Source organism: Mya arenaria, chromosome 8 (assembly GCF_026914265.1).
Source record: "Mya arenaria isolate MELC-2E11 chromosome 8, ASM2691426v1".
Lineage (NCBI taxonomy): Eukaryota > Metazoa > Mollusca > Bivalvia > Myida > Myidae > Mya > Mya arenaria.
In genome coordinates this window covers 53,872,039-54,016,217 of record NC_069129.1, presented here as the reverse complement: position 1 = coordinate 54,016,217, position 144,179 = coordinate 53,872,039, and the positions used below count along the sequence as shown (strand labels likewise).

The window sequence follows — 144,179 nt, the reverse complement described above, 5'->3', positions numbered from 1 at the left end:
TTAGGTTGTCGTGTCAGGGCTGTTACTTTCCCTTGTATGGACAGATTTTAAAATCACTTGCCACATGTGTTCCACATACGAAGACGACGTGTCGTGTGCAAGACCCGTGTTCTAAGGGAATTCTGAATATAAGGACATAACAGTGTAGGTTGTCAAGTATGGGTGGTATTTTTTTATGTTCAGAGGCAATTTTAAAATAACTTGCCATATGTATTTGACACGTAAAGGCAAGATCAACTTTTCATGTACTGACCTTGTTCGTAGCTCAATGTCACATTCAGGGGCATTCGTCATATACTGTGACAGCTCTTGTTTTATAATATGTTTTGTTAGAGTCATGTGAATTCTGCCGCGTACTCGCGTATAGGCAGCTAGGTGAATGCGAGTACTTTTACTTCCTTTTATGAACAAACTGCAACTGGCAGATACACGATTGAACATGGTTGTAAATCCAAACCAAAATTAATTTTCTGTCATATTTTTCAAAAAATAAATAACGATGAAGCTCAAATTTCAAACTAACATGTCCAACGTTTGATGAACCTTTATCATTATAACAAGTATTTTATTCACAGCACGAACATATTTGTGTCCATGTCTAACTCTAATAAACGAGAAAAAGTCCCTTTAATGTCTATTGAATATTTTATGAACGCTTTTGACCGATCCGAAGACAATAGCCGCCCGATACTGGACCGATATCTTTCAAATATAGGATAGATATCGAAAGCGATATCGGTCTCATATTGTCTTGCCCGTTGGATACACTATATTCGAAGTATCGGATAGAAATTGAAGAGGCCATGATGACGGCCGATATTGCTTTTAACATCGGATACAAGCCGGACCGATTCTCCTCTAAATATTAGATGCCCTCAAAACAATATCGGACCTACATGTAGTCATCTTATCCTTGGTATATATTACAAGTAGGTCCGATATCATGTTGGTTACCCTCCGGACCGTCATCGAATATATATCAGCTTATTCATATCTAGCACATATCAGTCGGACCGACATCGAATATATATCAGCTAATTTATATCTAGCAAATATCAGTCAGATGTGTACCCGACATGTCCAAGTTTATATTAATATCGGGAGGAAATATATTAAATAAAACATATCAAAATACACCAAAGACTTAAAAACAGACACAGTTGTCTTCGGGGAGGACCCCACGCCCCACCCACACTAAAACTATATTAATAATTTAATATCTGTTTATGGGTTGTGCCCCGTCTAACGGCAAATCCCGGAGCCGCCAATGGCGTGTTTGTTCCTGACACCGTGTATAAATATCTGTTTTCTTTAAGCATCTCTCGAGTGTTGCCTTGACTATCGGCTATGATCAAAGGACTTGCGACAAATTGGAAAATACCGCACAATATTATCATAGTAAGTTGTAGTAGTGTTTGAAATTGAGATGTTGTGTGTTTTCGTTTCTAAAGGGGCTTAGACCCCGTTTCCAAAGTCATGTATACATTTTTAAAGTATTTACTACGGTTTTGATGCAAATGTCCAAGCACAGAAAAATGAATAATAGCATGAAGCTTAAGAGCTCTCAATCTTGAACTTTATAACCCCTGCAAATACTTAAAAATTTGATCTAAATATGGCCGTCGGGAAAACAACTATTTTTTTTCTTGTGTTGTGTGTTGTTTTTTCTAGCGGCGCATGCTCATTTTTTCTAGCGTCTCATGGCACTCAGTTTTCACCTCTAGTGTTGCATATTGTTTGAAAAATAAAATTGCCAAAAATATGGAAAAAATACCCGATTCTCGTAATAAAAATGGAAAAATTAAAGGTCATTTGTCACACTCTTTCCGTTTTGTTTTGAAACAGGAGCGTGTGAAGGCAAAACCATTTTTTCTCCATTTATTATCAAGAATGATAATACTGAATATTTAAAACTGTGTGATTCTTTTCGTGGATTCATAGGTCAAAAGAGCCAACCACTTATTTCACCATTTGGACAAAAACGGGGAGAAAAAATAATAATAAATATGTGCTTGTTTTGCCTAGTCTTACATGACCATTTATGTTCATGTGTTGTGAACGTGTAAAGTTGAAGGATATTGTACAAAGAATAGTTTTGCGCTTCGAGAAAAATACAAATCCCATTGCTTATACATGTGAAAGGGTAAACGGTTATATATGTAGTTGGCACTGTTAGAAGTCATTGCCGCAAAAGGTGCTAAATGCGGATGACACCTTTTGCTTAAACACTATTAATGGTTGCGGTAAATCCATGGAACAATAACCTTTCTTTTGAAAAACTTTATTGATAGTTATTTCAATGTCATAAAGGTGTTATTTATGTATCTTCTTCTATTATATCTATCAATATTCTTTACAGTCGACCGTATTTTTACTGACATTTCGAAAAATTATATCGACACGGTGGTCATGCTTAATGGATTATATAACACAGGCGCGGTGGTCATGCTTAATGGATTATATAACACAGGCGCGGTGGTCATGCTTAATGGATTATATAACACAGGCGCGGTGGTCATATTTCACGTATTCTATTACATTGGCGCGGTGGTCACGCGTTACGGATTCTAAATGGTTAGACCTTTACCGGATTGCAGATATATCGGTTCGATCTCTCTGCGTTCATGCTAAAACATGAGACTTATCCTCAAATATGGATGACAACGCCCTAAACTCATTGCAAATGTTTTGTTGTTGTTTTTTGTTCACCGAAAAAAAATTGCACGTATGATCGAAGAAGTAGCAAAAAAAGTTATTTTCTTAACCGGTGGGTGGCGGCCACATTCTAGGAGTTGAGACCAACATGTACGTCTTTAACGACAGTGCGATATGCCGAAATTTCTGAAGACGGAGATGAACCTGACAGAGATGCTAACATGTGAATGTTTAACCTCCCCTACTCCCCCACCCCAGGCCCCACCTCCCACCCCCTATAACAGTCGGTGGTCGCAACTTTTTTAACCATCTACATTTTTTTCTGTATGATAAGAACTCCTTATGCACGGGAGGTATGTTCTACACCTAAGTATATATCACTCTCTGGTCGTAATTGTACACCAGCCGCCTTTAAGTGAGGTTAAATTAAGTGCCTTTTTTGTTCTCATGAGCTTTAATTTTCGTGATGTAAGAAAAAAGCCTGGAACGGTCATGAGTATTGACTATTGAATGCGAACAATTTACCGTGTTATGAATTGTACGGCCTACCATTTGGGTCTGAACTCTTTTAAAGTCGACAGGAGGACAAAAATAGAGGTGCAACTATAAATTATTTTAGGTGAATATTTTGTTCTGATCTTTATTTAGGCCATACCAATGTTTTATGTTTAGCGTCAACCTTAGTATGAACACCTATCTAGCTATCCTGAAAACAGGAACCCCGAAAAAACAACAAGTGAGTGCGTGCTATATGCAGATTTTAGACACCAGAACCTCCTTGTTTGAAATATTTCCACTGCAAAATGAGTTGAAACAAGGGGAACATTCTGACCAAGTTTGAACATTTTCTGATCAATGCTTACCAAGATATGGTTCCGGAAGGACGGACAACGCCAAAACAATATCCCCCTACCGAAACCTTCGATTCGGCGGGGGATAATAAACCTTTATTAAAGTGTGTTTAGAAAGACTCGAAAAAAGGTAAGCTGCTATTTGGTTTTAACAACCTTTCAGAAGAGGACAACGTCTCTTTAGTAAAGTTAAATGTTTTATTAAGACTTCCCAACGTTTTAGCTAATATAACAATCGGTATCAGGAGCTCATCTTCTCTCGATCTCACTCTTTGTTGTTTGTCTTTCTCTACAACTTCTACTGTAGTATCATGTTGTTGTTGTTTTTTCATTCAAACAATGCAATATACATTAGATATTACTCTTATTGTTTTGAATGTAATGTTTCGGGAGAGGGCCGTAAATGATGTTGGCAAAACTCGTGGCCCAATCCCTTTGCATGCTGGATTTTATAATATCGGTTTAAATACTCTGTTAAAATTTGCATCGATATTATCATTGTCGAATTTGTTCTCATGCAATAAAATATTATTAAATTAAAAAATAAAAAATAAAGTGTGTTGATCATATGGGAATCACAAAGAATGCATCCTTTTCTGATATCAAATACCAAGAATACTTCATGTAATATAAAGTATGAAGTATTTTTTCCGATGAGGAAACCCAAATCCTATCCGTCTGCGGACGCTAATCATAATATCGCGTAATATGCACCAATCAATTGTTACCACGGCCCCCAGGTCCGGGTAAAAGCGGGGACTTAGACCTTCGGTCCAGCCAAGACCGGGCAAAATCCCCGCCCTGCGGTGACGAACTGCTGGTGAAACCCCCGCCAAATACCCCTGCACCCCAGGGCCTCTAGGTAAGGCCCATTTCCCGCTATATTCGGCACGACGACAAAACCGCCGCATTCACCCGGCACTGCGGGGCCACCTGGATGTTAAAAACACGGCCCATTGACGAGAACATGGTGTGTTTCATATTAAAAATTCGATTGCTTTCCACGTGCTTTCGAAACAAAATCAAGGGAGTTAAATCGCGCAAACGATTTCATAGAATGTACCTTGCAAACTTATGCACACGCTACGGTGGCTGATTTCTGCCATTTCATTTGTTTTCGCATTATGGTGGTGGGGTGACAAGGCAAAAATGCGCCGCATAATTATTTCGCTTGTTCAGTTGTTCACCCTTTTGTTTTAAAAGTGCAAACACACGAAATGCAGGCGCGTAGGAAGGAAATTGACATTGGGGCCGCCGGAAGGGGTGGGCTCGGGAGGAGTGTCCCCTCCCGTCGAGATTTTTTTTCAATTTCAAGCATTGAAAGACTCGATTTCTGTTGAGTTCAGGTTTTATTTTTATATTTTTATCTAAACCTTTTTCGGTTAAAATAGTTGATAGATATAAATCTATTATCGTTTAGTAACATTTATTCACTATTACATTTATTTCATATTTATTTCATATTTTATATTTCTGTACCTTATACAGTTATAAATTGTCACAGTAATTCAAATACTGATGATACATAAATAATATTTATTAAATATGTACACTTTGTTGAATAATCAAAGCACGATCATTCAAAACTTGCCGAAAATGGAAACTCGGTGTTCCATACTACTGACAAACTCATTTGCCACAGTCTCTAAGTTCATAATGTCAGTAGTCTCCTTGTGGACATGAAGGATCATCAAATGAGTCAGTCTTTCCTGGGTCATTGTTGAGCGCAGGTAGGTTTTTAGACGCCGAAGTGCCGAGAAAGACCGTTCGCTGGTAGCATTCGTTGCTGGCATCACAAGTACAAGCTTAAGGACAGTCACAACTTCCGAAAACAACAGCCGTGATGTAGGCTTCATGTCCCGAATCACTTTAAATGTCACACAATGTCACTGAATTGAGGTCGTCGTATCTGCGCTAAAGGAGAGTGCGGAGCGAATCTACCTGGGTTCCAAACGCTACCTCGTTGATGTCGCCCTTGTATACTTCCATGACATGCTGGATGTCGTCAGCTGCGGTAGGGTCCTCTACAACGCTCTTTAGAAGTGAGTCCTGTAGACGTGTATATAGCCGGAATCCTGGTTGGTCGAACCGATCTTGGATACAGTTAATCGCCATGTCCAACGCCTCAAAGTACTGCTGGCGATATAGGTCCTTTGGTGAATTCGGATACTCGTAGTCGGCGTCGCCCGTTTCGTAACGTTTTGGCAATTTACATCCCTGGGGTAGTGTTGGTTCGTTCACATCAACGTTGTCGAGTTTGGTGTCAATTGATCCCCAGAACTGATGATATGCGTCATCGGTGCGTAGTTTACTTAATGTAGACACTGTCACATGGGCAAGATCGTGACCTTCAGAAGCTGACATGTCTTTGTATTGAAGAGCCTTGCTTAGGTTGTCGCTATGCTTTAACAGTTCATACCCAAGTGTCACACCATAGAGAAAGTCAAATGCGACCATCTGACTTTTCGCACCAACAATGCGTGCTCTGGTCTCAGTGTCTCTTGTGGTCTCATAGGTGGTATCCCACAATTTCTGAAGAACAGAATAATTATCTAAGACACTTTTCAAACACTCCGCCCTAACAGTCCATCGTGTCGGGCACAACACTCTAAATCTAGGCGTGTCGGGGCTCATCTCCATTCTCAGTTCTTCAAACTGTCCGTCACGTTTGGGTGAGAACTTCACAAGCTTAGAAATCTCATGTAATGCGTCCAGTGAGTCCCGCATAACCTTACTGCCGCGTATTGTATCACCAACAGCCAAGTTGAGAGCATATCCATAGCAGTGTGTATAGATGGCCCTTGGTTCTTCTGCGGTGATGTTTGTGGCGACCCCACGCTTTGTGCCTGACATATTACTGGCTCCGTCGTAGCACTGCCCACGGCACTTGGATAGTTGCAGTATCATGCGTAGTAGAGTGTCTTTAATTACATTGGTTATGGTCTGAGCATCGATGGATGGCACAACATATAGTCCGATGAAATTTTCCTGCACATTTAGCTCACTGTCCACATGTCTCAGTACTAGCACAACCTGCTCTCGGTTGGATACGTCTGTGGTTTCATCCACCATGATCGTGAAGAACGCATCTTCAAGCACGCTATGGGCGACCTTCCTTGTAAGTATCCCTAGTGCCATGATCTGAATAATCTCATTCTGGATGGGCGGAGAAGTATACTTGTCCGATTTCTTCTCGATCCATGACAGGATGGTAGGGTCCGCTTGGCCGTGCAGTTTCAGTAGCTGCATGAAGTTGCAGAAATCAGCCACCATACAAAGCCTTTTTTATCTCCTGATTTGCATAAAAATGATTTTCCGTGCATTAAATGTCTCAAATACCCTGTTAAAGTATGAAACGTAATAAAATTCCATGCCCCACGATAACGGTTTGAACAATTATCCATGCTGTGCGTGAAGTTTACGACACGAAAGGCCGCGATTAGATCATTATTTTTCAAAATTGAGCTGTCACTCGAATGTGACAAATACCCCCGTTTTGGATAGCCAGATATTTCAAAATAAAGATTTAAAAAAATCCAATATATAGTAAGTGAAGTAACAACGTACTCGTATAATATACTCATCAGTTACTGTGACCTTACAGTGTGTGTATACCACGTGATAAATTACGTCATATATGCTACGTCGGAATGCAATATTTTTCTTAAAATAAAGACTTGAATTAAAGATAATTTTTCGCTTACTTCACCATTTTAAATGAAACAAAGGCCAGTCAATGCAGCTTAAATAGCCCCACCTTTGTTTTATAACCGGAGTTTGATTAGGTGATTAGTTTCATCAAACACTTCGACAAACCTGTTTCCCAAACAATGTTTTGACAGTGCTCCGTCAGACGGCCGTATCGTGAAAAGGTTTGTCGAAGTGTTATAAGAAACTAAACTCTCAATCAAAATTTGGTAAAAAACCGAAGGCGGGGCTTCGTAAGCTGCATAGACTGCGCTATGTTTCATTTAAAATGTTAAAGAAAATGAAAAGTTATCATTGTTTTAAGTCTTCAATCGAAGCAAAATATTGCCTTCCGACGTAGCATTTATGACGCAATTTATCACGTGGTATACACACACTGTTACATTTCCAGCTGATAGAATGCCGGTGTTACATGTATGTGTAATTCACTTTCACAAGGACAGGCTTGAAATCATGTGCATAGGTATACGTTATGGGTAGGGCATGGCGAATAAAATGGATTGAAATCCCATGAATAGAAACAAAGCTTTGGGCGAGAAATCACATGTAGCTATCAAATCCACATTTAGCCACTAGAATATTAACCTACAAGGGTATATAACAAACAATCTTACCATGCTCTTCAAGTCTGTGAATTCCCATTCTCACTAAAAAAATATATTGCCATTACATAACATTTGCAGTATAATCAATTTATTTACCAGTGGCCTTTAAGAATTAACCTTGACCTTTAATATGATAATCAGAATTGTATGTGTGCGACCCATGGTGCTCAACAATGCTGTGAAGTTTGATTAAAAAATTACTATTGGTTAGCTTCGACACGAAGTATTGCTATGAAATTAATAGTTCCGAACAGTGTCACCATAGTGCGTCACCTTGATATACGTGGTAATAGTACGCTCGTATGCGCAATACACTTTTCTGTGGTGCTACGTTGCTCTACAATTCTGTGAAGCTTGAATGAATTCGCACTAATAGCAAAATGTTAAAATTGATACACGAGTTTTTGCTTTAAAATACATGCTGTGAAACAGTGTCATTGTGACCGTGACGTTTGAGATGAGAGCACATGTGTTATATGCGACAGATGTCCCCATGGTGCTCTAAAATGCTGTGAAATTTGATTAAATTCCCATTAATATTTAGAAAGTTATGGCGTAGCCACGAAATTTATTTTGTGAAACATTGACCTCCAAGTGACCTTGGCTTCTATAATGAGATGACACATTCGGAGCTCCTCGGCCATTTTTTTTTCAAAAACAGCCTCGGATGTATGCCGGTACATCAGTTGAAGTAGTCCGTAAATTTTTGAATTATATCATTAATTAAATGTATTGTTTTAGAGTTGTATTTATTGATCTTAGTATAAATTGATTGCCAGTGAAGTGAATTATTGTAAACAAAATTAAGATTCCCAAGAGTAAAGTCATAAAGTTTAACTGCTTAATAAAATTACTACGCGATCTACTTGCAGCGGACTTAAACGTGCCACTTTTTGAGTATGTAAACCGTCCAAATACATCCGAGGTTGTTTTCGATAAAATGGCCGAGAAGTTCCGAATGGAGATGACAATGATGGTGCGCGGTACATATTCCCATGGTGCTCTATAATTCTGATAAAGTTACAGCTGAGATGCGATGTAAACAGGCGGAATATTATATAATATCCACCTCAAGAAAAAATAGAGATTATTTCATATCATGTGGTGATAAACATTAAGCAGGAATAAACAATACATTCATTATCATTACAATGATAATTTCAGTGTGGGTTTTCAACCTTCTCTAAAGCTCATTTGTTACATTTCCCTGTAGCGCGTGGAAGATTTTAATTCAAATTGATTAAAAATTTAAAAATGCAGGGAGTTTTACAAATTGAATTACAGAAGCAAATCTAAAAGACATACGAGTAATATGTGATAAGAAAATGTGAAATGAGGCTCACACTAATTAGGTTGCAAATTTGATAATGGGATGACATATTCGGAAATCATTAGGCTAACAAGATACATTTAATGCAATTTAGTCAAAAACAAATGTGAAAGCTATATGTAATTTGGATATAGTAAAATTAATTTGAAAAAAATGAAGCACTAAATGTACACCTCCACTCCTTTTGTCGTTAAGCTTATGTTTCATAACATTGATAAGTGTAAGCAATTACAGGAACACACGAATTACACGTATATAAATGCATTTAGTTGTATGTTATTTCAACGTTACATACATGTGCATGATATATATATTAAAAATTGCTCGTTGATTCGAATCGTGTTTAAAAGCACCAAAATGTTCATTTTGTTTTCTAATTGTCCTAGAAAAAAATAGTTTTTCATAGCCCTTATCGTCGTCGGTGACGTCTTCCAACAACACAAATCCACAAAAGTGACCAGTGACAGACCGTGTGTAACAATGTCAAAGTCACTGCAACATTAACACTTATCAAAGAATGCATTGGCCTGCCGAAAATAACGGACGATCGTTAGCGTCATGTGGCGGTTATCTTGTTCGATCACCTGTGATTGTCCGCTGTCGTCCGTCATTGAACATTGAGTCGTCAACATAAAATGTCGGCGTATGATGGCGAGCTCTCACCGATTCTACCCGATCGCTCGGCACCCATATATGTGTTCATGTGAAGTTTATGTCGTATACGAATTTGGGTCATGCAAAATTTAGGTCAACTTGGCCCCTTGAAACACATCTCTTCTTTTGTTTCAGTGATAGAAGATATGACTCGTTACCCGTGTCGTTTTCTGTGCCTCTGTCTGATTGTGTGGCTGGGTGTGGGCGTGACTGATGCGTTTATCGTCTGGTACGGATACCCAGGCGCAAAAGAAACTCCTAAACATACAGGTACCAGCCAGAAACCGTAATCACATAAATTTAGCAAGTGCGAGGTACAAAGCCTTAAAGCCTGTTCGTTGTATTTCTTTCCTTTATTTCTGCATGTAAGCTCGACATCACTGGTAAATGTCGATATCACTGGTGATGCTCGATATCACTGGACAAAGTCGGATATCATTGGTAAAGTTCGATATCGCTGGTAAAGTTCAATATAGCTGGTAAAGCTCGATACCAATGATAAAGATCGATATGACTGATAAAGGTCGGCCACCCACTGGTAAAGCTCGATACACTGGTAAAGCTCGATACCATTGGTAGAGGTCGGAATTCCACTGCTGAACAATTCCATTACACTTCATTACAGTTTGGTTTACCGACGTTGGTTTTATCATTTATTTGTTCATGTTGTTTTTAAGGTAATATAAACGCGTACAGCATTAAGTGTCTAGTTGTGTTGGCTATTTCGGTAGTAGTTTACCGCGAAAGAACGTACAACTTGCGGTGTGTAACGGTCCGCTGTATGCGGCGGATGTGCGTTCATAGTCTCCACTTCTATGCACATGCTAGAAAGCTCAGGTGTCCTGTGAGGCATAGTAAGTTGGAACTTCAACAATCTTTAAAGCTCTGCTTTCCTGATGGTTGAAGTGTAACGGTCCCCTGTAGGCGACAGAGGTCTACAGCTGCGGAGGTGCGTTCATAATAATATTCCGTATAAAACGGAAGTACGTTCATACCAGATGTAAACTTGGTTGGTAATTTGCAAATTAGCAAATGCCGGGCTATGTGAGAATAGAGAAGTTAATGTATATAAAGACCAGTGGACCCCTTCAGGGTCAAGTATGCTTTTCCCCGAAGGGATCTGTTGGTGTTTGTTTCATTACGCCAGAAAGCTCGGCTATCTGGTATTTGTTTGTTTCACGTCGCACGTTACAAATGGTGGCGGCGGTGGGATAATGGCAACTGCCGGAACGGAGTTGCCTTACCCATACGATTCCAGTCTAAGATTCGGGACGAGTCTTCTCGGAGGGGAAAGTAATGTAACGGTCCGCTGTATGCAGCGGATGTGAGTTCATAGTCTCCACTTTTATGCACTTGCTGAAAAGCTCAGCTGTCCTGTGAGGCATAGTAAGTTGGAACTTCAACAATCTTTAAAGCTCTGCTTTCCTGATGGTTGAAGTGTAACGGTCCCCTGAAGGCGGCAGAGGTGCGTTCATAATAATATTCCTTATAAAACGGAAGTACGTTCATACCGGATGTAATATATGCAAATTAGCAAATGCCGGGCTATGTGAGAATAGAGAAGTTAGTGTATATGAAGACCAGTGGACCCCTTCAGGGTCGAGCTTGCTTTTCCCTGAAGGGATATGTTGGTGTTTGTTTCATTACGCCAGAAAGCTCGGTTCTCTGGTGTTTGTTTGTTTCACGTCGCACGTTACATGTGCTTGTGGTTTATACAAAATTGTATTTTTAGAATTGTAGCAAACTCAGATATATATGTAGAGAAGCTGTGTTAAAGGTAAATGTATTCTTAGAGGACCTTCACTCGTCACTTTTCTTTCCAGCCCCTGTTGCCCAACATATGCAGCACTGGGATCGACCACAGACCGCCGTAAATGATGACGGCTACTTCTTCGGTTGGGGAGGGAAACGTCACAAGGTGTCTGTAGACATGGACGATTTCAATAATTACTAATCACTAACATTCTCCGTATTCTTTGTGCGGCGTGAATTTATGAGAACTTCTAAAATAATGTTCTGTCCAGTTCAGTTCGGTTCTGTTCTATAAACCATGTTTTTCTTATGTTATTCCTTTCTTCAATTACAATGCCCCGATTATTCCATCACGCTATCACAATAAAGTGTTTTAATTTTCAGGAACTCATGAAAAATATTGAATATGTTTGTTTCTTGATAAAATAAAACATACCAAAACCAGTCGTTTTAATGTCTTAAATACGAATTTGTATTGGCTAGGCTTTAATTGTTACATTGTTTGTATTAAAACCATTGTATGGAAATTTATTTACCGTGAGAAATATCACATGAATCTGTATTGGCTAGTGTTTTTATGGTAGTATTTTTTTGTATTATAATTATTGCATAGAACTTAATTTACGGAGAAATATCAACCTGTTAGTAATTATTACCGCATGTAATTACAACGACTTATTTTGAAGGGTCAAGTTCGAGTTTTAAAAGGTCATATTTTGAACAAAATAATTTCGTTAAGAGATGAACAAAATTCTTGTTTCGACGTGAAACATCATCAAAATTTCAACTTATAGCTCTAGATATTACTTAACGATAATGGAAGTTGAATAAGTTTAAGTTTGGAGTTGCAAAATTATGTTCAAATACGTATCTGTAAGTTGCTGTGTGTTGTATGTTCATAAAAGTAAGAAAAATAACTCAATTTAAACTAAGATAAAGAAAATCGTTATCGTCATAATTTACACGTGGGTCCCTTTAAGATGGGTGAAGTAATTATTTGAGTGTTCGGATTTTCCATCCATGTCTGTGTAAATGTGCAACCACATGACTTCCTCACAGTGATAAGATAGGTGGGCGTGTCAGGGCCTTACTCGTACTCTTAGAAAAACATAAAATCAAATTTATATAACCTGGTACATCATAAAAAAATGTAATGAATTTATTCTTCTGGTTGGTGTGTCAGGGTATATAACATTTGATTTAATGGTTTTCCAAGAGTACCATTAAGACCCTAAATCGCTCACCTATCCTCAAACCATTTTGGCATAACCGAAGAAATACACGCAGCTTCGAATGGCATTACTTTTATAAGGTTTATATCACCAGAATTTGACAATGTGTTCGGGCTGAAATGATATATTCAAATCCTTTTATAACCAAATACTGAAAAAAAATAAAACATTTGGACAAAAACCTGGTCATTAATAGCATATAGTATCAGTGACCATATGTTTGTCTGAAGTTGTTATTTTTGTAAGTATTTGGTTACAATATATAATGAAATATATTAATAAATAAATGATTTCAGACCAAACACTTATTCAAGTTCCTGTGGTTTATATTACCTCTTTATTCAATATTGCTATGGCTTATTTTGAAAAAAAGTGGTGTTTTTTTGTGTTAAACGTCTGCAAGGAAATTGAGCTGTAATAGTTGAATTACTATAATTCTGTCATCGTATATATTATTTTTCATCAACATTAATAAATTTATCTATCGTAGACAGTCTTGTTCATATTACACCACAGGCATCTATTTACGTACGAAAAAGCTGTTTTGTCTGGCTCAAAATGGTATAAGAACGAACTTGAAAATATATCTGATATTTAAACTTTTACTTTTACTGTCCTTTACCCTTAAAGATTTCTCAATTGATGGAACTGAGAGCTGTATTGGTAAGTTTAGCGACAGGGTATTTCATTTTTTTTCAAGTTCATTTTTCAATTTTATTTGTGACACTCATAACATATGTTATTCAAACTCTTGTTCTTAAGATGTTTAGATACTTTGTCGAATGCGCGTTAACAAGTTGACCCCTTTAAAACTGCACCCTCACAGATTGAACGTTTTAACAACTTTTTTCTGTTGTCTTAGAACGAGCCAATTTTTGCAATAATCCGTTGAAACCAGTTATGTAAGACTGCTGACCAAAAAATAGATCGTACATTTTTATATTTAAGTTCAAAACATGATGTTTTATGGGGTTTTTTCTTTAACCGTTAGTAACGGCTTAAGCCAAAAAAACATAAATTTCCGACCCGAAATATGAAAATCTACGGTCTGATATCGCTAGATCGACTAAGATCTTTATTGAAGCGGCACCACATATACGTTAGATCGACTAAGATCTTTATTCAAGCGGTCCCACGTATACGCTAGATCGACTAAGACCTTTGTTGAAGCGGCCCCACATATACGCTAGATCGACTAAGACCTTTATTGAAGCGGCCCCACGTATACGCTAGATCGACTAAGACCTTTATTGAAGCGGCCCCACTTATACGCTAGATCGACTAAGACCTTTATTGAAGCGGCCCCACGTATACGTTAGTTCGACTAAGACCTTTATTGAAGCGGCCCCCGTATACGCTAGATCGACCAAGATCTTTATTGAAGCGGCCCCAAATATACGCAAGATCGACTAAGATCTTTATTGAAGCGGCCCCACTTATACGCAAGATCGACTAAGATCTTTATTGAAGCGGCCCCACATATACGCTAGATCGACTAAGATCTTTATTGAAGAGAAACGGTCCCACATATACGCTAGATCGACTAAGATCTTTATTGAAGCGGTCCCACATATACGTTAGATCGACTAAGATCTTTATTGAAGCGGCCCCACATATACGCTAGGTCGACTAAAACCTTTATTGAAGCGGCCCCACGTATACGCTAGATCGACTAAGATCTTTACTGAAGCGGCTCCACGTATACGCTAGATCGACTAAGATTTTAATTGAAGCGGCCCCACATATACGCTAGATCGACTAAGATCTTTATTGAAGCGGCCCCACATATACGCTAGATCGACTAAGATCTTAATTGAAGCGGTCCCACATATACGTTAGATCGACTAAGATCTTTATTGACGGCTCCACATATACGCTAGATCGACTAAGATCTTTATTGAAGCGGCCCCACATTTACTTTAGATCGACTAAGATCTTTATTGAAGCGGCCCCACATATACGTTAGATCGACTTAAGATCTTTATTGAAGCGGCTCTACTTATACGCTAGATCAACTAAGATCTTTATTGACGGCTCCACATATACGCTAGATCGACTAAGATCTTTATTGAAGCGGTCCCACATATACGTTAGATCGACTAAGATCTTAATTGAAGCGGCCCCACATATACTTTAGATCGACTAAGATCTTTATTGAAGCGGCCCCACATATACGTTAGATCGACTAAGATCTTTATTGAAGCGGCTCCACATATACGCTAGATCGACTAAGATCTTTATTGAAGCGGTCCCACATATACGCTAGATCGACTAAGATCTTTATTGAAGCGGTCCCACATATATACGTTAGATCGACTAAGATCTTTATTGAAGCGGTCCCACATATACGTTAGATCGACTAAGATCTTTATTGAAGCCGCTCCACATATACGCTAGATCGACTAAGATCTTAATTGAAGCGGCCCCACATATACGCTAGATCGACTAAGATCTTTATTGAAGCGGCCCCACGTATACGCTAGATCGACTAAGATCTTTATTGAAGCGGTCCCACATATACGCTAGATCGACTAAGATCTTTATTGAAGCGGCCCCACATATATGCTAGATCGACTAAGATCTTTATTGAAGCGGCCCCACATATACGCTAGATCGACTAAGATCTTAATTGAAGCGGCCCCACATATACGTTAGATCGACTAAGATCTTTATTGAAGCGGCTCCACATATACGCTAGATCGACTAAGACCTTTATTGAAGCGGTCCCACATATACGCAAGATTGACTAAGATCTTTATTGAAGCGGCCCCACATATACGCAAGATCGACTAAGATCTTTATTGAAGCGGCTCCACATATACGTAAGATCGACTAAGACCTTTATTGAAGCGGCCCCACATATACGCTAGATCGACTAAGACCTTTATTGAAGCGGCCCAACATATACGCTAGATCGACTAAGATCTTTATTGAAGCGGTCCCACATATACGCTAGATCGACTAAGATCTTTATTGAAGCGGTCCCACATATAGGTTAGATCGACTAAGATCTTTATTGAAGCGGCCCCACATATACGCTAGATCGACTAAGACCTTTATTGAAGCGGTCCCACATATACGTAAGATCGACTAAGATCTTAATTGAAGCGGCCCCACACATACGCTAGATCGACTAAGATCTTAAATGAAGCCGCCCCACATATACGTTAGATCGACTAAGATCTTTATTGAAGCGGCCCCACGTATACGCTAGATCGACTAAGATCTTTATTGAAGCGGCCCCACGTATACGCTAGATCGACTAAGATCTTTATTGAAGCGGCCCCACGTATACGCTAGATCGACTAAGATCTTAATTGAAGCCGCCCCACATATACGTTAGATCGACTAAGATCTTTATTGAAGCGGCCCCACGTATACGCTAGATCGACTAAGATCTTTATTGAAGCGGCCCCACGTATACGCTAGATCGACTAAGATCTTTATTGAAGCGGCCCCACGTATACGCTAGATCGACTAAGATCTTAACTGAAGCGGCCCCACATATACGTTAGATCGACTAAGACCTTTATTGAAGCGGTCCCACATATACGCAAGATCGACTAAGATCTTAATTGAAGCGGCCCCACATATACGCTAGATCGACTAAGATCTTTATTGAAGCGGCCCCACATATACGCAAGATCGACTAAGACCTTTATTGAAGCGGCCCCACATATACGCTAGATCGACTAAGACCTTTATTGAAGCGGTCCCACATATACGTTAGATCGACTAAGATCTTTATTGAAGCGGTCCCACATATACGTTAGATCGACTAAGATCTTTATTGAAGCGGCCCCACATATACGCTAGATCGACTAAGACCTTTATTGAAGCGGTCCCACATATACGCTAGATCGACTAAGACCTTTATTGAAGCGGTCCCACATACACGTTAGATCGACTAAGATCTTAATTGAAGCGGTCCCACATATACGTTAGATCGACTTAGATCTTTATTGAAGCGGCCCCACGTATACGCTAGATCGACTAAGATCTTTATTGAAGCGGCCCCACGTATACGCTAGATCGACTAAGATCTTAATTGAAGCGGCCCCACATATACGTTAGATCGACTAAGATCTTTATTGAAGCGGCCCCACGTATACGGTAGATCGACTAAGATCTTAATTGAAGCGGCCCCACATATACGCTAGATCGACTAAGATCTTTATTGAAGCGGCCCCACATATACGCTAGATCGACTAAGATCTTAATTGAAGCGGCCCCACATATACGCTAGATCGACTAAGATCTTTATTGAAGCAGTCCCACATATACGCTAGATCGACTAAGATCTTAATTGAAGCGGCCCCACATATACGCTAGATCGACTAAGATCTTTATTGAAGCGGTCCCACATATACGTTAGATCGACTAAGATCTTTATTGAAGCGGCTCCACATATACGCTAGATCGACTAAGATCTTTATTGAAGCGGTCCCACATATACGCTAGATCGACTAAGATCTTTATTGAAGCGGTCCCACATATACGTTAGATCGACTAAGATCTTTATTGAAGCGGTCCCACATATACGTTAGATCGACTAAGATCTTTATTGAAGCCGCTCCACATATACGCTAGATCGACTAAGATCTTAATTGAAGCGGCCCCACATATACGTTAGATCGACTAAGACCTTTATTGAAGCGGCTCCACGTATACGCTAGATCGACTAAGATCTTTATTGAAGCGGTCCCACATATACGCTAGATCGACTAAGATCTTTATTGAAGCGGCCCCACATATATGCTAGATCGACTAAGATCTTTATTGAAGCGGCCCCACATATACGCTAGATCGACTAAGATCTTAATTGAAGCGGCCCCACATATACGTTAGATCGACTAAGATCTTAATTGAAGCGGCTCCACATATACGCTAGATCGACTAAGACCTTTATTGAAGCGGTCCCACATATACGCAAGATCGACTAAGATCTTTATTGAAGCGGCCCCACATATACGCAAGATCGACTAAGACCTTTATTGAAGCGGTCCCACATATACGCAAGATCGACTAAGATCTTAATTGAAGCGGCCCCACATATACGCTAGATCGACTAAGATCTTTATTGAAGCGGCCCCACATATACGCTAGATCGACTAAGACCTTTATTGAAGCGGCCCCACATATACGCTAGATCGACTAAGACCTTTATTGAAGCGGTCCCACATATACGTTAGATCGACTTAGATCTTTATTGAAGCGGTCCCACATATACGTTAGATCGACTAAGATCTTTATTGAAGCGGCCCCACATATACGCTAGATCGACTAAGACCTTTATTGAAGCGGTCCCACATAAACGCTAGCTCGACTAAGACCTTTATTGAAGCGGTCCCACATACACGTTAGATCGACTAAGATCTTAATTGAAGCGGTCCCACATACACGTTAGATCGACTAGGATCTTTATTGAAGCGGCCCCACGTATACGCTAGATCGACTAAGATCTTTATTGAAGCGGCCCTACGTATACGCTAGATCGACTAAGATCTTAATTGAAGCGGCCCCACATATACGTTAGATCGACTAAGATCTTTATTGAAGCGGCCCCACGTATACGGTAGATCGACTAAGATCTTAATTGAAGCGGCCCCACATATACGCTAGATCGACTAAGATCTTTATTGAAGCGGCCCCACATATACGCTAGATCGACTAAGATCTTAATTGAAGCGGCCCCACATATACGCTAGATCGACTAAGATCTTTATTTAAGCAGTCCCACATATACGCTAGATCGACTAAGATCTTAATTGAAGCGGCCCCACATATACGCTAGATCGACTAAGATCTTTATTGAAGCGGTCCCACATATACGTTAGATCGACTAAGATCTTTATTGAAGCGGCTCCACATATACGCTAGATCGACTAAGATCTTTATTGAAGCGGTCCCACATATACGCTAGATCGACTAAGATCTTTATTGAAGCGGTCCCACATATACGTTAGATCGACTAAGATCTTTATTGAAGCGGTCCCACATATACGTTAGATCGACTAAGATCTTTATTGAAGCCGCTCCACATATACGCTAGATCGACTAAGATCTTAATTGAAGCGGCCCCACATATACGTTAGATCGACTAAGACCTTTATTGAAGCGGCTCCACGTATACGCTAGATCGACTAAGATCTTTATTGAAGCGGTCCCACATATACGCTAGATCGACTAAGATCTTTATTGAAGCGGCCCCACATATATGCTAGATCGACTAAGATCTTTATTGAAGCGGCCCCACATATACGCTAGATCGACTAAGATCTTAATTGAAGCGGCCCCACATATACGTTAGATCGACTAAGATCTTAATTGAAGCGGCTCCACATATACGCTAGATCGACTAAGACCTTTATTGAAGCGGTCCCACATATACGCAAGATCGACTAAGATCTTTATTGAAGCGGCCCCACATATACGCAAGATCGACTAAGATATTTATTGAAGCGGCTCCACATATACGCTAGATCGACTACGACCTTTATTGAAGCGGCCCCACATATACGCTAGATCGACTAAGATCTTTATTGAAGCGGTCCCACATATACGTTAGATCGACTAAGATCTTTATTGAAGCGGTCCCACATATACGTTAGATCGACTAAGATCTTTATTGAAGCGGCCCCACATATACGCTAGATCGACTAAGACCTTTATTGAAGCGGTCCCACATGTACGCAAGATCGACTAAGATCTTAATTGAAGCGGCCCCACATATACGCAAGATCGACTAAGATCTTTATTGAAGCGGTCCCACATATACGTTAGATCGACTAAGATCTTGATTGAAGCGGTCCCACATATACGCTAGATCGACTAAGACCTTTATTGAAGCGGTCCCACATATACGCTAGATCGACTAAGACCTTTATTGAAGCGGCCCCACATATACGCTAAGTATGGCTCACCAAGTGACCTTAAAGTGTACTATCCACATCTCATATGATAGTATAGCTCAAGTATTACTTCAGCTGTTCATTTACAGTTGCAGCTATAAATAAATTACAACAACGGTTATAAATTAAAGGGACATCTACAGCTGTATTAAAGAGCTGTAGCGATATTTTGAAATACAACAACAGCTATAGCTAAACTTATATATCTGTAGCTATACATTATAGACCACAGTTTTCGTATTGTAACTTTTAGGCCACTTGGTACGCCATAGTTAAAAATTCGTACGCTCAGTCGGTAGAGACAATGCCTTTTATGGCCAATTACTCAGCAGCTTCTTAATTATTTATTCTAGATTTATACGACAATAGCTATTAAATGGTTAATTCACAATGTGAATAACATAAACCCTTTTAATAATCACATATGGTCGTATAGGAAAGTTAAGCAACAGGCCATAAGTACACATGTACTCGATGATAGTGAGCGGAGAATACGATGGGAATACAGTGGCGGCCCTGGAAGGGACGGGGCACACGTGCCCGTTCCCCCATCCCAGTTGAGCGGCACATTAACCCTAAAAATACCTGTGTTTAACCTTAAATTGATACATCATCAAGTAAATGATACATACACATATATCATTATAATATACATATATATTTTGTATATATGCATATTGTTTTTAAGAAGAATGTCCATTTTATATGATGTATACAAGTATTACTGAATAAAGGGTTAAAATGCATTTTATATATACATGTCATTTCAATACCTCAATGAAATTTACGTTTAAGGGGGTATGACGAATGTGCCCACCCATTTATTAATTCCTGGAACCCGCCACTGGGCATATGCAACCAAGCCAAACGGACGAGCGTTATATCAGCCTGCGAAGCTCTTGGTTCTATGAAGCTATTGTTTCAACTGGAAATTGTTATTAATGAAATTAGGGCACATTCAATCACTGGCCTATTTGTTACATGTAAGCCAATTACTTTGGCAATAATATTATCACGTTCCAACAAGATTTCAAACGGAATGTTATTAATGAAACTGATCAATGGGCATTGTGTTCCATGGAAGTGTGTCTGGTAATTGGCCTTTAATTGCAAACAGAAAAGGACAAAGTTCGTGCACGTGGCGCAGCAATATTCCGATGGCTTTTTTCTTCTTCTAATTATCTCTGGTAACGAATATACATGTTTTTACAGGCTCCCGTAGGGACAATGATTGTACTGGTTTGCAATTGTTAACCAGAGTCCAGGTTCTCAAGATTAAACGCCAATTGAAGCGCTCGGCAACGGTTCACATTCAGTTGATATTTTTTTAAGCTCGACTATGGAGACAGGTCAGAGCTAAGTTACCGTTTCCTGAGTAGAAAAACAGTACTGGTATTCATTTTGAGAGGCTACGAGAAGATACCTCTGGTAGGCATTGAACCCGCAACATCTTGATTTCGATTTCGGAATACGAAGTACGGAAAATTCCAACCTGGATTAAGTGGCCACCTGTCTTAAGCAGCCACTTTGACCGTTTCCCAAAGGTGGTCACTTAATACAGGTTTGACTGTACTGACGTAAAGAAACAGGGTTAAGGTTAGTGTTGAATCCCCCCCCCCATCATTTCAATAATGCGAAAACATTTCCCATTTAACCTCCCTCATAGTGATTACGCTTATTTAAATATGGACAAGAAAAATCCTTCTTAAACATTTTCGGTGTAACTTAATTCATTTACATTACGCCAAATGACATCACTGAAAATAATATTGTTCTTGTAAAGGTTAATTTATTTATTTTAAATGGCTATAATCTCTACAAATGTTATTTCAGCAGGTGGTCTGAACTCGTAATGTGTTGGTCTACTTTTTTATACAGTAACAAACAGAATGTAATATTTATTGCAAGTTTCTTAAAGCTACGACAGAAACAATTGCTCTAATGATATATAACTGGGAGTTTAATAGAGCAATGCAAATGCGCCGGAAAAATAAAAAAAAATGAGGAAGTTACGTAAACAACGCCAGCTGATTCTTAGGAAAAAAACAACATGTACCTGGTCTTGCGTTACTATTTTCCTGTCGTAATTTGTTTAGTTGAAACCTAATTGGTTACAATAACTCGGTAATATTCAAATCAGCCAGGATAGTAAGTCTCAAGTTGTATACCAGCAAAACTTAACTAAGAATGTTCTGAAGCTAGTTGATATTGAATAATCGATCAGAATACGTGATTAATTAATCAAATTACTACTTCTCACATTAGTCCAGTCCCTAGAGGTATTTGTGTGCATTTTTTGTCCAGAGCGTTTCTTGGTAAATTTGTGTCGGGGGATGTCTGAAGTCCATTTTAAGCGAGGGTGGACAGCTGGCATCCCCCAGGTTACCATGGTAACCAAGACAACAGCCAAGATGGCCGCCATTTTCTTACAGTCCTACAGTATTTATCTTAACTATTTAACATAAACATTTATTGAATTAAATGTTTGAAGTAAGTTATATACATATGCTAAGCATTCTAACACATTGACCATCAAGGTCAGCAAGGGTCAAGGTCATTTCAAGGTCTAACTCTGAAAAAGTGCTAAAATATCAGTTATTTACCTCAAATTGTTTTTAATCATTTGCAAACTAATGCAACATTGCATTTAAAGAGCATATTTAAATAATATGTTATCATTTCCCATCATAATAATCCAAAAGAGAACCGCATAAGATATTCTGGTAAGATACACCAGACTATTACGTACCACCTACCTATTTCGACTTTTCTGAACAATTTCTAATTGTAACTTTAATCAACAAGCAATATTCATTTAAGTTTTTTTGGCAATTGAATTATTTCATTTATATGTAAACATCAGTACTTTATATTCTTATAAATAATGTGATCTGTGGCCATGTATCTTGTATGAAGCATTTAACTTGAGAATGAATTACTGTTACGGTCCTTTAAAGGTTATACACCACCTGTATTGGCATTAATAGTTTAGTGACAATCAGTGGATTTTGGGGAAGACTGGAAACGAAAGTAAAACAAACAATGGTATATACCCAAATGTTTGGCAAAGTTTCAAGTTTATGGAGCTGGTGTGATTAATTGCGAACACGTGTTGAGGATCGAGAAATCCAAGATGGCGCCCAAGATGGCCGCCATAACTTGCAATTTCAGTTAAAACATTATATTGGAATGCGGCAATAGTCAATAAAATATAGGGTTGAATATTCACATGAATATATTACTTCTCCTATAATGAATACAAATTGACACGTACCATTGACCACATCAAGGTCAAGATCAATGTCTTTCAATGTCAATGTATGAAAAATACCTTAAAATTTGATTTGTTTTTGTGGCAGGAATGTAAATTGTATGTTCCCTCATTTAAAAAAAATAAAATTTTAGGGTAAACTTTTCAGATGATTTCTTAAAGCTGCACTTTCACAGATTGCCGGATTCGACACTTTTCAAAAGAAAAATGTCCCAGAATCGGCTCATTTTGGCATCAATGCCTTCGTTTACTGCCGAAATTTTCATTTTTCTTAAAACGTCAGTAACGCTTTAAGCCATTAAACATCATTTTTTGAACGTAGATATGATAAACTGAGATTTGATCTTTTGTCAGCAGTCTGATTTCACTGGTTTCCAGACATTTACGCAGACATTGGCTCATTCAAAGAAAAAAATAAAAAAGCTGTCAAAACGATATATCTGTGAGAGTGCTTTCAATGCCATTAAAACGTGCCAAAGGTTGTCAAAAGGTTGCTATAGCAATAGTTGTATGGCAAATTTTGCTAGCCTAAGTGGGTGACACTCAAAAGTGCAACCTCACGGGATGTATCTTTTATACAATGTGCTTTTTTTTAGCATACATTACTGACTTCAAAAAATGTTATTAATTAATTTGAATTTGATTTCACAAGATGATGTAGAAACGTTTTGAGCTCTTTAGTTTAACAGTGAATCATTTTAAGTTGTTGTGAAAGCAGCTAGGTGTGGATTGATCCTAATACATGTTAAAAAAACTGGCTGCTCCAAAGAGGTGTTTATATGACATTGTTACTGTTTAAGTAATGCACCTTAGGGAATAGAGGATAACTGTTTTGTAATGAACTTCATAATATTGGTATACAAAACTAAACAATTCAAAATCAAGGTCTTAATGATCATTTGAATTTTAAAATATGAATATAAACAATATCAACTGTGTTATTTATAGCATTTAGAATCATATATCATCTCTTTTTCCATATCAAAACTTTTACCTCACTTTACTGATCTAGTGCTTAACAAACTACATGTATACTATTTGTGTAAATTTCACATAAGTCCATTCAGCAGGAAGTTAACCACTGTTCAAGTTCAACCAGTGCTTTACAGACCTAGTCTGTGAACAGTTTGGAACCAACAACCCCAAAGTATTTTGGCTCATGTTTAATGTATTAGTGTTTAGCAAACCATTAAATGTTTCTACCTAGCCTATCGAGTGCCTTCTTAGTGCCAAGCAAATTCCAAATTGTCTTTTTCAGATACAATGGGTACCCAACAACTTTTTTTAAGAGCTCAATTCTCCCTTCTAATTTGTTCAGTCAAGCCTACTCATTATTAAAACCCCAGAAAGGTTCTACCAAGGCCAACCCAGAGCTTAATCAATTACATTTTGTCTACTAACTATCCTAATCGGCCAATAAGTCATCAACGACTGGCTCTGTTCAAGTCTGCCTTGTATTCAATAAACATTTTATTACTTAGTTTTGTGTTAAATATGTCACTAATGGGAGTCTTTTGAGCCGATAAAGTATTAAATGAACCACATTTTCGCTATATTGGAGACTTTTTAGGGCAGAACAATTCCACAATAAGTAATATCGAAGTAAATTTAGTGTCTAGTAAATCTCATTGTAGCTCCAATAAAACTCATATAATGTCAAGCTCTAGTAAATCTTACACAGTGCCAACAAGAACACATGTTAACAACCATAAAGCCCATAAAGCGCCAAACAAACACATATGCAACTCTAATTCAGACTACTCAGTGTCTTACATACCACCTGTTGGCACCATAAAGCCCATTTAGAGCCAAACAAACACATATGCAACTCTAGTTCAGACTACTCAGTGTCTTACATACCACCTGTTGGCACCATAAAGCCCATTTAGAGCCAAACAAACACATATGCAACTCTAGTTCAGACTACTCAGTGTCTTACATACCACATGTTGGCACCATAAAGCCCATTTAGAGCCAAACAAACACATATGCAACTCTAGTTCAGACTACTCAGTGTCTTACATACCACATGTTGGCACCATAAAGCCCATTTAGAGCCAAACAAACACATATGCAACTCTAGTTCAGACTACTCAGTGTCTTACATACCACATGTTGGCACCACGAAAGCCATTTAGAGCCAAACAAACACATATACAACTCTAGTTCAGACTACTCAGTGTCTGACATTCCACATGTTGGCACCATAAAAGTCATTTGGAGCCAAACAAACACAAATACAACTCTAGTTCAGACTACTCAGTGTCTGACACACCACGTGTTGGCACCATGAAAGCCATTTTGAGCCAAACCAGCCTATAAACAACTCTTGTACAGACTACTCAGTGTCTGACATATCACATGTTGGCACCATAAAAGCTACTCAGTGTCAAACTTACCATACATGGCAACCATAAAGCCCATTTAGAGCCAAACAAACACATAATATGCAACTCTAATATATACAACTCAGTGCCCAATAAACCACTTGCATACAGTCAGAAAGTCCATTTAGAACCAACCAAACCAATGTGCAACTCTTATTGAGACTACTCAATGTCAAACACTGACCACATATCGGCAGCCATAAAGCCCATTTAGAGTCAAAAATACACATGTGCAAATCTTATTTGGACTTTAGACTTATTCAGTGCCTAATAGACCACATGTTGGCAGCAATAAAGCCCACTTGAAGTCAAACAAACCCATTTGCAGCTCTAATTAAGCCTACGCAGTGCCATATCAATCACATTTTGGCATATAGGTTATTTGTTATCAAACTGTAAGCCTAATTAATCGGGTAGTGGTCGCAGTGATACTGCTAGTACATTGATAGAAAAGGTTTTTGGATCAGTATTGGTCTTAACCTTAATTTGGCCCGTTTTGTGTTTATTCTTAAAATTAAAACATCATTCAATTGGATCCAACAGTTACATTAAAACATAAAACAATCATGGAAATGCACATTGTGGCATCAACATTTGGCAACATGTTAGTGTATGGCACCAGTTGCTTAAATTAAATCTTGACACTTTTCTCTGACTCCTGAAATGATATAATGCACATATATGACAGCCAGCTCTGTTATCAATATTGTAAATGCACATGCCGTGATAAACTTTCAAAAAAGCTTCTAAAAAGAAGATATAGACACGAAAACGCAACTCTTCGCGAATCTTACAGCATTAATAATCGTGAGATCACCATTAGCACTTTGTAATGATACAAATCAATGGTGATTTAATAAATATAGATAAAAAATACCCTTTAATATTATTTGGAGTGAAAGAATATACAATTTACAATTTTTCCACAACTGTTCATCGAAACTTAACATAAACAGCTTTGAAAGAAGAAAAGTATACAAAAAAGGTCAAATTTTAAGGTATTTTTGTATTTCCACCTTGAAATGACCTTGACCTTAACATTGAAGAGGTCAATGTCATATTTCACTTTGAAGTACATTATGGGAGAAGTAATATCCATGTGAATATTCACTTGTATCCTTTGAAGGATAATTGGCATATTCAACTATAACATTTTATATGAATTTGCAATTTATGGTGGCAATCTTGAGCGCCATCTTGTATTATTTGGTCCGCACCTCGTTTTTGAAGTTTATACCGCCAGTTTTATATAACACATAATTTTCTGAACAATTTGGAATTTAACACTGCTTAATCTACTTTTGTTGCCTCAAAATCCACTAATTGTCACTCAGGTTTTAATGCCTATTAGAGGTTTAACATTCAGTTGGTATGTAACCTTTAGATGACCTACATGTTAATACTGGACCATTTAAAATTTCAATGATTCATACATGACCATAATCATAATAATTAAATAAGGATTTAAAGCATCAATGTATATTGACTAAAACATCAAAATACTAAATATAGCCTTTAAAGCCTATTTAAAAAATGTTGCTTGTTTAATAATATTACAATTAGAACATTTTTCAGCAAAAATCAGAATAAGGTGGTGGTACGTAATTGGCTGGTGTCTCTTACCATTACACCGTATGCAGTCCTCTTTTGGATTATTATGAAAGGAATTAATTATATGTTGGGAAACTGTTTACTTCAGTCATAAATGATAGAATCAGTGGCTTTTTAGAAGAGTCAAATTTGCTAATTGAGGAGCAAGCAAGTGTTCGTGCAAAGTATGGTACTATTGATCATATTTATACTCTCTTTTTTTTTAAATTTATACTCTTAAAATGTTGGTAGACTTTTACTTATCAAAAAATAAACGAATTTACTGTTCATGTATTGACTACCGTAAGGCGTTTGACTGTGTTGATAGAACTGCTTTTTGGATGAAGTTACTGAATAACAAACAATATTGACGGGAAAATTTTGAAACATATATCAGAAGGCCAAATCGTGTGTAAAGGTTAATGGGGAGCTGTCCAATACGTTCAGTAGTACTCTAGGGGTGCGCCAGGGTGAAAATCTTTCGCCAATACTTTTTTCACTATTTTTTGTAGATCTTGTTCAATTTATTTCTGTAAAATGTGAAGGTTGTTCTCTTTTAAAGCTGCACTCTCACAGATTGAACCTTTTGACAACTTTTATTTATTTATTTTTTGTCTTGGAGTGAGCCAGTTTTTCGAAAATCCATAGAAACCAGTTATATAAGACTGCTGAAAAAATAATAATTTTCGAATGGAAATGCAGATATTTACGCAATAATTTGCAGCTCTTTCCAAGAAAGTTGTTAAGATGGTCAATCTGTGAGACTGCAGCTTTAACATCAGAAATTCATACATATGTTGATACAAGTGAGTTGGATGTTTATCTAAGTTTATATGTGTTGCTTTATGCGGACGATACAGTTATTTTTTGCTGTGAAAATGAATGGCAAATAGCTCTTAATACAATGTTTGAGTATTGTCAGAAATGGCACATTATTGTAAATTCTGAAATTCTGCTAAAACGAAAGTTGTAGTGTTTTCAAGAGGTATAATAAGAAATAAACCTACTGTTTATTATGATAATGTTACACTTGATGTTGTGGATGATTTAGTCAAATTTAATTATAATGGTAAACCCAAAAACATCTTTGTAATCAAGCAAGAAAAGCAAAGTTTTCAGTAATGATAAAAAAACTTTTGCTTCCTATAGATATTCAAATACAGCTATTTGATATATTGGTAACTCCTATTTTGTTATATGGTAGTGAGGTAAGGGGCATTGAAAAAAAAAAATATTATAACTCAACTTCAACTTCAACTCAAATTCTATAAAATGATACTTAAATTAAATCAATAAACTCCAATTGTTATGGTTTTTGGTGTTTACCCTATTCATCTTAAGATTGAGGGAAGAATGCTCAACTTTTGGAGTTCGTAAGTCTTTGGAAAAGCAGATAAATATTGTACTGTCCTATATAAACTTATGTATAGTTTGCGTATCAATAATGTCTACAGTTGCCCATGAATTGTTTAGTGGAAAGTGTATTAAATCATCTAGGTTTGTCTGAGTATTGGCTCTCTTAATCGGGTTAAATGTAAAAATGTTTAAATGTAAAGTAAATATTGACCTTGCACGATCAGAATAAGCAAACTTGGTCAAGTGAAATTAACACTTTTTCTAAATGTATGACCTACAAATTATTTAAAACAGAATTTAAGTTGGAAAACTATCTTGCACAAATGTTTCAAGGAAGCTTGCTTATTATGTAAATTTACAATTTTATTCCTGTTGTGAGTAGACGTTATATGAATGTTGATAGGGCTTTACGAAAGTGTACATTATGTGATATAAATATCCTTGGTGATGAGTTTCATTATATTTTGAGATGTTTTTATGCAGATAGAACACTTTTTATTGATGAATATATATTAATACCAGTATCCAATTACACTAAAGTCGCAGAAATTAATGTGAAGCACTGACACCTCTACTATAATTAGATTAGCTTTAAATTCATAAAAAATATTTTGTTTAAATTTAAAGGATAATGCTTATTTAGTTCCGACTCCACCGTACTTCTTTCTTTTCTTTTCTTCTCGTGCAAACTATTTTGTCATTGTTCATTGTACGTATATCTTGTTGTGGTGTTGTGGAGATTAATTTTCATGTCATTCAATGTATGTTATGTGTATCCATTGTTCGCCATTCCATTTTATTATTGCACTTTGTTTGTTAACTCTGTATGCCTGTAATAGGCCATGAGTATTTATGGCCCCCCCCCCCCACGCCCCACTTCGAAAGAGAGGGGTATATTGCTTTGCACATGTCGGTCGGTCGGTCGGTAGACCAAAGCTTGTCCGAGTGATAACTCAACAATTCCTGGACTTATGGTCATCAAACTTGACATGAAGGTTGGGCCTGACCAGTAGATGACCCCTCTTGATTTTAGGGCTCATCGGGTCAAAGGTCGAGGTCACAGTGACCTTTAATGGTAAAATAATTTTCAAGCTTGTCCGAGTGATTACTCAACAATGCCTACACCTATGGTCAACAAACTAGAAATGGAAGTTGGGCCTGACCAGTAGATGATCCCTATTGTTTTTGGGGGTCATCGGACCAAAGGTCAAGGTCACAGTGACCTTTAATGGTAAAAGGTTGTCCGTGTGATAACTCGACAATGCCTTCACCCATGGCCCTCATACTTGACTTGGAGGTTTGGCTTGACCATTAGATGACCCCTATTGTTTTTGGGGGTCATCGGGCCAAAGGTCAATGTCACAGTGACCTTGAATGGTAAAAGGTTGTCCGTGTGATAACTCGACAATGCCTGCACCCATGGCCCTCAAACTTGACTTGGAGGTTGGATCTGACCAGTAGATGACCTCTATTGATTTTAGGGATCATTGGGCCAAAGGTCAAGGTCACAGTGACCTTGAATGATAAAAGGTTGTCCGAGTGATAACTCAACAATGCCTGCACCCATGGCCCTCAAACTTGAGTTGGAGGTTGGGCCTGACAAGTAGATGACCCCTACTGATTAAAAGGGTCAAAGGTCAAGGTCACAATGACCTTGAAAGCAAACTAAAAAAATCCTGGACCTATGGTCATAAAACTTTACATGAAGGTTGGGCCTGACCAGTAGATGACCCCTCATGACTTTGGGGGTCATCGGGCCAAGGTCAAGGTCACAGTAACCTTTTACGCAAAAATGTTAACAAATCTTTTCCCAGTGATATCTCAACAATGCCTGAACCTATGATCATCAAACTTGACATGGAAGTTGGGCCTGACCAGTAGATGACCCTTATTGATTTTAGGAGTCATCGGGTCAAAGGTACAGTGATCCTGAATGCGAAAATGTTTCGAGTGATAACTCGACAATGCCTGCACCTATGGCTCTCAAAGTTGACTTGCGTCTGACCTGTAGATGACCCCTTATGATTTTAGGGGTCATCAGGTCAAGGTCACAGTGACCTTGAACGAAAAAAAGCTTGCTTGTGTGATAACTTGTCAATGCCTGCACCCATGGCCCCCAAACTTGACATTTAGATTTTTGGTGACCAGCTGATGACTCCTATGGATTTTGAGGTCATAGAGTCAAAGGTCATGGTCATAACACACTCTATCCTCACACTTATAATGGTCATTATCTTAAAACTGCCTCAAGGGCATCCAATGTCAGTGAAAAATCAGCTGTCATTTCGGTCCATGCATATTTCATTCAACTGTCCATATAATCCTGACAACATGGCGCTCAGGGGGGGCATAATGTTTGACAAAACATCTCTTGTTTAATAAAAGTTCGAAATTCGGATCCGCCACATCAAGTTCTACGCTTAATCCTTCAGATTGTCATCGATTAGCAGGCTATTAATTCAAACCACGCCTATTCAAAATGTGTATTTGGAAATGCACTTTTCCATGTTGATTAAATCATATTCATTGTCATTCATCAGGGGTTTAATCATGATAGCATCCATAGGCGGATCCAGGGGGGGGGGGGCGGACCCGGCGCCCCCCCCCCTAAAATTTTCCAAGTATATGTATAAATTATTAATATCGTTCCATCATTGTAGATAGCTTTTAAGGTTATGATTTGCTCCACACAAAAAAAAATAGATCTCGATTTACCGTGGTTGTATCGAACATCTATTTGGCCACATTGGACTCATACGAAACATAATTGGTCCGAGACGTTGTGGAACGCTCTTATCGATTAAATTATCTATTATGACGTATTCAGTAGAATTTGTTAGCGTTTGGCTATCCTCCGTTTTTACGGCTATACGCAGGAAGTAAAACGCCGTTCAATCGGACACATGCGTAGTTTTGTAGTGAATATCGGACGGCTGAAATACATGCGGGGAATATCGGACACAACAGTTATTTTAATAAAATATGTTCTGGTTTTATTCGACATTGTGTTGAATGTATTAACCCTGAGAAGTCAGTGAAACAGACGTTTGCTCGTCTGTTTCACTTTTCGGATCGTTCGTCATAGGAGTTAATATTTCACCTTCTCTGAATATATTCGCAGAAGTCAGTATAAAGCGACTTAAAACAATAAACTAGAAATGAATGGCAGTAAATTTAGAATAAGATCAGACGCTGCTTTGGATGTACGGCATATGATCTGACTCTGCACTGTTAACAACTCAAAATAACCACATGCCGTCTACATTGATAAGTTAAGACCCTGCTCAGATCAGACGACACGTATCGTAGAATACTTAATCGGACAAAAACATTGTCCTACTGTAGTACTATGGTACGGCATGTGGTTATTTTGAGTTGTTAACAGTGCAGAGTCAGATCTTCAGATAAGTCTTTTCTTTATTAATAAGATTTTACTTAATATCTTCTTACAATTACATAAGGTCTTGTTTTCATTCAGCTAGACAGTTGTGTTTTTCGATACTGGTCTAGCCCTTGTAATTACAAGGGCGCCGTAACTAGTTGCCAACGCTGGTGGTTTAGGTTCACATTGATTCAATCCGGCAGTACATATGCATTTTGTCACCGTGGTTTTCAATGTGAATATCTTCTGGGACCAATAATCCTAATCCCAGATATCTTCCAAACATGTATGAATCTTGGCCAAGGTTAGTTTGTGCACAGCTTTCATTCTGATGATAAAGGGACATAACATTGATAAGAGTCAGAGTTGTGGGCCTCGCTACAAGGACATAACATTGATAAGAGACAGAGTTGTGGGCCTTGCTACAAGGACATAACATTGATAAGAGTCAGAGTTGTGGGCCTTGCTACAAGGACAACATTGATAAGAGGCAGAGTTGTGGGCCTCGCTACAAGGACATAACATTGATAAGAGACAGAGTTGTGGGCCTTGCTACAAGGACATAACATTGATAAGAGTCAGAGTTGTGGGTCTGGCTACAAGGACATAACATTGATAAGAGGCAGAGTTGTGGGCCTTGTTACAAGGACAAAGCAGTGATATGAGTCAGAGTTGTGGGCCTTGCTACACATGTTCGCGCTGGCAAACGTATCATAAAAACAAACCAGTTAAAATGTGTGCATCACCAACGCCTGCATCAATGGGAACAGGAACAACAACTACATACTCTTGTTACCATAGTTTTACTTCATTTTAGCACAATATAAACAACAAACAGTATTTTGTTCACTTCGTTTTTAACATGTGTACTGAGACTTTAATAAGGATGCACATTTAGGAACATGACTACATGTATTAAATATAGTTTAATGTAGAATATGTGATCATCAAATTTCTCAAATAGAAATGAATGGCAAGAACACTTATAGACAAATGTCAATTACAGGATGACTTTTTTTAAACATGAGTGCCGCACACCAATCGCTAGACATGCAGTCGCACAAGGGGCGTAAATTAACAATTATCTAAGCCAGAGTTATTGGCCTTGATAAACAAGTGCGTTTAGGTTACACACCACCATTGTTATTCCCTATATAATTCAATGTAAAATATAATATTTAGACAACATTGAAAGGCATTTCCAGCGAATGCAGGCTATGATAACCACATATATTCTTAAAGTTCAAGCTTTAAATTACATTTTAAGCCAATAAAAAAGGGGGGTCAAGTTATTCCTAAGAAAAATCACTCCACTTGAAAAACAAACTCTAAAAATTGCACCGTCCGCCATGACAGTTCTTCCAAAATGACCTTTCAACTATAGGGCAGCGGTTTATGCTTTAATCTCTACTCTAAATAATAAATCAAGCAAGAAGAGATACTTAAGGTATAAAAGTTTCAGGAATAATGATATTTTTGATTTACAGTGTATTGAGCAGGTGAAAACATGTCTATCAATCATACGAACATTTTTTTTTATTGAGAATTTTCCACACAACGGAAGTACATATGACGTAATGGTGAAGTCATTCCTACAGCCTCTGAAAACATGTGGAACAAGTTTCATTATAAGATATCTTGCACAGTTTCTGAGTTGTTAAGACAAAGGTTTTGCACCATACTGACAATGACACTGATGATGTTGTTTGACATCTACGTATCCAAGGCTATAAAAATAGAGTAACTAAAAAAAACCTTTACTCTTCTCATCAAAAAGAAGACGAGCTAGAAAGAGGCATAACTAAGGAATGTTGAAACATTTTATGATTATTTTTTTTTCTTATTATGTTTTTAAAGAGCTTGATTGTGGTGTATTCTTCTATACAAAGGCTTTTCAGGTCACTCTCTCATGAAATCAAGTGCTGCCTTTTGGTAACACTAGCAAAACAATAAATAGAAAATGTCATGTGATTTGGCCATAAAAATCATACCATTTTATTTCAATATTGATTTCAACTAAGGTATAAAAATAATGCTCTTAAAAATGTTCAAAAGATAATAATAAATACTCCTGTACATTTTTTTACTTATATTGCCAGTTATAAAATAACTATTATTACATAGAATACTTTTCAGATCAAAATAATAAGCTAATAAAACTGCTGACAATTATAAGGGTTATGATTTATTAGTAGAAAATGACTATATGAGAATATCATTGTTCAAAATAGCATTTCGCATACATAAATAATGCTGTTAGCTATATAGATATTATGCCGTTAGCTAAGATCTTAACTTCTAATGAGATTTAAAAAATGCTTAAACACAGAGTTTAACATCACCATAAATGTGCCTGAATACTAAAATATGACAATTAATTACTAACAACTTCTTTGTTGAAACATTTTACAGAAATACAAAACATAAACAAGATCATTTGGCACAGAAACCCTTTTTTTATGAACCCAAGGTTACATTTCATTGTATTTCAGATCTTCAAACAGTAGAAAATCTGAATGCCTGTATTAACAATAAAGTAAGAACAGTAATCACACTAATATTGCACGTAACACTTTACTGCATAATCCTGTTAAAAATTTAAAATTGTGTCTAACTTTTTTGCTTGAAGAAGAATGAACAATGGATACACATCTGGAGATCTTCCTATAACACCAAAATAATTGTAGCGTTTCCCTTTATACCAACATATTTCTAGAAATATTCAATTTACACCAATACATTTCTAGACAAATTCCCTTTACACCAATATCTTTTTAGAGATCTTACATTTACACCAATATATTTCTAGAAATGTTCGCTTAACACCATTATAGGCCTTACACTTACATCAATCTTTCTAAAGCTATTCCCTTTACGCAAATATAATTCTAGAAATCTTCCCTCCACACTTATATCTTTCTAGAGACCTTCAATTTACACCAACTCTTAAGAGAGACTTCTCCTTTACATGTTAGTCACCAATATCTTTCTAGAGAGCTTCCCTTTATATCAATATTTAGAGGGTGCTCCCCTTTACACCAAAATCTTTTTAGAGAGCTTCCCTTAAGACCAATCTTTAGAGAGACAATTCCTTTACTCAAGCATATTTTTTTACAGATCTTCTCTTTACATCAATATTTCAAGAGAGAGCCCTTTACACCAAAATCTTTCTAGAGAGCTTCCCTTAAGACCAATCTTTAGAGAGACAATTCCTTTACTCAAGCAAATATTACAGATCTTCTCTTTACACCAAAATCTTTCTAGAGAGCTTCCCTTAAGACCAATCTTTAGAGAGACAATTCCTTTACTCAAGCATATATTACAGATCTTCTCTTTACACCAATCTTTCTAGAGAGAGCTTCCCTTTACATCAATTTAAGAGAGAGCTTCCCTTTACACCAATCTTTAGAGAGACAATTCTATTACTCAAGCAAATTTTTACATATCATCTCTTTACACAAATATCTTTCTAGAGATTTTCCCTCTCAATCACCAATAAAGCAGCAAGAACAGTATATGTGTTCCAAAATTAGGGGTTGTAACAGAAAATAACTGTCAATGCTGAAAAACAGTAGGGCGTCTGTTTCGAGTATGAGGGATTCATGCCCAAAGCCTGGTAAATTGCTTCCAAAGTCATTTATTTTAATTTCAAGGTGCATCCTTCTCATAGTCATTTATATTAATTTCAAGGTGTTTCTGTTTTTGATGCAAATGGCTGAGCAGAAAAACACAATCGTAACAACTGTACTATAGTCTGAAATTAATAGCTCTCAATCCTGTTTTCAAGAACTTTATATCCTGAACTTTAGAACCCCTGTAAAACTGATTTTATTCTTCAGATTCCAATTTCAAAACCTAATTATCTGGCAGAAACAAGAACAAGGTGGCAAAGAAAAAACAATTTCCCATTCTCTTTGCAACACAAGCCATCGACATCAGATTTCAAAAATCATAAAATAAGCCTCCTATACAATTGCAGTTCCAAGCATGAAGAAAATGGAACATTTGCTCGTATTTTTAGTCAATTTTAGTCGTAAATTGAAATTAAGTTAGTGCCATAGTTTCCTAATTTTGCTACACTTCTGAGAATTGAATTTTTTGCCAACATTAAAAATGAACACATAAATTTATTCAGATTTAAAAGATATTTGAAGTTCAACTTAATTCTGAATTTTTGCCAACATTAAGAATGAACACCAAGTTGAAAAATTGATGTATTGCCATTTGAATTTTTATACAGATTTAAGGATAAATGAGGTTACGACTAGAAATTTTTATTCAGATTTCGCTTAGTGTTTTGTTTCTTTCACTCTAAAGGCTTTCAACACAGCCGCTGGGCGGCATTGTATAACATGGCAAAAATACCCCAAAACAACACCCTGACAATAACAATATTACATAATAACAAAACAACATCCCAATGTACAATATAGCCGTGTCCCTTTTTTTAACAACAAAGGAAAATGTACAGAAATAATGACCTAACAAAATAACTTAGTTTAACATTAAGACTTGCACAGAAAAACTTTCTCTTTTTTCATTATCCTTATTTTACAAACAGAATGTATGAAAAAATAGAAATAAAATAAAGATTTGTTTCATATCTATACTAAACAAATCTTCATTTATTTCTATTTTTTCCTGGAATATTTATACAATTTTCAGAAAATCATACCAATCGCGACATTGTTATCTGATAGTTTCATATCAACAAAGTACCTAAACGGCAGAAACAAAATGGTAGAATGTAACCCGTATCATATCATACTATGACGTCAGCGGGTAACAGATCTTGCTAGCGAGTAACAGTGAGGGGTAACAGTGAAAATTGTTGCCCGCTGAAGTTTATTATATATTGTATAGGGAATTAAGGTAGTGAGGTAATATAAGTAAACAAGTTTCTAAACATCATACAGTGTTGGAAAAAGATCAAATATTCCTTTTTTGCTATACAAAGGTTGACATATGTGTAAAGTTTATATTGAAACATCTGCATGTGTAAATGAACACATGTATAAAACAACACTGCTTAATGCCATGGTCTTACACGATCAAGTAACCATTTAATGTGTCTATTGAGGTTCCTCCTTGATATTCATGACGGGAATGTTGGCTGGAATGTCATTAACTGAAGCATTGGCAAGACTAGACTCACGCTCGGAGGCAGCTGTATCACCAGTGCCATTTAACATATTACACTTCTCAATATATGAGGTAGACTCTCTGTCCAACTCCCACTTTACATAGGGTGAACTGTCCTCACAATTATCATTTCCTACATCCAGGTTTCTTGGATTGCACTCTTCCCCTTGGAGATTATTACCAGTAACTCCGTCAGCACCACTGTCCACTGTCTTTACTTGTTCATCAACAACTTTCTTAATCGCATCATCTACTTGGTTCATTATCTCTGTATAAGCAGTCACTCTAGGAGCCTCTTGTTCAATAAAAGCATCTGTCAATTCCCCAGAATGCTCAGGATGAGTCTGGTGAACATGGATCTCCATAGTTCGAAGGTAATTAAACTCTTTCTGACAGTAAATACAAATCAACGCCTTTCTTGCATGACCTGACTCAATGTTCGGTAACTGAACCATCTGTTTTCGAGCAGCGATGCGTTTTCGCAGCCCCATACACAGTGCTTGTGTGTGTTGATCGTAGGATCGCTGATGGACGAACTTTGTTCCACACTTCCTGCATTCGAATCGCTTCGACAGATGGGACTCCATGTGGAACACGAGGCTGTGACGAGTGAGGAATTTCTTTCCACATTTTGAGCAGGAAAATGGCATGTTACCTATAAATCAAAGAGAAAGAACTATGTAAATACATGATCATAATTTAGGTACCAAGCTACTGTAGCTTATTGTAACAGCAACACAAAGCTTATTACTTTGTGCATACTAGTAGCGAAAATAAGCTCATTTCCTGATACTTTATTCATTAAAAGAAGATATCATCCCATTTTATCAACTATTAAATAAACTCATACCATGTATATTTCAATATAGCTGTGGTAGAAATTCGAACAATCCTGTAAGCCCAGCACTGGAAAATGCTTTCAGGCCTTTCTCAAATTCTTGAAATTATCCATTTGATAGTAGGGCTTGTTAAAAATTGTTGAAATCAAGCACAAGTCATAAGTGTTAGAATTTGGGCTTGTCCATCCTGAAGTCTTACATGTATTACTGATATAGGACACATTGTTTACAAACTTTTTACAACATATAACGTTTGATGATTTGCTGTTTTAAATCATAATTTCATGTGTGCGGGCTGTTTGTGGTGTTTGTATTTATGTATGTTGGTGTTTATAGACTAATGTCTCTAATTCATTGTCTATGGGGCCTTGCCTAAAGGGACTAGCTCATGTTTTTGGACCATAAATTAGTTTTTTTGGTATAAATGCATCAGAAAACACTTTTATCATTATTTTAGATGTGCAAACCCACACAGGTAAAGTCGAGAAAAAAATTAGAAAACTAATTCCTTTTCCATTAGGCCATAAGGACTTTTACAACAGTAGATGGATATTTTGACCTTTTAAGAATACATTTATAACATCACTAGATAATGTCAATCAACCAAAAGACCTCTAAACAGGGTTTATTTTTTAATTTTATTGCTGCAAGGCATGAAACAATTATAAGTACTCATCTTAAAAAAGCCATAGAGAAAAGTTATTCAGTCAAAATAAATTCAGAATTCATTATAATATCAACTGATGCATAAGTTTTTTCCTCTGCATAATGTTTTCATATATTTCTTGATCTTCTTTCTTTTATTTTATCGTTCAGGATAAAAAGATAAATATAGTTTTGTTTTCAGCGCAATTGAACATCAAAAGAAGAAATCATCTTAAAAGCTGAAGGTTAATTGCATTTTTAGATGGAGATATGACAACCTTATAAGAAATTCCTGAAACCTATCACTTAATTTAGCCCTCATATTATCACGTAGACTGCTTTCCAAGTCATTTTCCTTAGAGAACTATACAAAATATCATCTCATTTATGACATCTATAAAATCAGCATAATATTCCCTTGTCAAATAAACCCTGTGCACGCTTGTAAATTTGATGTCGTCCAGTCATGAATGTCAAATATGTATCAAAATATCTTTAAATGGTTAACGACTAGACTGAAATGAAAATGACCTTTTTGCAGAATACAGTCCACTCTTGTAAACACTTTAACCAAATTACTAAGTCATACAATAAATTGTTATAATTTGCATTATATGCAAAATAGAGTTATCTAACTTGATTAATTATTATTAAGTAGGTTGGATGGTTGAGTACCATTATATAAAGTCTCACTGCGATACATCACGTAGTTGCTGCGATATTAACTAATGAATACTTACATGCAAAACCTTAACATGAATTTTAAAGAACAATAAAAAGGGCAATAATTTATATCAATTCAAGATAGAGTTATGTCACTTGATTAATTAAGTAGGTTGGATGGTTGCAAACAGCTGTACATGTGTACCAATTTTCACTTTTGTTTCTTTTAAATTAATGGTTAAGTTGTGGCAAATGATTACAACACAAACACCAAGCACAACGCAACAACAACAAGGCTATAGCGAACCCTGATCATAATACTAAAACAAGAGGGTCAAGATGGCCAAGATGGAACAACTTTTATTGAAAGAATCTTGAAGAGGACCACCCAAGGAACATTCCAGTGGAATTGTTTAGGAGGAGAAGATGTTTGAAGGAAAACGTTGACAACGGCGGTGACGGACAATCAGCCTATCAAAATAGCCCAGCACTTTGTGCTTTGTTGAGCTAAAAAACAGAAATTCATAAAATGCCAGCTCAATTTAAGTGTATATAATACCTGTATGTCTTCGTTCATGCCTACGATAGGCCCCTCGATTTGAAAACGTTTTTCCACAAAGTGGGCAGCGGAACTTGTTGTTGCTCGCTAACTGTGGGTGGACCCGCTTCCTGTGTATCCCCAGCAACACTCGAGTCGGGAAACTAAAAACAAATACACCACGTAACATTATAACAGGTAACCAAATAATGGTGTACCATGTAGAAAAGATTGAATTTCATAATGTTATTCTTTTGGGATTAAGAAAGGTTCAATCTACATTTCTCTATTTAACTTGCAAAGGTGGTAACACAATGAGGGGCAATTAAATAAATTGATGATGTACAGTGTTGAAAAAATGGAATTCAATATTTCTATTCTTTTGAGACCCAGGAAATGTAAAGTGATATAAAGCGGTTATTTACAAGTATATAAATATAGAAAAAGGAATAATGTGTCTTTCAAGATTCCAGTATAATAAACCTTGATAATACCTTTGAGAATATGAATTGTAATGAGAAATCATGGCTATCAAGTAACTAAAACAGCAGAAGAGAAAACCTTCCTTAATTAAAATGTTTCAGGTAACAAGCATAATATGATTATGAACCCAATCTATCAGTAGACTACCGTAATCCAATCCCAGTACAGTACTTATTCATAATCTGTTTGTTCAGAAATGTAGGGGAAAGTCTACTTCCTTCTGGTGTATGTTGTGGCTTTTTTAATCAAGTATCAGAACACTTAAACATTCACTTGCTGTTCTATAATTACACATTTTAAATTACACTATTTACAAGCATTTTACCAGTGTAAAAAACTAACCAAAAAAAATTACACATATCCGGTAAGGCTAAAAAAATCGGATGAAAAGAAGTATCTATATTGGCAATGCAATTTTTTGGGTTGGTAAGGTCGTACAAACAAACAATTTTTACAAATCCACTTACATGGCGGAGCACTCTGTACAGGAATATCCCTGTCGGAGACTGTGTGCAGTCTCCTGGTGGCGGATGATCTCCCGCTTACGCAGCTTGAAGGTACAACACTCATCACATCGGTACACGGCAAATCCTCTCGCCTTCTTGTCCCCATCATTCATCTGGAACCATGCATTGTTTCTTGTGTCCGGGGAGAATGTGGCTGCAGCAGTGACCTCGTTTGTGTTTGTGTTTTCGCCTTCGGTGTTTGAAGGATTATCCTCGTCAACTTTTATGAAGTAGAAACTGGACTGTTGCTTCTGCTCTATGAATCTTATCACATAATCTGGAAACCCGGCTTGGATTTTACGGAAGTCACTATTGACGTCATTAGGCATCATTTCATTACTATTTGTGCTTAATTTTTCATTTTCATGATCAATCTGTTTTTCTTGTTCAGCATTTATTTCAACCGAATCATCAGTTCCTGAAGGTTCTTTCTTTACTGTAAGGTTTCTTAACCTAGAGTCCTTTCCTGACACAAGTTGGTTAACCTTATCAAGTATATGCTGTTTCTTATGGAATGCTGAGTAAGCCCGGCTTTTAAAATCCTTATGACAAATGTCACAGTACAAGTCTTTGTTTCTTGTATGAACCTTGGCATGACTGCTCAAGCCCTGCTCGGTGACAAACAGCTTATTACAAACCCTACAACTAAACATTTTAAAGTCACCACTATGGACTTTCAGGTGATTTTTCAGTCCTTTCGATGAGAAAAACTGTTTGTTACATTCATGACACCTATATTCTCGCATGTTGACTGACACGGTCATCTGTGAATGGGCATTAAACGTATGAACCTTCAACGCCCTTGAATCCATAAAGTCCTTAGAACAGAACTGACAGGTGTACACTCGTTGTTTATGAGTAATCAAATGAGCTTTGTGTTCTTCGCGAGTCTTTGATATGATTCCACACACCGTGCACTTCTTGTTATACTGGTTGAAGTGCATCTTCCGGAGGTGGCGTTTCACGGAGGATTTCTCAGTGAAAAACCGCCCACAGAGTTTACAGTCAAACGGTTTCTCACCATTGTGGATTCGCATGTGGCTGGCGAGGTGACCAGTCTGGGTAAATCGTTTACCACACTCCTCACACCTGGAATCATTAAGTAGCAATATAATTATTTTGTACATACATATGCATAGTGGATTCTTGAGGATGCTAAATTCCACATATATTTGGCAGCATATTAGAAAACAAGAAATATGCGTGGTTTTCTTTTACCCTCCCCTGTGCGTCTAGTGCCTTTTTCAATGCCATTTGACAGCTTCTTGTGTAATTGTGAAATGAGCAGATGACATGTGTTTGCTTAATCAATAATCTCCTAATTTGATTACTAAGTCAAATGTTATACATTGCCAATCATTATTTAATTTTGGACATATGAAATTTGTGGAGCATGCAATGTTTTGAAAGCTTTTGGCCTTAACCTCATAATTTGGCCCCCAATCTTTCAACTACTATCCACCTGACCAGTATGACTGTAGGTTCTCACCTGTATGGTTTTTCCCCAGTGTGCAGTCGCAGGTGTTTGGCCCTTGAGCTCGCATCCTTGAACTCCTTCCCACAAACAGGGCAGTCATGGTTTTTGGGCGCCGCCTTCCCATCTGTGTGCTGTGCCATGTGACCCTGCAGGCAAGTACAAAATATTTATTTTTTTCAAACACACTATTATTACGGTGGGCATATTTTCAGAGATATGTCGTTATTTTAATGCATGAGAGCTTTGTGTAAAATTTAAGCTCCAACATTTATGTCAGTTACAGGACCTGACTGGGGGAGCTTTATTAGGTATACTGTAAATATTCTATTAGTAGAGCATGCCCTTAAAGATACATTGAGGGTCTTTTTGTGGGTCCATTGTTGGATTCTGCAACATGAATAATGCTGACCTTAAAATGGTTCTAACTCAACCACAGGGTTCTTAAAAAGTGAAGTGCCTGGTGGATCTTTACATGAGTTATAAGGCATTTATTTTTACTGGCAAAGGGCTATTAATCGATTTCCTTTTCTCAAAATATTTAAAAATATGCTTTTGATTTCCAAAACTGGCCTTGGGTGAATGTAATTTTAAGCTAATAAACTAAGACTCATCGTCTCAAAAGCATTTCATTTAGGTCTTAATCCTTTTTGTGTGCGTTCAATCTGTGTGAAGGCACACAAACAGATTCCATGAAGCGCACTAGCAATCCTCAGAAAACTTGCCGTACTTCCTTCCTACAGCATGAACACATGAAATGTGCTGATCCATTATTGTGACAATTTAATTAATTATTTATCACGATTACAAATGAGTAAAATCTTTTGCAGCTGAGATTTATTGTTAAAAAGAGTAATTTACAAACTAACTTTGTATCATAGAATAACTAATCACTTTTTACAATAAAAAAAGTGGCGGAATTGTTTAAATATTAAACATCTATCTAATCCAATCAGAGCACAATATTGAAATAGACAATGATATCAATTTGAACATATTTTTTCTACATTATAGACTCTAGGGAAATGAAAATATAGAGTGTAAGCCAGCTTTTAAAAATGACCCGGTGCTTGATAAGATGGGCAGAGTGGTAAGGGTGAAAAATGCACATTGTATAGCACTGTGAATAATTAGAACACTATAAATTTTACAGGAAATGTTACGAATAAGGTTTCAACTACCAAATATGGAAAAATGCATGTGGTTATAATCATATTACAAGTTCTAATCAAAACAAAATAAATAGTTGATACAAGTGTGCCCATGCTCGTCTCCATCAGCGCAGAAGGGTGCTACCAAAAGACAGGATGCAGCACCCTTCCATATCTCTTTAGCTAAAACCTAGTCCATATAAATGCACGAAGCAGTTCACTACAACCAAAGACAACTAGAACTGGAATCTGATACAAGTAGAACATACAGTACTTGATTTAATATTGCCATTCATTTCAAAGTATTCTAATCATATAGCAATTAATGTTATTTGTGAAGGCTGCAGGTGTTTAATGAATATAAATAAGAAAGTGGGTATAATGTCAATGAAAATATCACTAACAATTTAACAAAAAAGAGAGTAAATTACTTTCTTTTTTTTTAATAAGTTGATTTCCTTTTCCTGTTTATTGTACAAAAAAAATCAATCATGAGTTCTTCGCATTGATAAAAAATTCATTATACAAGAGCCAGAAGTGTTTCTTCGATTTATTAACAATTGTAATGTATATTCCAAGAAAAACAAGAGCTGTCACAGAGACAGCGCGCTCGACTATTCCGCTGCTTTTCAATGTAAGGATTGAAAAGTTTTGGCGAAACATGCATGGATCACTTTTAGATTAGATTTCAATGCAATACATGGTGTTCTGAGATATAAACATAAAAGTGGTTCCATGCAAAATATTAACAAGAATTTCTAAGTCTAATAATAAAGGGCCATTATTTGCAAAATACAGTTATCTAACTTGGTTATTCAATTAAGTTGGGTGGTTGAATACCATTGTATAAAGTCTCAATGCAATAAATCAAATAGTTGCTGAGATATTATCCTATGTGTGCTTACATGCAAGACCTTAACCAGAATTTCTATTTATATATTATAAAAGATAGAGTTATCTTACTTGATTAAATAAGAAGGTTAAATAGATGGGAGCCTGTGTGTAAATTTTCAATGCAATACATGATGTATTCGCTGAGGTATTGACTTAAAAGTGGTTACATGCAAAACCTTAACCAGAATTTCTATGTCGAATAAAAAAGGGGCCATTATTTTAATTTAATGCAAACTGGAGTTATCTTACTTGGTTATTTAAGTAGATGGTTGAGTACCATTGTATAAAGTATCAATGCAATCCATTAAGTAATAGCTGAGATATTAACCTATGTGTGCTTACATGCAAAACCTTAACCAGAATTTCTAAGTCAAATAATAAAGGCCCATAATTTGCATTATATTCAAAAAAGTGTTATCTGGGAATACAAATCTAATGTTTCAATGCGATACTTAATATATTTGCTGAGATATTGACTTAAATGTGGTAACATGCAAAACCTTAACCAGAATTTCTAAGTCGAATAATAAAGGGCAATTATTTTGCATTAAATGCAAACTAGAACTTGGTTAATTAAGTAGGTTGGATGGTTGACTACCATTGTATAAAGTCTCAATGCAATACCTCAAGTAGTTGCTGAGATATTTACCTATGTGTGCTTACACGCAAAACCTTAACCCGAATTTCTAAGTCGAATAAAAAAGGGCAATTATTTTCATTAAATGCAAACTAGAGTTATCTTACTTGGTTAATTTAGTAGGTTGGATGGTTGAGTACCATTGTATCAAGTATCAATACAATACCTCAAGTAGTTGCTGAGATATTAACATATGTGTGCTTACACGCAAAACCTTGACCAGAATTTCTAAGTCGAATAATAAAGGGCAATTATTTGCATTAAATGCAAACTAGAGTTATCTAACTTGGTTAATTTAGTAGGTTGGATGGTTGAGTACCAGTATATCAAGTATCAATGCAATACCTCAAGTAGTTGCTGAGATATTAACCTATGTGTGCTTACACGCAAAACCTTAACCAGAATTTCTAAGTCGAATGATAAAGGGCAATTATTTGCATTAAATGCAAACTAGAGTTATCTTACTTGGTTAATTTAGTAGGTTGGATGGTTGAGTACCATTGTATCAAGTATCAATGCAATACCTCAAGTAGTTGCTAAGATATTAACCTATGTGTGCTTACACGCAAAACCTTAACCAGAATTTCTAAGTCGAATAATAAAGGCCTATTATTTGCATTATATTCAAATAATTGTTATCTAACTTCATTAATTTAGTATGTAAGATAGTTGGGAATACATATCCAAAGTTTAAATGCAATAACTGATGTATTTACTGAGATAATGACTTAAAGGTGCTTACATGCAAAACCTTAACCAAGGTGTGATGCCAATGCCGACGCCACCGCCGACGCCAGGGTGAGTAGTATAGCTCTCCTTATTCTTCGAATAGTCGAGCTAAAAACTATTTGTATTATATTTATTATCCAAAAGAACAACGGTACTACATATGTAAAATGCTAAACACTTTCAAGCATTTTCCAACTTTTAATTCACAGTGATTTAAGGTCAAATGGAAACAAAACTCTTACTCTAGCGTCAAACATATTTGCAAGAGCCATGAAGAGTGAACGCCAAGAATCTGTGTTTTATTGGTCGAAAAAGGGGCTTAGCATAACAATAATTAACAAAAGAATTATGGGCCTTTCTTAACATGTGCTTATTGACTCTAGCAACATGTGTACCAAGTTTCATATTAATATCTCAAACAGTTTAAAAGTTAAGGCCAGAATTAAGCCTGTTGCACAACAATTCTGCCTGAACTGGGGAAATGGCACCAGGGGGCATTACCACAACAATACCTTACTTTTTTCTCTTCAAGGAATAAAGGAGATTATAAATACAATTTGTTGTGTTGGGTTGTGTGTCTCACCTGGTAAAGGAGTGGATCAACGAACACCTTGTGGCACTTATTACAGCTCAGAGGGTGCTTCTTTCTCTGGTGCTCACGGAACGACTTGTAGTTGCTGAAGAAGAAGTTGTATTTACCGGTTTAGCTGTCAGATTTTTAATAAAAAAAAATTGCATTTTTTCGTATTTTTTTTTAACAAAACAAATACGTTTTTCTGTCAAAAAGACCCCAACGCTACCCTATCAACATTGTCTCGAGGTGTTGGTGACTGCATTTATATTAAGAAAAATATATATTTGCATTTTTGTAACCAGGAAATGAATTTAGTCAACTATGTTTCACAATTTTATTGCCTATCTTTTTTATTTCAAAATAAATCATCAAGAAACCACAAGACATTGTTTATCAGTCTGGGGCATTTTGAATTAACTCAAATTGTTGACAGTCTTATAATTCCGAAAAAATGCAAATGCATTTTTATCCATAATCAGTTTTTGATAAAATCTTTTTTTCGTAAATTTGGTCAATTCCTAATTTTTGGCCTTCCCGACAAACTTTTGCACTGTGGAAGGCCCTTAAGTTGTTACATAACTGTTGTGTTCATTACAAACCAATTTAAATGTTCTATAGATCAGATGTTAAGGTTAAAGAATAAACGAATTGTATCATATTACCCAAAACACATAAATCACACGTCAGCCTTTAATATAACGACTATTGTGATGAACACAAGTCTTGAAACATCTGACACCAGTTGTATTCTGGTATATGATACGAGAAAATTACACCAGTAAAAAGCTTGGATAATAATAAGCAATTGATATAAATGGAATATGTAAGTCTGTGGATATGTAGGGTATCACTTCGAGTTGCTTGTGAAGAGTCCATTTCACACATGGCTGAAGGTCGCATGCACCGAATCTTTTACGAAAACAACAAGAAATGATAAAAACCCAAAGGTCAACCAAGTAACATATTTTTTTATGAGTTTGTTTTTTTTATGTTTTTTTGGTGTCTGAACAATAAGAGTTACCGTAGGCTTTATGAGCTTTACAACATTTGTTACTGATTTGATTCATTTTCTTCCTTACTTATAAAATCACGGACCTATAAATATGTCCTCATGTATATATGCTTATACATTGTGATTAGCATGTCATATATAACATGACCAATGATAGTAAATAAAATGCATCTATCTTACTTTAAAACAATCTTACTTTAAAACAATCTTACTTTATAACAAAGACATGATAGAAGTGGTCATACCTGTAACTCTTTCCACATTCCCAGCACAGCAGATGAGGCACCGTCTTTTTGGGCGACCTTGGGCTCTTCTGTGACAGCCCCTTCAGTGTAGCATCCAGGGCATCAAGCTTTCCTCCATCACCCTCAAAATGTGGCAGGATTGCATTTAAGATCTCCTTATCCAGCATTTCAATATCTGTTTTATCAACTCCTATACTGCTACCTTCTAGTGCTTTGCCTTTTGAAGCACCAGTTTCCATTTCGTTTGACTCAAAGTCTAGATCTTCTGTTCTATCTGAATCTGATGCCTCTCCATTCTCTCTTTCCCTTAAATTCTCAATGAGCTTATTTTCAACATCGCCTTCATAATTTTGTTCCATTTTAGTCTTCTTTCTGAATGTCAATTTCAATGGGGAGGTCTTTTCTGCACTATAAATTGACTGTGGCGAGTCTATTACACTTGGACTTTCTGAGTCCTCATCATTTAAAGATTGGTCATCTTTATCAGAACTAGTTATACTTCTTGTCAATAACTTCTTATGCAAATTAGTAATAACTGAATCAATTTTGGTCTTGGTATTCAACAACTTCAATTTCTCATCCTTTTCTTCAGTTCTTTCATTCAAAGGATCCTCTGTTGCAATTTCCTCATTTTCCTCTTTGATACTCAGTGATTCATCATTGGGATCCATCTCTATTTTAGGAACTGCAATTTTATCCTTTTCCCACTTCTCAACATCATGTTTCCAACCCATTAGAACTTCAGGGACAACTGTCACTATGTTGTTCTCCTGTGCAAGATCAACTACAGTATAGTTTGTCAGTAGTTCATCAACATTGTCAGTATCAAGTCCACACTGCAAAATGTAAGGTTCCAAGGCATCAGTGTTGCCTTCCATGCTATGCATTCTTTGCAAATGTCTCTTTGCCCCATTTCGCTCAGCGCAGTAGATGAAACAAATACCGCACTTCACGCCGAATCCCCCATGTGTCTTCAAATGACTCTCTATCATCCTAAGTTGAAGGTAGATTTTATTGCAAAGTCCACATTGAAATCCAGCTGTTCCTTCATGTCTTCTTATATGCTTTGATCTGGCACTGGCATCACTAAGAACTTTCTTACATATTGGACAGTCATATTTGAATATTTTCTTTGAACCATAAATAGATGGCAAGCTCCCAGTTTTATTCTGTGAGATAGATGTTGATGCTTCGGTTTCATTGTCATCATATGAGATTCCACTAGAGGCAGTGGTCATATCGGAGTGTTCCATTGAATCAATCAATTTTTCATTGCCAGCTAGTTTGAAATCTAGCCCGGAGTCACCACTTATAATGCCAAGCCCTTCAGGATCTAAATCATCGCTTTGCCCATCAGAGCCCCAAGGATTAATTGCTTCAAAGTTCAGATCTACCAGAAGCGCTTCTTTGTTACTCTTGAGATCAAAAAGAATATCTTGATCATCTTGTTTAAACATCGCAGAAGGTTCATTTATATCAAATTCACCTTTATCTAACATTTCCTTTTCTGTCAATAGGCCACTGCTCTTCTGCAAACTTTCCACTTGATTAAGTGTGTTTAGGCTGAAATCATTTTCTTCATCCACTGACATACTTCTTGATATATCATCATCAATGCCTTCACTGGCTTCAGTATAGTCACACATGGTGTGTTTTCCCATTAGCCTCGCTGCAACTGTCTCCGAAACCCTGTGAAGCTTCATAAGATGTTCTTTTACTGTTTGCGCAGAATCGAATTCAGTAAAACACAGTGGACAAGACTGCTTTGGTTCTTTTATTTCATTTTCAATCACCATATCAGCATCTTTACTATCAAGCTGATGTAAGCTAATCAAGTGGCGTTTCAGTCCAAACCGCTGTGTATATATCTGTCCACAGAATTTGCAAGACAACTGCTCTTTGAACCTGGCAGAAGACTTTTTGTTAGGAGTTCTAGATGCCTTCTGACCTTCACCCAAACCTATGAGCTCTTCACCAGCAACTGCTCTCTTAATATCTGCTGAGGTTCTTCTTGTTCTAACTTCAGTCGACTCTTCAGCCATAATGTCACACTCTCTCGCTTCATCCAAGGAAAAACTATGAAACTTTCTCATATGTCTTCTGACACTCGAGCGTAACATGAACCTTTTGGAACAGACACTGCACAAATAGGTTCTCTGTTTTTGCTTGTCCTCATGGTCTTCTAAATGTTCTTTTTCCGTTAATTCACTGAAATATTTATCTGAGGAATCTTCATTCATTTGTGCTAGGGAATGAAATTCATCGATTGAATTCTCTCCTTTTGTAGGAGTTTCTTTAGTGTAATCGTTCCTGATCATGTACTCCTTCGCTTCTTCAATTGTATAATTATGAGATCTTTTTAAATGCCTTCGGACACTAGATTTTTCAACAAATCTGGTCCCACACATGTTACATTTGTATGGCTTCATAGCTTCAGCCTCTGGATCTTGAACTAGCCTCCTTCTGCTACTGGGAACATCATAGTTTTGAAGGTAAGCAGGTAGTTTTGAACCCCTTTCTGGCATAACTTTAATAACCTTCTGCACCCCTTCATTATCTTTTTCAACAACCACACTTAATGTTGTATCAAACAGATTGTCATTATTGATAGTAACTGCGCTCCGTTGATTGGCAATTGTTTGACCTAGTAAACTTCTAGGGTCTTTCTTCTTTATTTCAGTAAGTTTTGGTGAACTGAGTTCATTGACAGCTTTATCTGGGTCAACACTATGAACATTTTCATAATGTGATATAAGATGATTCTTCTCCATAAAGATCTGTTCACAAATACTACATGTGTAATGATCCACACTTTCATCAAGTTCACTTTCAAACTCTTCATCATGATCAAACTTAGGGTCTTCTCGGTCATCAAAAGTTGAGTTGGAATCATAATTTGTATCCACATCAGACTTAGAAGAAACATTAGTAGTGCTTTGTTTGTCTTTCATATCCATGTTCATGACTTCCCTTGCATGCTCTATGGAAAATCCATGAGCCTGCCTGATATGTCTCAGTGTGCTTCCCTTTCTGGCACAAGTTGTTCCACATATGGGACAGGCAAAGCAGCCAGCCCCCCTGTGACACAACATATGACTGGTCAAGTCTCTTTTTGACACACATTTCTTTCTGCAAATCTGGCACTGGAACGCATCACCAATGTTGTGTTTCTTCATATGTTTGTTCAAAGAGCTTGAGTGATAGTATGTTTTGTTACAAAGCTTACACTGGAAAGATCTAGTCAGTGATGGCAGCTTACCCATAGCATCTTTCACTAGACCTTGGATTGAGTCAGGGCTCAATATTTCTTCTTCATCATCACTTTCTGATTCTGAGATGGGATCCGGTTGTTCTTGTTTAATAGGTGTTTTTTCCTGGCTCATTTTATGCATGTTAATTGCACTGGAAAGCAATGTGCTTGCTATGGGATTAAATGTAGCCAAAGGTTGTTCCAGCAAAGATTTCAAAGATGGTGTTGAATGGGATTTAACTTGAATGTTTGGTTTGATGTCTACTGGGGGTTCTACCTCAGTTTTTGCAACAGGTTTACGTCCAGAAAAGGAGCCTAGCTGAGTAGCAAGCTCCACTGGGCTCTCAGGAACAAGATTATTCTCAATGTAAGAGTTCAGGTCAATGGATTTGTCATGTTGCCTCTTCAAGTGTCTGACAACTGTGGATTTCTCGGTAAATGTAACCATACAGAGCTTACATCTGAATGGTTTCTGTAGGTCATGGCTCTTCATGTGAAAGTCCAAACTAGATTGAATACCAAAGGTTTTAGAACATATTTTACATGAAAACGAACCAACATTGGAATGGATCCTCAAATGCCTCAGTAGGACTTTTTTTGTTGTCATCTTTTTGTGACAGATATGGCATTCAAATGCTCCTTCCCCTGAAGCACCTTTTCTCTCACAGACCAATTGCAAGTGAGACTCGAGGCTAGATGGCATACTGAATCTACGTCCGCAGTGGGGACACACAGATGGGTGGTGTGCGAGTCGGTGGTTACTGAATGAGCTTGGTTTATTGTATGTAAGACCACAATCTTGGCAACGGTACACCTTCTGTCCTGAGGGGTTCAAAACAACAGATGCATCCTGGCCAACTTGGTATATACCAGCTTCTTCACCTTGTGCAGAATTTAGGCCAATGTTATGAACTGTACTAGGCAAACTATCATCATTAATATTATCCTTACTACTGTTGTTGCTGTTGTCACTGTCTGAGCTATCTTCATTGTAAGTTTTCAGGTCAGACTCCATCAATGACTGGCCAAACTGTACAGCTAAGGAATCCAAGTCCTTGACAACTGCTCCTCCATTTTCAACTTCCATTGCCATAGTTATGCAGCTAGCAGAGTGCAGCCATATTGAGATTTAATTTTTTTAAGGAAATGTGTATGAGACATGTGAAGAAGCTTAGGACATTAGGTGATGGGTGAAGTCATTTTATATTTGTATATTCATCCTCTTGGAGAGAAGTCCCATTTGCTCTGAAAAAAAACACAATGAGTTTGTATAAATGATAATCATTCACAATTTATTATAATTTTTTATTTAAACTATCATACTTATTTCAAAACTAATTTTTTATAAATGCTCACTTATTGAAAGACAAGTAGCTAGTTTAAAAATAAATATGAATACTATTTATAGCTATTGTTCATTATGAGAGGGCACAAGTTTTCATGGCTTGACTCATACCAAGAAAAGGGTACACTATTATGGGCTTGTTGACACTCCCAATGTAGGACTTACTTCATCAGTATTATTAATTTAAAACTATTGGTTTAAAAGTAAAACTGATACCGGTAAATACCGGTACGGTAATACATCACAGTGTAGACCAAGAGGTACATTTTTAATGTGACAAACACATTAAGTTTTAAAATCATTATCAGGGCCATATTAACTAGCGTCTTGACTCTGTAGAGTTTCAGACTCAGAAAAGCTATTTCATACTTTTGTTTTAAACATGCTTCAACAGGTCAGAAAAGATGGTAAAAGTTGCTTTATTTGTCACAAATAATTTCTACCATCAGGCACACATCTATTTTTAAAAAAAACGATATTCTGAAACATTTAATATATAAAAGTATACAATGTAAATGTAATTAGGAGCTATTTACAATTCCTGTGTGATAACCAGTAATTATCAATGACAAACTCTTAAGTGCTGGCACTGCAGAGTTCAATATGGAAACCTCTCAGCAATTCGCACCCTGTATTATTATCATCATTTTTAGAGCTGTTGCAAAAAACTACTTGAAATTGCACTTGTAGCTATGTGAACTGCTGTGGGCTTAAAGCCATTTTCAAATTATCTTTTCACATGTTCTAAGTAGCCGTAAGCACACATAATGGTCAGAAAAAAAATGTTTCCCCTGTGATTTTGGAGATATCCACAATGTTCCATGTCTTTTGGACAAGTCTACTCATACCTGTATAATGTCATAGATGTAGCTAACACATTTTACATGTGCCCTAGACATAGACTACACACTTTAAACACAACCCTGGTTGATGAGGCATGAAAAAAATAGTTCATAATTTATTTTTATGTACATATGCAAGTAGCATATTGCTACCTCTGTTTTAACATTATTATTAGAAGTAGTTGTATTGATTTATTAGGCATAATAATTTTTCATTTTTGTTTCCAATTTCTCCACCTTACGGTATGTGTATTGCCAGCAAATTTTTGCGATTATAATTATTTCATTATAATTTATTTTTTCTTCTTTCAGAATACATTTTCATAAGTTTCTTGTACTGAAAAGATGAATTATTGTACCCAGACCATTTTGTAATGGTTTTCCTTTTATTAAAAAATGACACAACTTTATTTTTTCTATTTTCTTTGACAGTGAAATCGGAAAGAGAGTAAATTTTTAAACCCTTTAATATTTTAAGTTTAATATCATTTTTTCTCTCTTATCACTACCAAGCGTACCGGTAATCGATGAAGATAAAAGACACCATCATGATCATCAATAATGTTATCATCAATCAATGAACTTATTTAGGATTCAATGGTTCTTATTTGTTTGAGATACCATACATGAAAAATGTCCAAGTAGTGACTCAGCTCAGAGTTCACGAAACACGACTGACCGAACAGCCAAATCTGGCAAAACTTGAGAGAGGGTCTGGTATAATTTTGCCACAATTTGAATATGTGAAGAACAAAAAGGATTAAAAAAGAGTATCAACTCTTTAAACGCTTAAATAAGTGTTTCGTTATGTCTGAGATACAGTGTATCTAGTGCATTCAGTGGTAGCAACTGGAGATGACATAATGGGACATAACCACTAATAGCAATACCAAAACAAATGCAATGAAGTTACTTCCCTTTGCTAATACTCCCAATTGATAACAACAGCAGGCATCATTTTCTAGCAGGCGTCTTTCATTTGTAACTTTTGGATATTGCAATGCTTTTAAATTCCATGAATTTTTCAAAATTCTGTTTTTAATATAATGTCACAGGGTGTAAAATGTGCAGCCAGACTGGAGCTCGAACTGGAGACCTCCCATTTATAATAACAGGGCTAGTGTTCTACTGACTGAGATACATGTATCAGGCCACTTACATACCTTCTCAACATCCGTATATGTAACAATACATTTATCAAACATAGGGAAAAGACGGGGGGGAAAAATCAAAATCAAATAAGGAATATAAATACTGGATGAAATATAAAGCATTGGCTTTCCAAAATTAAACTTTATAACTATATAATAAAAAAAAAATAGTTCAGACATTCAAATTACATAATTTTACAGTACTGTTACCAGATATTGTTTTGCAGTTTAATTCATAACTATACCAGCTGTTATCTGACCATATTAAATAATAATATTTTGATGAAACTATTAACTAAATATGATAAAGGAAATATTTTTTTTGAAAAAAAATGAGTTCACAACTATATTAATTACTTAGGAAAGCATAATGAGATTTTTATATCAGTCATTTTAAATTTAATTTTTAGTAAAATTTTATATTAAGTATATATTGATTTTTGCACTTAAAAAAGATAAATTAAATTACTTCACTAATTCAGTAGTTTTCATGAATTTTGATTTTATTAAACTAAGATACTATATATCTTTTTATCATTTAAAGTTTATGTGGGCTTAAAGATAATGTAAAATTTCTTTGGATGAAATAAAATGGGAAATAAAAAGTATATTTAATTTTCTTATATAAAAAATGTCTTGTACATCACAATGTACAATGAAGAATGCTAACTGTAGCACAATTACATTCATATACAAAACATTGCTACACTCATGTAGCAGTATTTACATTACTTCCTATTCATCCAGAAAGTAAATGTATATACTAAGCCCCAACCAACACAAAGACACCAACAGACATGAATCTCATTATCCCCACACCCTCAAGCCGAGTCTAAATCTACAAAGCAGGTTTTCCCAATACAACATAACAATAAAACTTACAAGATCACAAATCCACCACTCAGATTGAACCTGCCAATACACTGCCTCTGAAGCTCAAACCTACGTCCTTTAAAACTCTAAATTTTCTGTGAAAACCCAGCGAACAATGGCTGCCTGGCTTACACAGGGAAACTAGGTCACCCTGGCTGGCTTGTGTAGTGCACTATTGAATTTCCTGCACAGCGAAGTAAGCCCAGCACGCCACTCGGTTGCGACCGGTCACTAGCCGGCATTGATGCGTGAAGCCGACTAGCCTTCACACACTTGGAGACGTCTGCATCCAGCAGAAGCCAATAATTGAAATTGTTGGCACTTTTAAATAGAAAGGGCATGGAAAGAGCAAAATGTATACAAGGCTTGAACATCTTTTGGGCCGGGCTCGAGTTTTAGTATGTTCACATAGTGGTTTTGATTGTTTATTTACATTTTGATGCTCGAGTTTATATTTCCCAATCAAGTACCTCCGATTTGAAGAGCAACATTGTTTTTTAGGTTGCCTCCCCTTGCCCGGAAAAAGTCAAAATATGTAATTATCTGAAAATTGTTATTTCAGTACTAATTATGAGGATGTACTTACTCTGTATAAGCGATAAAGGTAAGATTGTGTAATCAAATAAGTTTCAGTGTTTATTTGGTCCAAGAGAAACAAATCAGCTTGATTTAATGCGTTGTCATATTATTTCGCGACGTATTTTCTTTTTTGACAATTTTGCTGTATTGTGACTTTTGTCCGCTTATATCTGCACCATACATTAGTTCATCTAATATGAGGAAAAACATGCCATGCATGGGTTTAACCCATGACCTCTGAATCACTAAGAACTGTCCCAAGGTAGCCACAATAATGCGTGTATAGGATACTTTTTTAACATTTGGCTATTGTAGTGTGTGTGGCCTGGAACCAGCCGCCCGGTTATCTCAATTGGTAAGAGCACCGTGCTTGTGATCTGGGGTTTTGTTGGGTTTGAGCCCCACATCGGACGCACTTTTCCTTCAAGGTTTACTTATATTCATTTCAAAATGCAACAAGTCGGCTGATTCATACAGGGGTGTAGAAATTATTTCAAGTAGCAGGGAATATCCTAAAAGTAGGCGGGGGGTCTGGGTGTCCTCCCCCTGTTAGGGTCAAGGGGGCAACGCCCCTTGTGGGATGAATTTAAGCCTTTTTAACCAAACATTCTAGTCTTCTGGTGCATGTTTATTTTGTAATATGATACTGAAACTGAGTACTATCCCCCCCACCCACCCACCAGTGAGGGCTAACTAATGAACCAAACTACTGTCAAATTCAGATTCAGGATAATATTATAACATTCCAGACCACATGCCTTGATATTTGCTAGCTATTCCCTCCTAATAATATATGTGTTTTCTTCTCTACCATTTATATACTTTCAGCCACTGAATCACTATTAACCTCTGAAAATTAAACATCTAACATTTTCTGTGGTTCTATATATTTCACCTGCAGCTAACTTCCATTTTAATAACCAAAAGAAATATCTGGACACTTTGTGACATTTAACCCAACGTACATGTAAAATTCATCAAAATAATGGATTATTTTTAGCAGTGACATCACCGCAAGCTTGTTCATTTTGTTTACACCTGGTTAACACGCGTATATAAAATTTACTGTTACGTAAATGGTAACAGGACTAACAGAAGGCCAGACACGCTCATGTTGCATACTTACTACGCTTTTTTGTGTCTGGAAAAAATATTTATTTCACCCTCAATTGCTTCGCAAATCATTAATGTTTTGTTTTCCTTGTTGTAGTGTGCGCGTTCAATGTTCACTAATGTGATTTAATACATAAGAAACACAAGTGTGCTCTAACTATTTATTATGAACTACGCTAAGCAATGTACACCAACAGACTGACCAGGAATACTCAGAATCTGCAACAATTAATTTCAAAACATCTGCAGTGGGAGATGAGACTAATAAGGTCATGTATCGAGCTAATGTTATTGTATTCGGAACACTGGGAAACCCAAACCTAATACTTGAAAAACATCCCAGAGGGGGATGCAACTAAAGCAAAATAAACAATACCAACAATCAAGGTTTTAAACGGATGTAAACAGAACAGACATGACAAAAAATAACAGATTTTATTTTTGTTGATGTGTAGAAATTAGCCGGGTGGAGATGCTAAAGTAACCGAGTTATTTTACCGGCTCCCGGGCCATTTCTACACCCCTGTTCATACCAATGTAAAATATATTCTTCCATTATAACTCCACAGTGTTTAACACTGCATTGTTAAATAAAAACACAAAAGTTGAACATAAATTATTTTTAGCCAATACCTTTCTTTTATTACACTTAAGTGTTTTATGAAACACAAATTCAGATCCATCTGTCAACAAAGCATGGCCATTTTGAACTATCTAGCAGGTGCTTGTTATCTTTCCGCTCAATATACTTAGCGCTGGGATCTGTCTTTCTTGGCTAGAAAAACAACAAGTGGGATATAGACGATCAGAGTGGCCAAAACAAAAATCGTCAAAAGACCCTGAAGCGGCTGTTTTATATGGACTTAGTCCTAACTGAAGGTAGCCACAATAATAATTATACTAATAATCAGGGAACTTGTTTAACATTTGAACATTCATTTTGTTCCCCTTACATAAAGTCACCACAACAAGAAATCGTCGAAGACTCTGAAGTTGCTGTTTAAATGGACTAAGTCCCTAGTTCCCTAACCCTTCAGTACAGCATAAGCTTGTATAACAGTCAGGGTCACTGAAGGTGTCAGGGTATTATTCTAACACAATGCACTTTTCCCCAGTAACATTTAAGATTGATCTATGCCTTTTAGTTTTAACATCACTTTAGCTAGACCTGGACAAAAAAGTGTAAGGTGTAAGGTATAGAACCAACTAGCAGAAGCATGATTAAGCTTTATAGAACCTTACCTATGCTCATTGCAAATCTGTCAACGGAGATCATACTACAGTACCTCTTTAGTCAAAATTACATATTTGTTGTGGTTCTTGTTTTAATACCTGTCTGTCTTAGAGTTAAGAACGTTTGGTTGAATTCTACAAACTTGTCAAAAGGGTACACCTCTTATCTTTTAGCCTCTTATGTGCAATATTCTCTTGGCCTTGGAAAAAAGACATGACAACTGATAAATTGCCTTCTACCCAAGAGACAGACTCCAGGTTGCTTCATAATAGCAATAGCTTACACTTCAAGTTACAGCTGTTTTCATAATTACTGGTTTGATTTCTTTCAGGAAATGATCATGTTCAGCATGTACTTGAGAGCTATGTTGGAGCAACCAATGATAAAGTCCAGTCAGCTTGTGTCTACTTTGATGACAAGGTATTTTTTTTTTAAATATTATATGTAGATGAATACTCATATTGTAAAACTGTGTGTGTTACTAATTTACTTACATTTGTGTAGCATATAACATCTTAATCTCTCTGCAGAGTGGACCATAATTTTGTGTAAAAATAAAATATTAGTTTCTAAATTATTTGATACTGGTATCAGGTTTATTATAAGATATAGCGAGCCTTTTCATATCTGTCATGTCCACACCTCTTTGTACTCTTAAACAGATGCTTTTGGTTGGATCTTAACATAGTTTTGAATATTTGTCCAAATAAACAAATAAAGATAAAAAAAGACTGAATGGGTAATGAACTGCATTATGAACTATTACTTGATCCTACATATATGAGTCATATGATAAACAGTTATATTCAATGAGTTCAGGAAATGTGCAAGTAAGCGATCATATGGCGAGCTTTCTAATTTATTTGTGGCTGTGGCAACCATTCAGCATTAGATAATCGAGCAATGTTTATACCTCTTAAGTTCCCTTTTCACTGTTCACCTTTTATCATATTACTAAAATTTGAGGTTTTTTACCCCACTTTTCACTGTTGTTGATTTCCTTCTTCAGTATTTTACTTTTCACTTTCCTTATCAATCTAGCGCGCACCATCATGTCTATAACACTCTGAAGAGGAGTTGACATTATTCAGAGATAAATAGATATTTCCTGGACAAGTTGAATGAAATTGTGTATTATATGATCACCAGTGTCAGATTCTTTTGACCACATGTGAAACAGAACACTAAAGACCAACCTGTTTCACCTTCTAAGGAATACCTCAAACTGACAAGCAATGCCATTTCCAGAGCTACATGCATAGCAGAACTGTAGTGCCCAGAATTTTTATAACAAACATATATAAGATTATAATTATTCCATTTCCAATTATTATTTTTACAAATATGCGGAGTGATATTGTTATATTACAAATGTGTTATACAGAAAAATATGTGATGGTGATTTTAACTGGACACAATATGTAGCATGTCATAAATTCTATTCTGACTTCTTTTATTCATTTACACATGTGACTTATTAGTATTTTGTTCACCGACAGAATGATGAATGTACAGACTGGAGTGTCCTAGATGCTGTACAGCAGATACAAGACAACGAGAGGTAGGGAGATTTTGAACAGCTTACTTCATCAATCCTAAAGGAAGAATGAAGAATGCATTAACAAGTGTTTCCCAAGATTGTAGGAAGATTTTGAATAGTTTCAATGATCCCATTGAAGATTGTTTCTTAAAATTATAGCAAATTCCATTGAAGACAGTTTTTCTAAAATTAAAGGAAGACATTGCACTGTTTTAAATGAGGTTTGTAAAGATTGTTTTCCTAAAGTAGTAAGAAGATTTTGAACAGTTTCGTTGAGGCCATTGGAGATTGTCTTTCTAGAATTTTAGGATATTTCATCTGCCTTAAACTATTTCAAATTCTTATAACATCCCCTCCAGTTTATCAGATGAGTTTGACCTCCAGAGGACAGCAGCAGCTCTGCACAGACTCACAGACACCATCCCAGCAACAGGTGAGGAATTTTCAAAGCAATGGTGCTTTGGCTTCATTGTCATGCAAAAACTTTAAACCTCAGTCAAAACAAAAACATACGCTCAAGACAGCAATATTAAATTTTGTACACATGTTTTTTTGGAAATAGGCACTTGTGTAGCGTTAGTCTGGCCAAACTATGTGGTGATTGATGTGCCTTGATTGGCGGAAAGTAATGGACAAGTGTTGACCTACTTACAGTGCGCTTTTGCGATAAATCCATCACCTTTCAAACTTCAGTTTCACAATTTGGAAGTTAAGACTTGTTTTGTTAACAAAGTGAAACCTGGTTATTAGAATGGCGAATGTCGTTGTTCAGGTGGGCGGGCGGCTGGGCGGCTTCAAACTCACCTATGCAACTGAATTATTTCAGTAAGGGTTGACATATATATCTTGACCAAACTTGGTCTAAAGGAAGAATTTATGGATACCTTTCATGAGATTGCGTTTGGAGTCCCTAGGGTCAAGGTCAAGGTCACTGTTACTAAGAAAAGAAAAACAGTTGAAACTGAATAACTTTAGTTAGGGTTGACATACATTATCTTGACAAAACTTGGTGTATAGGAAAAGTTTATGGATACTTTTCATGGGATTGCGTTTGGGGTCCCTAGAGTCAAGGTCAAGGTCACTGTTACTAAAAATAGAAAAATGGTTGAAACTGAATAACTTTAGTTAGGGTTGATATATCTTGACCAAACTTAGTCTATAGGAAGAGTTTATGGATACCTTTAATGGGATAGTGTTTTTGGTCCGTAGGGTCAAGGTCAAGGTCACTTACTAAAAATAGAAAAACGGTTGTTACTGAATAACTTTAGTTCAGGTTGACATATCTTGACCAAACTTGGTCTATAGGAAGAGTTTATGGATACCTTTAATGGGATTGCATTTGGGATCCCTAGGGTCAAGGTCAAGGTCACTGTTACTAGAAATAGAAAAACAGTTGAAAATGAATAACTTTTGTTAGGGTCCACATGTCTTGACCAAAATTGGTATAAAAGAAGTGTTTACGGAGAACTTTCATGGGATTGCGTTTGGGGTCCCTAGGGTCAAGGTCACTGTTATTAAAAATAGAAAAAACAATTGAAACTGAATAACTTTAGTTAGGGTTGACATATCTTGACCCAACTGGATATAAAGGAAGAGTTTATGGATACCTTTCATGTGATTGGGTTTGGGGTCCTTATGGTCAAGGTCACTGTTACTAAAAATAGAAAAACAGACACAGGCTGAAGTTCTTCTGTCAATCATTGAAAACCTGGTTTCGTCGCATTGCGGTGTTTCTTGGTGTGAATTTAATATACGCTGAACTGTTTTTGATCAGCTTTTGCTATAATTATTGATTATTGCTTGATGGGATAATGGAACAAAAATGTGAAAAAGTCATTATAAGGATTTGATGTAATTGATAAATAAATATTGCATTTTTTGTGATGCCTTGCTGATATTTTGTGGTATTTATATTTTTCTTATGCCTATGTTTAAGGAAAAGTTAATCTCATCCAACTGAAATTTTGGTAAATTTTTAGTTTCATACATCTTTAATTCAATTCATTTCTTACACAAAGTAAAACTGTTGGTTATAATTTCAGATGTGTTAGTTGATGTTTGCTTGTGGCCAACTAAAAGGACAACAGAAAGGTTAGTGTTGATCTTACATCAAGAAATGAAACCAGTCTGAGTGAACTCATTTTTAAAGCCAATGGGCCTGTGAAATAAATCAGATTGAAAAGCTGTGATAAATATCTGAAAGGTTGTGAGTTATGTAATGTACAATGAGATAAAATACAAGGATATAAGGCATGTACCTGGAATTTCTTTAAGCTAAGAAGAGGTTTTGCCAGCCTGAATTCTTCAGGCTTGTGTATTAAGAGCTGACTGAGGAACGTGGCTTTAATTATGCCAACTTGTATTTTGATACAGTGACAGCATTTCAACATACTTAGAATAAAAACAAATATTTAATCAGGCTTGATGCTTGAATCCGAAACATGTGAGTTCCAAAGGTAAAATTTAGAAAAAGTATGATTCCACCCTTTTTTGTTTAAAAACTTATTTTCAAAAATTATAAGATCCAATATGGTTGTTAGTACTGCGATTAAATTCGGGATTTGCAGATTCTGAATTAAAATCTGCAAAAATCCCCGAGAGACGAATACGACATTCAGGATCAAAAGACAGTACTAATAACCCTTTTATTATATACATTGCTGGTTAGATCATTTAAAAGTCACATGTTTTCATAATAAATATCATTTTAACGACGCGATATTTTGTTTTATGATGTCATTTTAACATCGCGCAACGATAGTTGTTATGACCTGACGTCACAAGAGTGGAATACGACAGTATTGCACTGGAGTGGAATACGGACTACCGAATTTTGCGATATGTATTAAGTGTGGATTAATAATGGGTATATAATAAAAAGTAATATTGTATTCAATGTAAGCTCAATACACTAAGCAAATATGCAAAGTGCTCCTATTATTCTGTTTCAGTGGCTATATTTTATTTCTGGGAGCTCTGCGGAGGTTAAAAGACTGGCACAATGCCAAGTTCACGATATTTGACCCAGACCCTTCGGAAGACACAGAATTCCTGCAGAAGTTTACGTCTGCTAGTGTACACGTGCAAACAGACAGCTTCAGCATTGACTACCATGATCTTATGTGGAGGGGAAAGGTGTCCATATGCGACAAAATTGTATGTTTGAAAGTTCTTAATGTTATAGTTTTCAAACTGGTTTGCGGTTATCACTATGTAATCGAGAAAATTTGCAATGCTTGACTTTAAATTTATTGAAAAGTGATATTTAATATCAATGTTACAAATTAGTGATATATATAAATAAAATGAATTTGATTAGTTATGGCCTTCGTTTCTGCATAACTGTATGTAGATTTATGCAAGAAAATAAAACTTTTCCGATAATTTTTGAAAATAATTTTTCAGAAATAATTGATTTTTCCAAGTGAGACCGATTTCAACGATGTATGTACTGGACTTTTTCAGCCCAAATTGAGAAATGGCTCGGCCTATCTATCCTTTGTAAAAAAATTAAACGCCATATTTTGGGAAATTAAAGTGATGGATAGTTGATAGGCATTTAAATATACTAAATAAAAAAAACAAATACTACTCATTTTGACAAATATTGACACAATGATATTATTTTTTTTTATTCCCATTAATCAATGCCTCCAAAGTTATTGTAAAGTAATACAAATTTACAAAATATGAGTTGATTTCAAGCTTGATTGATGAGAAACGTAAGTCTGGAAATCGCAAAAAAATATCCCTTTGTGCAATCGGGAAGTAGCCAAATTTGGTCTCTGCTTAAGGAGATGGAAAGGTTTACATAAAGTTGATATACATTGCATGAAATAGATTAATGTCCTGTTCATACCATGTTTTCAGGAGAACAAAGGTCTGACAGTTCCGGGTGTGAGCCTGCACAAACTCTCCCAGTCCTCTCCCGACCTCATGTTTCCTCTCCCCACCCCCCATCATTTACAACAGGTATTTGTACTTCAAGATTCTAATCAAACAGTATGGGACAGCAACATGGGAAGGGGTGTAGCACATAGCATTCTTGCTCTCATTGCAAAGTCTTTAAGTTGTTGCTTTGTTATGTCTGGGTTCTTTGGCATTTATTTACTCATAAGCAATACATGAAAAATAATATGATATTTTGATATGTGACGTCGTCAGCCAAAATGAGTCCTGTTGAGGTCATCACGGGACCGAGATAAAGCGAGATTAAAAAATCAACACGTTTTCTGAGTAATTATCGTTTTGTCAATTAACTAATTAGGCATTATTTTGCAAAGTATTTACAAAATCGAAGTGTATAAACTATATAAAGGCACATCACTCTGCTATCAGTTGATTATTGTCGATAATATTCATGCTGCCTGACCTTAAATCATGATTAATCGCCCTTGATATGAAGGTGTCGCTCTCCGCCATTTTGATTATTGTAAACTAAGGGCTTGCTATTTTTCTATGGTTAAAAAAGGTTATTTCAATTTAAGTACATGCACCTGTATGTAAAAGAAATAAATGTACTGTAGAATGTTATCGGTCATCAAATCAAACGACTAGCAAAATTTCACATAATTTGATTATTTGAATGTTAGTATTTTAAACCAAATACATTTAATGTTAATAGTTTATCTAGTTGCAGAAAATGGCATGTCAAACAAGTGTTTATCATTACTGTATATCCAACATTAGATAAAAAATCTAATATTTTGTATAGGTCATGTATTGAATGCTGCAGTACGTAAGTAACCCTGTGTAATAGTGCTCTGTGTTTGAGTTACAGCTGGAGCGAGGTCGACTGGGTCGGATGTTTGAGGTCATGGATGAAGTCCTGGTGTCCTCCATTCCAGCCATGTTCATCACACCTCACACATATAAACTGTATCCTTGTCTGTTTTATTTTACATACACACATGGACTGAATACTTAATATTAAAATATATTCAATTACCTATTAAATGCTATGTAAAGTTCAAACCTTTTATACATTGCATTAGTCCAATTAAATAGCAGTTTCTTTATATGGATTTCTATGGGCCTATTAACATGTGAGATACAAAGCAGTGCTTTTTTTCTGACCAAAATGGAGACAAAATTTGGCACAATTTTCAGTGCTAAAACATTTTTTTTCTCAATTGTGAAAATAAAATTCCCATTCCCAATTTCATATATATTTTTTTTTATATATTTTTGGATAAAAGATATGGAGCCCCAAACTGTTTTCATATTGAAAAGTAATATTCTGTAAGAAACGAACTTTACCACAATTTTCTGCATACTTGGTTATTACTTTGCAAAATAATGTAATTTAATCGGAATTCCCTATTTAAGTCAAAATGACGCATTTTTCCAAATTGAAAGGGCTACATTCCCAAGTGGTGAACAAAAACACTGCATAGACACATTATACTAGTTACAGGGAGCCATAAACTAATGGGATATCCAAAGCATGATTTCTTTAACTTGAGATTACAGATGTTTGTACCAGAAACACCCTTTTTCTCAAATACTCATGAACTATATCCAGCAAAATGATCAGGTATGTTTTGCATGTTTAACGACTCAAAATGTTAATGAATGGAAGTCAATTGAATTTGGAAATGAGTGACTGTATGTAAGTTTTGTATTCCTTATTTAATATATAGTAATATTTTATAATATCTTATTTTATTGTCTGTTGGTTTTTAGTACAGCAACATGAATTCTAGTTCTTTGAAAAAGAAATTTGGCATGAAATGAATGTTCAAGTCAACATATATAGATTGGTTTTGATATCAATAAAATAATGTTGACGTGGAATTTGTCAAACTTTGAAATTATGATGAAATCGCCATTGTCATAAACCCTTAGTTTGGTTACATGTAAGAAACTGGCATATCACAGAAGACAATCCAATTCTGGTTGAAAACATATAACACGCACATTGGTGACAAGCAGCCAATTTGTATAAAACTGGTTAATTCCTTGCCTTGGTTATAGTAAGTTGAAGTGTTTATTGATTGGTCAATATTTATCGAATAGTAACTGTTGACCAATTGAATTGCTTGTATGTGCAAACTAAACAAATCATAACTTGTAGATAATTTATCCAGTTTTATATCATTGGCCCCAGAGTGCCATTTCATGAAGAATTCTCAGAATTGTCTTTTGATGGAAAATGCATGTTTCGGGAGCATCCATCGCTTCCAGCAATACCCTTGTTAAAATTGCTTGTAGGATCCTGGATGAAGTAACACTTGAGTGTTTGTTTTTACCATATTCAGGCTGGTTTTCTGGCGAGACTGGCGGTATATCCAGACAGCAAAAAACCTCCAGTGTGTAGCGAGGTGGGTCTGTCTGCCGAGGCCTGGAAGGAAAACATCAGCACCGACATACAGTTTGTACAGGGTAGGAGAATTATTTACTGAAAACATGGCTTAATTCACCTTATTCTATTGCAACAACTGTTATAGTGAGCAAACATCCATACAACTAGTAGATCTGTTCACCTTTACCTTTAAAGCAATTTCAATACTGCAAACTACTGGAATTGTGATTTTTGGTTGAGGTTGTAATTTTTGTAGAAGCTGTAAAAAAAAGTTAAATGCGTGATTTTGAATTGATATTTTTTTATGCAGTTCAAATGGTTTAATGGTTTATACTTGAGTTGAATGATTTATAAACCAACTTATCAAGCCTCTAAGAAGTCTGAAGAACTTTTCATACACTTGTATTTCAGGGACTGAGTGAATAGATCAATAACTTAAATATTTTTATCAAATGTGCTTGATTATCTTGCCTCATGTGTATTTCAGAGCCAGAGGAAGATCTGCAGGATAACTATGAATTTCTTTTCTTCATAATTACCTCCCCTGACCAATCCTTGTCACCTGAAAGCTTTGTGGCCCATGCCAACCTGCTGGAGCACCCATACAGCCTCAGTGGCGCCATAGCAACCAGTATATTCCACCAATCACTGTGTGCAGTTAAAGGTGAACAATCTGTGAACATTGACTTGAGTGACCTGCCCCTTTTCAACTCACACACATTGAGACATGTAGAACAAGATATTTTATACTTGCAAAGAATTATGCTGGAAAGATTAAAAGGTATGTTATCCTGTAATAAACCGTTGTTGATTATTTAATTCATTCAATAGATGCCGTCTGTCTAAGTGGTTGGGAGAAAGATTCCTTGAGTGACAGGTGCTAGTCATGTGACTAGTGAAAACAATTGTTTTAAGTTGGCGTGTCATAATTAAAAAAGCAGATTTGTGAAGGTATATCTGTAATAGCATAATATCCTTTTCATAAGTTTGTATTTTTAACATATTCCATTTCTTTTTTTTTGTACTATGCTTCAAATTATTCTTTCTTCGAAATATATCATATATAATTACCGGGTACAACTAGAATGCAATTAAGATGTTCAGAAATATCATAGTTGACATTCTTAAATCTTTGTTCACTTGACAGACTCCAGGGAGAAAGCTGGCCAGTCTCTAGTGCTAGACCATGAAGAGTTGTCCTCTTTCTTAGGGGAGATACGGGTTAAATATCTCACCGAGCTGAGACAGAAACTACCTCCAAATGACCTGCCTGAGCCCACAGTGAGGGTGAATTTGCAGAAGGAAGTGTATGGTAGGTTGAGATTACCTTTGTATTCAGAGTATTATACAGACTGCAATGACATCCTTCCTGAGAAACAGGTGAAATATCTGATCGTAACTGAGACACATACTGCCCTAGGTGTTCTACATGAGGGTGATCATGCAATGGGAAGTGGACAATTGGTTTACTGGAGTTAATAACATTTTAAATGTTTCAAAGATGATACATTAATAAGTATTGTTAGCCCCACAAAGTTTATATCCAAGTCAATTGATCCTATGGTCCTCAAACTTAGTTTGATCAATGATCATCACCAGTAGATGAACCCAGTTTATTTTTAGCTCGGCTATTTTAAGAATAAGGAGAGCTATACTACTCACCCTAGCGTCGGCGGCAGCGTTGGTTTCACACCTTGGTTAAGGTTTTGCATGTAAGCACCTTTAAGTCATTATCTCAGTAAATACATTATTTATTGCATTGAAACTTTGGTTATGTATTCCCAACTATCTAACCTACTAAATTATTGAAGTTAGACAACAATTATTTGAATCTAATGCAAACAAGGGGCCTGGTTAAGGTTTTGCATGTAAGCACCTTTAAGTCATTATCTCAGTAAATACATTATTTATTGCATTGAAACTTTGGTTGTGTATTCCCAACTATCTAACCTACTAAATTATTGAAGTTAGACAACAATTATTTGAATATAATGCAAACAAGGGGCCTTTATTATTTGACTTAGAAATTCTGGTTAATGTTTTGCATGTAAGCACACATAGGTTAATATCTCAGCAACTACTTGATGTATTGCATTGACACTTTATACAATGGTACTCAACTATCCAACCTACTTGAATAACCAAGTGAGATAACTGTATTTTGCAAATAATGTCCCTTTATTATTTGACTCAGAATATTATTGTATACAACCTATAATCCTTTAATGTATTGCATGCTATTTCCATCAAGTCTGTATTTCATTAAAGGCTGAATGTCTTTGAATTTTACACAAATCTTTGCAGGCGTCATTCTAATCTAATTTTACAGTGATCCATGCATGTTTTGCCAAAACTTTTCAATCCTTACACTGAAAAGCGGCGGAATAGTTGAGTGCGCTGTCTCTGTGACCACTCTTCTTTATTCATGCGGTCAAAAGTTAAGGTCAAAATGATCTTTTAATGTCCACTTAATACATTTCAAGAATGTTTGATTCTTCAAACTTAGTAGGAATGTTTTTGAACCCCAGAGGCTGGTGAGAACTCATACAGGAATGTTTTTGAACCCCAGAGGCTGGTGAGAACTCATACGAGTGGCGTGAGAGGCTGGTCCAGCAGTACCAGGAGAGTCAGAGACGCACGCTGTCCCGTATACAGTCCTCCGAGAGTATGCAGATGTCGTCGCCCATTCAGCATGGGGAAAGTATGTTTGCCTGTATAAATTTAAATATCCACCAATTATTTTGCTGTTGAGTAGGACGAAGCTATTTGCACATTTATTTGGTGAAGTTAAGTTTATGCATACAACGTTTTATGTCCCATTCATGGAAGATGTGGCATATAGGTATGAGAGTTGGTTGATATGTCTGGCTGGTTGGTAAAGTACTAGACCATGTCTTTTCTGCACAGTAGCTTAAAACTATCTGATTTAGGACTATGAAACAGCCTAGTAGGTTGTCCTTGACCAGTAAATGATTCCTATTTTTGTTTGGGGTCAGTTACTCAAAGGTCAAGGCCATTTTATCGATACTGTCAGTTGGCAAGGTCAAAGTGGATAAAAAGTCGAAGAAATAACTTGAACCTTTTTTGTGTGTGCTGGGGGGGGGGTACAATGTACAATATATGTGAATTACTTTTTCCCCCTTTGTCAATGCATTTCTTCTGGGAGTTAGCATCTCACCTTACTTGCAAATGATTCTGAGAAAGTATTTTTTTTTTTTAATTATTATGTTTACATAAAGTGAGACAATTTAAAATTTATTTTCAAAACCTTGACTTCCCTAATAAAGAAAATGTGCCATTGTTATATTTTTTCCAATTCCAGCATCAACAAGTGTGGACATCCAGTGTTTCTTGAAGTTCTTTCATCCGGATGGCACTGCAGCGGCTGACAATCTCTCCCCAGTTAGAAGAAGGGTAAGTATTTGTGTCAGCAAAACATAGGAAGCTCAGTAATCACTTTGTATGGCAGCATCAGCATTTTTTTCCTATCAATTACTTTTACACACAGGACATTGTCAGCTGAAAACCTCTTTTGATTTTGGGGTCAGGAGGGCTAAAGTCAAGCTTTTGGTGAACTTTACTAGCAAAATGGTTTTTGATCAAACAAGGTAAGACTGTATGTTCAGTGTTCTACAATATTTACATGTAAGTAAACCCATATAAATGTTGATACAAGATGGAAAACAAAATTCTAACATTTGCTTCCATTACAATATATTTAAACTCGCTGTACTTTTCCCTATAGAGAGGCGGCAGCCGAGTCCAGACGAAGCTTTGCACTCCTGATGTAGGTGACAATGTTGTCACTACCTGGCCGGAGAGCAAAGACACTTCGTCACATGACATCTAGTAAGATTTGTGTTAATACTTGAATATTGATTTCTAGAAGTGTTAAGTTATTAAAAGATTTTGTGTTCTGATCAAAAGTATCTTAAAAAAGATTGGCAAAACATTGAAACAGAAACACATGTGAAGAGCTTGATATGGAAATTGAACTACAGTAAAACTGCGATCACTGGAGGACGCCAGGGCCCGAACTAAAACATCACGTCATCTTATGTTCAGAACGACCCAAGTTTCCATTTTAGTCTGTTATGAAATGTCTTAGAATGCATTTTCAAAGTTTGAAGTCATACCGATTGTTTACTTCGGCACCAATTATGTATTGTGTTTTATATGAAAATAGACAGACTAATGGTCCGGACTAAACCTTGACTTCAACTGATCACCAGTTCTTGAACAACAGCCTGTTTGAATGATTACAGTTTTACTGTAATACATGTGTTTATTCATCTTTGAAACAAATTATGTAACGAGTACCACCATTTGCTGTCTTTTTCCAGTTACAACATAGACAAAAAGTCGGAGAAAGTTAACAATCATTTAAACAAGCTGCAGGAGAGATATGTGAAGGACGAGACATACAGTTCCTGCCGCTCCCCCATTGTTCTCTTCCCAAAGGTGATGAAGAAGAAAGCAATCAAGGACCCTGCCCAGGCCCTCCGTCGGTCTCCGAGAAAGAAGGCCCCACCACGGTCAGACCAGCTGAATACGTCTGTTGAAGATCACAGGAAACAAAGGTAATAAGTTATTGACTAATTGATCATTTCGGGTTGAAGACAAACCAGGCAATAATCCCGCCAAGGCCGTCTGACAATCCCCGAGAAGGCTCCACCTTGGTAGGAGGTCACCAGCTAAACTAGTTGGTTGAAGTGAAGGAATCATAGATAATTAATGATAGACTACTTTTACATTGTGGGGTGGAGATAAGACCAAACAAGTCGTACTCAGCTTTTCAGACTAAGGTCAAGGTTACTAAAAATAGACAATCCCAGTCTTGGCTGTACTTACTAGATATTCTTTGCAGGTTTTTGTTTTACATACCTTGATTTTTCTTTATATCATCACTATCATGACCGTGTGACATGCGTGACTCTTACGTATTTTGTTTGAAGTATAATATCAAGGAGTATTTTATAGTAAGGCTTCTTCAATATCATTATGTTACGCAATTTTACTCATGGCGGGGACATCCATGTCTGAGACACATGTATTAATCAAATCATTGCATTTCTTGAAATACAATTATTATAGCATAATTACAACCATTTAAAACATTCTTCCCACAGATTATCAGCTGGCAGGTTGTCCGAGTGGAGAACGCCTCAGGGAGGTGTTAGAGACAGGGAGAACAAACGTCGCTACTCCACAACCGCCCTGTCACAACCTGTTAGAAGCCTCAGTCTCACTGATCAGGTACTCGCTGCACTGTCACAACCTGTTAGAAGCCTCAGTCTCACTGATCAGGTACTCGCTGCACTGTCACAACCTGTTAGAAGCCTCAGTCTCACTGATCAGGTACTCGCTGCCCTGTCACAACCTGTGAGAAGCCTCAGTCTCACTGATCAGGTACTCGCTGCCCTGTCACAACCTGTGAGAAGCCTCAGTCTCACTGATCAGGTACTCGCTGCCCTGTCACAACCTGTGAGAAGCCTCAGTCTCACTGATCAGGTACTCGCTGCCCTGTCACAACCTGTTAGAAGCCTCAGTCTCACTGATCAGGTACTCGCTGCCCTGTCACAACCTGTTAGAGGCCTCAGTCTCACTGATCAGGTACTCGCTGCCCTGTCACAACCTGTTAGAGGCCTCAGTCTCACTGATCAGGTACTCGCTGCACTGTCACAACCTGTTAGAGGCCTCAGCCTCACTGATCAGGTACTCGCTGCACTGTCACAACCGGTTAGAGGCCTCAGCCTCACTGATCAGGTACTCGCTGCACTGTCACAACCGGTTAGAAGCCTCAGCCTCACTGATCAGGTACTCGCTGCACTGTCACAACCGGTTAGAAGCCTCAGCCTCACTGATCAGGTACTCGCTGCACTGTCACAACCTGTTAGAAGCCTCAGCCTCACTGATCAGGTACTCGCTGCACTGTCACAACCTGTTAGAAGCCTCAGCCTCACTGATCAGGTACTCGCTGCACTGTCACAACCTGTTAGAAGCCTCAGTCTCACTGATCAGGTACTCGCTGCCCTGTCACAACCTGTTAGAAGCCTCAGTCTCACTGATCAGGGACTCGCTGCCCTGTCACAACCTGTTAGAAGCCTCAGTCTCACTGATCAGGGACTCGCTGCACTGTCACAACCTGTTAGAAGCCTCAGTCTCACTGATCAGGGACTCGCTGCACTGTAACATGCATTTGCCATGTTGTATTGGATTGGATTTATGTGATAACAGTAGCAAGGATGATACCATTCAGTATTAATCCTGAGACAGGATTGAAAGCTTTAAATTCCAGACTATCATTTTTATTTGGCATCTGAAGCCATTTTGTCCGTCTTTCCATCCATCCAATGCACCCTTGTCAGAAAATAACTTAAAAACTACTGATGGGATTTAAATGAAACTTTAAATATAGATACATGGCGATGAGAAGAAGTGAAGTGCACAAGATAATTATTGTCTTGCCCAACATATTTTTTACTTATCTTCCCTTAACCTGATATTTTTCGGAAATGAGATTTTGTCCTAGTCATATCTTGTTTACATGTACGGTAGTTAGTTTTTGATGGACAGTTGCATTATAAACATAATGTAATACCTTGAAATATGTGTAAATAGGGTTGAAAATAATTTCAAGAGGGGTTTATCCCTTAACCCTCCCTGCATTGTGCCTGATTTTTAAGGAATGTGATTTCCGGTCTGTTGTTATTCCTGTGTAAGGCATAAACTAATGTTTTGGTATACCTTGTCAAGGATAGACACATACAGAATTTTTTAAACAGAACAATAACTATTCCAGGGTAGCCGTCGTTTGTCTGACATAGGGGAAAAAAAGTCTACTCCAGTTCCCAGACAAGTGGACAAACTACGACGTGACTCGGATGCAGACTCTGCCTTCGTCACACCCCAGGGCCAGGCCATGACGAAGGAGTCAAGATCAGACAGGCATAAGAGGGTGGGTACTCCACTTAAAACATTAGTGACAAAGTTTTTGCCCCAACATTTACAAAACCAGGGTTTAAGCTCGATTTAAAAAGAACAGGGTGCTGTAGAAAAGGAACAATGTGTTAAGGGTAAAAAGGGCACATAGTTTTGGGCTGTGAAGAACTAAAAAATGAAAAAAATGTTGGAGTTAAAATTAAGTTGGTCAGTATTTTTAATTACATAATTTTAAGATTTTAAGCAAGAGATAAATACTATGTGATTAACTAAAACATTCAATTCTAATACCTCAAAAGGATGCACATACTGGTCTCTATGAGGGCAAAGGGATGCTGCCAAACAAGGGCAGGGTGCAGCACCCTTGTTTTACTCTTTAGCCAAATCCCTACCAATGACGATAATTTGTGTATTTTCTATTTCTTGTAGTAGTGAGTGTCTTGTTCAGTGTTTGTTAGACCTTGATTATCATCTAACAGGATCTTCTTTAGAATTAAGGCTAGACTAGTGGGCTGGTCCCTGTAGTTCCCATTGTTTTATTATTTTCCATCTGCCTTGGTTTCAGAGACTATTAGACATTGTTAACAATGTTTTGGAAGAAAATGGCGTCCCTCCTGAAGATCCTATCTACAAATCATGCTCATCACGGCTTTACAAAGTCACCAAACTCTTTGTTATGGTAAGTTCTGATTCACATCATTGTTAATTAAGCTGTTTTAATATACTTTATATAGGAAATATAAAAATAGAAAAAGAAATTTGATATCAGTTGTCTGTCACTTCATTGTAGTGTAAGTAAAATAGAAGGTACTAACTATTTCTGATTACTTTCCATATATATTTTTAATTATTGCATGAATATGCATATTCCTTAAGTCATTTCCTTCTTCAATTGACAATATAAAGTGGTATATTCTATACCCGAATCAGTATAATTTGACTGCTTTATCCGAGGTATGTAGAACAGTACAGTTGAAATCAATTGAGATTACAATAATCAGAAGAAAACTTAAGGCTATGCTCTAGGAATAGGTTACTGAGAAGAAAACTAGACTAGAAATAGGGTACTAGGAACACTTGAAGGCTAAACTCTAGGAATAGGGTACTCAAAAGAAAACTTTAAGGCTAGACTTTAGGAATAGGGTACCCAGAAGGAAGCTTTAAGGCTAGATTCTAGAAAGGTTACTCAGAATAAAACTTTAAGGCTAGACACCAGGAATAGGGTTATCAGAAAAAAGCACTTCACGGCTAGACTCTAGGAATTTTTGAGAGAGTTATTGGTCTTATTTCTTTGTTTTGTAGGACTTGCCAAATTCCAGAAACCTGAAAGAGGAGATGATAAATATTGCAAAAAGTCAAGTAAAACAGGTAAACTGTCATTAAATCTTTTGATTGGTTTGTTATTGCCATTATTTAATTTGTTCTTTGATATATATGTAAATGCATGAAACATTTGACCATTCACGCATTGTCAATCAAGTGATCAATCCTGGTCTGGGGGCATGTGAGTTTGGTTTGTGGTCACCAAGCTGGACAAGTGGGTTTCCTCCAGGTACACCTGTTTCCCCTAAAACACAAGACAACACTCTGGCATAGCATTGTGCCAACTAAAGTGATTAATATAATGCTGTAATAACTTCTGTAATAACTTGTTTCACACTTGTCGTAAAATAAAGAAGTTTAAACTTTTATAAATAATTTAACAAATTTTGCTAATAAACAGCATGAAATAATGAAAATATACATAATAAAGGTATGTAATTTATCTACCTGAGTTTTGCTCTTGCAGGTGATAGAGGTTGACAGAAACAGACAGAAAGACGTATGATTGGTTGCTGCATGGTTTAAAGCCCAACCTTGAGTCATACTGTCAATAAGGATTGGTCATATGTGCCATGTTATTAGCTCATTATACCCCCCAAAACAAAGTTTGGGGGGGTATACTGGAATCGGGTTGTCCGTCCGTCTGTCCGTCCGGTTTTTTTTTGTCCGGGATTCATCTTTGTCATTATTGAACAAATCTTTTTCAAACTTTCAGATATTAATGGCCATGATGTAAACTTGCGCCTCTGTGAAATTGGTACGGGTCACATGACCCTGATCAGAGTTATCTCCCCTTGATGTGTTAAAGTAGGCAAAATAAGCCCTGTCCGGGATTCATCTTTGTTATTATTCAACAAATCTTTTTCAAACTTTCAGAAATTAATGGCCATGATGTAAACTTGCGCCTCTGTGAAATTGGTACAGGTCACATGACCCTGACTGGAGTTATCTCCCCTTGATGTGTTAAAGTAGGCAAAATAAGCCCTGTCCGGGATTCATCTTTGTTATTATTCAACAAATCTTTATCAAACTTTCAGAAATTAATGGCCATGTTGTAAACTTTCGCCTCTGTGAATTTGGTACAGGTCACATGACCCTGACTGGAGTTATCTCCCCTTGATGTGTTAAAGTAGGCAAAATAAGCCCTGTCCGGGATTCATCTTTGTTATTATTCAACAAATCTTTATCAAACTTTCAGAAATTAATGGCCATGTTGTAAACTTTCGCCTCTGTGAATTTGGTACAGGTCACATGACCCTGACTGGAGTTATCTCCCCTTGTAGGCAAAATTAGCTTTGTCCGGCCTAACTCCAGGGCAAACAACCTAGACATGGAGGGGTGGGGGGTATTCGTTAGCCTATGGCTTACAGTTCTAGTTTTCATTGAAGTCATGGTCAAGGTGTTGTAGACTTGGCTTAGTAGTCATTTGTGTGCAAAAATTTAAACCTTGGCCTTAATAAAAAAAACTTTCAAGATATTCAAGTGAATCTTGGAGCCCAGGTAGCCAGAGAGCATGGTTATAAAAGAACAAATATGTTCACCAATACTGCCATCTATAAAAGCAATTTTATTGACTGACCTGTATGTGTCGAAGATGTCTTGAAAGTTATTACATTCTAAAAAAATTTTTGTAAATACTCATGTTATCATTGTGCTTTGCTTTGTATAGTATGCTACACTGTATGTCTATATCTACATATGATATTTATTGACATCATCTTAAATAATAGTTGTACTGTATGTATACCTTTAAACTTGTGCTGTTTTGCATGTCAAATGCTTAAATTAATAAAACTATGAAATATGGACCTTCGCTTGTTACCTCAAACTGTAAGTTCCCTGCCAAAAAGTATTAAGTTGTATATCAATTAAATTCCGTTTCACTTTCACAAACATTAATCAATTATTTTCAAATACACATAAACATATATTAACTATCAGTATTACACTTTGTTTGCAAAGTTAATGACCTTTTTAAACATGTGTTCCTTGTTGACATCATGAAGGTAAACATTGCCTAGAGGTCCTTGACAAAGATTGTTCAAATTAAGCCCCTGAGGTCAAAATTGACCATGTCCTGGGGGTTACATGTTGTACTTTTATTTATGGAGAAATCTTTGAAAATCTAAGCTTGTTCAAATTAATCCCCTTTTCAAAACTAGCCCCGCCTCGGGGTCACAAGTGTCATATCCTAGGTCCTGTGACCTTTTGACCTACTTTCTTATTTTTGAAGCAACATCAATGAAATTTGGACCATGTGTACAGTTTTGAATACAAATATCAACGTAATGCTAGGATGACCTTGCCTGAGACATGTAGTGGTTAGTAACTATCCACATCAAAGGCAACAATTCCTATGCAACCAATGACTTTGATATCAACCACTTACTTACTAAGCAGCGAATCATTTCATTAGCAACCAATGACTTCCTCAGCAAGCATTTTCTTCCTTAGTAACAAATGACCTCCTTGGTAGCAATGACTTCCCTAGCAACCACTTACTTCCTTAGCACCCATTGACCTCCTCGTCAAACATTGACACACTTAAAGACAACTTACTTCATTAGCAACCAATGACCTCCTTCACCACCAATGAATTCATTAGCAACCACTATATTCCTTATCATCTACATTCATCCATAGCAACCAAGCTTGAAACACTTCCCTAGATCCTTAAGTAGCAACCATAAACTACCATAGCAACCAATTACTTTCCTAATCAACAACCTACATCCATAGCAACCAATGACTTCCTTAGAATATATGACTTTCTTAGCAACCATTAACTACCATAGCAACCAATTACTTTCTAATCAATCACTTACTACCTTAGCCACAAATTACTTCCTTGGCAACCAATGACCTCCCTAGCAACCACTTTCTTCCTTAGAATTACCTACATACATAGCAACATACATAGCAACCAAACAATTTCATCGCAAACAGCAATATCCTTAAGAACCACTGACTTGTTGATCATTTAATTTAATCTAGTGAGCGATAAAGGGCCACCATGGCCCTCTTTTTCATTTTAACTTGAAGGCAGACATTCATGCAGGAAAACCTACGACGAATCGGATGTTTACCAAAGTGATAAGGCAGCTTTAAATCAGCTCTTTTGTTGTCAATTCAACTTCGCCAATTCACTTTACGTGCACCCACTTGATATAAGCCTGTGCGCTAAACTTAAAATAATATTGATAGAATTTAACCCTACGCATTTTGCGAAGGAAGTTCGTATATCAACACCGATTGAGTCACCGGATATAACAGGTACCCGATTTCCAAAGCTTAGCAACGATTCCAGACTCGACTTGTCAACAGTAAAACACCAAGAAAGACAGCAATCATGGTAAATTCTTTGATTATTTTATGAAGTTTACTTTTACATCTTTGCGTTTGACTAAATTTTCATGTTTCCTTTGTTTATATTGACACCTTTTTAGTCATATCCATTTGAACAGTTGAGTTTGAAGATTTTTTCTTCCATAAAAAGTTTCATGACTGAAATTCTGAATATGAAGATTTTGGAAGGTACAATTCCAAATATTTTTAATGATATGTCATAACACATTCGATGTACTATATTTTTTTTAGAAAAATCAATGAGGGGTGTCAGAGGATATGATTAAAATTGATCAGCAAAGTAAATGCACAGCAAACACCTCAGTATCGTTGTAAAATTAGTTTTTAATTAATTTTCATACACCATCTTGTCGATGGACAGGTACAAAAATATGATGTCATATTTTATATTAACCAAAAATTTCCATATTAAAGCACATATCTGAAAACGATCATGAATGGGGGGGGGGGGGGGTAATTATCTTTTCCTAAGAAAAAATAAAACATAATCATTAATGTCCTTGCATCTTACGGGATTTCATTTAGCTTAATCAAAAATGTTACAATAGATGCTTATCATGTCACCACATACACATGTTTCCAATGTCACAAAGAATCAAAATACAGTTCACCATTTTATTTAATAATTAACTTGTCAAGCAATTTGAAACATTTCTGAATTGCATTAAGTCTTCAGTTATATTTATCATAGAATGACAAAGCCTATATGTTTTAATAGCTTAAACAGAATAAAGAACATAGGTAGGTACCTTGGATGAATGTTTATATGAAATACTTGACGAATAATGGTACAATTTCGAATTGCATCAATACTAACCTCTCGTTTAATGTTTTAAGGAAGCAAAGGTAAGTTGAAGAACACAGTGTAAAACATATATACAGTCTTGCTTGAAACCTTGTTGGTATATAATGTGTTCTGTCACTTGCATGCACAAAACAAAGGTTTTGAAACTGGAAGATCATTTGATTTGCCATGATCATTATGGCATATCATGCTGGCTAATGGATTATATGTAGTGCATATGGCCCAGGAGTTCAGTTAAGACTAACAGTTGCTCACATTACCGGTAGCTTACTTTTTTGTATCCCTGTTGCATCACAGTGCAGACACTGCAAGCGGGGAAGCAAATTGCAAACGTAAGTCGCAAACATTTAAGGTTAGCATTAACTGAACTCAGGGTTATTATCTGCCAACTGGTTGTGTATGATAAATGGATACACAATCTTAAAGAAAACAATATTTTGGTTGAATCAGATGCTGTACAATAATCAGAACTCGTTGTAAACTTGTTGTTTTCACTTGCCAATGCAGTCTGCGATATATTTATTTTTCAATTTAGTACTCATGAATGTGAACTACAAATTTCAAATAGTCTAAATTATTAGTAAGGAAAATTGAGTTACCAAACATAGTTTGTGAGACCCTTCTGATATTAAACTTTCCCAATATTATTAATGATTGTGCACTAAAGAAGATTAAATTTGATAATAAAGAAATTAATAAATAATCTTCACAAGTTTATCTGCCTCATAATTATTTGGCATACGATTCTAAGAGTCTGTGAAATTTTTACCGAATACTTTAAGTCAACTCGTTATTTTGCAGACTTTTGAGGAAACAGATAATTTGAATAATGATACATTTATAACACCATGATTGTGCTAACTTAAATACATTATTTTGTCAGAAAAATGTAGTATGTAAAACATGAATGTTTTGTATTTTCTGGAAACTCACAAAAATACTCGCAATTTTTTGTTTTTGATTAAGTAATTAAAGGGCTAAGAAGTAAAAAATAACACTACCTACATGTACCTTCTCAAACCTAAGAATTAAGGAAGAAGATCCAAACAAAACATTTATTAACTGTGACCAAAGAGGGTGTTTGTTCTCACTGCCTGTCCTATCCTTCTACTAGAAAACGGAAATATAGTTATGTACTTCAAACAGTAGCTTAGTCTACCATCATTCACTATTATTTAACACATTATCATTAAAGTTTGATAGTTGTAATCTCAATGAATGCTATGAAATATAATTAATGTTGCTGCATTTCAGTCCGAGGTTGAGGAAACTATCAAGAGGATCTCCGCTCACAAGGGGGTTGGTGGTATCATCATTGTGAATACTGAAGGTTAGAACTCTAAATTATTTAAGCTTTGCAATGGAAAGTCCTTATACAGTTTATTTTTATTTTAAATGCAAGCCATTGTTTGCCAATGCTTGATTTCTTGGCAAATCAAGTTGCAAATAATTAAGAAGGTTTTTTTTGCACAAAACAAAAATATATTAAATGACGAAACAGGTCAAAATGCCTTGTGATGAAAATTAGTTAATTATATATAAATTATATATATATAGTTAATGGTTTCAGGTGTTTGGATTTCTTCATTCTCGGTCTTATGCAGTAATCTTTGTTTATATATTTATGTATATAAAACTGTACTTTTAGTTTTTGCAATATAAAATTTCAGATAAAAATACAGGACAGGCAAGTAAAGGATAGATAAATAGATAAATAAAAGGTTACGATTTAAACGTTTATTGAATAATTATATTTTGATAACACTTTATTAACAGGCATTCCAATAAGAACGACAATGGACAACTCCACAACAGTTCAGTATGCTGGCTTGATTCACCAGCTTGCTGCCAAGGCCAGGAGCACAGTCCGTGACCTTGACCCACAGAACGACCTTACCTTCCTCAGAATTAGGTCAAAGAAGCACGAAATTATGGTAGCCCCAGGTAATAGAATGTTTTAGATCATTCATTGGTAACATCTCAATGAAACATGTATATCATCTTTGGAACATTATCATTACGTGACTGAAATAACAGACTGACCCATTCCTGTATTTACACTCGGTTCTTTTATGAATGGAGTGTTACTGAATTGGTCACACGTGGGTATCTGACCATTCATGTAGATATGCGAGTTTGTCATGTTTTTACATTTTGCACATTTTTTCCTATTCTAAAATTACCATTCAATATTGGCATTTGTTTGATTGTATCATTTAATATCGCATTTTTGAAATATTTTGTACTGCTTTATGCCTTAAAATTGCAAATGTACTGTCTTATTTTAGTTTCTTTTGCTTAAGTCAGTTTTACATAAATGTTGATGCGCCAGTGATAATGCATGAAGAGTAAGCTAAATGTATCGTTAAACAAGAAACTCTAGAACACTATATTAGAATTTAATGACATCATTGTAGATCATAGAGATAAACTGACACTATTGTCAAAAGTCAGTCGTTTACAACTACGGTTGCCTATAATTGATAATCTCAGAATCGATTATCACTATGTGGCTTTTGTCTCTATAATAAGAAAAATATGATAGTAGAAGTATAGTATGAATCATTTTGTATTCAGCTAAAACATTAAATCTTATCATTATCATTAAGAAAATACTTCAATATAACAAAAATACTTTACATTCACTTATATTAAACAATTTAATGAAAAATGATGACATAATCAAATGGATTGACTAATTATTTCTGATGATGGATTATGGTTTTAGTTTTAGACCGATTTTCAATTCTTAGTGCATCATATGCATGTCAGAATGTTTAAATGCTATTTTACTCATATATATTAGCATCAAGAATGCATTTATATTCGTAATTATGCAAAACATTCATTATCATTAGAACAATTCTAGAAATATTATGCTTTATTGATAAATAAAATCAGTCACTAGCATATCTGCCTCTTTTCTTAAACTTCAAGCATGAATGATGCATGGAATGGATTATCGTATGAACTCAATAAAGCACTTCTTAACATTTATATACACCCTGAATTATTAATGCATTTTGTTTTTTCTTCTCTTTTTTCCCTCCTAGATAACGACTATTTGCTAATTGTGATCCAGAATCCCAACGCCGTGTAATGAAGTGACGTTTCCAACAGCATTTTCACATGTCATAATGTAGGGTACACATGTACATCGTGTACTGTTCTTAATCTCTAACACCTTTGCCTTGTAGATAGCCAAATTGTATCGTAATCACTTGATAGGGCTTTAGCCAGGTTTAAAAGGACAGGGTGCTGCAGAAAAGAGTCAGGGTGCTAAGGGAATAATTGTTGTGAATAATTTCAACATTATAAATTTCACAGAAAATGTTAGGATTTGTTTTAAATGAAGTAGTATTAGATTCCAAATGCTAAAAAATAAAGTTGTCAAAACAGTTAATATATGAGTTTGCAGCTTTAATAAAGCCAAAAGGAAAGATTATTGAAGCATTTAATTCTATAAAGACAAGAGGGTGCACATACTGGGTTCCATGAGGGCAGAAGGGGGCTACCAATAAAGGACAGTCACAGTGTGGCACCCTGTAACTCTTTGGCTTGAATCCTACATGCTTAAAACAAATTGTTCTCCTGGAATTAAGATAGAATGTTTAGTTATTTTTATCAATATTTGTTTTCTTTCTTGAGGGTAAGCCAGTCAAAATTAATCTTTATAATTAGTGTTGCTTAAATGAAGTAACCCTTAAGTTTAAATAAACGCGGCAAATCATTAACTATCTATTGTCACACTAAATGTATATGTGTCGTTAACTAAAACACAGCTATTAATTCTCTATCAAGTAATTATGGTACAAAGGTTGAATGAATATTTTATGTATGTTACAAACTGGCATTTGCAGTTTGCACTTGTGTTTGTTAACCCAGCCCAGATTTTTGCTAAACAGACTTAAGTAGCTCATTGCAATTAACCAACCAAAATACATTCTTTAATTTGGATTTCGGTGAAAGAAAAATGGTTTATTGTGATTATCATATTTAATGTCTAAATACTCTTAAACAAGTAAATGCTATGTGAAGTATATAGCAAATGAAAATAGTGAGCTTAGCTTTATCCTGTTTTAAGAACTTTAGAAGTTTCACGAAATTTGGAGCCAGACCGGGCAATGTTTTTTTATATGCAATAAGACACGTTTTTTTGTGGCTGCTTGGTTTTGAATGAATGCATGGTTTAGTTTGTAACCTTTTTTTGTTCGGATTTGGCATGCCTCATTGTTTGAACTTCGGTTTATAACAACATTAATAACAATGTGAAGTATGTGATTTTTAGCTGGTCTGTTCTTCAAAGAATATTTTTGTAGGGATTGTTATAGGCTTGGTGTCAGCAGCATCCGCTAAACTTGGTACACATGTTGCCAAAGAGAAAACATACATGTACACCAAAGGCGCTTTGGCTAAAATAATTGTAATGGTTTATGACTCAAACTGTGTATGAGTGCTGGTGTTTGCTTAGAGGCACCCTAGTTATCTTTTACTACAACAAAATGTCATTCAAGTGCAAAGTTTTAAAGTATATGAATGTTCTCTGCAGTCAAATACTTATTGCCACGTTAAAATTGTGTTACTTGTATTTTGTTTATCCCAAGATAAGCTTAAATGCTAGAGCTGTTATCCTTAACTTGCCTGTCCTGTATGTTTGAAAAGAAACTGCTTACAATATACACCAAACACTTGCAGTCGTATTTGCCTGCTGGTTTTTGCCCTTCTTTCCTCCCAGTGCTGTTTGCCAGATGCTTAATATCCAAAAGATATGTTATTACCATATAATACTTGAAATAAGGTGGAACAAATTAAGCTTTGTCAATCTTAAAGGGGTTGTCATCAAGTTGAATAATATGCTTCAAGACTAAATTGCTGTTTTTTCTAAGAACGAGAGTATGCTCAAACCAAGGAGAAGTGTTATTTTCATTCAGTAGTAGAATATTGTACAACGTTCTTCATGAAATGATATGAATAAAACCACCGTATGCTTGCTATTAATTAGGAAGAAACCTCAGTTTATTATTTCATTCTTAGCTTTACTTTGGAGTAAAAAGTTGCAGATGATTGTTAAAGGTTGCCGATAATGGTTCAAGGTTGTCAATAATGGTTCAAGGTTGCCAATAATGCTGCAGATAATGGTTTATGGTTGCTGATAATGGTTTATGATAATGGTTTATGGTTGCTGATAATGGTTTATGGTTGCCAATGATAGTTAATGGTTGAATGTAATAGTAAATGTAGCCAATGGCATTTTAAAGTTGCCGATGATGGTTTAAAGTTACTATTGATAGACATAAGTTGGCCTTTGTGTGATTAATTACCAACTGGCATCTTAGTTTTAAGGATTATTTTATCAAAATTTCTCATACTATTTCACAAAAATTATCACAAATGTTTGGATGTTTGGAGTGCATCTATATATCATTATTAAGAACATTCTATCACAAACACTGATTTCTGATCACAATTTAGTGGTGTATTCATAAATTGTCTAAGTTTCTTAGTATGTTCTAGATAAATTGATTATCTCCTAGTTACAATTATGTCTAAGAAGTATTAGTACATGAATACTGTTCGTTTACTGTTGACAATTTTGTTTTTAAATAAGTTTTATAACACTTCTATGAAAAGGTTTCTGTTTTGTCTTTGTGTTGGATAAGGTTATACGTGTTTGAAACTGAAGTAAAAACATGTTAACAGTTTGATAGTGAAATATTTTATATTAATTAGCTGAAAATTGAGCAGGGAGGGAACCTGTTATTAAGTTTGGTCATTATTCATGTACTAAAAAGAGGAAGAATCATATCTGTAATGCCAGTATAAAATGATGTAGTAAAAAAATCATATATATGATATATTAAATGATAGGAAAAAAAAATCACGCTTTGTATAAACCTATTTTATTGCCTGTATATAACACACAATTATATCTTCTTTCAGACAAGGAATACCTGCTGATTGTCATCCAGAGCCCCAATGAAGTATAGAGCCCTTGGATAAACCTTGGAAACAACATCTTCTCTGTAGTGATGAACACCCTTATTAAACAAAATGTTCTGTTGGACTTTGCTTGAAGTGTTTTTAGAGAAAAACTTACGTATTAGGAAATTAATTGATAAAATACCATAAGCTGTTCTCAAGGTTGCAAAAAAAGGTGTTCCTCTCATTTTTATATGGTATATTAAATTAAATTATATGGTATATTAAATTAAATTATCTTTTATGCAAAATCAGTATTGTTAAGTTCTTGTAAGAAACCTATTCATTGTTATAGTGTGACATGTTCTGTCTATCATTTCATTGTCTTTTTAGTTATATGATATTTGTACATTAATTTAAAATCTCATTCAATAAACTATTAATTGATTCAGTTTTGCTTTTATGTCCCTGACTGTATCCATATCCTAGATAGTAAAGAAGTGACATAAATGTATTACAAAAAGAGTACCGGTAGTTTATATTGCTCATATTGCTGCTGGCATACTACATTGTATTAAGATCTGTCGCTGTCTGTAATTAACAAAATACTTATTAACACTATACATGTAGCAGCCACATTTTGTACTCAGTGTTGATGAACATTGGTCAGAGTATTAGTCTCTTAGCATATATAGGTCACGGTCAATATACATATACATTGTATCAGGTCAAATGATAGGTCAGTATGTCAAATAAAAGAAAAAAATGTTCATTCATAAGGCCAAATCATTTTGAAAAATGTTTAGAATGTTTATCTTTGAGACCATGTCAAGTTTGATTATGGGTCATGTCTGGTTAAAAAGCAGGAAATTTGGTCAAATATAAGACCACCCAATTTTAATAAACTGTAGTAAGAATTACTGTACCCATTCATTCTTAGTCAAAGTCCATTATTAGTCATGTCTTGTCAAAAGGTAGGATGCTATGAATGTCCAGAAAGAAGAAAACTAGCAGCCCCATCTTCTATTTTCATATAAGTCGGTCAACAGGATCATATTTGTCAAGTCAAATAATAAACTGACCTTGTCTTCTGAACATGACTGCCAACATTTTCTTACCAATCTTGGTCATTTTGTATGCACATATCTTAGTAACTCCTTTTGAAACTAAGCTGAAACATCATGACTTGTGTCCTGGATTAGTAGTGAGTAAATCAAGTTCCATGTACATACCACTTAGTTATGGTGGCATGAGGTCACATACATGTTTTGTTTTTAAAAGCGATTAGTATCTTGTTTGAACAATATGCATATCTTGCTAAAATGACATAATTGGCCAATCAAAATTTGTTATGAAATCACCTTTTACCTCAGCCATTTGAGGCATATTATAAGAAAACACAGTTCTGATTGGCAAATCATGTTTTAGGAAATCTTTAAGTCATTTAAATGTGATACATTTTGATGAGTTACTAAGTCGTTTTTAGCTCGACTATTCGAAGAATGAGGAGGGCTATACTACTCACCCCAGCGTCTGCGTACGGTTAAAGTTTTAGGGCAAGTTGGGATTTTCACTTATAAGTCCAATACAATGGAAGAAAATACAATATAAGGTATCCAATACAATATAAGTCCAATTCAATTGACTTAATACTTCACACAGTTGTTCAGGGCCATCACATGATGAGGTTAGATAACTCCATATTATCCTTTACACAGATTATGGCCCCTGATTGACTATGGAACTTAGGTTAAATTTTTAAGGCAGGTTGGGATATTTATTAATAACTTCTATACCCTTCATTCAATTAACTTCATACTTCACACAGTTGTTCAGGACCATCACACAATGAGGTTACACAACTCCATATTATCCTTAATACAAGTTATGGCCCCTGATTGAGTTAGGTTAAAGTTTTAGGGCGAGTTAAAGTTAAGGGCAAGTTGGGATTTAAATAAAAAAACTTCTATACCGTTCATTCAATGCACTTAATAAAATTCAAAATTATTTATGACCATCTTACAACAAGAAACATAACTCCATTTTAACCCTAAATACAAATTATGGCCTTTGATTTTTTTTGTTTTTTTTTTATTTTAATTTCTTTTGAAAGGCATATTTGTATATTCTTAACCACATTTTCATAATGGGAAATCAATTATTTGAATGACTTGCGTCATTGTTCGAGCGGACTGGTGGAAGGGTAGCATCAAAGTCACCATATGTATTGAATAATTTTAGTTAGGTTTGACATAAAGAGACCAAACTTGGTAATATTACATCGTTATTGTATTCACTTCTAAGTCAAAGCGGGGTAGTCGAGCGCGCTGTCTTATGACCGCTCTTGTTTCAATTTACGTAAGTCGTTTAAACAAGATAAGCAGTCATTTATACAAGTTACTTTGTTGTTTTAACGAACTACCTAACTTGTTAAGGTGTACTGTATCCTACCAGTATGTTGTTTCCAACCTGTTTGTTGTAAGCTTCTAGTTTGCTGTTTGATACCAGTATATGGTATGCTACCAGCATGGTGTAAGCTACCAGTTAGTTGTAAGCTACCAGTATATTATATGCTACTGAATGTGGTAAGCTACCAGCATGTTGTAAGCTACCAGTATGTTGTAAGCTATCAGTATGATGTAAGGTACCAGTATTTTGTAAGCTTCAAGTATGTGGTAAGCTACCAGTGTGTGGTAAGCTACCAGTATGTAAGCTACCAGTATGTTGTAAGCTTTTACTAAAGTTGTATGCTACCAGTATGTGGTAAGCAACCAGTATTTTGTATGCTACCAGTATGTTGTATGCTATCAGTATATTGTATACTACTAGCATGCTGTTAGCTACCAGTATTATGTAAGCTACAAGTATGTGGTAAGCTACCAGTATGTTGTATGCTATCAGTATATTGTATGTTACCAGTATGTTGTATGCTACTAGCATGTTGCAAGCTACCAGTATGATGTTAGCTACCAATTTCCTGTAAGTTACCAGTATGTTGTAGGCTGCCAGTATGTTGTATGCTTTCAGTATGTTGTATGCTTATAGCATGTTGCAAGCTACCAGTATGATGTTAGCTACCAGTATGATGTAAGCAACCAGTATGATGTAAGCTACCAGTATGTTGCAAGTTACCAGTATGATGTAAGCTACCAGTATGATGCAAATTCTCAGTATGTTATAAGCTACCAGTATGTTGTAAGCTACCCAGTATGATGTATGCTACCAGTATGATGTATGCTACCAGTATGTTGTAAGCTACCAGTATGATGTATGCTACCAGTATGATGTAAGCTACCAGTATGTTGTAAGCTACCAGTGTGATGTAAGCTACCAGTATGATGTTAGATACTAGTATGATGTTAGCTACCAGTACGATGTTTTCTACCAGTATGTTGTAAGCTACCAGTATGATGTTAGCTACCAGTATGATGTAAGCTACCAGTATGATGTAAGCTTCCAGTATGATGTAAGCTTCCAGTATGTTGTAAGCTACCAGTATGATGTATGCTACCAGTATGTTGTATGCTACCAGTATGATGTAAGCTACCAGTATGGTGTAAGCTACCAGTATGATATAAGCTACCAGTTTGAAAAAGGTACAAGTATGAGGTAAGGTACCAGTATGATGTAGGGTACCAGTACGTTGCTAACTACCAGTTACAGTATGTTGTATGGTACTGGTATGATGTCAGCTACCAGTATGTTGTTAGCTACCAGTATGTTGTATGTTACCAGTATGTTGTATTCTACCAGTGTTATGTAAGCTTTCCACTATGCTGTAAATTACCAGTTCAATCGGTATGATACCAGTATGCTGTATGCAATTATATTGGTAGCAAGCAATGAATTTGATTCAAAAACACATTGGAAACTAGAAATGCAAGCCCATCTGCCAAATGTCAACTTGGTTCAATGCATATGGACCAACAATCATTTTTGATGTATTAATTATATCTAAAGGCAGACAAAATGTTCAAATTGTTTAAGGTGACCTAAACCTTTGAATCTACTGATATTAAAATTGACTATATGATTTGCCCAATATAGTTTCAACTGGTGGCAAGGGGCAGTGATTACGAACAGTCTCAAGTCTGAGTTCAGACTCAAGACTCAGTATGGCAAAACTTCATTTCATTGTAATTTTCCTTCTATCAAAGCATTGATGGTGAAATTTACTGAAATATATTACTATTTGAATGTTTTACTTTTATTTATGTATTTTTTAGAAATTGAATAAATATGGTACTTTGTAATTCAATAAAAGTGTTTTTCTGAGTCTAGACTTGGACTTAAGACTGTTCATAATCATGGCACCAGGCAACAAATAAAGTTTCCAAAATCGAAGTCAAGCCTTTTGCTTTATACTGACAAAAAGCAAAATTATGACCTTATCCTTCTATCACCGAACTCCAAATAAATATGGTGATCTATTTGTGAATGACAAGCTATCTGCAAGTGATATGGAGCTCTGTTGTCTCCTTGAAATATTATATGCTCTAGTCACTGTCTCATCAATGTTTTCAAAATGTCACCATTATTTTGATCTTTGACCTACTGACCCAAAAGCAACAGGTCAATGCAAACTGCATAACTCTGCAACAATTTATTACTGCTTTGTTTAGTAGGCAGAAAAAAGGTTTGAGCAATTTTATTGAGTTTCAAGACAAAATTAAATATTAAATATAGGGGTCATCTTCTGGTCAAGGGTATTCATTCACTGACCTCATTATCCTAGACCATTGTACTATGGTGTTGAATTGAAATGAGAAGTCCAAAACCTACATTCCGACCAACTTTAGGGTTAAAGCGAGGTTTTTTAAAGGGGAGAAAAGGGCACATCGTGTTTGGCAGTGAAGAATTTGAACATTATGAATTTAAAAAAAATGTAGGAATTGTGCTTAATTGAAGTAACAATAGGTTTCAACTGACAAATATGTCAAGTTTGTAGGTATTTATAATAACATTTTAAGTTTTAATCAAAACAACAGATTTTTTTATTATCCTAAGCATTTAATTCTATGAAGGCAAGAGGGTGCAGATGCTGGCCTTCATGAGGGCAGAAGAGTGCTACCAAAAACGGGACAGGGTGCAGCAACCTTCCATAACTCTTTAACAAACACCCTAAACTTACAAAAGCAATAAGCAATATTCCCTCCATATACAAATGTGTGCATACTAAAGCTGTATTAATGAATACTGAAACCATTGTGATGTATAAGTACATGAAGTAGAAATTAAAGGACAGACTTGCAATTAGAAGTGAATATCCGCTGTTGTTGAACACTGCATGTACATGTGGACACCTCTACGAGTGCTTAGTCATAAAGGGTCTAACCGATCTATGGGCCCAATTAGTTCAGAATTAGCAACATTGTTAACGTCATTAATTGTTGTTAACTTTCAAATATCTACTGCTCTGAATGTCTGAATTCTGAATGACTTGTAATTTGCAGTATTTCAAACAAGAACTATTTCAGCTGTTATTTAAATATATAAGCACATCATCAGATGGTTCACCTTTAAACGTAAACAACTTTGACGTTGTTAACTATAACAAAGTTCTGAACAATCGACCCTATATAAGATGATCACAAAAATGGGGTTTCATGTTTATTTCTAACATAGGCAAAAACACCACAGACTAATTATGGTTTTACAAACAAAATCGGTACAGTAATGCTTTTGTTAACAAAAAGATAAAACAATAAATAGTAAAATTAATAAAGTCTGAAATAACACAATATATCTATGTAAAATAATTAATCATATGTGTTTTGGAATGCACATAAACGATCAGATTGTCCTACTGGAAGTGATAAGATGCCACACAGTGCATATAGAGCTGTTACAAAGACATACAACTGAACTTGCCGGAGCAGTCCTCATGGATTTCAGAGGTACAGTAAATGGATGCCACACTGTAAATACAGTAACAATTGTCTGACCATAAACCACTGTGTGGGTATGTATTGTAAAGAGCTCTGTTAGAAAACTGCTAAGAACTGCATTGTCAAATAAAGAGTGAGTGGAATTTGTAAATATCTTGTTCAGCACATATCAAAACAATATCAGATACTTATCAGATACTTTGACATATAAGATATTCAATTATCAAGCATTGTTTACATAGGACAAAGGACAATGTTTGACTCCCTAACATGAGCACCACGTCGCTTATCAGTTTGATTTCAGAGTCAATTAAGGGGCTAAACCCAACAATTATTTAAACCACAGTTATGGGCCTTGCTATACATGTTACCTTTGCCTCCTGCAATCCTGCAACATTTGTACAGAGTTTCATGTACATGTAAATACAACATCAATGATGACACCAAGAATAAAACTGTACCCAGTGTTCTAAAAAATATCAGCTGCCTGCCACAAAAAGACGGTTCAAATGGCAATTTGACATGTTCAAAGTATGAAAATTAAGTGATTTCTAAGTAGAAAAAGTAGTAGCTGGTCGATTACTTTACTAATTGAGATGGTTCCACCACAACTTTATCGTTAACCCTTATTACCTAATAAAATCCTCAAAAAACAAGCATGCTTATGTAAAGAAATTCAATGAAACTGAGACAACAGTCCTTTTTATATTTCAATGCATAGACTGACCCATAGAACAAATAAACAAAATGGGAATAAAATTAACTTAAGTAAATTAACAATTAAGATTAAAAAACAGTTACAGAAGAACTACAAAATGTTCTTAAAAATGCAAAGTTGTTATGTAGTTTAAAAAAAAATATGTTTATCTATAAAAACAATAACGACAACAACGACATTGATGTCAACACATTGCACAAACATAAATAATACAACGTACAGTACATACAAAGGAACAGGACAAAATGGTCCATAGTCAGTATATAATGTTCTATACTAAACAAAATCAATTGATATCATGTGATTAATCACAGACATGTCCTGTTTTCAGTCTTAAAATAACATTGTGATACTTGTACCATACTTGATTGTACTTGCTATGTAAATCAACTAGAAGTGCAGCAAAATGTAAGTGCTTAAACAGTAACAGAATTTTTGTATACAAATTAAATACAAAATATTTGCCATTTTAAGTCTGATTTCATGATTATATTTTATTAATAATATCTATTACAGTCATGCAATAAAACTGCATTTAAAATATATTAAAAAAAAATACAATAACAACAACACAATAGACTTAAATACTATTTTGGCACACAAATAATGATTAGGATTCACAATTAAACCATCATCATCTTTTTCAATTGTATAAATCATATACCCTTAAACTGATATATATTTTGACTGTCAATGAAACATAAGTCAGAAATATGGAAAAAGATGTGGAATATTCATTATTTAATCAATTGGCTGTATTCTTATGAAATATCATGAAATTCCTTAAACTGTATTTAAAGAAAAATGGATGAGTGAATAAATAATACATTGTCAATAAGATATGTTCGAAACTACAGGGACAAGCAATTACATTTAAAACATAGCCTTCAAACTTACATCAACAATATCTTTATACATCATTTGTTTTTAGAACAATAACTGCATTAACACATTTAATGTTCATGAAAATCATACTTTAAAATCTATTAAACCAGTTGGAATTGTTCATGTTAACAATATGGGCAAATTTGCAAATTCTAAGTTGAAATGTGACATAACTCCACGAAAAATAGTAGTTTGTAATCACAGTCACACTTGACTGTATTCTTTCGTGTTAAACAAGATAACATGAAATGCTGGGAAATTAATATGCTCAAAATTACAATGCTATATAGGATTAGATATCATAACATGAGAAGTACTTTTGTAATGTTGTCACCCTATTGTTCCCTTAATTTGCTGGACCAGAGAATTCTGATTTGTGTAGTCAAACACAAAAATTATTGTAAATGAAGTGTGGCAGAAATGTTACACATTATTCATCCTAAAATGGCAAATGAACCCATTATCTATCTAAATATCCAAAGATGAGCGTATGTAACCAGTCACACGGAGTCTAGCACTTCTTCAGTGAGCCCATTTGATTCACAGATCTTGTCCAAGTACTTGTGGTAGGCGGGCAGATCCTGCATGAAGCACGGCACCTTGGTCTCATCGAGGTTGGCGAGCAGATCCACCTTGCGAATGTCTTCCCAATCGATCTTACCCATCTGAACCAGCAGGTGAAAATCGATCATCTTACGGTTCTTTAGGATCTGTAGAGCACCTTCTAAGTAGACTTGATCCTTGCAGAAACCTCCTGGAGAAGTAAGTTTGTAACAATGAGGTTTGTTATGAAATAATGTTATAAGTATGTTGATGTTCAGGAGGCTTAAGTGGGAAACTAGTATTCGCTATTCATTGCATTTAACGCAAAATAATAGGTAGAGTTGTAACTAAAATGAGAAATACTCCCGAAAACCGCCTTGACACAGGAATAGAAACTATTTCTTCGAAAATGGGCCATAACCCCTTCAAATATTCATGGATTGTAACCAAAGTTGATCTTGACCAGTATGGGGTATGGTGTTATTAAACATGCGTACCAACAATTATTTAAATCTATCATCACTGTGTAATTAGATATCGTCTGAACAGCTTTTTCGGCAAATTCTAGTTGAAAAAGTGACATAACTCCGTCAACAAATAGTGATTTGTAACCAGAGTTGAACTTAACTGTATTTTATCATGTTAAACATGTGAACAAAGCTGAAAGGGGGCAATCACTCCTCAAAAAATACTAAATTCCTAGTTATTCTCGTACATGTACATTGTGCAAAAAAAGCATTCTCTCTCTCTTATTTCAGCGTGCAAATACAAAATGCTTGTCTATAAGGCTACCCATATTAGTGATAATAACAAGTGAAACAGCAGACAATACCGGCTTGTGAAGTATCAGTCTGTCCTCGCTTTGCCCGCATGCAATAATCCCATCTTGCTATCGGGTCTGACACATACTGCCCAAGGTCATGAAACAGTTCCTTCAAGGACAAGAAAGCGGACTTGTAGGCCACATAGTAGAGCAGGCAAATTCTCCAGAGACAAGGGTCCTTTCTGAGGAGCACACTATGTAGGGAGGCCAGGCCCTCCTCCGTGGGATTGGCAGGTTTCATGCCCAGGTCCTTGCGGATCTTCCAGTTGTACCACTCCTGGTACTTGTTGTTGTAGCTCCGCAGGTAATGAGTGCCTGGAAAAGCAATTTAATTTGATTTGGGCTTTAGCAGCCCTGGGGCAGGGCCCATCCTGACTCCATGGGCATGTCTTAGTTATAAATGAAAACAGTACAAATTGATTATTTAGCTTGCAAGCAAACAAGTTATAAATAAAAAAGGTACAGATGGATTATTATGCATGCACGCAAATGACATATAAATGAAAAAGTACAAATATTATAAATAAAAACATTATAAATCGACTAATTAGCATGCAAGCCAATGAGTTACAAATGATTCAAGAAGAGTATTTGACAATCATTTACCAATCTCATGTCTGAGTAGCCCCTCGACCCAGTACTCCCGTAGGTTGATCACCCTCACATTCAGCATGGGTTTGCCCTTCGACCGCGTCATTGAGCCCCGAGACAACAAGTCCTCGGAAAGATTCACCTGAAGAATTTCATATGTGAAATGTATGAGAGTATATTAACTTTTAAGCAACTAGTTTTCACTGTACTTAAATTGATAATGACTGGTTAAGTTTGCAAATAAATGATTGCACATTAGCTGTTTTTTAAAACATTTTTTTTATTCATGAATTCTTGATACAATATAATGTAACTCAAACACTTAACAATGTACATGATGGATTTTTCCATAACTTTTTTCTGCCTTAAATGCAGAATTTGACCAAAACAATGTTAGATTGTATTGATTACATCCGCTTTGTTTATTTGTTTGTCCAAGAAATGTCCTCGTGATTTTATCATCATTAAGCAAAAGAAGTAAAATTATGTATTTCATATTATAATAAAGAACTGTTTTATACTATGATCTCTCTCTCCAGTTCTTCACGCTTAAGGTAGCGCTGAATTAAGGCCATGATGCTGCTCCGCTCAAGTATTTTACCCCCCGTCTGCTCTTCAAACAGTTCATAGGAGCCGTATTTGTTCATGGCATTCTCCATTATCATGATTGCCTGAAACAAGCGGAAGGAAGGATAACTCATGCTCAAAATTGGTTCAAATACTTAGCAATGAAAGTTTCAGCCAATTCACTAATATTTCAGTGTATTTTTTCAGCCCTTTTGTGGCCAAAATTCGGCCCAAGTCCGCTTCTAAAAACGGAGTTTTGTTGTTGTTTGAGAGGAGCATTGACCTCCTTACACTTAGTAATTGTACCAATATAGTGCCATTCATGAACATTACCATAGGTTTGTTGAATAAAAGGTTTGCAAAAAAGTTGAACATTATTTGAATCATGTTAGTATTATTCCCATTTTGCCAAAACAAAGCTATTTTTCCCATATCAAAGGGCCCCGCCAATATTCCCTTAAATGTGGAAAAAAACACTGTATCTATACTAGCAACTTATTTTTATGATGGAAAACATTTGTACTTTTCGTATAAAGTACATTTAAAATGCATTGGGATCGTGACCTTTGGAATGATTCATACAGTAAACAATATCAACAACAATGTACTTTTAGTCGCCTGGTCATTTAATGTTGTATGGTAATTTCTCTGTCTATCCCACCTACTCAGATGTCTACTGGCTATTGATTCCATTTATATGTGCAGCAGAGTGGAATGGCTTTAATGCATGATTCCAAGAAACAAATGTCTGTCTGGCAAGTAATGGAGATAATTAAATGTCCCCAGACTATCTTGCATCTAACATTGATTCCCACAAAGAGAGGATTGATACCTAGTTGACTTTCAGAGCAAAGGCTTAAAAACGATGTTCTTCGATTTTTGGAGGAGGAAATTGTCTGATTGGGAAACAGGAGGATTTCCTATCAGATTCCTCATCAGGAAACATTTTTCAATGTCTTAACTTTCAGAGAAAAGGCTGGGAAACAATGTTCTACAATTTGCAGTGGAGGAAATTGCCTGATCAGGAAATATTTGTCAATGTGTAAACCTTCAGAGAAAAAGCTCGGAAAAGATGTTCTACAATTTTCAGTAGAGGAAATTGCCCGATCACAAGAGCATTCACCATCAGTTTTTCCTGATCTGGAATTATTTGTCAAGCCCAATCAGAAAAAAATGCCCATTTTTCATATACCTACCGTAAGTGAACTTATCCTGTGCATTCAATTATTCAGTCTACAGTCAATCCAAAACCATGGTTGCATACTAGAAAGATAGATCTAAAACCTTGCTATCCAAATTGATTTGTTTAATGAACCCATATTTCAGATATTGGGGCCTAGCATATGCTTAGTATTTTGTGAAAAACATTTTCATACATCAAAGTAGCAATATAAACTTGATGTGTAAATTCTAGTTGAGCCTGAGTACCGGTAGTTGTTTCACTGCATGGTAGTTTTTGCTTCCCAATTGGGAAACAAACCCTTTCAAATCATTAAACATATTGAAAAGAACAGATATCTCAAAAATAGGGAAATTTAAGAAAATACTGAATGGTAGGATTTTAGATCTATCTTGCTAGTACACAACCATGGGTTAGTTTGTCAGTAGACTTAGCATCCTTATGCACATGTTAATTTTAATAAGGTATTGTAACGGTCTGCTGTAGGCGGCGGATGTGCGTTCATAGTATACATTCCGTTATAGACGGAAGTATGTTCATAGTACGTATGTTTACTTGGTTGGACATATGCAAATTAGCAAAGCCAGGGCTCTGTTTGGATTGAGAATTTACTGTATATAAAGACCAGGGGACCCCTTCAGGGTTGAGCATGCTTTTCCCTGAAGGGATCTGCTGTCCTTGTTTGACGTCGAACGTTACAGTATATTAAAAATGGGCATTTTGTTTCTTGATTGGGTAAGAATTTGACAATTTTTTTCTTTTCTGATCAGGCAAGAAATTGACAATTGTTACCCGATCGGAAAACGCTGAAGAGGAATCCCCTTGTCCCCTGATTGAGCAATTTCCTCCACTGATTAAGCAGTGTTGGTTAATGCAAACATTTGATAATTGCTCTGCATTTGATGGTCCCAAACTTTCACCCTTTCTACGTCTTAGATTAATTTCAAAGGGTAGGTGTATTTTTTTTGCTTTTCTCCTAATGCGATTACAATGTGTACAGTCTCCCAATGCCAATACAGTGTGTACAGTTTCCTAAAGCCAATACAGGGTGTACAGTCTCCTAATGACAATACAGTGTGTACAGTCTCCTAATGCCAATACAGTGTGTACAGCCTCCTAATGCCAATACAGGGTGTACAGTCTCCTAATGCCAATACAGGGTGTACAGTCTCCTAATGACAATACAGGGTGTACAGTCTTCTAATGCCAATACAGAGTGTACAGTCTCCTAATGCCAATACAGTGTGTACAGTCAGTCCTAATGCCAATACAGAGTGTACTGTCTCCTAATGCCAATACAGTGTGTACAGTCTCCTAATGCCAATACAGAGTGTACAGTCTCCTAATGCCAATTCAGTGTGTACAGTCTCCTAATGCCAATACAGGGTGTACAGTCTCCTAATGCCAATATAGTGTGTGTTTGTTTAAATATCATTTTTCATTTGCAAACTTGCAGATTATATGTATAATATAATAATGTGAATTGTTAATGTTGAAAAGCTCATTAGAATTGATGTTTCCATGTAGGTTCAGATTTCACCTTATCGTTGAGCTTTCGTCAAATGCATTTAGTTATAAAATCCTTTAAATAAATTATTCAATATCAGTCAATTAATCCTACAAAATAGATACAGTGACCAAGCGTTTTATGATGTATAATAAAACTAATTATTCAATTTTCATTAGTCCCAAAATAAGTATTTTATTCACCCACACAAAGGTATAATCGCGGGAAAATAATAAAAAGATCTTTTAATTATTAAGTGATAGATTTCAGAACAAAATTCCTCTAAAAATAATGCCTTACTTTTCAATGCACAAGTTACATAAGTGTTCAATGTTTTAAAGCTATATCTAATATTTACAAAGGTCACACTGCTATAAAATAAGAACAAAACATTTTAAGATCCTTGTTCCTGGAGCATTGATCACTCAATTGTTTTGTCATGAGTATCATTGAAACAAGTTTACTACCATGCACCCATGATCTGATGTCACACATCAGGAAATACTGATTGTTAACATTAATACATTTTGCTTTTATGATTGAGAAGATAAGTTGTTAAATTACTTCAAAACAAAGTTCATTTTCTATTATTAGTTTTGTTATCAGTAAATAATTATTCTGTTTTGTTAATTGTTAAAATTCATGTTTGTTTCTATTTTTTCAAGATATATTGTGGCCATCCCTCACATCTTGTGCAGTTTGCAACTTTTTGATAGATTTATTTGGTTAAATAATAAGGCACAATTTCTGCACCCACGCATGTATCTGGAATACAAATATTACGATATGCTTCATCATCAAGTAACTCCCAGTCAAACGATTCTTACTATTTAATCAAATATCAGACAATGATATTAAAAGAATAATATCAAGTGAATACAATAAAGCATAGTCAAAAAGGTTTAGAAATTTCATAACAAATAGAAATATGAGAACCATGAATTATCTCATCTGAGTGGAATTTAAATTTCCTTTGAAACAATACATTGGGGATTACTATTGTACAATCAATAGAGCTTGAAGATTAAATATTGAACTTTGCTTCTGTGTTCATTATTCCTATTATTAATGAAAAACAGTTTTTGAATAAGTTAAGTGCAGATTGCTATTGATATAATTAAACACATGTTTAATGGCTCAGTAAGAATCTCTTTACCAATATATTATTATAGGATTTAGTTCATGTAATAACAATAATACAAATGTATTCCTAGGGTGTGAGAGCTAATAACCAATTTACCAATAACCAAATCAGAGTGCACAAAACAATGGGCTCTGAGTGGCTTATTGAAGCAATGAAATAAAAGATAATATATAATTATGTAGCAATTTTTGAAATAAATTATTATATTTTGATATTAAAAAAAAAGTTAGCACCATAGAAACTTCAAGGTATTTTAGGCTGGTATGGTTAACCTTCTTTGCAGCCGATACCTGACTACTTCCCCGAGAGCCAGACCCTGTTTTTCCCCCTAAAATGTCCACTGAAATTCCTCACTATAAAAAAAATTTAAAAAAATAAAAATTAATTTTATATAGCGTGAATCTCACATTTCATTAAATGATGTTTCTGGGTGATATATTTGCTGTGTTATTGTAATTTTACTCCATTTGTAAAACTAAATTGTCCAAATCATTTTTCCCCACAAAAAGGGCTAGGGTATCTTCCCCATTACTGGTAAAAATGCTCTGAGGTTACCTAAAAAATATAACTGCACTTTACAGTACCAAAGAATTATTTAAAGATTGGATAGCATACATGTATACCTGGCCATACTTACAATATTCATATATTTATCTGATGGTTTCCCAAACCTCTCCAATGCCTCCGCATCAGCAGGGAATTTGTAAATAAAAAACGGGTTGTAATTAAAGTTTGCTCTTATGAACCTGTCTCTTTCAGATTTCTCATTCTCAGGTTTAATTGCAGCAAGAATTGGCAGTTTTCTTCTTCGTTCATGGGCGCCTGGTTGCAAGTTTGCAGGAAGAGTAACAGGCAGTCGGCACCCCACTGATGATCGAGGTGTGCCGTCTATCGTTCTGGAAGACTGAGATGTTAACGATGGTGTTGGTGTGGAGCATTTGGAAGGAAGCTTTGGAAGTCTGGTTGTTGATGCTGAAGATTCGCTGTCTGTGGACCGCATAGGTTGATACAGGTGTCTTATGAAAGAATTGCTCTGAGATGTCTCCGCACAAAAGTTCCTATGGAGACTTTCTCTTGAATTTGTATTAGAGTATCTATTATTGTTGTTGTTTTCATTATCTAACTGAACAATGGAAGACATGGACACACATGTTCTTCTTAATTTAATTCTCTTGTTTTTCTTTTTACGCTTTGGAGTTCCTATTTTTGAAGGAGGTGTTTTCAATGATTGAATACATATAGGAGGCTTATTTTGCAAGTTTTTTCTATCTACTAAAACAGACATGTTTTTTTTTACATAAAGTTATGGTTTGTGATATCGCTTTCTCTAAACTTCCACAAAAGTTCTATTACTTTTCAATCATCACTATTTTTACACTGATTCAAATTTAAAGCAGTAGCAATGCCTTCAATTTTTTATGTCTTAGTCCAATAATTAACACAAAAAATAATAATACGACGCTTTCACTAAAAGTGTTAAGAGTCACAGTTTTGATAAAATCCAGACACAGTACGTGACACTTACTGGATGTCTGGTCCGTTTAAAGATGTTTCAAAAGCAAAATGACATGACATTAGTGGAAACTATTGCTGCTTAATCAGGTTTAATGACCAGTCATCGAAGGCACAGTTGTCACTTTACAAAAATCGATATTTTATTCATTTTCCTGATAAAATCTTACAACATTTCATCGTAAGCGGTCCTAGCAACTGTCACACTGTGACCCGGAAGTGAAACAACTTCGGTGGTCTCGCTGGAAATTCATCGACAATGTTATCCGCTGATGAGGTTACGCACCACTATAAAAACAATATAATGGCGTGATGCGTCTGTCTATCTTTTCATTCCATTAATGTCAAACCCCTACTAGGCACCTAGACATCTGCGTGCCAAGTCTCATGTTCGGTGGGAGGTTGTTCCAATGGAAGACAGACTTTGTGAAGAAGGAGAAATTGTAATAGTCGGTGGTGGCAGATACTAATCTGTAAAAGGGAGTTTTGATAATGTCGCCGATGATCTTGGCAGTGGGATAAGGTCATGTTTTGCCCATCGGGCAGCCGGTCCTACGTTGGACGCATTCAAGTGGGTATATGTGGGTATCAGTGAAAGGATACCAAACTGTGGAGCAATATTTAAGCTGAGGACGGACAAAACCTTCCCGAGGAAGAATATTCCAGTGGTTCAAAGTGTACCTTAATGTTTCTCCTCAGAAAGCCCAATGTGTTGTTTTATAATACTGTCTAAGAGATGCCGAATTATATGTCTATCCCAAGATTGTTTTGAGGACAGGTCGACACCCAAATTATTTTGCTGATGGTACAGCTTCTGGTAAGCAATGGCCGGTGTACGGTGCACTGTGTTTGACCCTTGTTTAATATGTGAACGACTTGACATTTGGATGGGTTCACTTCCACGTCCCATTCATGGCTCCAATTTAAGTATATCAAGATCTGTGTGGAAAATTCTTGATTGGGTATATGTTGAGAGAGTTGAATAAATTGCAGTGTCGTTTGAATAAAACCCTGACTTTGGATTGAACATTCTTAAAAAGGTCATATGTATGTAGACTAGAAAGAGTAGTGGCCTCAGTAAATATCCCTGGGTGACTCCAGATGAGTCAGACATGGGTTGAATACACATAGGCAACAACAGTCTGCCGTGACGTTGGTTATCAAGAAGCCCATTGTAATGAATTTTATATTGGTCCAAATGGAATCTGAATTAATAAAATAACCATTGGCATTACTTATTGTAAGGTGTTAGTCTTAAAAAGGGAAGCTGGACTTGTCTATGTGTATGCACTCTGGCTAACAGCACCCCCACCCCCACCCCACCCGACTAGGCTTCACACCAATTTATTACATACTAGTATTTTTGTCAATCAACGTACTTTTGTTTTTGTTAAACAATTATTTCATAGCAAAAATAATTTTGTTTATCTGACAATGACAAGCTTCTCAAGATTGCAGGGATCCATATTTATAGTATAGCCATTTTTTGCCATGACATGGCCTCCTTCTGTCACATAATTTCCCCAAACATATATACATGTATTTCGCACTCTTAAAATAAAGACTGAAAATATACATTTGCATATTTAGTGTGTCACGCGGTGGTATACAAATGCATCCGCTTTATTTTTCTGCACAGACACTTGAAGTACTAAAATGGTCATGCTTTTACATGTAGGGTCATGAATTAACTTCCTTGCAGTTGCGATGAATGCTAAATACCAATCGGAACATCTCGGTCATTATCAAACATAATTGTCTATCCCGAAGCTTGCCGGAGATGTCCGAGTTGCTACGATTGGCTAATTACAAGCTGGTACAACTCATTTCTGCCCTCTCAAACGTCAGAGGCCATGGTATTGTTCTCCGTTCCGTCAACTCCTGAACCTGCCGTTGAAATCCGCCTTCGTTCATATATACTGATTGCCCCCTGGTTTTGATGAAAACACTTGAATCAACATTGTTTGATTTGGCCTGATTGTTTACAAATATTTGTCCGGGTTATCAAAAAGACCTTTACATCTGGGACAAACTACTCCAAGTTTACATGTATATCTTGTTATTTGTTATTTTGAATACTAGTTTGATAAAAAAAGTGTTGTATTTGTGTACAGTTCAGTTTTCTTAATCAATTGAAATATACATCTATCATTCTAGGATTTTGTATGATAAAGTTGAGTCGCTAAGGATATCTAACTCTGGGGGTATAGATGTACGTGTATTCACTTTCGTAAAGTATTGTTATTTTAATGTTATCAACAATTATTACAGTAGATAATTAGCTGATTGTGTTGTTGTCTTCACCCAGTTGGAGTCAGTGAAGTAAGTAAGTTCAAATTATCTTTCTAATGCCTTTTTGTCTCAGACTTTTAATTGTTTTATTTCTTTTGTAACATAAATCTTAAGATTATAGTAGGTTCATCTCGATTAAAATTTTGTCTAATTTCCCTTAAACGTTTTACTTTAATTTTAAACCTAAAACTTCGTAGCCGTAATCAAGGAACGAATAGTCCGGCAGCCCAAATGGGGTATTTTAGCCAAGTCTTGTACGGCGGTGTATAGAAAATGTTATGCATATTTTAGTAACCAGGACCTTCTCTTTTATTTAAGATGGCGCCCAAGATGGTCGCCAAATTTTACCAAATCGACAATTTACTTTTGATGCCGGGTTAATGGTTTGAGCTTTGTGCAAAACTATACTTCTATGATTCCAATTAGATTTTAATGAAGTTCATGCCAAATTTCAGCCATCGTGAAGCGCAAAGTGACCGTCAAAACAAACAAAACGGACACTGTTGCAAATACAGAAAAAAAAATCGATAATCATTCTTTTTTGGAAATTTACATCGCATAAATTGGTATGCTTTCTGTTGCATATAACATAATCCCCACAATAAATCGGAACACCACGGCCATTTTCCATCGGAAACGACAGTGGGTGTCTTGGACGGTTTCGGGACAATGATAGAATTCTTTACATTAAACTACGCTGCAAGAAGATCGCGTGGTAATTTCATATGCAGTTGTACATGAGGACTTTAATCTTATTTTTTTATTATCAGTTTTTACGAACTACTTCTATACTAATGCACTGGCATGCATCCGAGGTTGTTTTTTATGGAAAAATAGCAGAGGTGCTCCGATTGTTTCGACAGTATATGGACCAACATATCGTCCAAAATGGCCTTGAAAAAATACATAAAGATAACCTTAAAGTAAATAAATCGTGCACGAGCAGTTTTGCATCAAAAACCATACCATTCTATAGCACAATATAGTATGTGGTATGCATGGACAGCTTTTTGCTGTATGTATGTTAATGTCCTCGTTGAACATGTTATTTTGTTAATATTTACTAATTGGTTCAATTTATATTTTCGCATGCTAGCCTCTGGAGTTTCATTTATTTCGCAAGGAAGACTTAAGACAGGTTGGATTGAACATTTCTAGCCGATATATATCCAATGTCAGATGATTTATTAAAAAGTATGTATTATAACGTAAAGTGAAACAAGACAATGTGACATTAAGTTGGACGGCATCTTTTCACAAAAATACCCCATCGATTCTTACTAAAATTAATAAGTTAAGGAAGGTCGCAATATATAAGAACATTTTGAAAATGAACAATTAAAATTTTGCTTCATTTTTCAAGATGTTCGACGCTTGCGATCTTCTCTGACGTACGTTAATTATAGTGACTAGTCCAACAATAGATGACGTTACCTGCGTGGTTAATAACGGCACTGTTATAGCAGTCACGTACCGTACTATCATGCAACGCCTCGATAGATTTTCTGCATCACGTGACAGTTTCATGATTCGGACATAATCGAAGAAGCAATCAGTACACGCGTAGCGAGTTTTGGACAGTGGGTAGGCAGCGTTATCGATCGTAACTGAAATAGCCGCAGTTCTGGATTATTTCATTATTATTGAGTCTCCTAAATATAATTGTCGTAGCACATGTAATTCAAACTAGAGTCGCTTCTAAACCACGAGTTTGGACAGTGGGTAGGCAGCGTTTTCGATCGTAACTCAAATAGCCGTAGTCCTGGATTATTTAATTATTTTTGAGTCTCCTAAATATAATTGTCAAAGCGCGTGTAATTCAAACTAGAGTCGCTTCTAAACCGTAGTCATTAGAAGCATTGGGGATCGTTTGAAATAAGTACCAAAACGTATATCTTTTCGAAATGACTATAAATGCTTAAAAGTATATCCAAAAGGAGTCTAGAAATTGTTTTTATATCTTATAAAACATGCACGTTTGAAGGGAACTCCATTTTGTTTTATTTTAGCAGCCATCTTGGACATCATATTGAACTTGATATGATCCATAATGCTTTGTCACATTGCAGCGTACTTGTCCATGTTAACAAACATACTACGATTATATCTGACCAATGCACAACTTCTTCCTATATTTTGGTATAATTGGCGGCCATCTTAGACGCCATTTTGATGTTGATATTGTCAAAAAAATGTTTGAATGCCTTAAATAATATTTTTCATTCATAGCATTTCCATGAAGATAATTTTGACAAACCAAAAATGCAAATGGAAAAGTTCATAAAAGTTTAACATTTTAGTACTGTAATTAATAGTCGGCAGCAATCGTTAATTATTGTTGTTTTTGTCCAACACAGAAACACATTTCCTTTTATTTTGAAAATGAAAATGTTATGACTTAAGACTAAATGTCAAGGTACATATTCACATTTTTGTACAAATATATATTGTACATTTGAACCCAGCGGCAGGCATCTTGTGCGCCATCTTGAATAAACACTTCACCAATGGTGGCGCGAGGCCCTGAAAAAAAATATTGTATTAGAGGGTTAGGCTTCCAACGTATGCTTTAACAATTCTATTCACCGTCACCTTCGGTGGCCGGGCTATAATAATACGATTACGTAATTGGGTGCATTTCAAAATTACATTTTAATATCTGATGATAAACACATGTATAGTCTAACCATTTCAATGTACTTGATTGTGACCCATGACACTTCGTATTGTAGTATACGGTATACTATATTAAGTACTAGTGTATTGATTTTCAACAATATGCTATATATAAATGTATACAAATAAATGCTTGACTTAATAGCAAACATTGCACTTATCAAGTTACATGTCTAAGTACACATTGATAAACATTCTAGGCGAACTTTGATAAAGTTTAATTATCATGACGGCACGCATTAGTTGTATACTAATAATTATTGTAACACTTAACATGTGATATATTTACGGAATTACGTAAACTTGCAAAATTTCCTTTCAGATTAACAAGGGCCACAACGCTGTGTGGAGTCGTAGTTCATGCGCCTATTGGTTCCGGACTTTACAGGCTTTTAAATTCTACGGCCACCTAGCGACTACAACACGGTATGGGGGAGGCGACGGACGAGGCGACCAAGATGGAGGAGTTGAAGGGGCGGCTGGAGGGAGTCGCGGCGGAACCTGACGACCCAGACTTCTTGTCTGATCACACGTACGTACGTTCATATACTCTGTCTCAACATATACTCATGGTCACTCTGACATTGTCATTAACATAACATTCCTTTTCCACTTCTAGTATACTACTACGCCGTTATACAGTACAATTTACATGTGATACTTGGCATGGCTGACAATCATCATAGCCTTCATAGGCCGTCGTCTGTTCATGATTTTCAAAAAAAGGTCCATAAATGCATTTAAAACTGAAGGGATCGGTTGTATATGCTTCCGGTAAGAATGTTTATAGTCTTTCCTTTGGATATTCTTATTTTTGTGTGTGGTATTTTTTTTTCTTTCAATATATAGTGAAAAAAGCACTATTAAAGCCACCCTGCCTTAAAAAACGCAAGGGAGCATGCGATCGACCCCACTCCTAGGAAACCGGGCATACACATCAATTCTGGTCTAGCTATGCGCCCTATGATATAAATTAATGAAATTACAAATGATATCATTATAAAGTTTCGATGATCACGGAGATGAGAGATAATATGTTGAGGATAATTAATTTTGAAGATCCAAATGAATATGCTTTTCCCACCGCTTTGCAGGCTGCGGCGTTATCTTTTGGCCCGGGACTGGGATGTGTCAGCGGCAGAGAAGCAGCTCCGGTTGACGTTACAGTGGCGCAGGGAGACCAAACCGCAACATATCGTGTGTGCCGTGTGTCAGAAACAACCCGGGGCTCATGCCATGGTGAGGGTTAATACCATGGCGAAGAGTCTAGTTTTTTGCCAAGATGCAACGTTTTTACAATCTGCATAATAATTTTATATCATATATATGTATATGAAGACGAATTTCATTTTATTCTTGAATGTCAACTGTATAAAGAACTAAGAAAGCAATACCTGAAAACTTATTATTATACTGCACCGAATATACCTAAATTTATTAAATTATTTAAATCGCAAAATGTAACTGTAAACAGAAACCTTGCCATTTATGTGTATAAGGCAATGGAATTAAGAGAACGATATTTATTGTATTACGGGTAATATTATTTGTTAACATTAACTACTTCACGCTTAAATTTAAGTTTATTGATGATATATCATTTGGTCGCATGATTTGATGTATTTATAATGTTGATCAGTTGCTTATATGAATGTATTGGACCTTGACTATGTTAAGAAACATGTTTCGTAATTATATTATGTATACGCATGGGCATTTTTGTCTAGATGTATTTGGAAATAAACTGTAAAACTGTATATTATATAGTCCATGGGTTTTAGAAAATAAAAATCAAACATTTTGTACAAAAACAAACTTGCAATGGAGGGTATATAAGTTAACCTAAAGCACGTGGCATTTGAATAGCTCATGCGTGCACAAGACAGTTCTTTAAGTAAGTATTATTTGTTTTAATTAATTTCACTGACGATTCTTACCTGCACCTGTTCTATTCCAGCGACAAGTTGGTTTTGACAAGCAGGGACGGCCTGTGTTCTACTCCAGCTTCAGCCAGTGTTCAACGCAGCACCATTCAGCAGAGGGCGCCCTACAGCACACCATATACATGCTGGAAAACGCAGCTAGGTCAGCAGACAATGGATCACAAAGCAACATATGGGTCCTCGACTTCAAGGGTAGGTTTACATGTATTTTTTTCAAGTTCTAATTACCATGGTGGATCACCGTACACCGGATATAGTAGCCCTTGCGAGACGTAAACAACCCGATATTGATTGTAATCGTCAGAAGTTTTACTCAACCAGTAACCATGCGATAAGTCCCAGATTTGTCGCTAAGCAGTACACTTCGTTTTTCAAACTGTACACACATGTTCAATATATCCCTGATTTTAAGTTAAACTGTACGATAACGTAACTTTCTGGGGCAGTGTTTACGAACAGTCTCAAGTCTGAGTCCAAACTCAAGACTCAATATGGCAAAAGTTCATTTCATTGTAACTCTCCTTCTAGCAAAGCATTGACGGTGAAATTTGCTGAAATATGTTACCATTTGAATGTTGTTTTATTAGTTACATATATTTTTGAAAAGAAATGAAATAAAAATGATTTTTGTTCCTTCATAAAAATGCTTTTCTGAGTCTGAGCCTAGATTTGGACTTGAGACTGTTCGTAGTCATGGCTCCTGAACTGTACGAATTATTCATTTTCTCAAAAGTAAGCTATATGCCAACTTTTGTGTGTGGAAATTTGCTCCTTATTCTGATATAGGCTTGATTAGACTAAAATAATAGACGTGTTATACGGGATTCTTCTAAGGATTTGCCATATCAAAATCGAAAAAAAATTCCTTCAACGTACACTTATTTGGACTTGATATGTTCACATTATATGGACTGTGTATTTGATTTTTGTGGACTGGGTATAGCCGTATATTAGAAAATAGTGTACTGTGGATAGTATACTGTTCTTGTCATAGCCGTAGTAATTAATGTATGTAGAAGCATTAAAAATCAAAATAAAATTTAATTTTAGAAACTAAAGGTCTAATAAAATGCATTGCCCGTCCAATCGCCTGTTTGTCCGCTCTTTAGTTCAGACTATGTTACATGTATAACACTTAGTACAAAGAAAGGTATTACCACTGAAAAATTTAACAAGAAATTCTCAGATATAACCAAGAAGTTGAAACAGAGAAACTTGACTAAAAAGTAAAGAAAGTCATCGATTTTTTGGGGTTAATTGACGTTTACCAGCCAAATTATTAAAATAGTTTTGTTAAAACCCTGCCTTTGCCCGTGAGCTGTATACTTGACCATCAGTTTACTTATTTTTTAAAGTCAAACACAACAGTTGTGTTAAAGTCTTTACACCTGGACATGTCTATACTCATAAACTGATACTTCAGAGGTTATTTATAGCAAAAAAAGCCACACCCTTAATGGCCTTATCGTTCCTTTGAAAATGACATTATTTACGTTTCACTTAGGTTACTACTTAGTATATCCGATGTACGGTGACTTACCGTGAAAACTAATACATGTCATGTGGTATATGTAGGACTTGATGTGCTTTCCATGTATTGAAATTTTGTTATTTTGTTGTGTTCCAGGTGTATGACACTGCACGTGTCATGTGTGCAAGGTCACGCACCAGGTACGCTTGATACTAGTAGATATAATTCATTTTAGAAATTGCTATTACATTTCTCTCCTCAATTTTCAGGCATGAAGGTCACCTCGTGCAATCCAAAGCTGGCCCTCGCGGTCGAACACGTGGTCACTAACCACTATCCGGAACGCCTTGGGGCCTTCATTGCTGTCAACCACGGCGCATTGTTCCAAACTTTCTGGGCGGCGGTTAAGGGTTTTATATGCCAGCGCACCGCTAGCAAGTTACGTGTTCACCGCCATCAGCACAAAATCGACGAGGAATTAAATGAACATTTTCCAGATGAACTAAAGTCGTGGTTAACGGAAGAAATTAGCAGAAATAAAAGTCATCCAATCGCTGAGTCCCAAAAGTCTTTCTGGAAGAAATCAGATGACCATGATCCACGAGGCTGTGATTCATATGTCAAGGGATACTTGGACAATTTTAATGTCTCAGATTACAAAGAGAGTAAAACAATGTACTTGCCACATCACAATATCTTAGAGACGCTTATTTCAGATTCACCATAAAGAGCTGTCATCATGGTAACGGAAGAGACTTTTAGACAATAATCATGGCGTTGTCGATAAATAAGGCGTGTAACTATGCGAACCCAGATTGGATTATCACCCATTAATATCGGATACTACCGTTTCGGTGCAAATTGTTGAAATTGACATTGCTATATTTGTAGTTTTTTGTTGATTATTATGTTAAATTTGTAATATTTAATAAAATTTGAAGATTTGTATTGTGTTTTCGGAATAACTCATGTTACAACATGTAAACGACAGGAGACAAAAAAACTTGTCGGCCACTAGGCAGCATACTTGTTCATAAGCAGTCCAGAAATTTATTACATTATGTTAAAATTTATATAAAAGTTATGCTCAAAAGTCTTTTTAGCCGTTTAGAAACCAGGGGCGGTCCAGGCCGATTTGACGTTAGACGGGGCGTAACTTAGGGGCGCAACCTTTTGTCATGCGCCCAACCCTCGTTCTCATTCATCAGAGGTTTGATAATTATAAATCTACGCATTGCATCATCACTCTGGTACGAGAATGCCCACCCTTAGAACCGAAAGTATGTGGCATACACAGTTTGCATGGGGATTTGGGGAAACTCCTTCATGCAAATTTTAACCATAGTAGTCGGAAATCGGGTGCATTTTGAGCGTATTTTACGTTCCCCCCCCCCCCCCGTATTGATATAATAGTGAACTTGGACGATTTAAGAGGGGAGCGCGCGCCGGGTGCGCCCTCTTCTAAAGCCGCTAGTGGGAAGTTGGAAACCAAAATGAAGCTAAAATGTTTGAAAGACTTTTTAAGTGTTCTTTGTTATACAAATATAAGACAGAAAAAAATATGCTACTGATCGAACTTGTCTTAAGCAAACACCAAAATTTGCAATAAAGCGAATTTTAATAACTTATTGTCACCCAATATTGTGCATTGTCTCGTAAAGTTCAACGGACAATTGAGAGGCGCGGGGTAGGGTTAAAAAAATAAACGTGGAACCGTTTCTGCGTTACTTTTTTTAACATACAATTCAAGACGTCACTCAGAAATATACTTACCCAAACTTCACCAGTTGCTCTTTATGCCTGTTTCATCTCGATCCGAGCCTCGGACTGATTTTTTTATCGTATTTACAGTATGGCAAAATATAAAGAATACGTGGTACCCGTGCAAAGCAAACCGTGATCTAGTGACCAATACAAATTTTACTTTCAGCCATGATGTAAAATATATACAGTACAGTTTAATTTAGCTCAGTAATGTGCGTACATATAGCGAACTTTTTTTAACATTTGGATATTCATTTTGTTCCGCCAACACAAAAATCGTCAAAGACTCTGAAGCGGATGTTTATATGGAATAATTTTAATTAATGTTGATCGTAATATAACAAAGATTGTACAAGGGATAAAACACAATTATCATTCAGCATTATGGTTTTAACAAACATTGCTAGCTAGCTTTATCGACATATTTTAACAGTACGTACTACCCATTAAAGTTCAAAATATTATAAAAGCTGCACTCTCAAAGATTGACCGTGAATTATGACATTTTTATGGTATTTTTTCTTAAAATAAGCTGATTTGGGCATCAATGTCTTCAATTAATTCATATTTAATAGATAACTCACAACACGACAGATCACGATTGTAAGAAAAAACTGCCAAAGAATTCAGGCATTTTTCATGAAGCGTACGAACGGGTTTACTGCAGTAGCCATAAAACATAAATCTTCGTACATAAATAAAAAAGTGCGATCTAATATTTTGGAAGCAGTCTTATATCACTGGTTTCCAGACATTTACGTAAAAACTGGCACCAATACCGTCAATCTGTGAGAGTGAAGCTTTAATAACGATAAAAATACAGATAATAATAGTAGAATGTAGCCTTGCGGTGGTTTTACCAATCATCCGGCGAAAAAATGGAAAGTGTCAAGACAAAAGAAGGTCTTGACAAGAACAACAAGTATGACAGACAACTAAGGTATATCAATTTAAAAATATTAAATCTTTTTCCTTGAACTGTTATATATTTCTTTTAGGTATATTGTCTGATAAAACCTAAATTTTCGATTATGTTATCCGAAATTTACAGATATCCGAAATGAGTGTTACAAAATTTAATTTAAAAAGAAGAACAAAACGTTTGGCCTTTTTAGCCATGGTCTTTTCAGTCTGTAGTTAGAGGATTCTGATGAACTGTGATGTAAGAAATTTATATTGCTTATACAAATCTTCTGATGAAGTCTTTTTGTTGTTGTTTAAGAAGGATGTTGTTGTTTGTCGAATTATGGCGTCGTCGTCGCCTATGGTCTCGATGTTTCGGTAAATCCCTAGTCCAAATAATTGTATGTTGACGGAATTTTTTTAGATTTTTGATATGGCAAATCCTTCACTTACAAATTGTTTAGTATCAAAAGTGGGTAGTTGTTCTGATCAGGATTTCGCGTTAAAGCATATAGCGTCTATAAAATATCATAAAAACAAGAAATATTACCAGATAATGTTATTTTATATAAGTTTCGTACACAAGAAATAAATATCCAACTTAAAATTATGAGTTTGACGGCTTTTCTTCATTTCATTCTGTCAAAACATGAAGGGCACCTGCAAGGCTTCAGGGTACAGTTTTAAATCGCTCGGAACATTTCGGCCATGGCCGAGTTGTTACGATTGTATAACGAGGTCTATCTCTAAGCTTTGTCGGAGGAGGCCGAGTTATTGCAATTGTATCGAGTTGTTCCCCTTCGCATAATTGTTGTCTGTGTCAGACAACTTTCGATTTATTGGAAAGGTAAACAACTTGTTTTAATGCATTAAATGCTTGTTTAGTGCAAAATAACATTTCACTTGCATGGTAAAATATGAATATAACTCTTTATGATCAATTTCAACCATAAAATACTTCACTTAAAACAATTTCAATATTTTTAAAACACCCCCGTTTTTTGCACATTCCCGTTTAGACGTTAGGGATTGGAAGAATTCCGTATAACACGTCTATTATTTTAGACTAGGTAAATCCCCAGTTCGGTAAATTGATTTTATTGTGTGAAAGGCATGGAGGTTTCGGTAAAATTAAAAAGGTTTGTTTTACAGTTTGCTCAGAGGGAATAATTATAATTGAATGTGGAAATAAGAATATATATTTTTACTTTTACAAGATAAGATAATATATTAAGTATTAATTATATTTATCACATGCTTACCCTTGTTTTCCGTGTAATATACCCATTACGAATATTTTTATCTTACACATGTGTAAGATAACATATCAGACATTTCTATTGGCTAGACTAATCACACGCGACCTAGATATCCCTCCGCATTGTTTGTAAACAAAATGGTTTAAACGCCAACAAATACTTACCTCAATAATGAAGCGGTAGGACTTCCGGGAGACAAATGGCTAACGAATCATAGTGCCAGAAAGCATCTTGTTCGAAAACTTTCTGATAACAATGTTCCGCCAACCAGATAATGCAGATTACTAGTCACAAAAATATCCAGTCAGTCAACAAATACCACAGTGGCTTGATGACAAAGGCTCATTAAAGTCACAATAAAAAAATTCAACTAGCCAAAATTATATTTTATACATACTTGAACATGTATATCATCAATATAATACATTGCCATAAACATAAAATGAGATTTGAAAAAAAAAAAAAATACCCTACTATAATAAGCCTTTGTCATCAAGCCACTGTGACAAATACAGCCACATTAGTGACAAACAACACGAGAACATTTCAAACATCTCCATCTTAACAGGCAATATGCGACCAATGCCATAAAATTTGCTTGCCAGTTTAATCAGCTGTCGGTTACCAAAACACAAATACGAATTTCGCAGCACAGGTTTCTCATCACACGTACGTCCCAAGACGGTAAGAACAGCTTGTTCTCTGGAAACATTCTTGATGGAACTTTTTCAACATCAACATCCATGCAGTGCAGAGTAAGGCTTCGTCGTAATCATCTGCATGTTGTGAAAATCCATGTACACTAAGAAAACGCTTCAAAGTCATCGTAGAAAGCGACAGCGAAAACTTTTAAATCCGTGCACACAGTAAAACTTGACAGACCGATGTAGGTCACATAAACCGCGTAAAGCATGTACTCTCAGTGTGACGTCATCAAATTGTGTACTTATTGTGTTTTAATGGTTAAAATTGTTCGTTATTCATGTTGTTGGATATTTAAGTACACATTTTTAAAACTTGTGACTTTTTCAGCGCTTTATCAGAATTAAAACTTGATAACTGCTAGCTGTTTTTGTCATTTTCATTTGGAACTATTTATATGGCGCATCGTTGACATTCCATTCAGTGTACTTTGGCTGTCAAACAATGGGTTTAGAAAGTGGAACCTGGAACTAAATTGGTAATAAAAACACCGTTTTAAGCATGTGATAAAAAAGATCTGACACGAGTTGTCATTTAATACAAGATTTTATTAAACTCGTCCATGAAAATTGTTAGTAAGCTCGCCAGAGGCTCGCTTACTAACAAATTTCATGAACTGGTTTAATAAAATCTTGTATTAAATGACAACTCGTGTCAGATCCTATATGTATTAATGTATGCTTTAGTCAAATAATTTATTCAAGTTCATATTGTATCCATGACATTTCCCCACCTATGGTCCCAGACCAGGCTCTTAAAATCATTTTAAGAGCCTTAAATTTAATTTAATTAGCACATTGTCTTGCAAAAACATAACATTTTGTTGTACATGAAGCACAAGATATTAGCAAATTGTTATTCTATTGACAAAATATATGGACAAGTGTTTAAATAAAAAAAATATGAAAATATTGCAAAAAATGTGACATAAACATCAATATGTTGATTTCAGTCTTATGCCTTAAAATTATATATAAAATATGAAATTATGAGATAAATTTAAATTAAAAGGAAACTCAAAGAAATATACATTGTCAAACAAGGGCCATACCTTCCTTATAGAAATTTGTATACTCTTGTGTGGGCCAAAGGGGGAAATCCCCTTGAAGCTCATTAGGTTTAAGCATTTTAAATGCTTAAACCTAATGAGCTTAAAGGGGCTTTCCCCCTTTGGCCCCCACAAGGGCGCTGCCCTGGACCCTTAAGGGGGCCTTTCGCGGCCCCCTTAACCCCCTGCGAAAAAGTGGCAACAACTTTTTGGAACCCAGATTGTCTCCATGCTTTCATTCTTCAGTTCTTAAATCTTTTTACCTTTTGTACAAAAACAGAAAGATGCCTAAGTTTTATTGTTGTTATAATGTCTCCCCCATTCATGGGGAGACATATTGTTTTTGCCCTGTCCGTCCACTCAATAACTGTAGAATGCTTAGACCCAGGAACTTCATACTTGGTATGCTAGTTGGTCATGACTAGTAGATGACCCCTATTGATTTTGGGGTCAACGGTCAAGGTCACAGTGACCTTGAGGTGAGGAAACTGTTTCCACTCAATAACTAAAGATCCTTTGGATCCAGGAACTTCATACTTGGTATGTTAGTTGTTCATGACTAGTAGATGACCCCTATTGATTTTGAGATCAAAAGGTCAAAGGTCAAGGTAACCTTCAGGTAAAATATGATATGTTGGCAGTGACCTTAAGCTTAAAAAAGGTTTCAGCTCAATAACCAAAGAACGCTTATACCCAGGAACTTCATACTTGGTATGCTAGTTGGTCATGACTAGTAGATGACTCCTTTAGATTTTGAGATCAGTAGGTCAAAGGTCAAGGTCACTGTGACCTTGAGGTGAATAAACAGATTCCGCTCAATAACTAAAGAACGCTTATACGCAGGAACTTCATACTTGGTTTGCTTGTTGGTCATGACTTGTAGATGACCCCTATTGATTTTGATATCACTAGGTCAAAGGTCAAGGTCGCCTTGACCTTGAGGTGAAGAAACAGTTTCTGCTCAATAACTAAAGATTGTTTGGGTCCAGGAACTTCATACTTGATATGCTAGTTGTTCATGTTAAGTAGATGACCCCTATTGATTTTGAGATCAAAAGGTCAAAGGTCAAGGTTACCTTGTTGGTGGTGGCCTTAAGCTTGAAATGGTTTCTGCTCAATAACTAAAGAACGCTTGTACCCAGGAACTTAATACTTGGTGTGCTAGTTGGTCATGACTAGTTGATGACTGCTATTTATTTTGAGATCAGTAGGTCAATGGTCAAGGTCATGGTGACCTTGAGGTGAATAAATGGTTTCCTCTCAATTACTTAAGAACGCTTGTACCCAGGAACTTCATACTTTGTATGGTAGTTGGTCATGACTAGTAGAAGAACCCTATTGATTTTGAGATCACTAGGTCAAAGGTTAAGGTCGCCGTGACCTTGAGGTGAAAAAATGTTTACCGCTCAGTAACTAAAGAACGCTTGCACCCAATAACTTTATACTTGGTATGCAAGTTGGTCATGACTAGTAGATGACCCCTATTGATTTTGTGATCAGTCCGTAAGTCAGTCAGTCTGTATGTCACACTTTGTTTTCTGCTCAATAACTAAAGAACGCTTGCATCCAGGAACTTCATACTTGGTATGCTAGTCAGTCAGAGACTGACTAGTAGATGACCCCAATAAATTTTGAGATCAGTAGGTCAAAGGTCAATGTGCCGTGACCTTGAGGTGAAGAAACAGTTACTGCTCAGTAACTAAAGAAGACTTGCACCCAAGAACTTAATACTTGGTATGCATGTTGGTCATGTAGATGATCCCTAATGATTTTGTGATCAGTAGGTCAAAGGTCAAAGTCACGATGACCTTGAGCTGTAAAATGGTTTCCGATCAATAATTGAATAACACTTGCGCCCAGGAACTTCATACAATGCAAACTTCGTTTACATTTTCCAAGATTATTCAACAACACTTTTTTCTCTTCACTGTTTAATACGGGTGAATTAACCAAACTTCACTGTTGGTTCGTCTCCAGTCCAAAAATACAAATTTCATGTCCATCATTTATTTTTTTTCAGCTACGACCACACAATAGGGGAGACAAGCGCCTTTCGCGGCCCCCTTAACCCCCCGCGAAAAAGTGGCAACAACTTTTTGGAACCCAGATTGTCTCCATGCTTTCATTCTTCAGTTCTTAAATTTTTTTACCTTTTGTACAAAAACAGAAAGATGCCTAAGTTTTATTGTTGTTATAATGTCTCCCCCATTCATGGGGAGACATATTGTTTTTGCCCTGTCCGTCCACTCAATAACTGTAGAATGCTTAGACCCAGGAACTTCATACTTGGTATGCTAGTTGGTCATGACTAGTAGATGACCCCTATTGATTTTGGGGTCAACGGTCAAGGTCACAGTGACCTTGAGGTGAGGAAACTGTTTCCACTCAATAACTAAAGATCCTTTGGATCCAGGAACTTCATACTTGGTATGTTAGTTGTTCATGACTAGTAGATGACCCCTATTGATTTTGAGATCAAAAGGTCAAAGGTCAAGGTAACCTTCAGGTAAAATACGATATGTTGGCAGTGACCTTAAGCTTAAAAAAGGTTTCAGCTCAATAACCAAAGAACGCTTATACCCAGGAACTTCATACTTGGTATGCTAGTTGGTCATGACTAGTAGATGACTCCTTTAGATTTTGAGATCAGTAGGTCAAAGGTCAAGGTCACTGTGACCTTGAGGTGAATAAACAGATTCCGCTAAATAACTAAAGAACGCTTATACGCAGGAACTTCATACTTGGTTTGCTTGTTGGTCATGACTTGTAGATGACCCCTATTGATTTTGATATCACTAGGTCAAAGGTCAAGGTCGCCTTGACCTTGAGGTGAAGAAACAGTTTCTGCTCAATAACTAAAGATTGTTTGGGTCCAGGAACTTGATATGCTAGTTGTTCATGTTAAGTAGATGACCCCTATTGATTTTGAGATCAAAAGGTCAAAGGTCAAGGTTACCTTGTTGGTGGTGGCCTTAAGCTTGAAAATGGTTTCTGCTCAATAACTAAAGAACGCTTGTACCCAGGAACTTAATCCTTGGTGTGCTAGTTGGTCATGACTAGTTGATGACTCCTATTTATTTTGAGATCAGTAGGTCAATGGTCAAGGTCATGGTGACCTTGAGGTGAATAAATGGTTTCCTCTCAATTACTAAAGAACGCTTGTACCCAGGAACTTCATACTCTGTATGGTAGTTGGTCATGACTAGTAGAAGAACCCTATTGATTTTGAGATCACTAGGTCAAAGGTTAAGGTCGCCGTGACCTTGAGGTGAAAAAATGTTTACCGCTCAGTAACTAAAGAACGCTTGCACCCAGTAACTTCATACTTGGTATGCAAGTTGGTCATGACTAGTAGATGACCCCTATTGATTTTGTGATCAGTCCGTAAGTCAGTCAGTCTGTCAGTCTGTATGTCACACTTTGTTTTCTGCTCAATAACTAAAGAACGCTTGCATCCAGGAACTTCATACTTGGTATGCTAGTCAGTCAGAGACTGACTAGTAGATGACCCCTATAAATTTTGAGATCAGTAGGTCAAAGGTCAATGTGCCGTGACCTTGAGGTGAAGAAACAGTTACTGCTCAGTAACTAAAGAAGACTTGCACCCAAGAACTTAATACTTGGTATAACAGTTACTGCTCAGTAACTAAAGAAGACTTGCACCCAAGAACTTAATACTTGGTATGCATGTTGGTCATGTAGATGATCCCTAATGATTTTGTGATCAGTAGGTCAAAGGTCAAAGTCACGATGACCTTGAGCTGTAAAATGGTTTCCGATCAATAATTGAATAACACTTGCGCCCAGGAACTTCATACAATGCAAACTTCGTTTACATTTTCCAAGATTATTCAACAACACTTTTTTCTCTTCACTGTTTAATACGGGTGAATTAACCAAACTTCACTGTTGGTTCGTCTCCAGTCCAAAAATACAAATTTCATGTCCATCATTTATTTTTTCTCAGCTACGACCACACAATAGGGGAGACAAGCGCTTTTTCAAAAAAGCAATCTCTAGTTATTTATATTTTTTGCGGGTTTTAATAACAGCCTGTTTGTAATGCGCAGGAAATCACCATTTCTTGGGTAGCTGTAGTTCTATTTCAACCACTTCTCCTGCCAGTACCCCTATTCTGCTGGCTGAGCACGAAATATGGTGCCAATTTGAATTACGGAGACTTTGTACCACTTTAATATTGTATCAGGAGACTTCGTACCATTTGGCTGGAGAGATTGTACCAGATTTAATACTGTAAATCACTGTTTACATGATGCTAGCATATATAGGATGCAGGTAAAAAAACTAGAGGATAAAACTTTAAATCTTTAATATGGTTCAATTTAGGACACAATGAAAAAAAAAATGTCTGCCACCATTGGCCACCATGTTTGGATACAATGACGATTTGTTTGTTTTTAGTGAAATTGGCGATGGTTATTATAAACCATGCAATATTGAATAAAAAGTAAAATATGGATATTTGTCTCATATAATTAAGTACTGTTTGTGACCCTTTGTAAATGGATTGCACTTAAAAGGATCCTTTTGTGACACCTTGTAAATGGATGGCACCGAAAAGTACCTTTAATGACAATTTTTAAAGTTGTGTTCTTTGAGATGGTGTACTGTAGACAATAACCTGTTGAGACTGAAGAAACTTAGTTAAGCAAAAACCTTGTAGTTGTATTGTATGTGTTACTAATCAACATGTCAACACCTTCAGCTAGTGATGTTCCAGTGATCAATTTTATTCGAAAAATTGATTGGTTAGGCTTGAAATTGGCAACAATCGACTTTATTTGGTCATAATAGATCATCGATTTAAGCGGCAAGTTGTAATTTTTCTTTCCTCTCATTATTTGTGTTTGGTTAATTTCTGCAAATATTCCCTTTAAGTTTGTTTATTCATTAGGAAGTGTTCATTTGTTATCATTAACAATATGGCCGAAAGCAACAACAACACTAAATAACTTCAAACATACGCATAGCATCAGCATAGTTACGGATTACGAGTTATTGTACAAGAATAAAACTACAATTAAGGCATATTGTCAATAACCGATTGTACTATCGATATTTCGTATCCCGATCTTCAACTGCCGTTTTAACTCAATGAGAACTGATTATAAGTCACAGGCAATTTTTTTTATTAGAAATTGGAGGGAAAAAGGTGTATCAGTGATTTACAGTATATTGGATAGATGTACATGTTTTTGATAAGTGTTGTGTTTAGAAATGTATATTCAATTAAGCAATTAAGCATCATGAAATATGATGAATGTGTCTGGAAATGTTTTAAACCATACAACAAGAGATATATTTTACCACAAAATATAGGATGCTGGTTCTGAACACAGGAAAAATTCAAGTTGTGGCCTGAACAATGTTTATTATCCCCCAGCGAATCGAAGATTTCGGGAGGGGGATATTTTTTTGGCACTGTCCGTCCGTCCATCCGTCGTTTGTCCGTCTGGTACCATATCTTGGTACATGTAGGCATTGATCAGAAAACGTTCAAACTTGGTCAGAATGGTCCCCTTGATCAAATCTTGACCACTTGTAAAAGTGGGTCACATGGGGTCAAATCGAAGAAAAATCTTTGGAACACACTAGAGGCATTAAACATGGTCAAATATTCATGAAACTTTATCAGAATGTTTTCCTTAATGAACTCTTGGTTGTTATTAAAACTGGGTCAAATATGATTGAAAATTAGGTCACTAGGTCTAATCTTAGAAAAATATTGTCCAGAACCATATCATGGTAATGATTTGTCAAGTTATGTTCAAAATTGGTCATGAGGTACCCCTTGATGAAATATGGACGTTAATATTGAACAGAACGGATGTTATGGCATGTACAGTTTCAATGCTTTGTTGTTGTTATTTCATTAGTAGTGGTAGTTTCGTGGGTAGTGGAAGCTGTATGAATTGCCCTCTTGGAGTTTGTAAATATTTAAAATGACATTTTTCTTAAGCCCAACTTGAATAAGAATTGAAGCACAATTTCTTTACCCACAAGTTCTCCAGGATAGTTGTTGCTTTGGCTTGACCCGCCTTTAGGTATAGCAGGACTTGAGGTATATAGCAGGCCCTGGATTACCTTGTGAAGAGCCATGATCTGTAAATGCCAGAATATCTGACTCAATACTACTCACTAAAATTGCTTCAATGTTTACCACTTGTTATATTAACTTTTGCACTAGTTTTTAAATAGGCCTAATATGAACTTTTCATTATACTGAAACTCATTTTAATGTTTTCTAGCTTAATTAATGTTGTCTTTCATTTCAATGAAGAAGATCATCAATAAGTTTTATGATTGTGAATGGAAATAGAGAGAAGTTTATTTTCTTCAGGCAGTCTTGCAATATAGAAAATCATCATTGGGTGCAATTTGATTCTTACTTTTAATCATTTGACTTTGATCTGAATAGTCAATCACACTTACAAAGTTTCAAAAGAACAAGTTTGGTTCATATCCTTGCTCTTGAATAACAGGTTGTTCTGCAATAGAAATTGATAAAAAGGTTTGATCTTGTTTTGAATGCTCACCAACAAGACTTTAAAACCAAGTAACTACATAGAACTGCCTTCACATTAGTTAATAACCGACTTTTTAATTTAAAAAGATATCTATATTTCTACTTGAAACTTTTCTTTTTCATACAGATTATGGGGTGACCATGGACAAACTGCTCTTGAGACTGCACGAGTGTGCCTTATAAACGCTACTGCCACTGGCACAGAAATCCTCAAGAACCTGATTCTACCAGGTAGGATTGCTGTTCAAAGGCATTCAGATGTACTTGTACTCTGATGACTTATAGGCAGTCAACTTCAATATATGTCCAATATCAAAAAAGACCCTTTTGCGCCGGAACTTTACGGAGAAGTATTACAAAGATCGTATTCGAAATCGGCCAAATTCCTCCCATACAACATATTAAAAAGTGGGATTTTCAAATTTTTGTTTAAGATCAAAATGATTCATTTTTAGATGTATTTGGTACTTGTGCATACTGCGTACAGTTTATCTAGTATTTCCATTCTAAAAAAAAGAATTCCCTATTGAGTTGCTGCAAAAACAAATCCCTTTTAGGCTGATTATCATCAGTTTGTATTTTATAAGGTTTATAAAAGTATTTCCTTCCTTAATTTAAGTTTAAGGGTCATTCTTTAAAAATAATAAAAATAATTTCTTCAAAATTCTTAACTTATAAAAAATGAAGTATTGTGTTATATTTCAAGATAAATTGCACCATTATTGAGAGTGTTTTCTTTGTTTTTTGCCTACACATTAACTTCCATGTCAGACAATAAGAAGGCATAGCTGAACCATGTTATCATTGGGATAAATTACAACTCTTATTTCACTTCAGAGTACTCCAGTTATTACACATTGTCCATGACGACATGGTACAAAACAGTTAACATCACTCACTTCCCTCATAAATGAAATAATACACTTGTTCTAAACGCTTGGGTATATTTTAAAAAAACTATGGTAACAAGTTTGGTGCAGTAAATATTACATATGGATATCACTCAAAATGAAGGGTAGTCCTTGTTCTTTTATAGGTATTGGATCTTTTACTGTTGTGGATGGAAACAAAGTTCAAGGTGAAGATGTAGGAAACAAGTAAGTGACAGTGGCTTTGTTCTACTTCTGATTACCAGAAGTGTTTTTTTCAACATTTTGGGAGTGGGGCCAGGGCCTTTCTGAATGGGAAAAGTGCATCATAATGACTAAAATTGTGAATTCCAAATTTGCATCGAAATGAATAATAATAATAAATAATCCTAAAAATAGAAAAGGTAAAGGAATGTGATAAAAAAAACAACTGCCTTTTGAAGAAGAGGGGTATATTGCTTTGCACATGTCGTTCGGTCGGTAGACCAAAGCTTGTCTGAGTGATATCTCAACATTGCCTGGACGTATGGTCATCAAACTTGACATGAAGGTTGGGCCTGACCAGTAGATGACCCCTATTGATTATAGGGGTCATTGGATCAAAGGTCAAGGTCACAGTGACCTTTAATGGTAAAAGGATTTTAAAGTTTTTCCGTGTGATAACTCAACAATGCCTAGACCTATGGTCAACTTGACATGGAGGCTGGGCCTGACCAGTTTATGACCCCTATTGATCTAAGGGGTCATCAGGTCAAAGGTCAATGTCACAGTGACCTTGAATGATAAAAGGTTGTCCGAGTGATAACTCAACAATGCCTGCACCCATGGCCCTTAAACTTGACTTGAAGGTTGGGCCTGACCTGTAGATGACCCATATTCATTTTAGTGGTCATTGAGTCTACGTTCAAGGTCACAGTGACTTTGAAGGCAAACTCAACAATTCCTGGACCTTCAGTAACCAAACTTGACATGTAGGTTGGGCCTGAAAAGTAGATGACCCCTATTGATTTTTGGGGTCATCAGGCTAAAGGTCAAGGACACAGTGCCTTTGAAGGCAAACTCAACAATTCCTGGACCTTTAGTCATCAAACCTGACATGGAGGCTGGGCCTGACCAGTAGATGACCCCTACTGATTTAATAACCAGGTAACCAGGTCAAAGGTCAAGGTCACAGTGACTTTGAATGCGAAAATGTTGTTCGAGTGATAACTTGACAATGCCTGCACCCATGGCCCTCAAACTTGACTTGGAGGTTTGGCCTGACCTGTAGATTACCCCTTTTGATTTTTAGAGTCAAAGATCATGGTCATAACTCATATTCATCTTTAAAATTTTGTCCTGTTTACTTATTCCCTGCTGCAAAGAAGATACATTTTTATCTGCAAATATCAGTCATGGTCTAAACATGATTAAAAACTCTACCTTCTATCCTCACAATTTGAATGGTCATAATCTTAAAACTGCCTCAAAGGCATCCAATGTCAATGACAAATCAGCTGTCATTTCGGTCCATGCATATTTCATTCAATTTCCAAATAATCCTGACAATATGGCGCTCAAGTGGGCATAATGTTTGACAAACATCCTTTGTTTTAAAATACACCAACTCATCGATCTCAAAACGGGATCTTGGGATTCATTTTTTGGATGAAATAATAAAAAATAAAATAATTCAAAAATAAAATAATTCAAAACTGAAATTTGAATTTTTTGAGGAAAAAGTTTTTTAGCAATGGGAACGGCTCCAAATTTTGGTACCAGATTTGTCAGGAAGAAAAACACTGACTAGTGACTAGTATCATATGATCAGATAATATTTATTAAAGGGTTTTAGCTAAGGGTGCTTAACCCTACCCTTTTTAGGTAGCAACATTATGCCCTTACAAAGCATGGGCACCTTCTGCCATTCTTAGAATTGAATGCTTTAGATAATCAACTTTGTACTTTGTTTTGTTAAAGGCTGATTATATTGTGATAAATACCTAAAAACTTAATATATCTGGCAGTTGCAACCTAAAACTACTCGTACTTCAATGAAATGCCTAACAATTTCTTTACAGCTGGAATGCAATGTGTCGTTTAGCACCCTGTCCAATTTCTTCAGCAACCTGCCCTTTTCAAAACCTGCCTAAACTCCTAGTGATTGTTATTTAAGATCTGTTAAATAAATGAACATCTTCTGTATGAAACAATGCTCTACCAATACTCATGTTCAAAAATAAATAAAGTGTTGGACATTGTTTTTACAAAAGTGGTGTAATTTGATATGGCCATTTTCAACTTAAGCTGTGCAGATGTCATATTATACATTGTTATGATTGTCTCCATGTTTTCTTTTGCAGCTTTTTCTTGACAAAAGAATCTATAGGCCAGGTGAATTTACAATTTGTTTGTATTGTTTAGAAATGCACTGATGATATGTTAATAGAGTTGTTACTGAAAAGATTTAAATCAAAACATTTTCTTAATTTTAATGGATGATTAAAACCTTCAAATAATTTTACAATTGTTAAGCTGAATGTCTTTGCATCAGAGGCTTTATTTAATAAGATGCTTAATCGATAAAGTAAAATCTGACGGTTTTCATTGAACTGTAGAAATTTATGGCCAATACACTGAATGTCAAAGTTATTTTACTTCTAATTCACGTTTGTCTTATTTTATTATAGTCTCGAGCCAAGTTTGCTACAGAACTCCTGTCAGAGCTGAACAACGATGTGTCTGGTGACTTTGTTGAGGAGGTGAATATTTGATTTTCATTTGGATTTTGAGTCAGGTTATGTAAGCTTATATACCTGATACGAAATGGTGTTAGCTTGTCTGTTTTTCATAGGAAAGTCGAGGTATTGTCATTCAACTTGTATTTTGATGAGCCAAGTAAAATAATTTGCCATAATTAAAAATACATTCACTGTATTTACATGACTATAACTTGGCATTTATCAATGACAAATCACATATAAGGCTCTTTACTGTGGGTAAAATAAATATTTTAAATAATTGGAGCCCATTGATCCAAATAGATGAACAAACAAACCAGCAGATATTGTATATGTATCTGAAAAGTGTACAGTCATGTGTGTGTGGAAATATGTAATGAAAAATGTCATTCTTGTTTTAAATTGTTAATGATATTTATTTATTTCAGACACCAGAAAACCTTCTTGAAAATAACAAAGACTTTTTCAAGCAGTTCACAATTGTTATCGCAACAAATCTTTGTGAAAGGTAATGTGTTACATTTTATGTTTTTATCCCATTCTCTTAATTTATTTGATGGATTATTGAAAATGAGCATATAATTTAAAGACGGACGATAAATGATAGAATATAACATTTATAAATAGAACCATTTCATTTGTTGTTGTTTTTGTTGAGTATTGAAGCTAGTGAATTGCATCTCTATGCAACATATATAATAAGACTCCCAGGTTCACCATATTGTTCTCTCAATTTCTGCATTTTATTTTAAACATGTATCATTACTATAGTGTATTTAAGAACGTTCTATGATCTGGTTTGATAATTAAACATGTGTCTTTGACAGGACATTGTTACGACTCGGTCAATGTTTGTGGAGCAGTAGCATCCCCTTGCTTGTGTGCCGTTGCTATGGTTTCATTGGCTACATGAGGCTTGTTGTGCGGGAACACACAGGTATAGGAAGAATAATTAGATAAGTTGATTAGGGTCCGCAACAAATATGCGGTGCCCTATATTATTCACCCTGTCTATCTGTCCCACAATCCATCTGTCTGTCCATCTACATGTAACGCTTGGTTCTGTCCTCAATGGGACTCAAACTAATAATTTCATTGTTCATAGATGAATGCCATGACATGTGTCAATAGACCATCTCACCCTTTGAAAATTTACATGCATTTAAGAATGATAAAGATTACGTGTTTTAAATTGTGTTTACCATTTAATTGCATTTTAATCATTTTCAAACAAAAATCTACATTGGTAAATTGTCAAATGAGGAAGGGCATTAAAAGGAACTGTGGCAAAGTTATGAAGAAATGTAAAATAAATAAATCTCGAGGCTTTACTTAAACATTACTGAGGACAAAATCTTGTAATAATATATATAGCCTTATTTTTATGTATTATATTTTTGACAGTTTTATATCAATTTACACTATGGTCTACTATTAACAACTTAAATTGTGTGTTACAAATGTAAAAATAAAGGAATGGATCACATGACTTAAGTTTTTCTTTATCTATTGTTCTAGTGGTAGAATCTCATCCGGACAGTAGTTTTGAAGACCTGAGGCTGGACCGGCCATTCCCCGGTCTTGTAGAGTACCTAGACTCCATCAATATGGACACTATGAGCAAAAAGGTCAGATTATATGTACTTTGTTTAATGCTAATGTCTTCAGCTGATGGTGTTGAAAGTTAATAGCTTATAGGCATACACCTTAGTTTGTCTCCGGAACCAGAATCCAGTTAGGATATCGATTTTGAGAGATTATGGCAGGCTACTTGTTTAGATAAATATAAGTATTTTATAAGTTTGTTGTTTAAAGCACAATACCTGAAAGTACTGATTATGTCTTCATTTTTTTCATTTAAAATATCAGTATTTACTTTAAAATAAAATGTTTGTGAAGTTACATAATTTAAAAAAAATAAGTTTTTATGTCAGAATACTATGAACTGTTTGCATACTTATCCAAATTACATAACTGTTAATATGGAAACAGTTAATGATATTCCTACCTCAGTCTAACGATTAGAATTCCTGTAACAATTAAAACAGACATTCCCTATTTACTCCACAGCTCTCTTGCTTACTCACATGGCAGGCCATGGCCTCACCCTCTTTGAAATTGTAAATTTAACAAAGAAGGAACAACAAAATTATGTTTTTAGACTAACACTTCTCAGATTCAAGTACAAACTCTAGTAACCCTGTTAAGCCTGAACTGTCATGTAATCTTGTATGAATGTCTCGATTCAGGAGCACTCACACACACCCTGGCTTGTGGTTCTCTATAAACACCTACAGGCGTGGAAACAACAGGTACACACTTTCTATATCTGTATTATTTGTAAAAAATAAGATACTCTACTTGTAACGACCTCAGTGCTTGTAACGATTTCAGTGCTTGTAATGACCTCAGTGCTTGTAACAACCAAAGTGCTTGTAACAATTTCAGTGCTTGTAACGACCTCAGTGCCTGTAACGACCTCAGTGCTTGTAACGATTTCAGTGCTTGTAACGACCTCAGTGCTTGTAACGACCTCAGTGCTTGTAACGACCTCAGTGCTTGTAACGATTTCAGTGCTTGTAACGATTTCAGTGCTTGTAACGACCTCAGTGCTTGTAATGACCTCAGTGCTTGTAATGATTTCAGTGCTTGTAACGATTTCAGTGCTTGTAACAATTTCAGTGCTTGTAACGACCTCAGTGCTTGTAATGACCTCAGTGCTTGTAACGACCTCAGTGCTTGTAACGATTTCAGTTGATAACATAATGTGGATTGGATTGGATCCTTTTTGCTTTTAATTTCAACCATTTTTGGGAAGATAATTATTTTAAACCATAATATAATGTGATTGGTGTTAATGTTACTTTTAAGGTCATTCTTTCAGTCAGTCTTGAAGTAAATTATTTTTTTTATAAATGTTGAAGTTTGCAAGTTTTAATTCCAAATTATTTTAATTTTTAACCTAAAAGTTCGAAAATAGCAGAGCAATTCTTAGTGCGTAAAAAAATTAAACTGACAGTTCAGAGAAAACTTCCTAAATTTATTTTATTTTCAAATTTGAATGGCACCCATACATTACCTTAGGTCATCACTACTTGCATGCAAGTTCCTCATCTGTCATTCAGCAGTTAGATTTTAATTTCATGATTTCATGGAATGATGAATAATAGGGAAAATGAAGTTCTTGTGGAATTAAAGTAGTCTTGTGTAAAACACCTGTGGTTACTCAGGTTTGATTCCTGACATAGGCGCATGTGGGTTTGGTTTGTGGTCACCAAGCTGGACAAGTGGGTTTCATCTGGGTATTCCAGTTATCCCCACATATCAAGACCACACTTTCATGTAACGTCTTGCAAATGAGTGATTAAAATAATGTTGCAATAACTTGTTTCACAATAGTTGTAAGATAAATAAGTTTAAATTGAACACCAGGCCCCAATTTCTCGAAACTTCTTAAGTCCCTTATAACAGGTTAAGCTAATCTCACTATTTTTGTTGTTCTATAAAGAGTGTTATATACCTCTTCAAGAATTTTGAGAAATTATGTAGGAAAAATCTGTATGATTATCAGAATTAACAAGTTTTCATTTATCAAAATTCATTTTCAGTATGTATTTTGGCTAATTGAAATAAGCGACTTAAACTTGTTAAGCTTAAGAAGTTTCGAGAAATTGAGGCCAGGTTTTTGAAGACAAGTATGTTTTTGATGTAATGTGATAAGTAAAGCATTACTTTACCTTTATTGTAACTTGAAGTCTCACTGTGGTTTTCAGCATGGGGGAGATATGCCCAGGGTGTACAAGGAGAAGAACCAGCTGAAGGAACTGATCAAACAAGGTGGATATCTTCATAGGCTTAAACATGTGCATGTTGCACTCTACATTATAATGATAACTATATTTTCTATATGATCTAAATTTCTTTAGTTAAATGGCTGCAATTATGAAATCTGTCTGTATACATAACTTGTTACCGGAAGTTGCTTTTTTACTGGTCAAAGAGTTGAAAAGTATCATTACATATGATGCCATTAAAAAAAATATTTGAGATGGACATTCAATACTTTGCCGTTGATATCATTTCCCCTGTCATTTATCAGTTTTTGTTTGTTACAGCATGAATAATTATTTGCAATTCATCTTTAAAACAGCAACAAATATATGATATGATTAACTTACTTAATATTTCTGCAAATGGCCTTGATATTTCAATTTAACAACAATTGATTACTCAAGGAATTCGAACAAACGAGGATGGCATCCAAGAAGAAGAGGAAAATTTTGACGAAGCTGTGAAAGCTGTAAACTCCGCCCTTACTCCCACCCGGGTAAATATTCCTGGTTCCTGGTTGGCATGGTTACAGGAGAAAATTCCTCCAATCATTGACTATTAAGATTATCTGTGTTTAAGATCACTCAATAGACTAATAGAAAAAAATCTAGCTTAGTGTCATAGCTTTGGTATTGTTGTCAATGAGCACAACTTTATCCATGCCTATAATTTAAAGCTAGATAAAGACCATTTAACATATTGAAATGAAACTTGGTTCACATATTGCCAGAGACAATTCCCACATTGTTAGCTTGGCCCCCACTCTGGTTGCTATAACTGTCAAGCAATCACCCTCGTCGACTGAAAAGAAAAAAGCGTTGGCCTCCCCTCTGTGGCGCTCTTGTATTCGTAGTATTGATAAGCTTGAATTAAATAAAACAGTTCGCTGAATAAAACATGTGAAGTGAATGTTTGTGACACCAGATTAAAATGTTTTAAGTGTTGTTGGTTAAAATATGATCTTCCCCTATTAGTACCAGTTTCAACTTTGTAAAAAAGTATCATTGAGCAAGAAAAAGATATTTATATTTTTAGTAGCATTCAGTTATTGGAAATGTTTGCTTTTTTGTATGTAATAAACAAGCACAAAATAAAAAAAATAAAATTTTATACATTCATAGAAAAGTTTACAGTACCGGTACGGGTAGTTGTCATTCGAAACACTTCATTTAAGAAGTCAAGTCCAAAGTTTTCACAAAAGCATATATCAAAATTATAATGTGATTATTTCACGATGGCAGTGTCATTTATTATATAAATGTATGTATGTTTCAGATTCCGTCACATGTAGATCAGCTTTTCAACTACCCAGAATGTGTCAACTTACACACAGAGGTATAGCAATGTTTAATGATGGTTTCTTTGTATATATGGTAAGAGCTTTTGTGTGAGTCTTTTATTATGAATTACCTTAATAACAAATAATCTTCATCAGATATTTTGTTATCCATTCCTAAAACTGGGCTGGAGGGAATAAACCATATTTTAATATTCTAATTCTGATTAAAAAAAATATTCATTGGAATTTTGTAGTCTTTTTTAAGTACAATGAAATTACATTTTCATTTCAGAGTTCCAATTTTTGGGTTTTAGTCCGAGCAGTGAAAGATTTCGTAGAAAATGAAGGTCAAGGTAGGATTAACTTCGTAAAAATAGATAACCATGCCATTGAAATAGAAATTTCATGGATAATTGACATTTAGAATGCTGCATGTAGTTGTAAAAATAAAATCAGTAAAATACACAAAATATTTGCCAGATTGCAAGAACTCATCGAGTTATACTGTACATTACAAGCATATCATTACAGTATATGTACATCATAAACATATTAACAAAAATTCAGGGTAACATGGTGTGATGGCATCGGTCTCTGTGTTTCATTGCATAGGTCATGAGTTTGAGTCTTACCTGGTGGCGCTTTTTTGTTGCCTTCAAAATCTACCGCAGTATTGGATTTGACTCAGGATGAATTCATTGTAGCTATATATGTCACCATAATCAAACTAATGTATTGTTATAAATAGAATAGTTAAAGTAAATAATCAAAAGTTTGCACTTTTAACAAATGTCCACTTCACAGGAGCATTGCCTGTTAGGGGCAGTATACCGGACATGACAGCAGACTCTGAGCGGTACATCGCCCTACAGCGCGTCTACCATGACAAGGCAGATAGGGATACAGCTATTGTGTCCCAACGCTGCCATGATCTGCTTCACTCCATTGGACGGGTCAGTAGGCTTTGTTCAATGGGAGGGGTTCATTGGATAGTCAGTAGGCATTGTTCGATGGGAGGGGTCTATTGGAAGGGTCAGTAGGCATTATTCGATGGGATGGGCTAATTGGACGGGTCAGTAGGCATTGTTCAATGGGAGGGGTTCATTGGATTTTTAATTAAGCATTGTGTAATGGGAGTTTTGCGTTGGACGGGTCAGTAGGCATTTGGCGATGGTAGGGGTTCATTCGAAGTGTCAGTATGCATTTTTTTTATGGTAGGGGGTCGTTTGACGGGTCAGTGGGCATTGTTAGAACTTACTGCTTAGATTTCTTAAGTAATGAAAGTCGCCATAGAGTGAAATAGGATGCGGAGGGTGATAGAATTGATAATTGCAAGTGTATTTTGAAGATATATGTTTTTGAAATGGTTCCCTATTGAGATATCTGGTGGAATATAGATTTACATGTGTGTAAATTATGCTTTGCTTATCTAATGGTTTTTGGTCTGATATCTTTGGTTTGGTATTGAAAAATTGAATTATTACATATTTTGTTAAAAATTGTTAACTATACTGCATTAATGATGTATATGTGGTTTGGTTATCTGATTATCTTGGTATTAAAAAAACAAACATTGACAAAGTATAAGTTAAATATGTATCTCAGACAGCAGAATGAATTGCGGATATTACTTGAGCATTGTATGTTATGTTTATTAATAAAAGTAACAGTCATTTAAATTTCCTGGCTGTATGGTGTAGAATTTGCAATATATATGTATGTATTACATTTGAAGATATGGCAATATTTTGTATAAATTTTTTCATCTATCAAACTGTTGCTGTTGTTTTTCTTTTATCAGTTATATTTTAATATTGAAGATATTATATAACTGTCAGACTCAATTATGAACAATTTTAGTGCATTTAGAACATGTAAGTCACAATTCATAATGCAGTCTGGGAAAAAAACAAAAAACAATTACGCAAACAGTTGATTAAGTTTCATGTTCATGTTTTTCTAGGACGAGCCGCTGAGTATATCGGCTAAACACAGAGCAAAGCCCTTTCACGTCCGTATCTGTTCAGTTGTTCCCTTTCATTTCATATGCATTTGGAATATCTTCGTACATCTGTATAATGGACCCATTATTTTGCCCACAGGCTTAAAATAACCTGCCTTGCAGTCAAACTAGGGTTATGAATTTAAAAGGGTCTGATAAACACTGTTTTTAAAACATCATACAAATTTGCCATATTTCTGAAAGTATTTTAAAAAATTGAGGATTGGCCTGTTCAGCAAACATTTATTCTGACCTACATGTATTTGTTTAGATAATCATGTTTGAGTCTTCAGCAGTTGTGAAGTCATAATGAAATTCATAAAGTGAACTTGTTTCTTTTAAAGCTGCACTTTCACAGATTGAACCTTTTGACATTTTTTTTTATTTTTTGTCTTGGAACAAGCCAATTTATGCGAGGAAACCAGAGATATAAGACGGTTGACAAAAAATCAAATCGCAGATTTTTATATTTAAGATAATAAAATGTTGTTTTATGCATTTTTCTTAAACTGTTAGTAACACTTTTAGCCATAAAACATTAATTTTCGAATGGAAATATGAAAATCTGCGATCTGAGCTTTTGCCAGCAGTGTTATATCACTGCTTTGCAGATATTTACACAAAAAATGGTTCATTCCAAGACAAAAACTAAACGGTTAATCTGTGAGAGTGCAGCTTTAAAGCAGGTTTTCAATGAAACAGGGTTATTGGTCCATGTTAGAAATAATAGGTACTTTAGTTTGGCTGCAACTTTTTTACAGAGGAATTTGCATACTGTTTTTACAAACATATGATCAGTAATTTAATCAGTTAGATTTCAGTAATACAAAACTAATTTAGAAATATTATTTTCGGGTATGTAAATTGCTCTGATCTGCAAGCATCATGGGAGCATTTCATCATGTTATTGTTTCCTGTTCACTCAAGTTTCACAATTTTATGCAGATAAGTAATGTCAATACCAGTATCTTTTCTTGTGAAAATTTGTTTCATTAGTGGCACATGATGGGTATTTATGTTATTTTGTTCAAATCTTGATTTCAGACCAAATTCCATTGGATTCTGTTACTTATTTGCATAAACAAACTGGCTGTTAAAGACATGTATTTAAACCAGTAATTGCAAATGCATTTTCTTGATGATTTGAATAAAAAATGTTGATGTTTTGTCTGAGGCTTGGTGTTGTCTTTGGTCAATGGCAATGATCATAGGTCCTGGGCCCCTTTTCAATATGGTTTGTAAGATGGTAAATTTTCAGGTGTAACCTCATTTTTGGCGTACACTGTGTTTCATTTAAAAATTTGTCAAAACATTTATCGTATAAATTCTCACCATAACATAACAGGTGTACCTCTGCATTACTGAGCTGCTTAAGGATTAATATATCTTATTGAAATGGGGCCCTCAAGTCGGGCTTACCTACAGGGCAGGCCCCAATTTCTTGAAACTTATAAAGCTTAAGTTGCTTATTTCATTAAGCCAATTTTCTTACTTAATCATTATTTTACAACATAAAACATAGCTTATATTGGTAAATTCACAGATTATTTTCTTTTGAAGTTCAAACACCGTTAAGAGTTTAAATATTGCACAAAACAAATTATACCAAAACAAAAATAGTGGGCTGAGCTTAATCCTGTAGCTGTTATATATTAAAGGGACTTAAGATGTTTTGAGAAATTAGGGCCAGGTTATGACATTTTACTGACTGAGAATAAGGGACAAAAGTTGGAATCCACTTGAGTGCTGTTGTTTATACATAATTATTTTCAGTACCATTGTACATGGCAGTTTTACTTTTTATGGGAAAATTACCAAATGTTTCTTACACTTAAACTGTATGCAAGCTTGAAAAAGCTGTTAAATCCTTTTCCATTTGCATGTTTTACTGTCTAAAACATACATAACATCAATTTTGGAACGTGATAGAATCTTCATATATATGAATGAGATGATAATAAGTTGGTTCCATATTGTATTTGATAATCATAATGTTTTTAGCAGCCAGTTTCCATTTGTTAATAACCGAAACGTAACCTTCATGATTTTTACATGTTACATTTCCATATAAGAGTGAATTTCTATCATTGTCAACATTATATCAGGAAAATGTAAATATCTTTAATATTTTCATCATATTTATGCTAGAATGTGTCTGTGGCATGCTATTCAAAGTTTTCTCTGTGAAATTTTGTGCTTTTCAAAATACTTTTACCAAATATTGTCTACATACAAAATACATTAATTCATAAGCTTACATTAGATTTTACCATGAATTAAAAGTATACATATATATACTGTAGTTATTTCAAGAAAATATTACATAACTTGATCTAAAGTTTGAAGCTTTAAATGAATATATTTAATTGGAGTACTTTACTGGAAATGTACATGTATACCAGTATTATCAGCATGTTAAATATAATTTATTTGAACTTTATGTTTTTCAGGGTGGTTCAATATCCGAGCATGAGATTAAAACATTCTGTGAGTATTTTGTTAGATACTGAAATATTTTCTTTCAAACATGTTCCTATAGATAACAAACTGTGTAATATGTTAATACCTTGTCAGCCTTCATTGAAGTGGTGATGGTTGATGGTTGTGTGGTGGTGGTGGTGATTAGCATCATTGATGATGATGATGATGATGATGATGATGATGATGATGATGATGATGATGATGATTATTGTGATGATGATGATGATGATGATGATGATGATGATGATGATGATGATGATGATGATGATGATGATGATGGTATAATTGACGAGTGAGTTTGTACAAACTTATATCTTTTAAGGATGTCCTATTCTCTTGTTAAATGCATGTACTTGGTTTTGTTTCCAGGTAAGAATGCAGCATTTCTACGACTTATAAGATGTAGAAGCCTGCAGGAGGAATACTGCATGGAATCGGGCAAAATCAGGGATATGGGTCAGTGGGATGTTTCAAAATATTTAATTTCCAAATACGTGGAAAATTTAATGTATACAAGTCTATTATCAATCTCTTCAAAACAACAACAGTTTAGACAATTTCCTATATTCACTAGACATTTATTTACTGATTAATGAATGTTTGAGTACTTTGCCATTGCCTTCTAAATCCATTCCGAAGTGAATTTTCAAATACTTGCTTCATCACATTTGGCAATTACAAAATGTGGCCATTAAGGAGAACTGAGTATATATGTGTCTGCCTCTCAAGGTGTAGGGCAAGCCCTGCTCGAGACCTTTATGCTTGTTCTCTCAAAATGGACACCATACTGTTGTTGTTGCTAGGATTAGTAGACTCCAGAGTGATTCAAACTAGCCTGTACCTGTTCTCACATTCAAGCTTATTTTAGTTAATTATACACTAATTGTATGGGCAACTGGTCAATCATCTTCAATGTTCAAGATCACAATATGCTCTCTAGTGTGATGAATTTGAATCAGTTACAGTAAAAGTTCAAGGTCGTTCATGTTCTCCTTTTCTAGTCCAGCACATGGATGACGAGGAATGCGATGATGTAGTGTACTATGTTCTGTTACGGGCTGTTGACAGGTTCTATGAGAAATATAACACTTACCCTGGCTGGTTCGCTAACCAGGTGGAGGCGGATGTCGGCAAACTCAAGGTAGGAGGGGAACTACAATATACCTTTACTGAATTGTTTGGCTCAGTTTGCCTGTTAGTGTCTGTTTAAAAAAAAGCAAGCAACAAAAATACTCCAAACAAGGAAAATGCTCTGTAGCCAATGGACATGACGCTAAGTTGGATTAAGACCATGTGACTAGTAAATCTCCCCATTGATTTAACCGTTATGAATATTTACATCAGGGTGGTTCTGCTTCACTTTCACATGGTCTTCTTATGGGGAAAGTGATTAAGAATTCCTTCATAGAGAAATATTGAAATATTGAATATTATTGGTATATCCTACTAGTATTTCCTAGAGCTAAGTTAAAGTGAATGTATCCTCTTGTTTCAGTCATGTTTGACCAAACTTTGTCAAGACTGGGGTGTGACTTGTAACATCAAAGACGACTTTGTCCATGAAATGTAAGTCCTACAGTTATCATGGGATTGCAATCCATTCCTAAATTGAATGAAGATATTGATGATAATTATTAAGATTATTCAGTATCTTTAAACAACAACAATAGCTTTCTATCTTAAGAATAATAGCTCAAACGAACAATGAGGTTTATTGAAATTGAAAAAGGCATCTGTGATTTTGTGAAATATGGTTAATGATATGAGCCACATCGAGCAATTTTGAGCTTTCGTACATTCATCGGCTGTTATTATCTGATTGGATATTTGAATTGAATGACATTTCAGGAAACAATACTAAAAATCTTATGATGATATCACTTAAATTTCAAAAGATACATGTTTTCAAGTAAGACCATGTATGCCACATTTAAAAAACTACATTTAACGTCACGCACATGTCTTCCTAACGAAAGTACAGAAATGAAATGATGTGCAACATTAACGTATCAATATTAAAATTAGCTTATAATCTTAGTTGTTTTCTTAATACAGAATCTTTCTGAAACAAAAATTAAGATATAGTTGGAGATTCATTTTTGTATCGATAATCCATAGGGCTGTTTAAGACACAGACTATGAATTCAGTCAAAATAAGTCTGGACGAAATTGTGGTTGCTTTGGAAACAAGAGTAAATTAATGGTCATAACTCGTCAAGAAATTGATGCGCCAATGACAATCCTTTAAAGGTAAGAAAGTCAGAAGAAATTAATATGCATACAGAAATCATTTGTTGAGGCATTTTTAGCTCACCTGTCACGTAGTGACAAGGTGAGCTTTTGTGATCACTCGTCGTCCGTCCGTCCGTCCGTCCGTCCGTTCACAATTGCTTGTGAACACAATAGAGGTCACAATTTTGACCTAATCTTTATGAAACTTGGTCAGACTGATCATCTCTATAAAATCTAGGTCAAGTTCGATATTGGGTCATCTGGGGTCAAAAACTAGGTCACTAGGTCAATTAGTAGAAAAACCTTGTGAACACAATAGAGGTCACAATTTTAGCCTAATCTCAATGCAACTTGGTCAGAATGGTCATCTCTATAAAATCTAGGTCAAGTTCGATATTGGGTCATCCGCGGTCAATAATTAGGTCACTAGGTCAATTAGTAGAAAAACCTTGTGAACACAATAGAGGTCACAATTTTAGCCTAATCTCAATGCAACTTGGTCAGAATGATCATCTCTATAAAATGTAGGTCAAGTTCGTTATTGGGTCATCCGCGGTCAACAACTAGGTCACTAGGTCAATTAGTACAAAAACCTTGTGAACACAATAGAGGTCACAATTTTAGCCTAATCTCAATGCAACTTGGTCAGACTGATCATCTCTATGAAATCTAGGTCAAGTTCGATATTATGTCATCTGGGGTCAAAAACTAGGTCAGTAGGTCAATTAGTAGAAATACCTTGTGAACACATTAGAGGTCACAATTTTAGCCTAATCTCAATGCAACTTGGTCAGAATGATCATCACTATAAAATCTAGGTCAAGTTCGATATTGGGTCATCCGCGGTCAATAACTAGGTCACTAGGTCAATTAGTAGAAAAACCTTGTGAACACAATAGAGGTCACAATTTTAGCCTAATCTCAATGCAAATTGGTCAGAATGATCATCGCTGTAAAATGTAGGTCAAGTTTGATATTGGGTCATTCACGGTAAATAACTAGGTCACTAGGTCAATTAGTACAAAAACCTTGTGAACACAATAGAGGTCACAATTTTAGCCTAATCTCAATGCAACTTGGTCAGAATGATCATCTCTATAAAATCTAGGTCAAGTTCGATATTGGGTCATCCGCGGTCAATAACTAGGTCACTAGGTCAATTAGTACAAATACCTTGTGAACACAATAGAGGTCACAATTTTAGGCTAATCTTAATGCAACTTGGTCAGAATGATCATCTCTATAAAATCTGGGTCAAGTTCGATATTGGGTCATACGCAGTCAATAACTAGGTCACTAGGTCAATTATTAGAAAAACCTTGTGAACAAAATAGAGGTCACAATTTTAGCCTTATCTTAATGAAACTTGGTCAGAATGATCATCTTAACATAAGCTAGGTCAAGTTAAATATTGGGTCAACCCAGGTCAAAAACTAGGTCACTAGGTCAATTAGTAGAAAAACCTTGTGAACACAATAGAGGTCACAATTTTAGGCTTAACTCAATTCAACTTGGTCAGAATGATCATCTCTAGAAAAATATAGGTCAAGTTCGATATTGGGTCATTCGCGGTCAATAACTAGGTCACTAGGTCAATTAGTATAAAAACCTTGTGAACACAATAGAGGTCACAACTTAAGCCTAATCTAAATGTAACTTGGTCAGAATGATCATCTCTATAAAATCTAGGTCAAGTTCGATATTGGGTCATTTACCGTCAATAACTAGGTCAATAGGTCAATTAGTAGAAAAACCTTGTGAACACATTACCTTGTGGTTCTCTACCGAGATTATTCAAATTATGCCCCTGAAGTGATAAGAGGCCCCACCTAGGGGGTCACAAGTTTTACATAGGCTTATATAAGGAAAGTGTTTAAAAATCTTCTTGTCTGAAAATGCAAGGCCTACGCATTCAATATTTGGTATGTATCATAACCAAGTGGTCCTCTACCAAGATTGTTCAATTTATGCCCCTGGGGAGAAGAGGCCCTATCCTGGGGGGAGTCACAAGTTTTGCATAGGCTTATATAGAACAAAAAACTTCTTGTCTAAACCAACAAGACATTGGCATTTTATATGTGGCATAACCTAGTGGCCCGCTACCAAGATTGTTCAATTTGTGCACCTGTGGTGAAAAGAGGCCTCACCCTGGGTGTCACAAGTTTTACATAGGCTTATATAGGAAAAAACTTTAAAATTTTCTTGTCTGAAGCCACAAGGACTAGGTCTTAAATATTTGGTTTGAAGCATTGCCTACTGATAGGGTCATGTGGGGTAAAAAACTAGGTCAGTGGGACAAATAAAAGAGTGGCCTCTAGGGGCCATACTTTTCATTGGATCTTTATGATAATAGGTCAGAATGTTCACTTTATTTAGCAAAGCTACAGGTGAGCGATACAGGGCCATCATGGCCCTCTTGTTTATTGATGAATATTTCTTTTGTAATAATTTTGTCTGAAGGCCTATAATTGCGCGATGCGGCTCATAATGTTTTTTTCTGCTGCTTTTTCAAATAATGAAACCTGAGTTACATGAATTTAATTTATTTATATGCAAAATAAAATATAAAAAAGATAGTGATTTCCATCTTACCTTCAATGTTAGTGAAAATATTAAGACAGTCCTACATACACAAAATTTGTTTAAATTGTGTCATTTTATTCATTTATTTCAACCCTCACCAAGTAAAAATACTCATTTGATCCAAATTTGGTAAATTAAAACTTAAATAATCCATTCTTCTAAAGTGTTAGTAATGCTTTTTGACAAAAAGAAGAAATATCTGTTGCGATTTTGAATATTTATTAACAATATATGTGTAATTTGAAATTCGGATAATGATGATCAATTGTTGCGGTATATTGTTATAGTTAACACATTCTAACTTTTTGTTTTTCCTCAGATGTCGTTACGGAGCATCAGAGCTCCACACGGTGTCAGCGTTTATTGGTGGCTCGGCCGCTCAGGAAGCGATCAAGGTCATCACCCACCAGTTTATTCCGTTCAACAATACGTTCATATACAACGCCATGAAACAAACTTCCGTCACAGTCGAATTGTGAAACTAAATGTCAACTGTGATACTTTATGTATTGTTGTATTTGTTGTTAGATTGTTGGTCTTAGATCGAATGATTTTTGGCTCTGAGATGGAAACTTTGATTTGGATGGAAAAAAAATCACTTTTCCACTGAGAATAAACTGAATTATGATAATATATTTAATGTCATTCACTCAGTTTTGCCAAAAATCGTTCTATAAGGGACACATATACCGGTATTAAGGTTTGCTTCCTATGTAGCCATTTGCTATAGAAAAGTCTTGGGAGGAAACACAGCTTTTTATTTCTATATACTTTTTTTGAGAAATCATGATGTGATTTGATTAAGTTTGTAGCAAATTATACCCAAAACTATTGCATTATGTAAATGTGTTCTCTTGTTGTGTTGATAAAAGGTACAGCTATTTTATATTTTTGAAAAAGAAATACTATCAATTGTTTTCTTGTTGTAATGATCAAAAATGATAGAAAACAGGGTTTCTAAGCATTTTATTATTCTTGTGCCAGTAATTTTTAAACTGTTTATCGTAAGAATTTTTTATAAAGAGCGGGAAGTATAATATATAGAATTTTATGTTCAAATATGTGTTCGAAAAATGGAAACAAGCCAAGTTTAATTAAGTAATTGTTCTTCATGATATTAAATTATGTTGGTTATTCCCTTGTGATCTGATTCATTTATGCTGCAAAATATAAATAAGGGAGAAAAAGTAACACCTTATGTTAATTATGATATCCTATAGAAATACATGTGGAATATTTATGGAAATTATGTTGTGATGTGATTTAGTTTTGCTGTGAAATGTTCATTTTAGTTCTGGATTTTAATGAGTTATGGTGATCACCCTGTGTCTGCCGTCAACATTTTGCTTGAAATAAGATTTTCACAGTAGCCATTGGGCTATTTTATCTTAAACATCTACTTGCCAATTAGGGACCACTGACTGAAAGTTAGACGAAAACATGAACGGCAATATCTTGAGCTAAGATATTTGGTAACAGCATTATCTAGTGGCCCTTTACCAATTTTATTCAAATGGTGACCCTGGGGTCAAAACTGACCTTGGTTTAGGGGCCACTTGTTTTATTTAGACTTACAGAGGAAAAACTCGCATGAACCAAAATCAAGAGCTACATATTTTGGTTGAAGCAATTTCGATTGGTCTTCTACCAAGTTCGTTCAAATGGTGACCTTACAGTCAAAACTCGACCCACTCTAGAAATAGCTTGTTTTATATAAACTCATATGGATATAGGATTTGCTAGTTGCCCTCTATCAAACTTTTCAAATAATGACCCTGAGGTCAAAAGTGAATTTGCCCCAGGGATCACCAATTTAACATAGGCTTATATTTATTATAGAAAAAACCTTTAAAATAGTTTTCTATTATAGGAACCACAGGCGCGTAGGAGCTGCGGCCGCAGGGGCCGCGGTTGCGGCCCCAATATTCTGGCTAGTAACGGCATTGGGGCCGCGAATATTTGATACCGATTTTCCTAATAATCGTATCTTAAATAAAGCTACGCGCATATAGATCAATACCAGTCTGACATGATGTTTAATAAACAGGTCACCATGTCATAATTAAACCTGTGACCATCTAGTTAATTGGCGTGTGAATGACGTGAAAACGGTCGGCGAATTATTTAAGACGGGTAAGTGGAAGAAGAGGCAATAAGACAATAATTATTTCTATCGTTTTTGATCTTTCAAAAACTGAAGTTCATTGTGATAATTGCAATTACTCGTTAAAATAGAATTGTCATTCAATAGCCAGCAATGGGTATTATTTCAAACTCGTCACATTAAAGTTTGACTTTAAAATGGACGTTCAAAATCGGCCTAAAAATTTTAAATTTCCAAAGAGATCTTTTGGCACTAAAAGACTGAACACATGGCATTCAACTAGCAATGGTTCCAAAGTCACTCGTGGCTTCACTATGAAGAGGTAAACTGTGCTTGTTTAACATACATTGTGAGACTGCGCAAATATAAATAAATGCTACTAAACGATAATAGTTTATATCTATCAACTATTTTAACCGAAAAGGGTGTCGATAAAAACATGATAGTAAAACCTGAACACACTGAAAATCGAGTCTTTCAATGCTTAAAATTGAAAAAAATCTCGAAATGAGGGGACACCCCTCCCGGGCCCACCCCTTCCGCGGCTCCAAAGTCAATCTTCTTGCTACACGCCTGTGGCAACCTAATGACTTTAGAAAGACCATCCTAGCACCTATAACTTCTTAGCAACCATTGGTTTCCTGAGCAACCAAAAACTTCCTTAGTTACCAATGACTTGAATTTTGAATCAATGGATGTGGACGATATATGCAGCTTTGCACACTTGCTTGATATATATATATCACTTTTATTTCCTTGACCTTGACTATGACCTTATGACCTAAGTTCATTGAGAGAATTGATACTCCGGTAATTAGGGCCATTTCGGATCTCTTGTTTTTTCGAATTCTGAATAGGAAAAAAGCCAATAGGTTTGTCTTGTATATTACACTAAAGCACACATCCATTAAACACATACAACAAAAACCAGAACTGCATTAGTCAACATCAACGCAAAAATATACCGGGTGTACTGAATTATAGATCTTGTACAAATGTCATCGTTACTGTTAACAACACTATAGAAGTATTAATTGAAGTAAGGCATCTGTTCTAATAAAACACAGGACATAAAAGACAGGCCAATGTCACAATAGTTATTCCGGCATAGGCGTTACCCTCGACGTTCGGGCTGGCATTGGTGACGTGCGCGTTTTCTGGACTGACGTGCGCGTTTTTCGGGCTGACGTTTGTGTTTTTTGAGCTGACGGTTGCGTTTTCCGGGTCAATGTTTGCGTTTTCCGAGCTGACGTTTGCATTTTCCGGGCTGTTCGCGTTTTCCGGGCTGACGTTTTCCAGGTTGACGATCATCTCAAGGGGAAACGTTTGATTACATGTGGAGCATTCAGACCATCGCTCAATAAATAACCTTTTGCAAATGTGTGCAAAGAATACAACTGTAGGGGGCAACCATGCATCCTCGTTAAGCTTATTTAATGCCGTTACAAAATATTCTTCCGGCTGAAAAGTTAGTGGACCAATCAGAAGGCGCGTTTCATTTTGGTCAACGCCAAATTGGTCAAGAGGAATCTGAAAACCATCGCAGAATTGCATTTCCGTCATGGCCATTTCGTTATAGGCATGTCTTCTAAAATACAAAAACATATGAGTCAACCATACATATTCTAGCCTAGAATGCTTCGAGATTCGAGGCGAGTACTCGTCAACAGCACCTTCTAACATCACCCTTTGTTGGAAGCGGTCGAACGTCACTTGTAAGTTTTCCTGAAAGCCAACTCGACGCAGGACCGACTGCGTGATATAAACATACCCTTCTTCATTTGTATTTGAATTAACGATAATCTGTGTGTTCATAATTATATTCACATCGATATTGTCATCTTTTATCAAATTTAGCGTTTTATTTTTCAACGTCTCGTACAGCAGAGATGCGTCTGTATTGTTGATGTGAGACTCGGGTACCCGGAAGTCGACTCTGTATTCGACGTCTAGGCCGCTTATCGAACGGATCACGTTCACACAGTGTCCATGCATGCGCACTTGAGACGGCGAACAAACCTCCCGTACACAAATGTTCTACAATGAGACAATTGTAGATTATAAATACAAGTCATTCTTTAAAGTGACACTCGTACATCACCTTGACAAAGCGTGTACGTTGTCAATAAACAAAGTATTATTCAAAATCGATACATAAACATGTATTTTAAACACATATTTTGAGTGATAAACCTTTAACTACTTACGAAACAATGCATTTATGAAAAACTATTAATTATGGGTCACAATATTGTTACCGTGTATTTGATAGCTGAAAACGCAAAAATATTAAATGATTGGTGAATGCTAAAAGATTTTCTGTGATCTACTATCGTCTCATTAGGTAGAAATACCGTGTTTTATGCACCTTTCTTTCAAATTAAACTCTGTATTCTTCATAAAAACCATTGTTTTGACATTTATTCATCCTTTTTAGTATATTAAAACAATTGTATGAATTGTGGTACATATCATTAGGGAACCATAGTGCATCTGTAAGAAATTGGACCCACAAATTAACTATAATGTTAAAATATTGATGCCTGATGATCCCTGAAATTTTGGTCAAGTGAAATAAGGGTGCTTTTTGATAACTAATACACAAAGTAGATATACAGTTATTACAATTTGTATTCTGTAATCAGACATGAGTGGCATACTTTGCTGCGATCTTACAAGAGCAAAACATCTTGTGTATTGTATCATTTCGATAAAAAAAAATACATTTTCTTTCTTCGGTAGTCTCTGCTTCATTAAACCGACGTGCTGCAAGGTCTGAGAAATTATATCGTAAGCTTATGTCAAAATTCGTAAGGATTGTTCATGTCGTATGAATTATAATATATAATATACTGATTAAATAGGTAACGCGTCGGTTAAATCAATACGGTCGATTGAACGAGTGTTTCAAGTTTAAACGTTGTTTGCGTCATCGCTGACTATATTGCCCTGGACGTTTCAGGGTTACCCTTGTGACCTGCAATAATTCTAACAAGATTTGAGACAACTGTTTCAGCTGTACTTGCTTTATTCACTCCTACGCACAGGGTACAGGGGGTAGAAAATTCAGCTCTCTATAAGCTTATCAAATAATGCTCACCATGAGCCAATTTCTGACCACTGTGCGCAAGAGTGTATTTAAAGATATCAACAAATCGGATATTTCACGTTTAGAAGTTAACAATGCTGCCGTTAACCACGCTGTTAACGTTAACAAAGCTCTGAACAAATGGCCCAATATCAGTGTTAGATTAGTTAAAACATTTTTATTTTACGACGATTGTGAAGAAAGCAACGATAACTTATACTAAGTTACTCTCGTTGGCACGATTGTGCGCGAGAGTGTGGTCTTGTATTGTGGGGGAAACCGGAGTACCCGGAGAAAACCCACTTATCCGGCTTGGTGACCACTAACCAAACTCACATGCGCACAGGCCGGGAATCGAACATGGGTCGCCCTGGTGAAAAGCGAGTGCGCTAAACGGACAACCTTAAACAAATATCAGTGTTGAACAAACGACTTACCAGATAAGGCATTAGTTGAAATTCTCTGATACAGTTCTTGCATCTACAGTCCTCATTCAGCATCCTAATGCTGATTTTTTCTTTAACAAAGGCTTCCAAAACAGACAAGGAGACGCACGTCCCGGAAACTGCAAGCCTTGCCATACTGCGGACATATTCCTCCGCCTCCGCTGCGCATGCGTCCGCCGTGAGTGATGTGCTGAGAGAGGTACAGCCGAAACAAAACACGTTTTGGAAAATCCGACCGTCGCTTAGGCCAAAGGGAGCTATGTAACCATTCTGGCATAGGTTGTACAGCCAACTCCCGGATACGGAACAACTGTCGCACTCTGCCTCCAAATCGGAGATAACGCGGCATTCATGGACTGGGAGGTTGTCAGGCATCCACGAAATCGAGCATGATTTGAACCACTCAAAACGATCAGAGATCTTCGCAAACCCTCCGTCATGACGGAAAAAGAGTGAAAAATGATCCATACTGTAGCAGATTATCTTTGGCGACCAGGCTTTAAGATCAAATGCGTATTCGCCGTTACACAAAGCCACATTCTCATTGAAGTACGTTTTGTTTGAAGCAGTACTGGTAACCGGAGGTTGAACCTCTGAATCTTTTGGAACCGTTTTGCCTTCCGCGCAAACTTCAATCATAAGATAACCTTTACGGTCACTGGGTGAAAGGTCCTGAAATCTGTTCTCAGGGAAAATAGGTACTACACACGTCATGGGAGTCACAGGGGTAATATAGGGCTCGTCAAAATCCAAGCAACAATCGTTCGCATAGTGGCAGT

At 35.8% G+C, this 144,179-nt stretch overlaps 7 protein-coding genes across 12 annotated transcripts; 4 read left to right on the top strand and 3 right to left on the bottom strand.

Moving 5' to 3' along the window:
- Positions 1–5,420: 5,420 nt before the first annotated feature.
- Positions 5,421–6,779, bottom strand: LOC128244355 (zinc finger MYM-type protein 1-like). Its single transcript, XM_052962370.1, has one exon. It carries the CDS (start codon positions 6,777–6,779, stop codon positions 5,421–5,423), a length of 1,359 nt encoding a protein of 452 aa, XP_052818330.1.
- A 25,692-nt stretch (positions 6,780–32,471) lies between these two features.
- Positions 32,472–55,008, bottom strand: LOC128243193 (uncharacterized). The gene is made up of 7 exons (XM_052960797.1): positions 54,687–55,008; positions 47,217–51,711; positions 45,969–46,062; positions 41,990–42,123; positions 40,462–41,589; positions 39,533–39,675; positions 32,472–37,481 (listed from the first exon to the last, which is right to left on the bottom strand). Exons 2-7 carry the CDS (start codon positions 51,557–51,559, stop codon positions 36,757–36,759), a joined length of 6,567 nt encoding a protein of 2,188 aa, XP_052816757.1. The 5' UTR covers positions 51,560–51,711; positions 54,687–55,008; the 3' UTR covers positions 32,472–36,756.
- Positions 55,009–55,169: 161 nt separating this feature from the next.
- Positions 55,170–75,518, top strand: LOC128243556 (mdm2-binding protein-like). The gene is made up of 21 exons (XM_052961398.1): positions 55,170–55,281; positions 57,935–58,023; positions 59,103–59,164; positions 59,503–59,576; positions 61,186–61,234; positions 62,095–62,299; positions 63,014–63,115; positions 63,924–64,021; positions 64,616–64,679; positions 65,404–65,527; positions 65,935–66,228; positions 66,595–66,759; positions 68,017–68,148; positions 68,770–68,861; positions 69,193–69,296; positions 69,791–70,027; positions 70,577–70,703; positions 72,250–72,405; positions 72,955–73,068; positions 73,692–73,757; positions 74,179–75,518. The coding sequence occupies exons 1-21, from the start codon at positions 55,248–55,250 to the stop codon at positions 74,215–74,217; spliced, it is 2,427 nt and encodes an 808-aa protein (XP_052817358.1). The 5' UTR covers positions 55,170–55,247; the 3' UTR covers positions 74,218–75,518.
- A 1,407-nt stretch (positions 75,519–76,925) lies between these two features.
- Positions 76,926–84,250, top strand: LOC128244709 (dynein light chain roadblock-type 2-like). Of its 2 annotated transcripts, XM_052962753.1 has the most exons (5): positions 76,926–77,064; positions 79,138–79,213; positions 79,660–79,827; positions 80,937–81,022; positions 83,824–84,250. In XM_052962753.1, the coding sequence occupies exons 1-4, from the start codon at positions 77,062–77,064 to the stop codon at positions 80,981–80,983; spliced, it is 294 nt and encodes a 97-aa protein (XP_052818713.1). In that variant the 5' UTR covers positions 76,926–77,061; the 3' UTR covers positions 80,984–81,022; positions 83,824–84,250. The 2 variants fall into 2 exon arrangements, with proteins under 2 accessions (XP_052818713.1, XP_052818714.1); XM_052962754.1 differs by lacking the exon at positions 80,937–81,022.
- A 5,161-nt stretch (positions 84,251–89,411) lies between these two features.
- LOC128243512 (microtubule-associated tyrosine carboxypeptidase-like) lies at positions 89,412–99,357 on the bottom strand. The gene is made up of 5 exons (XM_052961321.1): positions 98,286–99,357; positions 93,772–93,921; positions 93,266–93,392; positions 92,669–92,974; positions 89,412–92,047 (listed from the first exon to the last, which is right to left on the bottom strand). The coding sequence occupies exons 1-5, from the start codon at positions 98,931–98,933 to the stop codon at positions 91,794–91,796; spliced, it is 1,485 nt and encodes a 494-aa protein (XP_052817281.1). The 5' UTR covers positions 98,934–99,357; the 3' UTR covers positions 89,412–91,793.
- A 1,657-nt stretch (positions 99,358–101,014) lies between these two features.
- Positions 101,015–108,488, top strand: LOC128243511 (phosphatidylinositol transfer protein 3-like). Of its 4 annotated transcripts, none has more exons than XM_052961318.1 (5): positions 101,015–101,372; positions 104,451–104,660; positions 105,223–105,367; positions 106,086–106,263; positions 107,812–108,488. In XM_052961318.1, exons 2-5 carry the CDS (start codon positions 104,557–104,559, stop codon positions 108,267–108,269), a joined length of 885 nt encoding a protein of 294 aa, XP_052817278.1. In that variant the 5' UTR covers positions 101,015–101,372; positions 104,451–104,556; the 3' UTR covers positions 108,270–108,488. The 4 variants fall into 4 exon arrangements, with proteins under 4 accessions (XP_052817278.1, XP_052817276.1, XP_052817277.1 ...); XM_052961316.1 differs by lacking the exon at positions 101,015–101,372 and adding an exon at positions 101,375–101,482; XM_052961317.1 differs by lacking the exon at positions 101,015–101,372 and adding an exon at positions 101,464–101,486.
- Positions 108,489–110,151: 1,663 nt separating this feature from the next.
- LOC128243508 (NEDD8-activating enzyme E1 regulatory subunit-like) lies at positions 110,152–139,008 on the top strand. 2 transcript variants are annotated; one of them, XM_052961308.1, is made up of 20 exons: positions 110,152–110,246; positions 119,893–119,996; positions 120,802–120,862; positions 122,977–123,007; positions 123,304–123,375; positions 123,783–123,862; positions 124,182–124,291; positions 124,873–124,982; positions 125,604–125,666; positions 127,128–127,191; positions 127,590–127,681; positions 128,461–128,520; positions 128,757–128,817; positions 129,269–129,417; positions 130,428–130,475; positions 132,917–132,953; positions 133,317–133,403; positions 133,949–134,088; positions 134,443–134,513; positions 138,082–139,008. In XM_052961308.1, exons 1-20 carry the CDS (start codon positions 110,185–110,187, stop codon positions 138,239–138,241), a joined length of 1,662 nt encoding a protein of 553 aa, XP_052817268.1. In that variant the 5' UTR covers positions 110,152–110,184; the 3' UTR covers positions 138,242–139,008. The 2 variants fall into 2 exon arrangements, with proteins under 2 accessions (XP_052817268.1, XP_052817269.1); XM_052961309.1 differs by lacking the exon at positions 130,428–130,475 and having other exon boundaries at positions 110,157–110,246.
- The last annotated feature ends 5,171 nt before the right edge of the window (positions 139,009–144,179 follow it).

Excerpts from the sequence above, each read along its gene's own strand:
- LOC128244355 (XM_052962370.1), bottom strand. The coding sequence starts at position 6,779 with ATGGTGGCTGATTTCTGCAACTTCATGCAGCTACTGAAACTGCACGGC.
- LOC128243193 (XM_052960797.1), bottom strand. The coding sequence starts at position 51,559 with ATGGCAATGGAAGTTGAAAATGGAGGAGCAGTTGTCAAGGACTTGGAT. Across the intron at positions 42,124-45,968 it reads TTGATCCACTCCTTTACCAG|GGTCACATGGCACAGCACAC; the intron begins GTGAGACACACA and ends ACTTGCCTGCAG. Across the intron at positions 41,590-41,989 it reads ACTGGGGAAAAACCATACAG|GTGTGAGGAGTGTGGTAAAC; the intron begins GTGAGAACCTAC and ends TAATGATTCCAG.
- LOC128243556 (XM_052961398.1), top strand. The coding sequence starts at position 55,248 with ATGAGGATGTACTTACTCTGTATAAGCGATAAAG. Across the intron at positions 55,282-57,934 it reads ACTCTGTATAAGCGATAAAG|GAAATGATCATGTTCAGCAT; the intron begins GTAAGATTGTGT and ends GATTTCTTTCAG. Across the intron at positions 66,229-66,594 it reads TATGCTGGAAAGATTAAAAG|ACTCCAGGGAGAAAGCTGGC; the intron begins GTATGTTATCCT and ends TTCACTTGACAG.
- LOC128244709 (XM_052962754.1), top strand. Across the intron at positions 79,214-79,659 it reads CATCATTGTGAATACTGAAG|GCATTCCAATAAGAACGACA; the intron begins GTTAGAACTCTA and ends CTTTATTAACAG. Across the intron at positions 79,828-83,823 it reads CGAAATTATGGTAGCCCCAG|ACAAGGAATACCTGCTGATT; the intron begins GTAATAGAATGT and ends ATCTTCTTTCAG.
- LOC128243512 (XM_052961321.1), bottom strand. The coding sequence starts at position 98,933 with ATGTCTGTTTTAGTAGATAGAAAAAACTTGCAAAATAAGCCTCCTATA. Across the intron at positions 93,922-98,285 it reads CAGATAAATATATGAATATT|GCAATCATGATAATGGAGAA; the intron begins GTAAGTATGGCC and ends CGCTTGTTTCAG. Across the intron at positions 93,393-93,771 it reads AACTGGAGAGAGAGATCATA|GTGAATCTTTCCGAGGACTT; the intron begins GTATAAAACAGT and ends GAAATTCTTCAG.
- LOC128243511 (XM_052961318.1), top strand. The coding sequence starts at position 104,557 with ATGGGGGAGGCGACGGACGAGGCGACCAAGATGGAGGAGTTGAAGGGG. Across the intron at positions 105,368-106,085 it reads AACCCGGGGCTCATGCCATG|CGACAAGTTGGTTTTGACAA; the intron begins GTGAGGGTTAAT and ends GTTCTATTCCAG. Across the intron at positions 106,264-107,811 it reads ATGGGTCCTCGACTTCAAGG|GCATGAAGGTCACCTCGTGC; the intron begins GTAGGTTTACAT and ends CTCAATTTTCAG.
- LOC128243508 (XM_052961308.1), top strand. The coding sequence starts at position 110,185 with ATGGAAAGTGTCAAGACAAAAGAAGGTCTTGACAAGAACAACAAGTAT. Across the intron at positions 128,521-128,756 it reads GTGTCAACTTACACACAGAG|AGTTCCAATTTTTGGGTTTT; the intron begins GTATAGCAATGT and ends TTTTCATTTCAG. Across the intron at positions 129,418-130,427 it reads TGCTTCACTCCATTGGACGG|GACGAGCCGCTGAGTATATC; the intron begins GTCAGTAGGCTT and ends ATGTTTTTCTAG.